The 135,834-nt window shown below is 39.8% G+C and overlaps 19 protein-coding genes and 1 long non-coding RNA gene across 50 annotated transcripts in view; 7 read left to right on the top strand and 13 right to left on the bottom strand.

The window, feature by feature from the left end:
- LOC109155731 (sm-like protein LSM7) overlaps positions 1 to 107 on the bottom strand; it is a 2,893-nt gene extending 2,786 nt beyond the window's left edge. Inside the window, exon 1 of the mRNA XM_019303369.1 lies at positions 1 to 107. This exon is cut by the window's left edge and continues 3 nt beyond it. The gene's annotated coding sequence lies outside the window, so the exon portion shown is untranslated.
- A 525-nt stretch (positions 108 to 632) lies between these two features.
- Positions 633 to 7,023, bottom strand: LOC109155724 (chaperone protein dnaJ GFA2, mitochondrial). The gene is made up of 18 exons (XM_019303355.1): positions 6,753 to 7,023; positions 6,530 to 6,629; positions 6,348 to 6,425; positions 5,552 to 5,637; positions 5,342 to 5,425; positions 5,214 to 5,252; positions 4,357 to 4,470; positions 3,795 to 3,839; positions 3,560 to 3,647; positions 3,325 to 3,389; positions 3,156 to 3,230; positions 2,835 to 2,907; positions 2,304 to 2,395; positions 2,113 to 2,184; positions 1,916 to 1,972; positions 1,610 to 1,658; positions 1,214 to 1,280; positions 633 to 996 (listed from the first exon to the last, which is right to left on the bottom strand). The coding sequence occupies exons 1-18, from the start codon at positions 6,834 to 6,836 to the stop codon at positions 900 to 902; spliced, it is 1,365 nt and encodes a 454-aa protein (XP_019158900.1). The 5' UTR covers positions 6,837 to 7,023; the 3' UTR covers positions 633 to 899.
- Positions 7,024 to 8,297: 1,274 nt separating this feature from the next.
- On the top strand, positions 8,298 to 10,467 carry LOC109155727. Of its 3 annotated transcripts, none has more exons than XM_019303364.1 (6): positions 8,298 to 8,617; positions 8,715 to 8,776; positions 9,107 to 9,162; positions 9,278 to 9,712; positions 9,888 to 10,062; positions 10,151 to 10,467. In XM_019303364.1, the coding sequence occupies exons 1-6, from the start codon at positions 8,473 to 8,475 to the stop codon at positions 10,307 to 10,309; spliced, it is 1,032 nt and encodes a 343-aa protein (XP_019158909.1). In that variant the 5' UTR covers positions 8,298 to 8,472; the 3' UTR covers positions 10,310 to 10,467. The 3 variants fall into 3 exon arrangements, with proteins under 3 accessions (XP_019158909.1, XP_019158910.1, XP_019158908.1); XM_019303365.1 differs by having other exon boundaries at positions 8,301 to 8,617; positions 9,278 to 9,690; positions 9,884 to 10,062; positions 10,139 to 10,467; XM_019303363.1 differs by having other exon boundaries at positions 8,301 to 8,617; positions 10,139 to 10,467.
- Positions 10,468 to 10,536: 69 nt separating this feature from the next.
- LOC109155732 lies at positions 10,537 to 11,597 on the bottom strand. 2 transcript variants are annotated; one of them, XR_002049924.1, is made up of 2 exons: positions 11,351 to 11,597; positions 10,537 to 11,094 (listed from the first exon to the last, which is right to left on the bottom strand). It is a non-coding gene; the product is annotated as an uncharacterized LOC109155732 (long non-coding RNA). The 2 variants fall into 2 exon arrangements; XR_002049923.1 differs by having other exon boundaries at positions 11,423 to 11,597.
- An 867-nt stretch (positions 11,598 to 12,464) lies between these two features.
- On the bottom strand, positions 12,465 to 16,361 carry LOC109155721 (zinc finger CCCH domain-containing protein 30-like). 4 transcript variants are annotated; one of them, XM_019303351.1, is made up of 3 exons: positions 15,922 to 16,356; positions 14,975 to 14,989; positions 12,465 to 14,941 (listed from the first exon to the last, which is right to left on the bottom strand). In XM_019303351.1, coding segments are annotated over exons 2-3 (2,139 nt in total). In that variant the 5' UTR covers positions 14,976 to 14,989; positions 15,922 to 16,356; the 3' UTR covers positions 12,465 to 12,803. The 4 variants fall into 4 exon arrangements, with proteins under 4 accessions (XP_019158896.1, XP_019158897.1, XP_019158894.1 ...); XM_019303352.1 differs by lacking the exon at positions 15,922 to 16,356 and adding an exon at positions 15,245 to 15,760; XM_019303349.1 differs by having other exon boundaries at positions 12,465 to 14,989; positions 15,922 to 16,361.
- Positions 16,362 to 22,325: 5,964 nt separating this feature from the next.
- On the bottom strand, positions 22,326 to 29,302 carry LOC109155720 (cellulose synthase A catalytic subunit 3 [UDP-forming]). Of its 2 annotated transcripts, none has more exons than XM_019303348.1 (15): positions 29,155 to 29,302; positions 28,723 to 28,866; positions 28,312 to 28,507; positions 27,716 to 27,936; positions 27,525 to 27,633; positions 27,230 to 27,428; positions 26,747 to 27,013; positions 26,319 to 26,664; positions 26,098 to 26,235; positions 25,781 to 25,906; positions 25,488 to 25,700; positions 25,106 to 25,370; positions 24,439 to 24,641; positions 23,716 to 24,066; positions 22,326 to 23,328 (listed from the first exon to the last, which is right to left on the bottom strand). In XM_019303348.1, the coding sequence occupies exons 2-15, from the start codon at positions 28,744 to 28,746 to the stop codon at positions 22,744 to 22,746; spliced, it is 3,243 nt and encodes a 1,080-aa protein (XP_019158893.1). In that variant the 5' UTR covers positions 28,747 to 28,866; positions 29,155 to 29,302; the 3' UTR covers positions 22,326 to 22,743. The 2 variants fall into 2 exon arrangements, with proteins under 2 accessions (XP_019158893.1, XP_019158892.1); XM_019303347.1 differs by having other exon boundaries at positions 28,723 to 28,871; positions 29,155 to 29,297.
- Positions 29,303 to 33,536: 4,234 nt separating this feature from the next.
- On the top strand, positions 33,537 to 36,766 carry LOC109155725 (polygalacturonase QRT2-like). Of its 2 annotated transcripts, none has more exons than XM_019303357.1 (10): positions 33,537 to 33,755; positions 33,840 to 33,965; positions 34,113 to 34,283; positions 34,603 to 34,629; positions 34,717 to 34,924; positions 35,079 to 35,160; positions 35,299 to 35,413; positions 35,814 to 35,942; positions 36,086 to 36,312; positions 36,546 to 36,766. In XM_019303357.1, the coding sequence occupies exons 1-10, from the start codon at positions 33,558 to 33,560 to the stop codon at positions 36,556 to 36,558; spliced, it is 1,296 nt and encodes a 431-aa protein (XP_019158902.1). In that variant the 5' UTR covers positions 33,537 to 33,557; the 3' UTR covers positions 36,559 to 36,766. The 2 variants fall into 2 exon arrangements, with proteins under 2 accessions (XP_019158902.1, XP_019158901.1); XM_019303356.1 differs by having other exon boundaries at positions 36,086 to 36,314; positions 36,549 to 36,766.
- Positions 36,556 to 41,858, bottom strand: LOC109155726 (tRNA-dihydrouridine(20/20a) synthase-like). 5 transcript variants are annotated; one of them, XM_019303359.1, is made up of 14 exons: positions 41,695 to 41,858; positions 41,346 to 41,390; positions 40,497 to 40,735; positions 40,279 to 40,405; positions 39,679 to 39,806; positions 39,529 to 39,598; positions 39,342 to 39,444; positions 38,603 to 38,720; positions 38,403 to 38,484; positions 37,902 to 37,963; positions 37,731 to 37,803; positions 37,564 to 37,644; positions 37,030 to 37,110; positions 36,556 to 36,939 (listed from the first exon to the last, which is right to left on the bottom strand). In XM_019303359.1, exons 3-14 carry the CDS (start codon positions 40,697 to 40,699, stop codon positions 36,775 to 36,777), a joined length of 1,293 nt encoding a protein of 430 aa, XP_019158904.1. In that variant the 5' UTR covers positions 40,700 to 40,735; positions 41,346 to 41,390; positions 41,695 to 41,858; the 3' UTR covers positions 36,556 to 36,774. The 5 variants fall into 5 exon arrangements, with proteins under 5 accessions (XP_019158904.1, XP_019158903.1, XP_019158905.1 ...); XM_019303358.1 differs by lacking the exon at positions 41,346 to 41,390; XM_019303360.1 differs by lacking the exon at positions 41,346 to 41,390 and having other exon boundaries at positions 40,497 to 40,622; positions 41,695 to 41,857.
- Positions 41,859 to 60,909: 19,051 nt separating this feature from the next.
- LOC109155647 lies at positions 60,910 to 63,156 on the bottom strand. Its single transcript, XM_019303271.1, has one exon. It carries the CDS (start codon positions 63,154 to 63,156, stop codon positions 60,910 to 60,912), a length of 2,247 nt encoding a protein of 748 aa, XP_019158816.1.
- A 904-nt stretch (positions 63,157 to 64,060) lies between these two features.
- LOC109156171 lies at positions 64,061 to 68,770 on the bottom strand. 2 transcript variants are annotated; one of them, XM_019304035.1, is made up of 12 exons: positions 68,659 to 68,770; positions 68,214 to 68,517; positions 67,572 to 67,749; positions 67,437 to 67,486; positions 67,110 to 67,202; positions 66,940 to 67,028; positions 66,693 to 66,771; positions 66,480 to 66,562; positions 66,258 to 66,336; positions 65,520 to 66,168; positions 64,864 to 65,440; positions 64,061 to 64,552 (listed from the first exon to the last, which is right to left on the bottom strand). In XM_019304035.1, exons 1-12 carry the CDS (start codon positions 68,688 to 68,690, stop codon positions 64,417 to 64,419), a joined length of 2,349 nt encoding a protein of 782 aa, XP_019159580.1. In that variant the 5' UTR covers positions 68,691 to 68,770; the 3' UTR covers positions 64,061 to 64,416. The 2 variants fall into 2 exon arrangements, with proteins under 2 accessions (XP_019159580.1, XP_019159581.1); XM_019304036.1 differs by lacking the exon at positions 64,061 to 64,552 and adding an exon at positions 64,622 to 64,777 and having other exon boundaries at positions 64,841 to 65,440.
- A 2,503-nt stretch (positions 68,771 to 71,273) lies between these two features.
- LOC109155624 lies at positions 71,274 to 77,986 on the top strand. The gene is made up of 19 exons (XM_019303248.1): positions 71,274 to 71,562; positions 71,666 to 71,782; positions 71,874 to 71,948; positions 72,061 to 72,176; positions 72,455 to 72,698; positions 72,795 to 72,842; positions 72,936 to 73,114; positions 73,203 to 73,399; positions 73,672 to 73,964; positions 74,049 to 74,198; positions 74,268 to 74,636; positions 74,730 to 74,888; positions 74,977 to 75,052; positions 75,144 to 75,271; positions 76,028 to 76,222; positions 76,310 to 76,438; positions 76,527 to 76,634; positions 76,723 to 76,893; positions 77,608 to 77,986. Exons 2-19 carry the CDS (start codon positions 71,672 to 71,674, stop codon positions 77,782 to 77,784), a joined length of 2,925 nt encoding a protein of 974 aa, XP_019158793.1. The 5' UTR covers positions 71,274 to 71,562; positions 71,666 to 71,671; the 3' UTR covers positions 77,785 to 77,986.
- Positions 77,987 to 82,537: 4,551 nt separating this feature from the next.
- On the top strand, positions 82,538 to 84,959 carry LOC109156173. Its single transcript, XM_019304041.1, has 3 exons — positions 82,538 to 82,699; positions 82,840 to 83,337; positions 84,208 to 84,959. Exons 1-3 carry the CDS (start codon positions 82,624 to 82,626, stop codon positions 84,726 to 84,728), a joined length of 1,095 nt encoding a protein of 364 aa, XP_019159586.1. The 5' UTR covers positions 82,538 to 82,623; the 3' UTR covers positions 84,729 to 84,959.
- Positions 84,960 to 88,514: 3,555 nt separating this feature from the next.
- On the top strand, positions 88,515 to 101,430 carry LOC109156026 (cycloartenol-C-24-methyltransferase 1-like). 6 transcript variants are annotated; one of them, XR_002049958.1, is made up of 15 exons: positions 97,749 to 97,896; positions 98,045 to 98,148; positions 98,363 to 98,429; positions 98,710 to 98,783; positions 98,928 to 99,012; positions 99,117 to 99,172; positions 99,297 to 99,351; positions 99,481 to 99,528; positions 99,608 to 99,691; positions 99,963 to 100,079; positions 100,175 to 100,258; positions 100,356 to 100,481; positions 100,562 to 100,659; positions 101,032 to 101,277; positions 101,313 to 101,430. XR_002049958.1 is itself a non-coding variant. In XM_019303802.1 (14 exons), exons 2-14 carry the CDS (start codon positions 98,066 to 98,068, stop codon positions 101,093 to 101,095), a joined length of 1,041 nt encoding a protein of 346 aa, XP_019159347.1. In that variant the 5' UTR covers positions 88,515 to 88,662; positions 98,045 to 98,065; the 3' UTR covers positions 101,096 to 101,403. The 6 variants fall into 6 exon arrangements, 5 of the variants coding, with proteins under 5 accessions (XP_019159347.1, XP_019159348.1, XP_019159346.1 ...); XM_019303802.1 differs by lacking the exon at positions 97,749 to 97,896 and adding an exon at positions 88,515 to 88,662 and having other exon boundaries at positions 101,032 to 101,403; XM_019303803.1 differs by lacking the exon at positions 97,749 to 97,896 and adding an exon at positions 88,521 to 88,658 and having other exon boundaries at positions 101,032 to 101,403.
- On the top strand, positions 88,714 to 96,112 carry LOC109156027 (cycloartenol-C-24-methyltransferase 1-like). Its single transcript, XM_019303806.1, has 13 exons — positions 88,714 to 88,822; positions 88,932 to 88,998; positions 89,105 to 89,178; positions 93,182 to 93,266; positions 93,403 to 93,458; positions 94,370 to 94,424; positions 94,530 to 94,577; positions 94,662 to 94,745; positions 95,143 to 95,259; positions 95,363 to 95,446; positions 95,532 to 95,642; positions 95,760 to 95,857; positions 96,049 to 96,112. The coding sequence occupies exons 1-13, from the start codon at positions 88,740 to 88,742 to the stop codon at positions 96,110 to 96,112; spliced, it is 1,026 nt and encodes a 341-aa protein (XP_019159351.1). The 5' UTR covers positions 88,714 to 88,739.
- Positions 101,431 to 107,136: 5,706 nt separating the features above from the next.
- Positions 107,137 to 110,328, bottom strand: LOC109156024 (E3 ubiquitin-protein ligase makorin-like). 6 transcript variants are annotated; one of them, XR_002049955.1, is made up of 8 exons: positions 110,150 to 110,328; positions 109,498 to 109,585; positions 108,621 to 109,414; positions 108,201 to 108,270; positions 108,007 to 108,095; positions 107,857 to 107,924; positions 107,696 to 107,757; positions 107,137 to 107,435 (listed from the first exon to the last, which is right to left on the bottom strand). XR_002049955.1 is itself a non-coding variant. In XM_019303799.1 (7 exons), the coding sequence occupies exons 1-6, from the start codon at positions 110,158 to 110,160 to the stop codon at positions 107,888 to 107,890; spliced, it is 1,089 nt and encodes a 362-aa protein (XP_019159344.1). In that variant the 5' UTR covers positions 110,161 to 110,328; the 3' UTR covers positions 107,137 to 107,435; positions 107,857 to 107,887. The 6 variants fall into 6 exon arrangements, 3 of the variants coding, with proteins under 3 accessions (XP_019159344.1, XP_019159343.1, XP_019159345.1); XR_002049956.1 differs by having other exon boundaries at positions 108,021 to 108,095; XR_002049957.1 differs by lacking the exon at positions 107,696 to 107,757 and having other exon boundaries at positions 108,021 to 108,095.
- A 1,502-nt stretch (positions 110,329 to 111,830) lies between these two features.
- Positions 111,831 to 116,543, top strand: LOC109156023 (protein EMSY-LIKE 4-like). 2 transcript variants are annotated; one of them, XM_019303797.1, is made up of 10 exons: positions 111,831 to 112,178; positions 112,625 to 112,833; positions 112,922 to 113,031; positions 113,136 to 113,388; positions 113,496 to 113,684; positions 114,012 to 114,080; positions 114,537 to 114,728; positions 114,826 to 114,897; positions 115,002 to 115,065; positions 116,235 to 116,543. In XM_019303797.1, the coding sequence occupies exons 1-10, from the start codon at positions 112,151 to 112,153 to the stop codon at positions 116,249 to 116,251; spliced, it is 1,203 nt and encodes a 400-aa protein (XP_019159342.1). In that variant the 5' UTR covers positions 111,831 to 112,150; the 3' UTR covers positions 116,252 to 116,543. The 2 variants fall into 2 exon arrangements, with proteins under 2 accessions (XP_019159342.1, XP_019159341.1); XM_019303796.1 differs by lacking the exon at positions 116,235 to 116,543 and having other exon boundaries at positions 115,002 to 115,191.
- A 29-nt stretch (positions 116,544 to 116,572) lies between these two features.
- Positions 116,573 to 120,270, bottom strand: LOC109156022 (serine/threonine-protein kinase PRP4 homolog). The gene is made up of 3 exons (XM_019303795.1): positions 119,660 to 120,270; positions 118,859 to 119,522; positions 116,573 to 117,695 (listed from the first exon to the last, which is right to left on the bottom strand). The coding sequence occupies exons 1-3, from the start codon at positions 119,986 to 119,988 to the stop codon at positions 116,733 to 116,735; spliced, it is 1,956 nt and encodes a 651-aa protein (XP_019159340.1). The 5' UTR covers positions 119,989 to 120,270; the 3' UTR covers positions 116,573 to 116,732.
- Positions 120,271 to 124,776: 4,506 nt separating this feature from the next.
- Positions 124,777 to 127,254, bottom strand: LOC109155621 (homeobox-leucine zipper protein HOX11-like). 3 transcript variants are annotated; one of them, XM_019303241.1, is made up of 4 exons: positions 126,770 to 127,254; positions 126,298 to 126,630; positions 125,694 to 125,773; positions 124,777 to 125,465 (listed from the first exon to the last, which is right to left on the bottom strand). In XM_019303241.1, exons 1-4 carry the CDS (start codon positions 127,118 to 127,120, stop codon positions 125,090 to 125,092), a joined length of 1,140 nt encoding a protein of 379 aa, XP_019158786.1. In that variant the 5' UTR covers positions 127,121 to 127,254; the 3' UTR covers positions 124,777 to 125,089. The 3 variants fall into 3 exon arrangements, with proteins under 3 accessions (XP_019158786.1, XP_019158788.1, XP_019158787.1); XM_019303243.1 differs by having other exon boundaries at positions 125,694 to 125,767; XM_019303242.1 differs by having other exon boundaries at positions 126,298 to 126,629; positions 126,775 to 127,254.
- A 2,056-nt stretch (positions 127,255 to 129,310) lies between these two features.
- On the bottom strand, positions 129,311 to 131,647 carry LOC109156137. Of its 5 annotated transcripts, none has more exons than XM_019303987.1 (3): positions 131,421 to 131,647; positions 129,925 to 131,015; positions 129,311 to 129,828 (listed from the first exon to the last, which is right to left on the bottom strand). In XM_019303987.1, the coding sequence occupies exons 1-2, from the start codon at positions 131,527 to 131,529 to the stop codon at positions 129,946 to 129,948; spliced, it is 1,179 nt and encodes a 392-aa protein (XP_019159532.1). In that variant the 5' UTR covers positions 131,530 to 131,647; the 3' UTR covers positions 129,311 to 129,828; positions 129,925 to 129,945. The 5 variants fall into 5 exon arrangements, with proteins under 5 accessions (XP_019159532.1, XP_019159531.1, XP_019159528.1 ...); XM_019303986.1 differs by having other exon boundaries at positions 129,311 to 129,841; positions 129,925 to 131,271; positions 131,421 to 131,511; XM_019303983.1 differs by having other exon boundaries at positions 129,925 to 131,271; positions 131,421 to 131,511.
- A 2,457-nt stretch (positions 131,648 to 134,104) lies between these two features.
- LOC109155646 (probable protein phosphatase 2C 55) lies at positions 134,105 to 134,956 on the bottom strand. Its single transcript, XM_019303270.1, has one exon. The coding sequence runs from the start codon at positions 134,954 to 134,956 to the stop codon at positions 134,105 to 134,107; it is 852 nt and encodes a 283-aa protein (XP_019158815.1).
- Between the last annotated feature and the right edge of the window lie 878 nt (positions 134,957 to 135,834).

Raw genomic sequence — 135,834 nt, 5'->3', positions numbered from 1 at the left:
TCGGAGCTCAAAAGCTGTGCCCTAACTTCTCTTCCCCTTCTCTCTCTCTCTCTCTTCTTTCCCGCTAAGTCTTGCAGAGTTGCAGCAGCGAATGCAATGGAAGTTAGAAAGAGTAAAGACTGGCCATTTTCGGATCTTAATCAAGCCCACTTAAGTCTTATGATACGGCCCACTTAAGCATATTTGGGCTTTTAATTTATATTTCAAGCACTTAAGACTTATAAGCCCAAAATAACGACCCAATTAGGAAGCTTTCAGTAGTTATACACTTATACTATGGACCAGGGTCCACCTTGCAAGGTGAATCCGAATCCAAAATATACAATTTACGAATATTCATAATTTGAATTGTGAACATTTAGTATGTAAAATTGTAAACATTCAATATATAAATTGTGTATTTTTGAATCCGGGTCCACAGAATAATTTGCTGTAGACAATGTGGGTTATTTATGAGTTTTTGCCAACTTGAAGTGAGATTACCTGGTGTTGAAATTCATTTATTTTAATGATGTTTTTGTGCTTTTATTTGGTTTGTTACACAACAGTGGTAACTGGTTAATACAGTTTAGCTTCCAATCATTCCCTTCATGTCAATTGCAAGAAAACATTAAACCTCAGTTCCTAGAAGCTAAAACTGCAATGCCAGATTTAATTTTATGCAATTAATAACTCCTTTGAGAATAACTATGGATGTTCAATCTATACAACAAAATGTGGCACAGATCAAATGCCACACTATTTCTTATGTCCATAAAGCTTTCAGCTTTGATTATGCTTACTAAGGTTGCTTTACCACAAATTTGCCCCAAAAAGACCAAAAATGTAAATATGGACCCAAAATTTCTATGGCATCCATTGACAGGATTCTAACGCTATATCTACCCGAGTTATTGGCTCTACCCAGAGGCTCCTGCAGCAGCATCCTTCTCGTGGTCTCCTTGCTCTTCCCTCGCAAACTCCTCGATCAACTGCCGCTGTCTGTGTGTCAAGTTCCTGCATCATGATAAATAGAGAGAAGCAAATTGTTAAAATGCGTCATTAACAACCTCTTCATATCTGTATGTTGTCAATACCAAAAGATTGTATTACAAATTTTAACTGCTACAGCATACTAAATTTATGTTCTAAACCCCTCCAAATTCTAGTGCGATGAATTAAAAGAAACCAAAAAGAATCGAAAAGAAAAGAATGGCAATCAAAGAACACATACGTTGGAATGCTGACAATGAAGTGAACATACTGATCTCCCACTGAATAGGAATTTCTTGCTCTAATCCCTGCACAAACACCCAAAAGACATTAGCTCTAAACTTATAGCACAGGTTAAGTGAATGCTCCTACATAAACTATGCTAGGTAAATAGTTGGTGAATATTTTGTGAGCTATGAATATTGAATACTAGGAGAGTAGTTGTCTTTGACAGGCCAGAGAGACCAGAATGAAATAAATCATAGTTTATTCCAACACCACATGTCCCAATATACTGCTGAGATTTTTATATATGTTTGATAATACTCATATACTTCATAAGCTATAATGAGCAATGGCAATGAGGGGTTAGATTTCAGCCTACAAATGGAGGTTGTATTTTGTGCACCATAAATACCTTTCTGTTTCAGGACAACTTTTTGGCCAGGCTGGGTGCCAGGGCGTACCTGCAAATGAGAGAGGCCAATGGATTGAAGGTTATATAAGCAAGAACACATCCACAATTACACCATTGGACTATGGAGGAGCTAAAATTCAGGGACTTCACTAGTGTTCAAACACTGTAAGGGATGTTAGATATGCATTTTAAAATGTGTCAATGACAAAAGAGGATACATGTTCCCGTCAATTTTAAAATGAGCCATCGTAAAGAGGTGAAAATGAATAATCAAACCATAATTTCATGTTAGAGTTTCAGACATACCTTGACAACAACATCCCCAGTCAGAGTTGGGACTTGGACTGTCCCTCCCAAAATTGCCTACAAGAAATTACCGGTTGACTTAGGCAATCTAGAAGTGAAAGGTCCATGATACAGGCAGCTTGAGAAAATTGAATTGAAGCAGAACACTAATACAAATCAAGTACATTGTACATATGTGTACAAAGCGAAAACCCCACCTGTGTCATATTCAGATGAGCATTGACATGGATATCAGATCCTTCTCTCCGGAACACAGGGTCTTCCCTAACCTGAAATATATCAGGAATCTTGGTAATACATCAGGAATATATTTGCACTTGGATATGCATCAAAACACTGCAGATTAGGGGTGGGGTTATAACATTGATAATGATAATAGAAGCTAAACCTTGATAGTGACATAAAGATCACCCGGTTGATTGCCTTCAGGATCTGCTCCACCACTCCTATATACTTTCAAAGTCTCATCATTGTCAACTCCTGTAGAAGAGTAATAACAAAACCCATACCAAACATCACAATAAGCATAGAGATAAGATAAATGGCATAACTAATATTACAGTTGTGATATACACCCATTTGCACATAGTGTCAATTGCCGTCAGTATGCATGTGCAAGATCACCTTGATGTTTAGGTAGATATTACCTAAAGTCGACCTACCTCCCACTAGTGATGACTACAAATTGAAGAAACCAAAGAGGTGGATGATCACTTTCAAATATTGAAAATTTATCTTGCTGTAAATTAGTCACTGGTCAATCTAAAGCCCATGGATACAATTAAAGTCCAAGCATACACCTGTTCTTACTCATTAATATAACGGAGAGCTTAACCAGTAATCTATAGTTCTGCTTGAAATTTGGTTGTAAAGAGTACAAGGAAAAAATGTTATCATTTGGTCAATAATCACAAGTTACCTGGCATAACATCCAACTTCACAGTTTTTTGCCCCCTCACTACTCGTTCTCCCTTGCAAGTCTTGCAGAAACTCTACTCACCAGTGGCAAAAATGCGAAATGTCAGTACATATGATTGTCACATACAAACAAGTTGTTCACTCTTTAAACACACAACAGACAAACAGCAATTGCAAAAAATAGTATACGCCAGTATTGGTATTCTTAGAACAATGGTCAGACACATCAATGCAGGATAGGAGACCACCACTATTTTCATGAGGCACCTGAATGACTACTAAATGTGGATTCTTTTTATATGGTAATTCAGTGATATCATACCGATACAATCTTCCCAGCCCCTTTACATTGCGGGCAGGTAGTCTGTAGCGTGAAGAAACCGTTTTGCTGAATCACCTAGAAAGAGGGCAAGGTAATGATGTTACTCTTAGAGTCTTAGATATCCAAATCCCACTGCAATAACAATTATAGGAATGCAAAAGACACTCACCATGCCAGCCCCTCTGCAACGTCTACAAGTTTCAGGCTTAGTCCCCGGGGGAACACCACTTCCACCTATAAATGAAAATTAAAAACATGAGTATACAAGTAGCCTTCCTATTGGGTTTGTGATGATTATTGACTTAAGACAGACTTATGGCATAATGAAGGCCAAAGAACTCTGAGGTACATTCAAGAGAGAATCATATGCTAATTGAATGCTACCATAAGAAAGACATGCATACCACAAGCACCACAAGGTAATTCAGTTTGGAATGATACAGACTTGGTGCAACCCTGGACAGCTTCCATGAAGGATAGTTCAACAGAAATCTGCAAAGAGGATTTTGTGACAAAATATCAGCAATAATAAAAACCATTAAAAGTAATAATAATAATAATAATAATAATAATAATAATAATAATAATAAAATAAATACTATATATTATATTTGTAATTTGAAAAAATAAAGACAACACCTTGATATCTTCGCCACCCATCCTCTGGTTCATGAAGTTGAAAATCTGATATCCATCCAATACATGGAAAAGATATGAAAAGTTAGTTTCAACTTTCAATGCTAAATTGACTACACACAAGAAAGTAGTAGGACATGATAAATTGTATGAAGATAAGCAGGTTCATGTGATATGGGATCAAACCCAAAAGGTGCAATCAGTTTGAAAGAACATCCATCTCAGAGTGATTGAGTTGAAAAGATCACTCACTCTCTCAAGTAATTAGGATCTTTTATTTGATTTCCTTATTGGACATTTTAACACAACAGATTTCTTTTTATAATTTATAACAATGCCCTAAGATTTTTTTTCTTTTGTAAATTAAAAGATAAATAGGAGGGTATGCTGTTCACCCTATATATTTACTCACTCTTTGCATGCCATGGTTAATTATCCAACCTATTAAAAAAGTAGGAATTCAAAAGAACACAAGTATGTTTTACAAATAACATATGAACAGCAGGCAGTACAAGTTAAAAGGTAAATGAATACAGTGCATATAAACTTTGGCTTAATTCCTTACATCAGAATTTCTAAAGAGTTCCTCAAAACCAGGAAAGCCACCGAAACCAGGCCCAGCTCCACCAGGACCACCACCACTGTTCTCCTTCATGCTATTATAAGCTTCATGACCAAGCTGTCACGTCAACATGTCACCATCATATTTTTATGAGTAAAAAACTATAAAGGGAGCATTCATGGGATATAATAGCCAGTGAACTTCCTGTGTTGTGCAAACTAAACAAAAGCATGAACATATGTGAACTGTAGAGATCATAGAATAATTTCAGAAATGGATAGTTAATGCAACATATAGGTATATAACAGAAACAGAAAATAATATGTTTACTATCTTCCCCAATTATATAGCAAAGAGAGAAAGCCTTTAGCCATTTAAATATATGGCCAAGCCTTTTCTTTGACTCTATCCCCTCTTAAGGTTACAATTCACTTCACTACTAAAAAGGGTAAAGTATGAAGGAAAATAAAATCAGGTTTCTTGGTAATTGGTAAATATGGAGCATGTCATTGCTCTGATGGGTAAGTGTAAATATGATTGTTGTATAAATATACCATAGCTCTTATTTTCAGTGGTGAAGTGAAGAAATAAATTTCAAAAATAGTTATAAAAATTAAAATAGAATAAAAAGGTAATCCACTTCAACATATGCTTCAAATATCCACTCAACATGAATGAACGTGAACCAGGCATGTTTTGCCCTTTAAAATTTGGGATGAACTAACAAATTATTAACTTATTTGTCACAAGCAATTAAAAGAATGATTTATGTATTTTTTATAAGCACCATGTTAAAGTAGCAACTAAGTTTCCAGAAACAGTGTGAGGGATAGAAAAATGATGCATAACATATGCAAGACCTGATCATATGTCTGGCGTTGTTCATCATCTTTCAGAACCTGTAATTGTAAAGGAAAAAAATATTTATAATCCATTCACCTCATAACAATACTTCAAAGTATGTGAAATTAATCCAAAGTGGAAATACCTCATAAGCCTTTTGAACTTCCTGAAACTTTGTTGCAGCTTCTGGATCATCTTTATTCACATCTGGATGCAACTTCTTTGCAAGCTGTTGTATAATGCATGGAATGGAGTAAACTTTAAAGTAAGTTGATGACTTTGATCACTTAACTCTGCTAGTCAAACTCCTGCTAAAAAGCCTAGGTACCAGAAGAAGAGATCACCAGAGACATACCCCAAGATAAGCTTTCTTGATTTCAGATGCAGTTGCATTCTTACTTATGCCAAGTACCTCGTAATAATCTCTGGCTGACATGTGTGCTAACCACGGAAAACATTTTTTAAAAAAATGAACAAGGCAATGAACTTAAGCCAAAATAATTAAAATTTTAAAACCTTAAAAAAAAAACAGGGAAAGTCAGTGAACCTAAGCTTGGACTTAAGCATATATGCTAAGGGTCATCAGAACCATGTTGGACAAACAGTGCAGACCAAGCTAATCACCAAAAAAAAAACATCGAGCTGCACCAAATAAAACGCCAACAGGTATACAAGATAACCCACATGTTATATACCTAAATCACATGAATTCAGTGCTTCATTTGCATTGGACCAGGAGAAAGATGAACAAAAATCCAACTTTATCGTCTCATCTTGAAAAGAACACAATAAACTGCTGTCTGGGCTGCTTTTCATTCCATAATGTGTCAAGTTTGGAGCAATAAATTCTTTATTTTATGAATGATTCACAACTAAATTGCAAATAAAGTATACAGAAGAGATAATATCTTCACGTATGACGCATCAAGAGTTCACTTGTTCTTCATCAAACATATCACACTCCCAGCCATTGCCACATTTCAATTTAAAACTTCCAAGCTCATTGTTGCAGAAATTCCAATAAAGCAACTTATTTCAAAGGAGGATATTTAATAATAAATTTTCATTTCTACATTTTAAAAAAGTCCATGCAACCCAACAAATAGTCTTGAAAGCAAAAACAACAAGATTTAAGCTATTTAGAAAGAAACCTGTGGCATGGATGCATCTAGTTGCACCAAAGTTGGCTTTTGATAGCCCAATGTTCAGCCTCCCTCTTCTATTAGCTCCTGTTCCTCACCAGAAGGGGAAAATGAAACAACAAAATTTAAAGGCTGCAGCCTCATATAATAATTCAAATAAAACTAACTTCGTACAGGACAGTTTCGCATACCATTCCCCGAAATCGAATTGGACAAAACTCTCTGTTGATCGCATATTGACGCACTAAACTGTATATATCCCCTTGCAGCTGCGCATACCGAATCATAAACCTGTGAACCAATCCGCCCCAATTCACCATCATATGCTGTAAGTATAGTCATAATAAGCATATACAAAATAGAGCGAGAGCGAGAGAGAGAGAGAGAGAGAGAGAGAGAGAGATAGAGGCGTACAGAAGAAGAGTCGCCGAGAAGGTGAGACGAAAAGGAAGCGCGAGCGAGGCGGGAGGCAAGGCGGGCGGCGTTGGACCGGACCATTTCGGAAGTTGTAGTGTAAGAGAGCGATGTTCAGTAAAACGGTTCAGAATCCTCAATAGTAGCCGGAGCTCAGAAGCAGAGCCGCCAGAGCTCAGAGCTATGCCGATGGTAGAGTCACAACTCAGAATGTTCTAGCGATTTGGGACTTCCCAGAGAACGGGACTGTGGAAACTAATTGGGCCGCGTTTGGGCATTTCTTACGTAATAATACTAAAAATGGAATTTCTTGGCCACAAAACTACAAAATCCGGAATTTTCACACTCAAATTCAAAATGATAGTAGAGAAATAAATTATGATCGACTCTCTCACATATATTTAAAGTGGTGTCTAGTGTTCACAAATATAAAAATAACAACTTTTTGGTACCCATGTGTCAATGTGTGACATCTTTGTTATATCAAGTGTAACTATATTATTGATGAGGATTATTCTGCGAGTATCGATCGATAACGAACTCTCTGTGCAGGCTAAGCCCGATCCGACCTAAGGCTCGCACCTTTCCGACCTTATTTTGCCTACCGAGCTTCTCCCAAGACTGTGCTCGTAAGCAGCATCGTGATACTTGCGTGCTGACCTGCTTAGGTTGGGACTAACCTACTGGTGCCCTGCGACATAGCGTAGTGCACTCAATAATAGCAGGGCACGTGACCAAGGCCCCTTAACCCCCGATCTGGTCCCGTGCATGAACTCTACGTGCCACACATGCTGTTGAGAGCAGGACCTGTCCACTTGAACCCCTATAAATACCGCATTTATTGCTATCAAATGGGACTTTTGACATTTTCTACTAAGGGATTTTTAGCTTGGAGACCTCTAACCCACTGTCACGTAATACGAGCCTAAATACTTAAACCAACAAGCAGACTAGACATAGGATTCGAGTTCGGAACTGACCTAGTACCATACACCGTAGCGTAAACCATTCGTATATTCTACATCAGTTATTGAATTATATTAAGTATAATTGATGTTCATTTTTAAGGTAACTAGTAAAAGCAAACATACACGGTTATATCGTATACAAAAGTCATTTGGTACATTAGAAAAATTTACTCTTACTTTTCACTCCATTTAATCTTTAGCAGCGCTATTAAAAAAAATTAAGAACATCAATAATATCATAGATCCACACTATCACTTGGTAGATGTGATACAAAAAGGTTTTACTTGCGAAATTATATATATTCTTCATGCATAAAGAGACTAATATGTGTGCTGATTGGATAACTTAATTTTTACGTATTTGATCAATTGTCAATAGCATTTACCTATTTCTTCACGAGTTCATGCCAACTTAGTTAGCTTGTTTGGTTACGAATCATGTAGAAGCGCTTTTTTCAATTTACGATAGTTAATATTCGCGGGTCAATCATAAAGTTTCTCAAAAATTAAATATACATTAGGGGCCAAAACAGAATTTACCAAAAGTATGTGTAAATGAAAAATTCTCCAACGGTCAGAAGGAAATGAGCACTAAATCCTCCCCGAGAAACCCAACGGTTGTATAGTCTGAACAGTCAGCTTTGAGCTCCCACGCAAAAACTCATATATTCACTTTCCCAGATAGATTATTTCCACTTTCCATTTTGCATCAGAAAACCCAAATCAGATCATCTTTCTTGGCATTCCCGAGAATGGAAGTAGCTGTAATTGATTGGAAGAACTTGGATTCGAGGTTTGTGAAGGATGACATCCTTGAACGGTTCAATGCTCCTCAGTGGGTGGATTTCTCCGCCGCCGATGGGTTCGTCGACGACGAAGCTTGGTTCTGCCGGCCCGGTAATCCACCGTCTTTTCTGGGTTCTGCTCTCTGTGATTACACAGAAGAGCTAATTTCACTAACTTGTTTTTTTTCGGGCTTGTTTCTGTTGCTCAGATTGCAATCATCCCAAGACTGTAAAGGATTTCCATAAAGCTGCAGCAACCCTAACTCCAAAGGTTTCTATCCTTTTCTGTTTTCTTAAATTTGTTAAAAAGAACAAAGTTTCATACTTTTGAGCTGCTTGGTTCTTGAGAAATGTTAGAAAATGCAGTATAATCTGGTGATTTTGCTTGTTTCAAGAATGGTTCTAGTTATATTTCATTGGGTAATGCTTGATTTCCTCTAGGTAGAAGATTCAACAATCAAGATTTTTTTTTTCTTTTTGTAAATTCTACCTCATATCGTTGGATTACTGCTGAATTTGGCAAATGAGTACTGTCTTTGATAGAAAAGTTTTAATTTTTATGACTAATTGTATGTCTTCTTTCAAAATTGTGACATTGAAGCTTCAGAAGTCATCTGGTGTTTCTGAGATTCCTCTTTTCAGGGAGCGAATTCGAAGGTAATAGCAGCTGCTCTAGCTTTGTGCACTGTATTTCTGCTAATAAGATTGAAGGGGAAAAAAAAAACAACAACTTAGTTTCATATTCAACCTCTAATAGTTTGTTGAATGATAGGATGTTTGACGATAGTGAGAATCAGAACCCGAACACGGAGACTCCTCATCGATTCAAAGCTAAGCTTATGAAGGAGGCAATCAAGTCGAGTGCAGAGAAGAAGACTGTTGATGATAACTCATTGCCAAAGGAACAACAGACTCCAAGGTTGAGAAGCACCAATTCTGCGAGGAATCTGTTTTCTGGTGTGGATTTGCTTAGCCGGGTGACGGAGTTTTGTAACGAGTTGAAGAAGTTGACAGCAAGGGCTAAGGAGAAAGAGAGGATTGGGAATGAGACTGTGGAGAGGACTCCATTAATGGTGAATAAACAGGTGGTGAAAGAGGGGTTTAGTGATGAAAACAAAGATTTAGCTGAGAGTGGAAAGGAGAAGACTCCACTGCTAAAGAAGAATGATACAATGGGAAAGAACATTCTCAAAGAAAAGCAGAGAAGGTGTGACTCAACTGGGCTATAATGCACATGATCCAAACCACACTAAAAGATTGAATCCAATTAATTAGCTAGTTTAACTCATGGCCTTATAAACTCATATGTTCTCTCTTATATTTTGAATCTGGAACTCTTAACAAGCCTAATGCAAGTCAAAACCATTGTTATATCTATGCAGAAGAAATGAAAATGCAGAAAACACCCCAATCACCATTGATGTGAAGAGCGCTAAGCGGACTGGGGACGAGAGCTTATCATCACAAATCCGGACATGCCCTCCAACGCCTCAATGTTTCTCAGCCGGATCAACCAAAGCTACTCCACCTCCTAAGGCTTTTCGCTCAAGGCCTCCGGTATGTCTGCATTTCTAAATGATGATACTTAAAGTTCATCCATTTCATACATAAATTCTTTGAATTTTCGGCTTAGGAGATGATGCAGGGAAGAGGAATTCTCCAAGAGTTGGGAAAAAGTAGCAGGAATGATAGAAAGGAGGAACCTGGAAACAAGATTAAAGAAGCTTCTTCTGCTGTGATTGAAAGTGAAGCAAGAGGGTTAGATGTCTTCTGGTTCTTAAAGCCCTGCACACTTTCAACCTAAATCTGCATACTATATTCTTTAATTCTAAGATCATTCATTCATTCTTTTCTTTCTTTGTTTACTCATAGAAATCCTTAGATGTTGGCTTCTTTCTGTTATTTGAGGGAAAATAAGTTGTAACCAACATCTTATAATTCTTCGATTTATAAAAAAACCCGCAATTGCTATTTAAAGATATGTTTTGGATAAAGCTTGTCTTGTAACTTTAATTAGCAAAAGATCACAAAAGGCAAAAGATAAACAATTGTTCATAACTGATCAGCTCAAATTGGTGGGAATCTTCACCAAGAATCAACTATTACAATTTACAGCCTTACCCAAACTTGTCAAAAGAGAAATAGTATATACTTACAAAGATTCAACTTAGAACAGTTTGTAATCGAACTGCTAATGTAATTATAGGTATGTATATGTGGACTAAGACAACCTAGCTAGATAAGAGGAAACAATATTTCTAGGAGGTCTGATACCCATTCTCTGAGAATCCCCTCCATGCTCTCTACAAGTGAGTTCAAACTTCTCAAGGGAGGAATATAAAGTGTGAGAGGGAAGACTGAAATGGCCACTGCAAACAACATCTCCAGCATATCTGAAGTGTATAGATCAGATATGGGTGACAAGAAGGGAAGAAAATGGAGGTTTTGGGGTTAAGTTTCTTGATTTTTATGTGAAAGTTGTCTGGATGATGAGACTGGAAAGTTTGATATAGCAGCCGTTGGATGTTTGGTTTGCATGGCCCAGATTCTTCCACCTGAATCCCTTGCTCAACTCTCATGTCACTATCCCTGCCAAACAGAAATCTTGTCGACTCGATAAACACAAAATTAATTACAAATTTGATTTTCAGGCAAGCGATTATTAGCTTTCTTGATTTAAGCCCGTCAAATATGACCAATTATTATATATTTAATTTATTGTAATCCTTTGTTCAGATATTCACGAACAGAATTTATGCAGTACACACCTCAAATAAAAATAATAATTGCAAATCGAATTTATATACACAAGCATGCAATTAATATAGAGTACTTGTTTTCCAACCATGTTTGGAGACGTGGCAAACAACCATTGTTGCCTTCTACCTCTGAAAATTTGGCATTGAAAGCTACATACCTCAGCAAGGTGAAGAAGAAGGATAACCACCACTTATATCATCTCCCAATTGGAAAACATAATGCAGCTATTTTCAGCCCCAAAAGAATGTCTATCATATTTTAAGGATAGTGAACCTTTCTATCTTTTTTTTTTCTTCTTTTTTGTATATAAACATTTTGTATAGTGGTTTGATTTTCTCGCAAGAGATCCCAAAAAAAAAAAATTGAGTTTCAGATAAACTTATTTACAATGTAGTATTTATTTTATACTTTTTCAATTTTTTTCAGCTCAAAAAATCAATACCTCATCATAGTTTAATCATATGATCAATCATTTAAAATGGTAATAGAGATGTTATCACACTACATAGCTCTCCTTTTTATGTGTGTACAAGTAATATAATTGTCACCTAGGTGTGCGACACAAGTTCCCCATCCTCTACCGACTATTACTATTTTTAATAATATTATTATTGTATGGTACTAAACGTCAATTCCTTATCACCGACCTTGCATGGCAATTGGTAGATTTTAATGGAAGTTGCTATCTTGGGTCCCACATCTTGCTATCACAAAGCTGGTGAATGCTAATTTTTTAAAAAATAACAACATGCTGTAAATAATACCCATATTGCTTTTTCAAGGGTTCAGATACCCTTACCAAATTACCCTACTTTTTGTGTGTTTTTTTGCTTCACATGAGGGGAGAAGAAATAATAAAGTTAAGTACATAAATCTAGGTCAAATAATACCGACAAGATTTATAAAGAGAATTAGTGTCAATCCAAGAGAACTACGTACATATGGAGACCCCATTATAAATGTCTACAATCTGCTATCAATCAATTGTCATAATATGCTTCTGAACCTGGGTGTAATTGAGTGGAAGAAACTCATTCATCCTTAATTTAAGAGCCGTCTTAAATCTCCAGACCAGCTGTCCCACTCAAACAATAGATATGCGAACTGAATTTGAATTAATCTCGTAATGATAGAGATTAGAACTGAACTGAATTCAAATTAGTCTCATAGTGATAGAGATACTGAACATAGAAACATAATATAGAAATGTATGTGGGGAAAAAAGTTGATGTATCAGATAAATATTACAAATTTCATTTGAGTTTTACATCATACATAAAGGCAATTCAACATGCCAGGACTGGGGATGTTTGATGCAAGCCCAGACAACAATTTGAAACATTAAAGATGTATTTGAACAAATAATGATATAATCAAATGAAATGTAATGAAAACTTGCTGGGAAATTTTGCCTTTAGCTTACCGGATTCTGCATTTGATTCCACCGGCGGCCAAAAAAATTTACCTCCAAAACAGTAGTAGTACACTACATGCTTCCCTAAGAATAAGGTGAAAATGAATCTTTCTTCTTCTTCCCACTAGACTACGGGTTGATCGAGTTGCATCTGCTCAAGCCAAGTACCTATAACAGATTGATCGATGGAATCAGTCTGAGTACTGAATTTTAAACCCTCACCGGATGGAACAGCGCCCCGGGGAGCTGGCGCTGCAGACTTATCTTTCATCTCAGGTGGTGATTCTTTGACAAGAGATTGGACCCATGACAGATCGGGCTCCTCGCTGTTGTTGTTGTTGTTGAGCCGCTCGAAAGAAGATGATCTACGGAGATGGCTTGGTTCATCGCCGTTGAAGGACCAGTCAGGTCTTGTACTGGGGGAACCCCAGTTAGACCAAGAATTGCTCACTGGGGACCCAACAATAGAGGTGTTGTGGTTGTTGGAGCCAAGATCCCGAGAGCTCAGGCTGCGTAGCTGCTGATGCTGTTTCTCACGCTGAGCGAAAACAGAAAGGCGGGCGCTCATCGGGGAGATGGGCTCCACGCTTCTTGGTGACATCCTTCCTGTTGATGAAACCCCAAAGGAAGCATTTTTGGGAGAGAACATGTTGGTATTGATTGGGGAAAGCATGCTCTGCTGCTGTTGCTGTAGTTGGCTTAAAATGGTCGATTTATGTGAAGGTGAGAAAGCAGCCTGGTCAGAATAGCGAGGAGAGGAGGAGGCTATCTCAGCAGAAAATAACTCATCAAGGTTTGAAGGGGTTAGGGTGTTAGTACAGCCAGAGCCGGGGCGACTAAAAGAGGCAGAACCGGTACGTGGCTGTGAAAAACAAGCCATGTCGTTAAGAACCAGTTGCTGCTGGGCATCAAAATCCCGCAGCATGTTCAAGTCCTCGCGGGGAATATCCCGCACGCTGAGGGAAGACCTCAGGCGACTCGATTGAAGGTTACTACCTGGCAGATGCAGAGTTGGAATATTCGGTTGAGGCCAGGCAGGAGATGAATGAGACATCCCATTGGCAGTGGGAGACATAGGTTGATTAAATGCAGGAGACATCATAGAGTGTGAGGAGGGCGAGCCGGGAAGTAGACTCAGTGCTGCAGCCATATCCATGACAGTAGCTGTGGCGGCAGTGGACCTAGGAGATGGAACTGCAGATCCCGTTGAAACATACAGGGGGCGAAGCTCCTCGGGCATGTGGGCAAAGAAGCAAACTCTCCTTACACAGCTGGTGCCCTCTTTGCATAAGCGTGTGCGATACTGAGCTGGGTGTAGCCAGCATTCGAAGACTCCATGAGCATATTCGCACATATCACCTCTCCTGCAGGCGCCCTTGCGAAAATCAGGACATGGCACACAGCTATAATGGTATTTCCTAGGATCTCTCCTGCGGGCATTCTCTCCCGGGTGCACAAAAGGGCATTCGGTCCAGTCATGAGAATAGGCCCGAGAACAAGGCCTCACTTTGAAGGAGAACATGCGGAACTCATCAGTGGAATAGATGCTGTTCTTGATGTCAGGAAGAGATGGATCGATCGAGTATTCCTTCTTCTCTTGCACAGAATTTGCAGGAACATCACCAAACTTCGATGTTAGGGGATAAGATGCAGACTCTGATGGTGAACATGGTGACAAAGATAGATCAGGCGAGGAACCATTTGAAGTAGTGACATGAACCCGTAAATTGCATTCCCCAACTGATCCATCAGAAATATTGTTCAAAAGCAGTTCTTCAAGAGAAGCTCTAGCACCTGGAAACTTGGGAGGAACAACAATTACATCAGCTGGCTGCTGACCATTAGCATCCTCGATATTGGGATCAGCCCCAGCAGAAAGTAGCAATTTGACCACTTGAGCAGCATGAACAGACCCACCCGACGTAGCACAGTGAAGAGCTGTGCACTTGTCAGGGCCACAAGCTCTATTAACATCAACCTCAGGAAGAGAGATAAGAAACTTCAAGACATCAATACTACCATACATGGCAGCAACCATCAACGGACTCCTTTCCTCCTTAACAATCTGCTTTGCACCTTTCTTCCGCACTAACCAAATCCCAACCTCATCAACTGCAGAACCATCACGCTCAACACATCGCTTAAAACCATCCAAATCATTGTTGGCAGCAAGTTCAAGCAAACTCGAAAAAGAATCATCAGTCTCAACACTCAGCTTGCTCATGTCCTTCATATTATCAGAGTTAGACCAATCGGTAGACAAATTATACTTGGATTGCTCCGGGCCACCGGACATGCTTCTTCAGTAAACTGCAAGTCAATCAACCATCTCTAATAAACTTCTTGAACACAATAAAACAAAAACCAATCCAAGAACTAGTGCTTCTTTGCTGATCAATATATCATGGACTAGTTACTTAAAACTTAAAAGTCTCTCAAACAGATCAAGCCAAAAAGAGTTTGAAGAACAAAACTACAAGATTGGGTAACACTAAAACACATGATTGATGAATCAAAGAAAACAAGTAAAGGAGGGGTAATATAAAGGATGAACAGCATACATACATTAGAAAATGTCTCCTCTTCTAAAAGTCAACAACTACACAAAAGTCTTCAACATATCAATGCCATCTCCAACAACCCACCCCCACCCCCTGGCTTTATTTATCAAGGAACAAACAAAAAGCAAGCAGACAAACCGGCGATTCCCCCAACCCACGATTAAAAAAATCATATCGATTTCATTATCATGAGTTATAAAGATTGATTCCCCACTAGAGCTCTCTCGGACATCCAACAAAGAAGATTTATGTCAACACACCACTAACTGAAGAATAAGCTGTTACAAAAGAAGAAATCTTTTAAAAGATAAGACAATAATAACAAGAATAGCATCTCATACTATCAACATATATTTATTCCAAAGCAGTGTCATTTTCCCCACGATTCGCAGCACGTATTTCCAAAGATTAAATCCTCAGCAAACATGGAAAAAAAGCTGAGCCACAAAATCCATATTTTGACGTTACACACACAGCAATCATCATAAACGTTCACATTTCTCAGTAAAACTCACAGATTTCTTACAGCTCCCCCCACAAGTAATTAAAAAAAAAAAAAAAAAAAAAAAAAAAAAAACACTAAAATCTAGTCAATCGAAGTCAACTTGGGAGCTAAGCCAAGAGTTGATCAGCAACAGATCAAAGAAGGACGCGATGAAAAGGATTCAAGCCGGAGCTTACCAATCATCAAGGCGCATCTTTTCATAGATCCGCGGAGACAGACCGGAGAAAGCAGTTGGTTTTCCGTTCTCATTTCATCGACCTCCGGCGGTAGATATGTATGCAGAGGTAGAGAGAGAAAAGCGACCGGAGCCAATCGGAGCTTCGCTTCCTAAGTGGATCATCTCCATGGTTGCTCACTCACTCCAACTCCGACAACGATTGAGCGAACGATTTTTTTTTTTTTATAAATAAATTATATATCTACCATTAAAAAAAAAGTATAAATAAATTCTAGTCTAGTCTAGCTCAAATATATGTGGATATATATATAAAAATACTCTCTATATATACAATGCGGACATGTATGTATATGTGGAGAGAGAAAATATAGCGAGAGGGAAAGATCTAGAGAAAGTGAAAGGCAGGCATGCTGTGAGAGAGAGAGAGAGAGAGTTGAGAGTGAGCGTTCATTTGAGTGGAAATGCAAATGCGAGTGAAATGTAAATGGAAATGCAAATGCATAACGTGAAATGGAGCGGTAACGGCGTAACGGGTCGGGGGAAGTGAAGGGATGGATAACGGAACGGAGAACTGACGGGGATGAAGTGGATTGGAACATAGAAAGGCAGGGGCCCACCAAGCAGTAATTTTCATTGTTACCTACGTAGGAGGGAGAAAGTGAAAGAAAAAAAATTGTATGTCAGAATTTTTTTTTTTAAGATTTACTAGCTCGACCGAGGGCATCTAGTCTGGCTTGATCTCATGATCTTTCACATGAAAGAGGTTATTACATATTATTTGAGAATAAGGGTTTGGCATAAATTTATAGAAGATATTCAAATTTATCTTTAGTATAATCTCTTTCTTCCACCTCATGCATGTTTAATCCCACAAAAACTCTAAAAAAAAATAAAAAAAAATCACAAAGTTAGGGCTTTTGAATGATTTTTTTTTCCTTTAAAAAAATGTTTTTTTTCAGTGTGATTGGGAGAGAGAAGAGAAAGAACAAAAGAAAAAAAAATTAAATAAATAAATGGAAAACAAATGCCAGGGAAAGCAATTAAAAAAATTAAAGCTGGGGTGCGCATCTTGCGCTCAACGTACGAGACAAAAGAATGCTTTTTCCTTTTCTCTCTACACGCATGGCCTCCAAAAAACTTGCTCTTGTAGGGAGAGCTCGAATTTCTCTCTCTCTCTCTCTCTCTCTCTCTCTCTCTCTCTCTCTCTCTCTCTCTCTCTCTTCCACGTCATGCTTGTCCCCAAAAAAAAACTAATGGGATGCTCTAACCATAAAGAAAAAGCACTACAAAATTGATCGCTAAAAAGTGTATCCAAAAAATAATAACCAATGTATGTCCTCTAGTAGCTAGTTTTCAAAAATTAAGTATGAAGTACTTAAAAGTTTGGAATAGTTATCACTTATCAACAGATTGTCGGTGACAAGTCAAAAGAAAATGAGAATGACCTCAATTCATCATGTTTCAAATATCCTGGGCGACACATGTGCAACAATGGTTGAGACAAAGGGTTGCGATCCCACGAGGATGAGCAAGCTAATGTCAACAATGAAACTTTATGACAACTTTTCCGCACACGTTCACTTTCATCACATACCTAGTAAAATTTTATTTAACTACTTCTAATCTCACTCTCAAAACTCCTTCTGATCCGGTTGTGGCATCCGATATGGGTTTGTTGGTCTTGCATCAAGTGTCTTCTTGGCATTTTTGCTTTAGCTTTTCATTTTGGAAAAAGAATTCACTCCGATCTGATCAAGAATGAGATTCTTGCTAATGTAACTACAATACATATTAATTAGGTTGCGTCATGCTCTATGTTAGGCTTTTTTTGAGTAAGGGTCAAATTTTGACGGCGAAACTCGGCTGAATTCAAATTAATCTCACAATGATAAGTCAAAAGTTTAAACATATGTATATGTAGTAATGTCTTTAAAAAATTTATTTCTTAGTAGAGTCCATTCGAAATTAAATTAAATTAGTTTTATTATGCGGAGCTTGTATAAAACTAGAATACTAGATTATATTGATCATATGATATACAAATACATGAAAAAGAAATGGATTGCAATATCATTCTCAAAAGCCAAATTCCATTCCTACTTTTGGTTGGTTTGTCAATTTATATTACCACTTGAAGTATTTATTGAGTTTGGTCCTAGAATTGTTGTATGGATAATACATGGTAGTAGTACAATTCACACCAATTTTGTCCTTAACCAAAAGTGCAAGGCAATGATGCAAAAAAGGGTCGTGAATTTATTGAATCTTTAGGTAGTTACAACGTTATATTTTGAAATTGATATTTTTGTAATAGAATAACCTTTGAATTAATTATTACATAGTATTATTTTATTTTTTCACACATTCAGTATTGTGAAAATTCAGTCTAGCGCTGATTAGGCGCTAAGCGTCTCTAGGCCGAGGCAATTTCAGCACTAGGCGGCTTTTAATCGGCCGGCCGACTAAGTACCCTTAGGCGCCGAGTTGGGCGCCTAACTCGGTCTAGTCAGTGCCCAACTCGTCCGAGTTTGTGCTCAACTTGGTCAAAGTCACTCCTCTTCTATATTCCTCTAGTCATGTACTCAACTAATCATGCAGTCAACTAGTTTAGGAGATTATAATAGTCTAACAAATCTCATCCCTAAGTGAAAAAGTGGAGATGATATATTCAGATTACTCGGCCGCGTCTAGACACGACCTAGGCGCCCAACTAGCGCATATCACCTTTTACAACATTGAATACATTAAAAAGAGTTAGGTTAAAAGCACCGCTCCAAATAATTAACAATCAAACAATATTTTTATAACGTTTTAACAATCAAACAATATTTTTATAACGTTTAGAGCAACACGTGAAACGCTACCACCTCTTCAATCAAAAGTTGTACCAAGTGTGACCGAACTAATGGTGTACTTTGGTAATAAATCATTATAGTACATAGTATTAATGATATAGTACATAGTACTATAGTAGGTAGCTTAGGTATTACTACTGATATTCATAATCAACTTAACACATATCTAAGACAGATCAATTAGTTATAACTATGCATGTGCTCTTACTTAATGCAAATAAATATTATATATATGTTGGGCACATCATCTTTTCTTCTGTTGGAAGGATACACGTTCAAACACCATGAACCCATCTTCCTCTTTTCTAGTTTCTATCTATTAATTTATTTGTTGGGACTTGGGGATTGATTTGGTTGTATCCGACACGGTTAAAAAATCACGTATTTCATTTTTTTGAGTGAGAAAAGAAATCAACAATTACGTCTTGAGGGTGTATATTAAATAAATTTTTACTCGTGTAATAATTCATAAATTATACAAAAAAAAAAAATTGCATTAAAAAGACTCTACTTTTTAGGTGTTCACTCAATCAATATTTATTATATATATATATATATATATATATATATATATATATATATATATAAATTGATTGATTACCATGACAAAAGCACGTTAGATGATACAATATTCAATACAAAGAGATGTTATTACTAATTAAACGACATTAAGTTAATGTCTTGTCGACTAGTCCTATAATCTAAAATTCACATGGGTCTTACATTAATTAATTAATTAATAATAATAATAATAATAATAATAATAATAATAATAGCTTCTTAACTATAACATGTATAATCTTATGTTCTTTATTACAAATTAAATTGCATGACTTAGTTAAATACAATATCTTCTTCTTCTTTTTTTTTCATAAAAATAATAGTAAAGATCATAGAAAGATTTTTCTTTTAAACTCGTCAATCAAAATATTAAAGGTATACCAGGTCAATAATGTCATTAGAAACTCATAATAAGTTTATTATTATCCTACGTTGATGAATCATTGAATCATATATATGATTGTAAAGGTAATTGTCCTAAATAGAGGAGTAATGTGAATCTATTGTCCTTATTAGCCTAATAAGCTAATAAGGACTCATGAAATAAACACTACTACAACATAGCCCTATTGGAACATATAACCATGCTATCCCTAGTTCCCTACTCATCGATATCGATTTTGAACGATATTTGAATTAATGACTTGGGAATCACAAATTTATATTTAGGTCGTTACTTTCGTTTGATCGATTTGTATTGATGTTAAATACACATGCATTTTAATCTTCCAAAGTATTTGGTTGGTTAAGAGAATAAGAGTTAAGACAAAGATATACAATAAGATAACTTTTATAATGTAAATCGTAACTGGTATAATTATGTAAATCATACATGATTATAATAGATTGATAAGATAATTAGACAAGGTAATGGATTCAATCGGGTGATATTATTCTAATCGGGAGGTGTCAAAACAATTAACACAGTTAAATAGTAACGACTACATGTGAAACAGTGCACTTAAGGCAACTCAATGCACTTATTCGAGCATCAACCCATAAAGAGCAGAAGTTATGAATGGGAGCAAATATCAATTACTAAGGAGCCACAACACTTAATTAGTGAGGGGAGCCATTGCAATTATTTGGAAGCCGTTGTGCGCATCAATATTGTAACCATTACCACTAATATAAAGGCTGACTTGCATGTAACAACAATGGGAGGACACACTCTAATTCTTGTACACAGAACCATAGTAACTTGTTCACTTGTTAATACTTACACGCAATACGCAATACCCTTCAGTAGTATTATTACCATCATATATATTATTGAAAAGTTCTAATAATACCCAATACAATCTCTATATATATATATATATATATATATATATATATATATATATAATTGCACTAGGTATGATTAACACGATTGTCAATTGGTACGGTATTGTATAATTTTGTCTTGCTTAGAGAGTCAAGAGTTGTATGCTTAACAACATGAAAGTATGGAAAATTGAGTATATATGCATGGAGTACTGATGGATGTAGGGTGTTTGACCAAGGCTGCAAGGCATCTAACCTACCTTAGAGTTAGCTAAACGATAAGGCCGGGTACCACAAAATGTGTGTCTTCAATTCCATCAAATTATGTGTATGGTGATAAGTTGCAATATTTCAAGACATCCCATGTTATGACACAACATTGAAATAGATTACAAATCTATACATTAGCAAGCTCCCCAAATGGGAACCAAACCAACAACGTTACGTTGATGACATCAAGTATAATTGTACGTTGTAGTTAATGTTATTGTTGTAGTAGGTTTAGACCTTCACATTCATCCAATATTATTATTTATTAAAAAAAATCACTCCAATTTTGATGACTCCACATGAACTTATTTCACAATCTTACACTAATAACTACAACTAACATAGGGCAAATTCCTTACATTTCCTAATAGGAATCAGACCCTGCACTCTAAAGTATTTTTTTTTTTTATTGGCCAAATCAATTGAGCAATATCCCGACTCTCGATGGCACCCAATTGCCCCTACCTTGGTCCTTGTAGGGATGGCAACGGAGCGGGACGGGGGCGGGGAGTATTCCCCGTCCCCGTCCTCGTCTCCGGCGGGGACCGTCCCCGTCCCCATCTCCGCGAGGAATTTGGCGGGGATGGGGAATCCCCGTCCCCGGTCAACCCATAATGAAAGTGTAAAATTAATACAATTTTTAAAATTAAAAAAGGAAAAAATTGAAATCAATAAATCCTAATAGGCTTTTTAACAATTTAACATTCAACTATTTTTAATAACATTCGAATTACCCAAGTTCAAATTTCAATCTAAAATAGCAAATGCAAACTAAAAATAGTCCAAATGTTCAATATTCAAAAGTAAATCCAAATATCCCATCAACATAATTAGAATTTACAACCAAAAAATACAAAATAGCAATACAATCCGTATTAGGGACTAAGGGTTACAGGAATACAGGTTACTATCTTTACTCTTTACAGTGTAGACTTTAGTCAATTTAGTGACTTTACTGTCTTCACTCTTCAAAATTAAAATAATATAAATATATAATATTATATATTTTTTATTATTATTTTTTAATTTGTCGGGGACGGGGCGGGACGGGAAGGGGTATCCCGTCCCCGTCCCCGCCGAGAAATTGCAAAAATTCTCCGTCCCCATCCCCTACGAGAACGGGACACATTGTCATCCCTAGGTCCTTGGAGTCTTATATCATGTCCACAACATAGTCAATTTTATACGTCCTGGACTAGATAAGAATCAAATCATGCACCTTGTGTCTTCTAATGAAGCAAAAGTTGACTCTTATGAGATTGATCAAATAGTTAAACTATGTTCTATCCACATTCATCCAATAATATAATCAGTCAGCCTTAGCAGGACTTGAGCATTTGTGATTCTATTAAACTACAAATAACTAGTAGGGCAGTAGCTTGAATGAGTTGTGAAACATGGAAAAAGGCACAGTTGTTGTACTACATACTAAATGAACGTTGTCCAATAATGATCAACACAACTATTTATATTATCATAACTGAATTCAAGGGGATGATTGTAAATGAATACATTGATACACTGAGGCATAAAGCCATTAAATTAAATGAATAGGTGCATTATACAAGCTCCCAGCATTTCCGCCCTATATATAAATGGAATAAATATGTAAATGTAACACTCTCTTTCTGAGTATACAAGCTAGAGGGGCAGGGGAGTGGAAGTTCTGTTTGGTATTGAAACAAGAAAATATTTCACATTTCTAATTCTTCACAACCAAATTTCACATAAACAAAACAGGTAGAATAGCCAGATGGGGGAGAAAAATGCCTGCAAATTGAACTGACCTCCGTGACTCTCTGGCTTATCCAGATTGAACTGGCATTTGACAGCCCTCCAGCTTCTCATCGTTGATTCGTGTTGTTAACCTAGCAATTAATACCACACTCCTGAACGTCTGGGCCTGTAACCCTAGTAGTGAATGGATCGATCCTCACCCATAACAAAGAGAAAATGGAGGCAAGAAGAATAGACCACACAACGACAATAGTGGGTGTACGGTTCTGGCGCCCCATGAGACCTTTGAGGAAAGGGTAGAGATGAACAATCACCCAGAAGGCGAAGAATAGTTTTCCGAAGAGAGGACCCCATGACTGGTAACCACTGTTGACGGCATATGAGATTCCAGCAACAACACCCACCAGATTTATGATGAGGAGTGTTGTAGGAGGTATCAAAAGAGTAGTCCATTTGAACAGGTAGAGTTCTGCAAAGTCCCCATCTTCATCTGACGCCTTAGATGTAACAGTGAAGTTGGTGTCAATTCCAGCAAGCACTTTAAGCAAACCTTGGAAGACAGCAAATAAGTGAGCCGAAACACCACCGATAACCCAAAACTGTTCATTCCTCCACCATTCATCGATCCCAACACCACTCCACCTCATCTCAAGTATACCAGTTGCAAAGATGGAAAGAAAGAGAGAGATAAACCAGATGCTAGCAAGATTACTAATCTGCAACATAAAGAGTTGAGATTTCATCAGTGAGTTATAGTATATCTGTCAAGAAGCTTGTGGTCTGAGTTGCAAATGCATACTGACCATTAATGTCATTTACTATCCCCATTGAAATGACTATGCAGAACACATTAGAATGATTTGTCAGAACACAGAAAACATCACCATATGTAATCCTAATATGCATTGTGATTCGCAATTCAAGATTAACTTTCAAGTGTTGGGAATTGATAGTCACCGACCAACCCGAGGCACATCATTAATCCTAACCTACCCCCAACATTGATTAGAACATTTTTGAAGGATGCAAAATTTTACTCATAAAAAGAGACCAGTCATGTCACAAAGTATATAAATGTTGATAATAGATATAAGACTACGAACCTGTGGAATGATAAACTTCCCAGTAAGTAGACAGACAGCTGGAAGTGTACAATAAATAAGAAGAGGAATGGCCGTGACTGGATAAATGGTAGTGTTAATATATGACAATCTCTCGAGCCACTTCAACCTTCCATTATACCCATACCATATGGGACAGTGTCTACTGAAAAGAATTTCCACAGATCCCAAAGCCCATCGAAGCACTTGGTTCAAACGATCTGAAAGATTAATAGGAGCAGACCCTTTAAAGGCAGGCCTCTTAGGCATGCAGTAAATTGACCTCCAACCACGGGCATGCATTTTGAACCCTGTAAGAATATCTTCTGTAACAGAACCATAAATCCATCCTATCTGCATACATAAAAAAAAAAAAAAAAAAAAAAAAAGAAATTACGAGCATGAAAGGATTAGCCTATCACATGACACTGCAAATTAAGTTGTAAACAAATAAAGGATTAAGATACTTATAAGACATTAAAAAAGTCAAGTATAGAAGCAACAATAGTTTTGTAAATTGTAATCATCAGTTTGCAACAAAATATTTCTGCCTACCCCACCAGGGCACAGAGAGAGACCAAAATGTCATTCCTAGTTGTAACAGATGTAGAAAAGGCAAGTGGAACATAGTTGTTTCATCATAAAAAGCAACTTAATCTGCTCTCAAGTCTTTTTTTGCCTAGGGTAACAAGGGCAACCTCACATAATAATTTTTGAGATGCATACCTCACTTCCCCATTCTGTTTTATCCTCGTATCCACAACTGATGACATGAATTGCCTCTTTGAGAAGATTCTCTGGAGTAGCAGACTGAGGAACACCACCATTCTCCATAAGTGTGGATGCAACAAAAACAGATGATTGACCAAACCTTTTCTCAAGGCTCACTTGAGACATGAGTAGCGATTTCTCATCATCAAACCCAGCTCCTGTTTGGAGGAAACAAGGAAACTTTAGCACACATCAGCAATGAAGTTTCTCTCAAAAGAAGCTGTTTGCTTAAACATTGTCTTAAGCTTCCATTCGCATATTCCAAATCGGATAGAACTTTAAAATGTATAACATGCATGGAAAAGTAGATTTCATTTTCAGCCAAATAATATTTATGGTTGGTTATTCTAGAGTCTATGTAATTAACTACCCAAGTCAAGTATGACTTAAGAGTTAAGACTTAGCCATGCATTAAAAGATTATTTGAAATCTTCTGCTAACAAATTAGCAAAGCAACATCTAGCAGCAGGCAAAATACTTGATTTTCTTTGGGATGATAGATTGATAGGGTACCTATTAAATATATACAATTTCAAGTCATTACTAGGAAAGAGAAAGAGTACTGGCTTTTACACATGTCAGTATATGACCAAGAAAGAATGATAATAAACTGATAACATACCTTCAACTCCTTCCTCAATATCCTCCAAATTGAATATTGGCACAGTGGGATCCACATGCTTGCTAGATTTTTTCTTGTCTGAACCCTTCTTACTTGACTTAGAACTATTCTTTCTAGACCCGCCACAGCAGGAAGTCAAAAACCCAGTTTTCTTTTTCTTAGGCTTGATAGGAGGTTCATAACCATATAATGCTGTTCTGTTGAAGACACATCCAGTACCGACATACACAGGTCCTTGAAGTCCATCCAAACCTCTCAAGTTTATCTGTTTCAATAGAGAGATGATAAGTTCATATTCAATACCGACAGAAGATACTATAAAGCCATGTAATATGAAGATATGTGCATTGCATAATAACTATAATTGAGGAAAAAGGCGTACATCAAAGAAAACAGTGTTACGATTGGCGTATCGATCATTCCTATCGATACCATCAAATCTCTGTGGAAATTGAACATAGCAGACATATTTTCCAAGATTAGGATCCATCATAAAGCACATTGCTTCTCGCAACGCCTTGCTGTTGTTTATGTAGTGATCACAATCAAGATTCAATAAGAATGGTCCATTTGTAAGAACTGCTGATACGCGAACCTAGTAGAGAGTTCCAGAACATAAGTATACAGCACACATAGATACAATTATAGCAAGCACTTCAAAATTAAACCACTCACAAGTGCATTCATAGCACCAGCTTTCTTGTGATGTTGAAAGCCTGGACGCTTCTCACGAGAAACATAGACTAACCGAGGCAGCTCATTACCATCAGTGTCAAGCCCTCCACTTTGACCCAAGAAAACCTGAATGAAATAGTTAATAGGTTTAGCTCTGAAAGAAAGTGTACTACAAAGGAGAAAATATAAAAATGCCAGAAGAGAAAGGCAACATTACAAAGTATCGTTACTGTAAACTGTCAGGAATTATTTGCAATCAAAATTCTTTTGTATAATGTTTCAAATATCATATCTAAAAGTATGGAACTATAAATTACCTGAATCATTCCTGGATGATCCCTGGTGTTATTTCCAGGCCATGGAGTACCATCTTGCATGATCCATCCTTCTTCAGGGACTTTTTGAGCCTTAGCAACAAGTGCATTGACACGTATCTTGAATTCTTCATATTCTCTCTGAAGGAGAAGTGTGCAAAGAAGCATAAAAGGCATGAACTAATGGCAAAACAACAAAAATAATGGGTAAAAGGAAAAAATACCTTCATAGCCCTACGATCTTTCACAAAGGATGGCTGAACTTTGTCCTTCAAGTAGTCAATCTTCTGACAAAAGTACCACTCAGGAGCTCTTGGCTCAATATTGAATTTCTTACAGAAAGGAACCCATTTCCTGGCAAACTCAGCTGTTTCTGATAGAGCTTCAAAAGTCAGCATTGCAGCACCATCATCAGACACATAGCAAGAGACCTTATCAACAGGATAATCAACTGCAAGAATCGATAGGACAGTATTTGCCGTAACAAGAGGTGGCTCCTTTAGAGGATCAACAGTACTGACAAATATATCAACAGCAGCTAACTGTGATGGCTCTCCTTCTCTATCATATCTGTTATGCATCATTTTGATTTAGATTTTAAAACCAAGCTAAAAAATTATTTAAGAAATTGGAAAAAAGAATAATCCCTTACCTAAGAGCAAGTCTATCAAGATATGTTTCACGATTTACAGGCAGCCACTTAGGGAACTGATCCAGAATCCAGGATATTGCAAACCAAATCTCACAAATCACAGATAGCAACCACAGAGGAAAGGCATTGGGTACTGGGTTTGTAATTCGATAGTGCAGGAAAATGCACAAAATAACAAGCCGCAGGACAATAACCATCCTATATGGATTTATCCTGGATGATGGAATGGAAACTTTCCTCGAAAGAGGCTGACGAGCTTCATCATTCCTGTGCCATAAAAAAGTTTTGCAGATCATAAGGTTATCTACCTAAGAATGTTAAAGAACTTAATATAGAACATTGAACAGACTGTAAGGTATAAGCCAAGTAAAAACTGAAATGCTCCCGGAATACAGGTATTAATGGCTGCAAAGAAAATCAAAGCCAATAACTACTAGGAGAGGATAAAAAAATCATAAAACTTAAGTATAGAAAAGAACTCACAGCAAAGAATCATCAACAAGAATATCTGTAACAGTATCAATATCTCCACCTCCTCTTTCAGAAGGAGGACGGCTAGTAGTCAGTGGGACAGCATTCTTGTCTTGTTTCATCTTCCAGCCATCAACTCTTTCTTTCCAAGCAACATTACCCAGTCCAGGAGATCCGAATTCCCTTGTTGGATCCACAACCCTGATATTGGCTGCAAAAGGAAAAGTATAACCCCAAAATTCCATTGCAAATGAAAACGGATTATATTGCCTGTATATTCAAGGCAAAGTATGTACAAGAAACTTACGTGATTGGTTTGCATCAATTGAATGAGGTATGCGCTTCATCCCACCTCCAAGACCAGGAGATGCCATTGAAAATCGTTCAGGTGATGCTGCTGACAGTTCTCCAGAAACCTAAAGTAATACATTAAGACTTTGTATGCTGCATCTTACATAAAAGCAGAAATTTTAAAAACAAAGAAGACAGTAATCATACATCTGTTCCATTTGTGAGCAAAGGGATGTGGTTGTGGGACACCTCTTTGTCATACTTGGGAGCCTCATTGTCTTCACCACGGCCATAGGTCATGTGCCAGCTCAACATACGCTCTGAAATCTTATGCTTCTCATTCTGATTTTGAGAAGAGTAATGAAGATCGCTGGCACCATCATCAGCATCACCATCGTCCCCCCCTTCACCATGGATTGCAGGACTTCCTGTAAGAAGCAACAGCATGAATAATAAGCCACACCTAAAGGAAGAGTTTAAGCCTTTATCTCCTCAAGAACTAATAAATAAACCTTAAGCAGATCACTGGCCTCACTGCATAGTACACAATGATTAGTTGACTGTTGACCAGTAAAGAACACAACTAGAAAGCAGATCACATTTGTTCAAGTCACTTAGAATTTTCTGATAGTAATTGCTGAGAATTCTATAATTAAAAATTCAAAAAGTATTTGGCTTCTTGATTGAGGAAGGATGACATTATCAGAAGGCATTTGTATGCACCAAATGACACATTGCACAGTCTAATTGTGCAACTCAGTTGCGAGTATTTGAATAAATCCAATGGGATCAAGCAGATTTACCTTTGTGCCTCTTGTATCTGGTCTTGCATTGGGGACAAGACTGATTCCCATCCTTTCTTTCATATTCATAGCATGGCCTGCAAACCGGAAAGGAGCAGACATCACATGCAACAAATGGCTCACCATCCACAGCTGTGCCAACACTATCACCACAAATCTGGCAGACCTGACCACCAATGGTCTTTAAAGACTTCCCCTGAATTACAAATAATCACGATTTGAGCAAATCCAATCCATTAAACAAAAATTATGAATCCTTGGCAAACAACCTAAGACAGAAACATACTGTCCATCCACAGATAAGCCTGATCCAAAACTATGAAGATCTAATCTAATCTAAGAAATGCTACACGCATTAGTAAACCAATAGTCCACCCAATTGAAACACAACTATCCTCAAAGAGTACGAACCTTGGTTTCTCCTTCAGAATCCATCGTCACTATGCTCTGATGCGAACAATATCACTGCGATCAGATTTAACAGCCTTACTCAAATGCGCAACCGGCCGACATGCCCGACGCAATATAAATCCTATTCCTCTCGCGCAAAAGTAACTGCGCTGAAATGAATCCAGTTCAAAGGTCAGATCTAGCACCGACGCATTCTCATCGAGGAAATTGAAGGAAAAAGTTAATCGGAAAATAACAATATAAAGTAAACAGCTAGTCAACTACTCAAATCCAGCTCAATCTATCGAAAAACCTATGTTCAAGTAAAATCCAGAGTCTGTCACGATTACAAAAAGTAAAAATTCAGCAAACATTCTACATTGATGATTTCACTGAACAAGCAATCGAAGTGATCACCTCAATATCTGATTGATTCTCGACAGATCAACTCACCTAAAGAGATGTCGGCCGAAATCCCTCCCGCCTTTGAATAGAGAGAGAAGATCGATCGCGATGCAGAACAGATGGCAACTCCAGCAGGAAGCCACCAGTGAGATAACTGTCAATCAGTAGCCTTCCGCGCTCTCTCTCTCTCTCTTTCATAAATATAAATAGAAAGTGGTACGTATAGCTGGAGATAGATAATTAGAAATGACCCATTTACATAAATACCCTTTTCACCCACCCATCGTTATTGCGTCGACCGTGGTAAAACGACATCATTTTGAGTGATTTTTTTTTTTTCACACGACTCACCGTAACATATATTTTTATAATTCATAATGTATATTATTTTAACTCATAAAGTATATTATCTTATCTCAAAAAAATTATTATATTAATATATAATATACATTATTCTAACACATAAAATATATTATTTTAATTCATAAAATTTAATGACGTCATTTGAGACATTAATCCACACAACTGTCTGGACCATAATTTGCCCCCTTTTCACCTCATGGTTGGCAGAATAGACAAGATTAGTATAACGCAATAAAGGCCCATCTTAATTCTTAATATTTAATTCATACCCAGCGGAATTGCTTGCACTGTAATTGCTCCACCGACAGCCGTTGCCCCTCATCATTTGGACTTAAGAGAGAGTGAAGACAAAATGAATAAATAAAAATAAAAATAATGGGGATGTTTGTTTGATTTCCGAATTATTTTATTCTCTCGGTAATGATTTTTGACTTTTTTTTTTAAAAAAAAAATCGTGTTACAAGTCTACAACTTTTTACGATAGCTATAATGACTGAACTAAACGCAATTGACAATAACAGGGTGAGACACTAATTGAGACATGAATAAAATGATAATCAAAATTACAAGAAAATTTTATGATACGATAAGTGATAATGATAAAGCATACAAATTCTTATGAATATAGAGCATTTTTAATTATAATATTATAAACAAGTTTATGTTTAATACATAAAAAGCAAAATAACAAAGAAAGATGTATTGTTTATGTGATATATTACGAGTTAGATTGCTCTATTTTGAGCAAAAAAGCATTGAATTTAATATTTGAATCAAATTGAGTAAGGTTCGTCTAAAATGATCAACATTCTAACAAAAGTAATTAGGATAACATTTATCGCGTAATAGTGACATATTAGATAAATTGCCTTTTTCTCTTTACAATTTATTTATCCATTATACAAATTAAGATTATGCAAATTGAATTATTTCCATTATTAGTAGTATTTTCAAATTATGGTATTAATTGTTCCTATATAGGCAGGGTACAAATATGAAAGTGAGAGAGTTTAGGTATGCAACAATATGTGATATTTTTAGACATAAGAGATGGGAAATGGGAAATTAATGAACATTAGGAAATTTTACTTAGAAGAGACGAAAACGACGTATCAGCTGCCTACGATCACTCTAATTGCTCCTCTTGTTGCCTCATCATTTGGACTTTAGAGAGAGTGAAATAAATAAATAAAATGGGATTGTTTGTTTGATTGTCATTTGTCATCAATATTCTTTTTTTTTTTTTCTCGTTTTGAGATACAATAACCTTTAACAATATCTGTCACAACAAAATTAAACACCGCCGCTGCCAACAATGGTGACACATGTGAATGAAATGATAATCAAAATTACAAGAAAATTTGATGATACCATAAGTGAAATGATAGAATATATAGTACGGAGTATTAATGTATTATTACTGATGTGATTAATACGGTCGTCCACACGAATACATACGAATATTGAGTCGGATCGTAGATGGATCATTGAATTGTTTGCTTGTTGGTTTAAGGTATTGAGCAGGGGTAAAGGTGACATTGAGTCAGAGTGTCCCGAGCTTGCAGTAATGCAGAAGATGCCAAAAGTCACTCTCTCTAGCATTTAATGTGATATTTATAAGAGAATAGAGGGAACACATGCCAGAGGCTCGGCATGCGCGACACGTGTCTTCTATGCACATGGGAAGGTCGAAAGTTCCGCTAATTCCTCCACGTGTACTTAGGTTCCCGACGTCCCCGTTCCTGCCGCAATCAGGTTCGACTAAGGGAATGAGGTTCCGTTTTCAAAGTGGAGAAGGTTGAGTGGCTCGTCCCGACCTAATAAGATGGTTGGGGCGACCCTGAAGGTAAAAAATAATGCTACTAACTAAACCCTTGCTCGGTCCTTCACAACAGGTTGGGTCGGTTAGCTAAAAAGGTCGGTAAATGGTCGGAAATAATTCATCTCGACGGTCCGACCAGATACCGATGTACATGTAACAAGGCCGGTGATTATTCCCTATCAATTACGTATAATATTATAAACATCAATTTTTTAATAAGCAAAATAATAAAGAAAGGTTATGTAAATTGCATATGTTTGCCTCTCGATGAATATGCGTGATGGAACACACCTGGTTAAGTCATTACACTCTATTTGGTTATGATATACAGATCGATCAGAGTAATATTTTTAATTTATGATACATAATTGAAGGGCTCAATTAAATTTATTACGATTTGGATTAGGTATGTGAGTTGGCTTAGAAAGACAAGATCAGAAACAATAAGACACAATGAGTTGAACCTTTAAGTTCGAGTACCCCGGATCCCAGGTAACCCAACTAGTGACAAGCAAAATTTTTGAAGATGTTCGAATTCAAAACAAATATAATAATATTATAATAGAGTTTTACTTCAAACTAAAATCAAATAAAGATAAATTCTCAAAATATAAAAGAAAATAAAGTAGTAGGTGCACCTAATTCAATTCTTCAACGCTCTAATGAATTTTTTTTGTATTTATTTTAATTTGATTTAATTTAATAAAATGGGAGAAAGAACATCATAATCAATGTTGAATTTGTCAAAACGTATTTGGTGAGATATTATAATGCTTTATATTTTATAATAATTAAAGAAAATGCATTTAAACGATAAGCAAATATTGGTAGGACCAAAATATGTAACAACTAGCGCGCACCGTGCACGTGCACCGACAGCCAAATGGCCATCATGGTGGCTAATTAAAAGCTGTTTGGAACCCATGGCTGAAAGCGTTCACAGTGCGATGTTCTTCGTATCAAGAACCATTGCCAACCAAACAAGCCATCTAGTTTGGACAGTTGTTATACTATAGATTATTAGATTAGATTACGGTTCACATTATAAGGTAAACTACTGATATATATATTATTTTTAGTATATTTTATGTTCATTTTTAGTAATATTGTATATTTACTTATAGTGTATTACAAATTTATTTTTAATATATTATTTAAAAATAATACGTAATATATTAAAAATAAACATTCAGTATATTAAAGTGAACATCTATCAACAATATAATTCACAATGCAACGTAAACTATTCTTCATAATATAATACTACGTAGGAGTTTAAACCAACCGAGCCGAGCTTGAGCCTTGAGCTCATGTTGACTTTAGCTCGAGCTCGATAAACGTAACAATAGGTAAACTTGAACTCGAAAATCGAAGTTCGAGCTCAAAGTTGACCGAGCGGTTCGGCTATATATATATATATATATATATATATATATATATATATATATATATATATATATATATATATATATATTATATATAACACACGAGCGGCTCGACGAGCCACAGGCTTAAAACATTTGAGCTCGAGCTCGACTCAATTACTAAATGAGCTGAGTCAAGCTCAAAATTGACCAAACTCGAACCGAGCTTTGACCGAGCCGCTCGCGAACTGCTCGGCTCATTTACACCCCTATATATAGTATAATTTACCTAGTTTAGTACCTTAGCCAAATGAACTCATATCAGATGACGTGCTTGCATAGTTTGACTTTACAATTGTATTAGGAATTCGATTACCAACAACACTCTTCAGAAAATTGTTCTGGCATGGATCTGACTGAAACTCAACTGAATTAATGATGCGAATATGAGTGCAGTATTACAATATATGAAAAAGAAAGGTGCCCGCATGGACAGCTCAGTTGGTCACAGGTGAAGTTTGGGAACAATGATCCGAGATCGAGTGTCACCAGCGGCAGTGTGTGAGCAATCTCTCAAGATGCTCTGTTGAGCCGGGACGTGGGGCCTTGGAGTCGGGGATTCAACATTTTGGGAACAATGAAAAAGAAAAGGTGTTGAAAGCCCAAACTAGGAAGGAAATGAGCCCAAAACAACATTCTGGTCAAACTGGGCTTTCAAAAACTATGATGAATGAACCATTATTTCAGCCTACAATATTATTACACCGTAATAATAATCCATAATTAGCCCACCATATCTGATCTCCATGTCACTTATTCATTATAAGAAAATTTTTACAATGTCTACTATATGCTATAGCATTTCATCAATAACATTAAGGGGTTGTCTGATTCTTGAAACAATGCATTCTGATGAATGCTTCACAAATATGTCTTTGAGAGCCCCATTGATCATAGCCTTTGCCATTTCATGCTTTGGTTGCTTCTGTGCTGCTACTCTTCCTGCTTCAGATCACCATTTCCATGATCCTCACACCAAATTCATCATCAATGTGGACGATTTCGGCACCCGGGCCGATGGGCTCACCGACGATTCTGAGGTATGTATTGACAGAGGACTAAAGGGTCAAGTTCAGCGTTCTGTTCCTCGTTGTCCAAACCTGTTTCCATTGGTTACTTTTCAGGCGTTTGAAAATGCTTGGCACAGATTTTGCCAAACAAAACAGGGAGTTCTGTTGATTCCTAGGAGGATATATTTACTTAAACCAGTGTTCTTTTCTGGTCCCTGCAACCCAAACCTTAAAATGAAGGTAAGTTCCACCTTTTCGTTTGTTAGGATGACGAGGAAAACTCGCAGTTATTATTTGAAAATGTGTATTGCTCTTGTGTAATAACTAATAACTCGAAGTTTCAACTATATAATATGATTAATTTGATGTATGTGTACTTATGATTAGATAAGAGGAACAATTAAAGCTTCGAGGAACAAAGATGATTATAAGATTACAGAGAGGCAAAATTGGATACTTTTTCGACACCTGCAACACTTCAGAGTTGATGGTGGTGGCCTCATAGATGGCAATGGTGAAATATGGTGGAAACAATCTTGCAATTTCTTGAAGAGAGAGGTGTGTTTTACAATTTTATTTATTTCGTCTCATTTCTTTCTACATATTGTAATGTACTGATAGCACTGATCATTCTGCAAGATAAGACTAATTCAAATTGTACTGTACTAATAGCACTGATCATTCTGCAAGATAAGACTAATTCAATCGAGTCTCAGTTGAGACCTCATTCCACATGTACATAGAGACAGACCCCTTATTTTCGATCAAGTCTTAATTGATCATTCTACTTGAGACAACACCTTTTAGTTCCCGTATTATTCATAAGAGCATGGTTAAATAGCATTGTATTGAAACACTTCTCTTATTGTCTTTGCAGCCTTGCGATAATGGTCAAGTACCACTTGTAAGTTGTCGCTTATCTTAAAGAGTGTTAGCATTCAATGATTAATGTAAGATGATCTTTTGATGGTTTCTTTGATTTGTAAAACAGGCGGTCAGTTTTGAAAACTGCACAAATTTGAAGGTGAAGAACTTACGATTGAAAAATTCGCAGAAAATGCATCTTACTTTTAACGAATCTCGAGTTATTGAAGTCTCAAAACTGAAGATAGAAGCTCCGGGTGACAGCCCTAATACCGATGGGATTCATATAACAATGACCAAAGATATTCATATCAAGAATTCAGTCATTAGAACAGGTAAAATGCTAATCTTGGTGCTACTAATTACTTTTTATTGTGAATTTTATGACATCCATGGTGTTGTAGTCTAAAAATAATAAGTGTTATGAATATTCTGTTTAAAACAAGTTGAGGACAGTTAATTATCATTTTATTTTTTAAATTTTGACAGGAGATGATTGTATTTCAATAGTGAATCGATCTATGAATGTTAGAGTATCGGGGATAGTGTGTGGATTGGGACACGGAATTAGGTAAATTGTTTTTACTTATACGGAGTATTATATTAAAGAGGTTTCCTTTCAAAAGAAAATATTAAGAGGTTTTTAAAACATTATGTTTTTTTAGTCTGTTTTATTAATCAATTCTTAAAAATGTTTTCCGAGACATAGTATTGGGAGCTTAGGGCGACTAGGGAATCAAGAGGCTGAATATGTATCTGACGTTGTAGTCAACAGATCAAGATTGATAGGAACAAAAAATGGGGTGAGAATAAAGACTTGGCAGGTACAAAAATTGTCTATTTCAATTCTTCAATCTTTCTATAATTTTCCTTTTGAGTTAATGTCATATAGGGTCCTCCGAGTATAGTGGTTTAGCCACGTTCAGTCAATCAGTCCTAAACTTTTAAATTAATCACTCGTGATCCTTCGACTTTCAAATTGTTACAATCTATGATATAAGTTTACCACCCATGGTCCTTTTAACTTTCAAATTTTAACCATCTGTGGTCCTCCTGGAAGGACCATGGTGGTTAACTTGGACCACAGATGATAACAATTTAAAAGTCAAAGAAAGCCAATTTGAATGTTTAGGACTAAACTCTAAATATGGCTAAATCACTATGCTCGGAGAACCCTAGATCACTGAGTTTAATTTTCACAAATTTGCAAATTTGTATATGAAGGGTGGGCATGGAGATGCAAACAACATTGTGTTTGAAAACATAGTAATGCAGAATGTGACAAATCCCATAATCATAGATCAATTCTACTGTGAGAAATCCAAAGTTAAACCTGAACCATGCCCTGAGCAGGTACTAAATTTCTTTTAATTTTTCGTAAAGTGTCAACTGACGCTGTGTCGATTAGTAATAGGTACAATCATCTATACAATGTCTGATTGTTTCGTTGCACCGTCATTAGTACCATGTAACCTTTCCTGTAAGTTATTTGCCAGAGAGAAGCTGTGAAAATAAGCAAAGTGGTATACAGAAACATCAGAGGAACAAGTGCAGAAGATCTGGCAATCACATTCAACTGCAGCAAGAATGTTCCATGCCAAGGTATTGTGTTGGACAACGTAAGACTAACAGGTTCAGGAGAGGCGAAAAACATCACAGCTTCATGTTCACAAGTTAAGTATATAACTAAAGGAGATGTTTTTCCCAGTTGTAACTACACAGACAGTGGCCCTGTTTGGTAAAATAATTAGTCTATCAGTCAATTTTGATTTATTCGATCACTTTTAGCTATTTGATTTGGTCAAAGCATCTTTTTCGATTAGTTTTTTGAAAAAGTCATTTTGTATGTAATCAGCTATCAGTTAATTTACCAAACACTTTTCTACAATCAGCTAATGCTATCAATTAGTCAAACTCACTAACCCAATCAGCTAACAGCTATTTACCAAACATCTCCAGTATCAGCTGAATAAATTCTATAAGCATTCCGTTCCTATATGGATCATCATCAGGTTTTACAAACAAACAGCACAAAAAACCCCTCGAGTGTATACCTACGTTTTCGATGTTGTTGTTGTTACTTGGGATTGGTCTCATCTTTATCCCGAAGAATTAGAATCTATCGCACATAGTCTACGATAATGAATGTTGTATAGGCCTATAGGGTAACAAAATAAGCATATACCTAAGCATACATTAGTTCGTCTTCTCTAACAGCATATGGTATCGGCAGGATACCCTTAGCCTTCGCGAAAATATCTGTTGAACCAGTGGTCATCTCAGCAACGGGAGAGTCCAAAACAAAGTCGGGTATGGCCACCAGTGTCTCGTCAAAAATGGATTTGATCGTCTACGAGTATAACACCGTTTTAACGCAATTAGGCTACGAAAGACGAGGAAATAAAATCGAATGAGATATAGAAGTCGCGGGAGTACATACAGTGCAGTGGAGGAAAGCAGCATCAACTTTGCGCTTCCACAGACTATTTCCAGGCTCCGAATGAAACAACCCGAGCAAAGGCTGCAGTGTAGCCAAGGAACTTGTCATCGAAAAACAAATATGGAGGATGTTAAGGTCCCACATTGATAAAATAAGAGAGAACATGGATTCAATCTTTTAGTGTGGTTTGACCCATGTGCATTATACCTCAGTTGAGTGACTCTGGCTCAATCTTAGATTATAACATGGTATCAGAGCATGTTCACCCAGTTATGAGTATTGGTGACATCCAAGCTTTCGTAAGCCCGCCAAAAAAAAAAGAAAAATAGAATATATGCCTTTAAAAGGCCATGGGTTAGACTAGCTAATTGGTTGGTGGTTGGATTAAATCTTAGCCCAATCTTAGTTTGTAAGAGAGGACAAAGGAGGCATAGAGCGTAAGTGCATAACCTCCAATCGGGACAAAAGAAGAATCATATTTGTGAAGCTAGAAAGCTAACGTTAAAACAAACAGATAAGCTCACAACTTTATACCTTGACAATATCCCTAACATTTGGTCTCTGTCCATACATTTTCAATACTGAATCACCATAAATCAGGTACTTTTCGAGAACCTAAGCACAGAGTGAGAAATTTTGGATTAGGCAGGAAAGACATAAATAAGGTACATAATCTCGAAAGATCAAGTTCCGAAAATAACCTGTCGCCGGGTCAGATTACTACGAGGTGCGCCGTACACTGCACTATCAACGTTTCCTAAAATCTGCCATGGACTACCAGAAGTAATAGATTAATGCCTCCTTAATCAGGGTATACATAGCAGGCAATCAAAAGTGCGACAAAAGAAATACTGAAAAAGGAGCATTCATACTTGTGGTATGCTCCACGCCCTACCATCACCCCATGAGCACCTTCCGTCCGTGCAGCATTTATCTGTAATTTAAACTCCAGTAAATAGCCAAAACGATGAACTTTTTGTTTCCTTACGAAAATAAATGTATTTCTTTTACATGTATAAAAGCCATAACTTTTAAGATAAACACAACAGGGAATCACTCTCATCCCTTAAGAGAGGCCGGGAGTTTAAACCCCCTCTTGTATGGAAAAACCAATTTGGCCAGCACTTTGCCCCTTAATTGGGCCGGCTCGGTGCGAATGGGGATGAGTCTGAGTATGGTACGGGCTTAAAGGTGCCTCCTACCGTTAGGGTCTGCTCAGGACACCTCATGGCCTGACCAAAAAAACACAACAGGGAAACAAAATCCTATGGTTTAAGATAAACCCAACTGCGGCTGATTGAAACCTATGCAACCCAAGATTGAAACGGGGATGCCCCCCCCCCCCCCCCCCCCCACAAAAAAAAATGTGTTACCTCGTTAATGGTATTGATGCCTCCATTTATTGTAAACTGTAGGTCAGGAAAATCACGCAAGAGAGCATAGAAATACTCATATCTGCAGGAAAGAAATTCAGTTGCAGTCTACATAAAATCCGAGTGCATTCAATGAAAAGAAAGTATGCTTAAACAACTCTATGATATTGTCATATTGCTATCACTAACTATATGCATACTTGAGGGGAGGAATTTTTCGATTATCAGCTGGACTTATTCCATTGAGTAATGCTTTCCGGGAGTGTATAATGAAATGGCGAGTTGGAGACTGTGAAGAAACTTTGTAAATAAAGTCACCTGTACATTTGAGAGAGAAAGACTGTAAGAATCAGTTAAAGCCATAGCATTAGCAGATATGACATTTTGGTCCTGTTTGGTAAAATAGTTAGCCTATCAGCCAATTTTGGCTTGTTTGACCACTATTAGCTGTTTGACTTGGTTAAACAACCAATATGAGTGTTTGATTAATTAGCTTTTTGTAACAACTTATTGCTCCAAAACACTCAAAATTCAAAAAGTTGTTCAAAGAAGCTTTTTCGATCAGCTTTTTGAGAAAGTCATTTTTGTATATAATCAGCTAATTTACAAAACATCTTTCTACAATAAGCTAATGCTATCAACTAGTCAAACCCACTAACCCAATCAACTAACAGCTATTTACCAAACACCCCCTTTGTCTGAGATATAGCAGATCACACCTAAAAAAAATGAAACGAATTGCTTATACAAATTTTTAAGTGGCAGCTTTAAGAGGATAGTTGTTCTTTTTTTCTTTTTTGGTGCATTTAGTACAAATACGTAAAGTAACAAAGCAACTGGCTTTTGAAATCTTGGTAAGAAATATCTTAGGACTAAATTTTTATGGGTTATTTTTTATAATATATATAAATATAGATGCAGAGTATTGGAAAAACTCACAGAGTTCATTGTACGAATCATGGTCATCAACTCCTATTCTGCATTTAACACTCACGGGTACATTGGTATTGGCGGCAATAACTGACATAGCTTCAGCAACAAACTTCACATGCAAAAATCCATAGGTACATTAGTACTCCGAACATATAATAGTACCATGCATATCATCAAGCAAAGTTTTTCACACCTTTGGATCAAGCATGAGACGGACTCCAAAACACCCATGTCCAGCTACCCTAGGACTGGGGCACCCGCAACTGTAAAGACGAAAAATATGTCAGTTATGGATGTCCAAGACGGTTCAAATAAACATGCTTTTAAGAGAAGCGTAACAAACTTAAAGTTGATCTCATCATAGCCGTAAGGAGTTGCTAGTTTTGTTGCTTTTGCCAGATTTCCCAAGTCATTTCCACCAATTTGAAGCACAATAGGGTGTTGCTCAGGCCCATATGCCAAGAACCTGTCCTGATAAATTCCAGATGGTGCATAGGGTCAGAGATCTCCAAATATACCGACCTTGGGGCCCCATTTCTACCCCAAGAGAAAGAGAGATGGAGACAGACACCAGACATGTAAAATTTTTGTTTTAAATTTAAACATTGAAATATAGACAATAGATAACCAGCTTGGTTGGCGTGAGTGATCGTGCACTCTCATCTCTTAAGAGAGGTCAGGGAATTCGAACCCCCTCTCGTATGGAAAAACCAATCTGGCCAGCGCTTTGCCCCTTAATTGGGCCGCCTGGTGCGAATAGGGATTAGTCTAAGTATGGTACGGGCTTAAAGGTGTCTCCTACAGTAGGGCATGCTCAGGACACCTCATAGCCTGACCAAAAAATATAGACAGTAGATCTCTAGGTGGAAAAATACTTCTCTTTTCCTGTTTCTAAAAAATGGTTTTGGAATCCCATAAGTGATCCCATTAGGCGGAACCTTACCAAATTTCCCTCCTGATACACAATTGTTTCTGCAGCAAGCATTTCGGTATAGAGCCATGCATGTTTCGAGATGAGCCGGGCCATAGTTCTGTAGTGATTATCTGTCCACTCCATCATCGGAGCAACACTGTCCATTAAACAATACTAATGCTTAGTATAGCTTGGAAATTCTATCAACTCCATAGGATAAACGAAAGCCAACGTTCATAGACACCCACCTAAACAAAGGAGGAAGATATCGCTCTGCACCCATTACAGATTCTGTATGCAGTTCCTTCTTTTGATGGTAAGCGCGCAATTTCTTTGACTTTGTTGAATTTCCATAAAATAAATTCGATGAGAATCTGCCATAGTTTTTTAGGATAACAGAATGAAAAGGAGTTAAGGAAGCAAACAAACAAAGCCCGGCAGATTTCATCATCCCTCAAGATGCAGTGTAGTCTGCTCTTTGGTGTACCTATCCATTGGATGGAAATCGACATCATGAAAGAGGACATACTACTATCTACTAGCCATGTAGAGAAATAGAGACACTTAAGAAACAAAATCGCATGCAAAGGTATTATCCCGGGCTTACAAACTTCCGGGCAAAACCATTAGACACAATAACCCAATATCCCACTCGAGCAAGTTTCATTGCTTTACATCAGATCAGTAAAACATTAAGATTCCACCCGATTTAACAAACAAGATCGCATCTAATACACGGAGAAACTTGCCTATTTGACTATCTCAACCCCACACACTACCCCCCCTTTTGTCATCCCAGACGAGCATCATTGTCTACAAATCAAGAGCCTTTGATCAAGATCAGTTTGCACTGCCATTTACAACAATAGGCAGAAAATTTACTCTAGTTTGCCACCTAGTTTCAGCATCACAAATCAGTCTTAGAAATCAAAATTAAAGGAACAATAGCAATCCCAATATGCATTTTACTTGCTTCAATACTGAATACACTTTTATCTTTACTCTATATCAGCTCTAAGTTCCACTAAATTCTCAAAATTAGCACTAGCAAGTAATCCCTCCCTTGGGTACCTAAAAAGTTCAAAGCTTTACCTTACCTCTAATGAATTCTTCTTATTCCTATAACTCACCAGGTTGGTAACCTGATATACATTCAAGACGACCAAAACCTGTGTTGGATGAGAAATTCTCTAACAAGCTCAAAACAAGTGAATTTTTAGCAAAAACATAAAAAAAAAAAATAAAAATAAAAATAAAAAAATAAAAAAAATTAGATGCATATAAAAAACTTAGGTCAATGTTTATGCTTTATATTCTTCATATTTCAGCTCCTTCTCCAAAACATTCATCCTGTCATGTATAGCTCTTTATACAGAATTGGTTTGTGGGACACGACAGAAAAGTGGAAGAACATATACAGAGAGGAAAAAAGATTGGGGCTTTTACATGGACGACAAAGAAGACGATGATGTTCGCCTCCGCCGCCTCCCCCGGCGGTTTTCTTAGAGCTTTCGAACACCGGATCGAGCAGTGAGGGAGGCGGGCTGCTTTTCTGGATGCCCGTTAAATATAACAACTGTCTCCACTCTTGCTCGGATTGGTGGATAATATACGCAAGGTAAGGATTTAATACTAGAGAAACGCTACATGTCTTGTTATTTGTCACAAGAGTTCATACCATTTAGATTCTTCGGAATATAGTGTTTTTGATGGGTTTAATTCTAAATTTTAAAATTTATATTATTACCATCCTTCCAAGAGGACCATAAATGATTAACTAACAGGGCGTTTGGTTGGAGGGGGGGAATTATGTGGGAAAGGAATTGTAATTTCATGGGAGTTGAATTACTGAGAATAAAGTGGGAATTTAAATTCCAGTGTTTGGTTGACAGGAATATAATTACTGGGAATTTCAATTCCAATGTTTGGTATACATGGGAATTGAAAGGGAATAAGTAGTATAAAGTTAAAAATGTTCATTATTGTTGTTAGACATTAATTTTAAGTTAAAAAAGGAAGGGGTAATGTTGACTCATCACTATTTTTTTTTCCCAGGAATTAAAATACCAGGGGGGGACATGGGATTTTAATTCCATGAAAATGGATTCCCTCCAACCAAACTATGGAATTTAATGGCCTTTGGAATTAGGTGGGAATTAAGTGGGAAGGGAATTTAAAATCCCTCCAACCAAACGCCCTGTAAAATTCATATTATTACCATCTTTTCAAGAGGACCACACCTGGTTAATTTTTTAAAATTTTGAAAGTTGAAAGACCATAAATGGTTAACTTGGATCCATGATAACAATTTAAAAATCAAAAGACTAAAGGACTACAAATGGTCAATTTGAAAATTTAGAATTAAATGTGAGAAAACAGAGAACCTCATATAACGGACACCTCATACTCTAGTTCCTCTATTCCACCTTATAACATAACATAAACCTAAAAGTGCACTATGGGAGAATCCAATTTTATAACCCTAATCGGCAAAGAATTATAAGGTAAATTAGCAGATGATTCATAGTTGATCCTAACATGCCTGATACTGCTAATTATACGTAAGCGCTATGAAATAACTCGAGACCGATTAAAGCAAGGAAATGTCTTTATTGATCACGGTAAAGGCCCTAAGTACAATCTACTTGGTTGCTCTGAGTACCGACTGAGTGCGGTCGGGATTCTCTAACAACAACCTATCGATCGTCCAAAAGTCCCTCACACTGTAGCTACTGTGGGTATTTATGGCCGTTATGCCGGGGACAGGATTCCAGCCGTTCGGCATGTCCTCCACGTAGCCACCACGTGTCATCCTCCCGGGTGCCCTGCCTGTCGATGTAGAGAGCCGCCACGTGTCCTTCGTCAGCTCTCTCGCCAAAGGGCTACCGCTCGGTGGTTGACATCGTCGTTCGGGCAACTCCCGGTCGGACCCCGACCGGGTTCTTCACAAGGAGCCCGACCTGTTATCTGCAAAGACAAAGAGAAAAGGACAAAGGCTTCTCGGTCGTGGTGAAGCTATGTCGGTCGGGATATTCCCTACCAAGAGCCCCCCAGCCCGGGCCTTTTTGATCGCCCGGGAAAAAAAATGGGCCGGGATGAAGAAGCTCAACCGCCGGCCATCAACCCGACCTGCCAGCTGACATTCCTCTCCTCGCCACGTGTCGGCTACTGCCGGCCTCTGCGACTGCAACCGTCGCCTCGGAATCAGTGCGGGTCGTGTCAAGCAAGTGGGCTCGTTTCCCGCCTAAATGCTCTCCTATAAATAGGCCATTGAGGCCCTCATTTGAACTTTCCTCACTCTTTTGCTTCAGTCGGTACTCTCAGAGAGCCCCGAGCAGAGCACCCTAGCAAGGCATTCGAGCAAGGAAACCTTCAAGCTTTCATCCGCAAAGTTCCTCCATCCGGTAAGTTCTCAACCCCTCCCTTTACTTTGCGCTTTCATTTATAAGTAGAACTGATAGGCCAACTAACTGTCCCGGACGTCTCAAGTCCCTTACTAACCCCGACCGACCTTTAGGTAGATCGAAATGACGGACTCGGACAGCCAGAACGCCTCGATCGCGGACTATGACGAGGAGGTCGAGTACCTCAGCGATGAGGAGGTGGACATCATGTCCTACTCTCCCGAGGTCATCCACCGACCGGCGCCAGCCCCCGAGCGGGCTTCCGAACAAGACAACGCGTCAAGCTCTTCTGGGTCATCGAGCTCCAGCTCAAGCGGATCGGGGAGTTCCGGCGAAGAGGAAGAAGAAGGAGCCTCATCAGGCAGACAGGGCTCCCCGCCCGAAGGCGTTAGGGAAACGCCTACCCGGGTGGTTGGGGACCACCCGGAAACTGCTCCTCGACGAGGCGACCGGGAAAATACTCCCGAGCCGGCCGAGGAAGACACAGCTGGGCCAAGCGCACCAGCAGCAACGGAGTTCGAATTCTTGAACAGCGAGAATGTCGAACAACAAATGAGCCGATTGACCAAAGGCGAAGCGGCTAGGATTGCTGAAAGGCTCAGAGGTCGGGTGGAATTTGACACGAGCCGAAAGTTAGGGAATGTGATCGATCGGCACCGGGGCAAGTGGATCGGGATGCATTACGACTCCCTGATGGCCCCGATCGCCATTCCCTCCCCCCCCCCCCCCCCCCTCTTGACGACCTTCTTGGCATACTACCGGGTCGTCCCGGCTCAGATCTGCCCCAACTCGCACCGGATCATCGCCTGCTTTCCCCAGATATGCGCTCGGCACGAAGCCGCCTGCACGATGGAGTTATTCAACTACATCTACCAGGTCAAAGTTCTCCCGGGCAGCTACGGAGGCGGGTTTCTAATGCTGCAGTCTCGGGCGGACATGTGCGCCATCAAAGGCCTGCCCGGGAACAACAAGGGGTGGAAGAATAGAATTTTCTCCATCAAATACGATCCCTGGATCCTCCCGGTCGACCGCGCTTGGAGCACCCACTTTCGGAAACAAGTGGTGCCAGACGAGACACAAGCGCTCAAGGAGACGGTCGCTCGGATCTCGAGCGAGCTGCACGAGTATACAATCTTCCGAACGGCCGAGAGTCTCGAGGCGGCTAAACTCCCGTCCCCTACGTACGAGCTACGGGAAAAATATCTGCACGTACCTATGGGCGTGACGGTCGCCAAGCCGTCGAGGCGGAAGAAGAAAGGTTTAACCCGAGCTTCTCTTCCCGATCTAACTTTATATTCCGATCAATCTAACTTTGCTTCTTTATTTGCAGCCATGGCAGAGTTCGGAGACGAAGATGCCCCCTTTCCCCCGCCCGCCAAGATCTCCCTTGGCGGCAAGAAGAAGGCGAAGGCGAAGCCGGCCGGGGAGAAGGAGATCCCCTCGGCCCGACCGCTAAGCGCCTCGACCGTGACGACGACCGAGGGCTTCATCGTCGAGCCCTCAGACGTCCTGGTCACCCGGGTGGAAGTCGCCCGTAGTAAGGAGAGGGTCTCCGACCAGGGCGTGACCGAGGTGGGCGGCATGAAACGCCGTCGAGAACAACGCAGTCCGAGTCCCTCGGTCGGGCGAGGGAAGGACGACACGTCTATATTGGCCCGGATTGGCAACGCCGGGCCAGCAAGGGAGGATCTGGGGAAGATGACCCCAACCCAAGTGGCCGAGAGGATTGGCCATGACCTGGCCGAGGTAAGCTTTCTCCCACTGCCTTTCTCTTTTGTACAAGTATCTTCATCCGGGCTAATTCCAAATGTCTTTTTGTACCGCAGATTTCCCGAGCGGCCCAGCTCCTACAAGGTCGGGCCATGCTGGCCGAAGAAGCCAACCATCACAAGAAGGCGGCCGCTCGTCGCTTGAAGGAAATCAAGGACATCCAGGCCGAGCTGGAGAAGGCCCAGAAGGGCCTAAAGAAGAGCGAGGAAGACCGGGTTCTCGCGGAGAAGGTCGCCCAACGGGCGATCGGGGAAGCCAAGGAACTGAAGGCCCGACTCGACAATCCGAGCGAGTTGGTGCAGTCTGTCTTCAAGGACAGCGAGTCGGGCTCGGCGTTTCTCACAGCGGCCCGGGGAACAAAGGTCGGAGAGGACCTAATCCTCTCCTTTGGACGATGGGCCTTCAAAGCCGGGCAACGCAAAGTGCTCGAGCGAGCTCGTACCCGGATGGAGCAAGCTCTTGAAGGAGACGACCTCCAACTGGTCCTATCGACCTTGCCCCCAGACCTAGCTGACCTCGGTCCCTCTCCCTTCGCTCCGAAAGAAAAGGCGACCGAGCCAGGTGGATCGTCTGCGGCCACTCCGAGCGGGAAGGAAACGACTGCTGGAGCTCAGGAAGTAAAGAAGTAGAATAGGCTTCTTCTTTTTTGTAAAGGAACACTGATCGGGAGCCCGGTCCCGAATTTGTACCGGGCACTCTTTTTCAATCAATGAAACTCGTTTTTTGTTAAACTTATATTGTTCGTCTTTCTTTCTGCTTTTTTACTTTTAGTCATGCACATGCCGACCCTTAATGCTCGACCTCATGGCCTTTTGGCCCGGTCCTGCACTACTCGATCCGTTCGGCGCCCGACCTTATGGCTTTATGGCCCGGTCGTGCATCCGAGATTTCGACATCAAACTGGCCAACCTGATCGGGTTTACTCGGTCTCCAGGCCTTGTCAAAATTTTTGAAAATAAGTAAGCCTCTACGGTCGGGATACTTCCGAACGACGGGCCTGTAAATACTTCCTTCATCCCAGCCCCCACACTATTGTGCTCTCATGGCACGAGTGAGTGCAATAGTGGACAAGAAGTGATCAGATCGGGGAATTATGCTGTGTGCTCCTGGCTTCCCCGACCGGTGGCGTGACTCGAATGTCTGCCGATGTGGAGCGCGTCTGATCGCTCGATAAATTCGCCCGGTCGGTGTAGCTTGAAGATAAATTGATCTGCGTGCACCGAAGGTAAAGAAAATGACCGACCGGGCCGCCGCATGCAAGCGGTCAAGCAATCACCGATCGTATATACATTAAAACCTTCACGCTCGCAGGCGGTTAATATCTATAAACATAGGAATTTAACTACAAACGACGACCGGGACCTACACACAGGTCAAGCCCCCTCTTCGTCCAAAGATTACAAAAAATAGGCTTAATGCCTAAACATGACGAGGTGCTCGGAATTCCAAGTCCCCTCGATTACCCGACCGGTTGTCGTCTCCAGTCGGTATGTACCCGGCCGTATGATCGCGCTGATGATGTACGGCCCTTCCCAGTTTTGAGCTAGCTTTCCGCCCTCTAAAGGTTGACTGGCCTCCCTTCGTCGTAGAACATAATCTCCAACCTGAAAATAACGAGGGTTGACCCGAACGTCTTTAGAACTCTTAACACGCTTCTGGTATTCGGCCATACGCCGAGCGGCTAGCTCTCTTTTTTCTTCGACCGCATCGAGGTCTACGGCCATCGCATGCTCATTCTCCTCCGCATTGTAAGTTCTCTCTCGATCGGTCGGGATCCAAGCTTCGATCGGGAGTCGAGCTTCGGCTCCGTAAACCAGGGCGAAAGGGGTCTCTAAAGTAGCTTCTCTCGGGGTCGTCCGATAAGTCCACAGCACATATGGCAACTCATCGGCCCAACTACGACCAGCCGAATGTAGCTTCTTTTTCAAACCTTCCAAGATCGTCCGGTTAGCATTCTCCACTTGTCTGTTCCCCTGCGGGTAAGCCACCGACGATCGGATGTGAGTCGTGCCGATCGTGGCCAAAAAGTTCTGGAAGTACTGGCTTACGAACTGGCGGCCATTGTCACTGATGAGATGTACGGGCACGCCAAAGCGGGAAACCACATTTCGCCAGAGAAAACGAGCACCTTGCTGAGAGGTGATCGTGGCTAAGGGCTCGGCTTCTATCCACTTGGAGAAATAATCAACGGCGACAATCACGAACCTTCTTCGACCAGAGAGCTGAGGGAAGGGGCCCAAGATATCCACCCCCCACCTAGCGAAAGGAATTGCGGTCGTGACTGGTTGATAGAAGGTTGCCGGTCGTCCAGGCATCCGGGCGTACAGTTGGCACGTCTCACATTCCCGAGCTAACTTTTCATAGTCTAGCTGGAGGGACGGCCAATAGTACCCGATCAGCATGATACGACGGGCAAGCGATCGGCCTCCTTGATGCGAAGAGCAAATTCCCGAGTGAAGTTCCTTCATGACTAAATCGGCCTCAAATGCGGTCAAGCAACGCATGAGAGGGCCTCCATACGATCGCCTGTAGAGACGGCCATTCAAGACTTGGAACCTCGGGGCTCTCAACTTGGCCTTTCGAGCACGCTGAGGGTCGTCTGGAAGTCGACCGTGCTCGAGGAACTCCTTCAGATCGGTGATCCAATCGTCTTCTGCCGGTTGGATTGGATTGACCGGTAGACGATGGATGCTATGTCTCGGGATCACCAAAATCCGAGCTATCTTCGACATGTGTTCCGGGGCGTCTTGAGCCAATTTAGATAAGATATCTGCGTCGGCGTTATCCAATCGAGGTATATGTCGGACGGTATACCCCCGGAACTGAGCAAGCTTCTCCATGGCAAGGTCTCGGTATAGCTGCAAACGCTCTCCATTGACTTCATAATCCCCGAGAACTTGCCCGACCACGAGCACGGAATCCGTTTGAGCCCGGATGTATTCAGCCCCCAAATCCCGAGCACACTGTAAGCCATTAACAAAGGCTTCGTATTCGGCTTCATTATTGGTCGGGTGGAACTGATACATGAGAGCAAAATAAACCTTGAATCCTTCCGGGCTCGTGACCACCACCCCTCCTCATGCTCCTTTCTTGCTACTCGACCCGTCAGTAGCCAACGACCACCACTCAGCCTCGGGATCCGCTACCTCGGGGGGCCGGGTATCCCGGGCGGTGCACTCGACCAAGAAATCAGCAAGGGCCTGACCTTTGATAGCTGGTCTTGGTCGGTATTCGATCGCGTATTGTGTCAGCATTAACGCCCACTTGACTAGGCGGCCGGACGATGAAGCGGTTCGGAGGACTGGCCCGATCGGCTGATCGGTCAACACGCGAATTGCTCGACCTTGGAAGTAGGGAGCCAACTTCTTCGCGGCAATGTATAAGGCGTAGACGACCTTCTCTAGCCGGGAGTACCGGAGCTCGGGACCATGTAGCGCGTGGCTTACATAGTACACCGGTCGCTGGACCCCTTCCGGATCGGTTCGGCACAACACTGCGCTTACTGCGCGATCGGACACGGCGAGGTACACGTCTAGCTCTTCTCCGAGCTCAGGCTTTGAGAGCACGATCGGTGACATGAGATACTCCTTCAGCTCGTCAAAAGCCGCTCGGCACTCTTCGTCCCAGACGAATCCATTAACCTTCCGCAATACCTTGAAAAAAGGTAAAGCGCGCTCGGCGAGCTTGGAGAGGAACCGGCTGAGGGCTGCCAACCGACCGGTCAATTGCTGGATTTCCCGAACGGTGGAAGGTGGTTGCATGTCCAGAATCGCTTTTACTTTGGCCGGGTTGGGCTCAATTCCTCTCTTGGTCATCATATAACCGAGGAACTTGCCGGTCTGAACCGCGAATGTGCACTTGGTCGGGTTCAGCCGCAACTGGTACTTCCTCATGATCTGGAAGCACTCCTGGAGATCCCGAGTGTGGTCAGATCGGTCCCGACTCTTGACCAGCATGTCATCGATGTAAGCTTCCATCGTTCGGCCCAATAGATCGGCAAAGAGCATGTTGACCATCCTCTGGTAGGTCGCCCCTGCGTTCCGGAGACCGAACGGCATCACTCGGTAACAATACAGCCCGTCCGGGGTCACGAAGGCTGTCTTGCTCTCATCTTCATGGTGCATCATGATCTGATGGTATCCCTTGAAGGCATCCATGAAGCTCATTAATTCGACCCCGGCCGTCTCGTCGACCATCTGGTGTATGCTCGGTAGAGGATACGGGTCGAGCGGACAGGCCTTGTTGAGGTCCGTAAAATCGATGCACATCCTCCATGCTGGGGGCTTAGGAACAAGAACGATATTTGCCACCCACTCGGGATAGACCACCGGACGGATGTGCTCGATCGCCGCCATCTTTTTGACTTCTTCTCTGACAAATTCGCGGCGATCGGAGGAAAGGTGTCGTGTTTTCTGCACGACCGGCTTGGCTGAGGGATCGACGGCCAATTTGTGACAGATGACCGATCGATCGATCCCGGGCATGTCTTCAGGCCCCCACGCAAAGATATCAGCATACTCCCGGAGTATGGCCAAAACTTCCGCTCGAAGCTCGGGGGTGAGGGCTCGGCCAATCTTGATCTTCCTATCCGGGCGGTCCTCGGACAGGGGAACTTCTTCTATTTCTTCGGAAGGCTCAGGTTGTTCCTTCCGATCCTTAGCCTCCTCCTTGGCTATGGTGTTCACCCGGGAAGACGGACCGGAGTCGCGTCTATTAACCGCTCGGGTGTAACATTTCCGGGCGGATTGGACATCGCCACGGACCACACCGACCCCATTAGGGGTGGGGAATTTCATGCATAAGTGGGGCATAGAAATTATCCCACCGATCTTCATAATGGCGGGTCGGCCCAAGATAATGTTGTGGACGCAATGGAGGTTGACCACAACAAATTCTAGCTCCGTTTGGATCGACTTTGGAGGTGCGCCGATCTCGACTGGGAGCGTTATTTTTCCCTCGGGGTAAATAAGAGCCCCGGTAAATCCTGACAGTCGTACACCGACCGGAGTCAGCTCCTTCTTGTCGAGGCCATGCTTCTCAAAGACGTCCAAGTATAGGACGTTCACACTGCTGCCCGTATCAACCATAACCCTCTGGACGTCTGTCCCCTTAACGTCAATCGTGACCACGAGCGCCTCCATGCCGTGGTCACTGCTGCTAGGTTGGTCTTCGAGGGTGAAGGTTATGGGCTCCATCTTCTGCCTCTTCCCGGTCTCCCGGGAATCCACTATAGCGACCGGGCAATTAGTCCGCGGTCGGGAAGCATCTTCCAGTCCACCAAAAATGACATGGATGGTAGGCTTTCCGGACGAGCGGCTACCAGACGGAGGGTCAGGGTCCCGTCGGTGATCATGACGATCGTCCCTTCGATCGTCTCTTCGGTCCTGACCTGGTCGATCGGAGCGGTGATGAGAACGCCTGTGATCTCTCCGATCGGTATTCCTCTTATTGTCTTCTCTCTTCCCCACGCACTTGTCCAATTTTCCCATGTTAAGCAGATCTTCCAACAATTGGCGCAAGTGGGTACACTCCTCGGTGTCATGCCCGGCGCATCGATGGTAAGCACAATGCTTACTCTTGTCAGGGCCGTCTCGATCGGGATGGGGGAGTTTGATGAGATTGCAGGACTGAGCGTACTGCATGGCCTCCGCTGCGGATCGATTCAAGGCCGTAAACTCGCCAGGCCTGGTGCGGGATCGGGGGTTGTCATCTCCCGACCGATGTTCCGCCCGGCCGGCCGGTTTACGGGACGAGGAGCCGACCTCCTGCAAGCGCTTTACGGCGTTCGCCTCGCCGGCGTTGGCATAGTCTGTGACCCTCCGAAGGGCCTCCTCGTAACTGGTCGGGGGGGTAGGATGAAGTCTTGATACAAATGTCCCGCCCGGAGAGATATGTGAAGCATATGGGTGGCGGTCGCGTCGTCCATAGGCTCGACCTCCCCGACCGCTGCCTTCCACTTGACGAGGAAATCGGTCAGGCTTTCCCCTTCTAGCTGCTTGGCCTTCTCAAGATACATGTAGGACTTTCTCACCACTTTGGAAGTAATGAACTTCCTCACAAACTTGATCGCCAAAGTGTCAAATTTGTCGATCGAGCCCGGTTGTAAGGTCCGAAACCATTCCGCTGCTCAATCGGTGAGCGTAGAGTAGAATGCCCTACACATTACGGCGTCTGAAACGCCCTTCATCATCATGTTGCTGTAAAAATCATTCACATGGGCTTCAGGGTCTGCCCGTCCGTCATAACTCTTCTCTCCAGAGACCTTCAAGTCGAGCGGGTAAGGCTGGGCCATTACCGCTGCTGTGAAAGGCGTCTGGTGCAGGGTCGATTGGTTGACCGGGGGTGTTGCAGGGTACGCATTCCTGAGCTGCGCAACTTCCGCCTGGAGGTTATAGAGCAATCCTCGGGTTTCGTTGAGCTCGGCGGTTTGGACGGCTTGGGCTGTTTCCCGAGCGCGTCGCCGTCGGTGTGATCTCGACCCGCTATGCCCAGATGAAGCCTCCTGACTAGCCTCCTGCATGTGCACGTCTTCCGGTTGGCGATTCGGATCTTGGGGTCCCAATCTTTGCCGCATTTCCGGTCGAAGACGGTCGAAAGCTACCGCTCGGGCAACTTCTTCAGGTTCCTCCGCTTGGGCGGGAACCTCTTCTGCTTGCTGGGCCTGCCGTGGTGCCTCCATCGCAACAGCACCCCCCGACCCCAACTGCGAACGAGCCGAGCGTTGAGCCCGAGAAGTGGGCTGATGCTGCGGCTCTACCTGAGCGGCCGGGTATACTGGAGGGGCGGCGGCTGGAGCCGTGTACGCAGGCGTGAACGGTGGGTAACCAACCGGAGGAGTGTAATACATCGGTTGGCCTGGCCAATACCCATACGGTTGAGGTGGGACCGGGTACGGATACTGACCGGGATACATCATTGGTTGCGGGTATTGCTGACCGGGCGTCTGAAATCCCGGTTGTATGTAGTTCACCGGGTGTTGGGCGGCCGGGTATGTGTTTGATGGATGCTGGGGCGAGAGGTTGAGGTTCAGATCGACCGTCTGACCTTGCTGTTGGGTAGCGTGATGGTCAGATGAGCTAGCCGCATCGGCTTGGTCGTCGGCGAAGTTGTTGTATGCCCACGGATACATTGTTGCCAAGAGACCGGGTGCTCGTCAAGACGTAGCTTTGTTGCACCGGTTCCCCACGGACGGCGCCAAAATGATACTGCTAATTATACGTAAGCGCTATGAAATAACTCGAGACCGATTAAAGCAAGGAAATGTCTTTATTGATCACGGTAAAGGCCCTAAGTACAATCTACTTGGTTGCTCTGAGTGCGGTCGGGATTCTCTAACAACAACCTATCGATCGTCCAAAAGTCCCTCACACTGTAGCTACTGTGGGTATTTATAGCCGTTATGCCGGGGACAGGATTCCAGCCGTTCGGCATGTCCTCCACGTAGCCACCACGTGTCATCCTCCCGGGTGCCCTGCCTGTCGATGTAGAGAGCCGCCACGTGTCCTTCGTCAGCTCTCTCGCCAAAGGGCTACCGCTCGGTGGTTGACATCGTCGTTCGGGCAACTCCCGGTCGGACCCCGACCGGGTTCTTCACAAGGAGCCCGACCTGTTATCTACAAAGACAAAGAGAAAAGGACAAAGGCTTCTCGGTCGTGGTGAAGCTATGTCGGTCGGGATATTCCCTACCAATGCCAATAGACGCTCACCGACTGATAAGGGTAATTCCCGTGTAGTATGTTTATGCGGTCGTAAGCAAGGCTCGGATCTCTCATGCGGGTCGGGAAGGTCCGGTCTTGCCTCGTGCCCAAAAGGTCCTCCTCCAAGGTGCATTTAATGCGCTATTTATAGGGTCAGAAAGGTGGGTCACGCCGGGCTTCCGGCATGTTAGACACGTGGTGGGCATGCACCGGGTGTTACCTGTGGCCGTGTCGATGTCTGCCACGCGGCGCCAAAGGTCTGACTTCTCCTCCCCTCTGGCCGAAAGTCACCCAAGGGCGTCCGGTCGGGATCGCCCAGTAAACCGGTCACTTCCCGGTGGTAAAGGTCTGACATCTCCCTCTCCACCTGGGAACCGCCTATGGGTTGTCGGTCGTGACCCTCCGGCGGGCCGATTGTCCCGGAGGTGCTGCGGGGCGACCTCGTCGTCCGGGGTTCCCTAGAAACCACCGGTCGGCATCGGTCGGGTACGACGGGAGGGCCCATGTCTGAGGGTCGGGCTACGACCCGGTCTCTACGCGGTCGGGCGTCGGGCGTATATCCCTATCACATAGCCCCCCTGGCTCGTGGCCCGACGACGCTTTCCCCGGAGGAGGGGTCTGAGCCAAGGTCTTGGGGACGCGTGCCCGGGGTTAAGCTCGCATGAATCGCGGATCACCTACGCCCGCGTTACGCGCCGTCCGTGAATGCGAGGGGACACGCGTCAGTCGCACCATCTCTCGAGATGCGGACCTGGGAACCAGGACGCGGAACGTCTTCGCCTCAGCCCCCTGCCTATAAATAGCGGCTTTGCATGGGGCCCCATTACGCTTTCACCAAATCTCTTAGACAACCGGACGTTCCCGAGCGATTACCCTTCTTTTTCCCCGCAGCATCGAAGTGTTCTCATTCGGTAAGCGATCTTTTCTTCTTTCGCTCTTCTCCCTTTTCTTCCTTAAATAGCTTCAGGATTGTTTAGGTTTTTAGAGATAGGTCAGTCGACGACTTGGGCGTCTTTAAGTGGGGCACCGATCGTCTGAACCACTTCTCCCCCTTGATCTTTTAGGGGCGCAAGGCATGTCGAGCTCCGACAGCCAAAATTGCTCGGCACGGGACTACGTGGCCGGTAGTGACGACGAGTCGGTCGGGACGAGATCCGGGAGCTCGCCGTCTCATCCATCTGATTCAGCATGCGTGGGCGGCAACCATTCTCTTCGGGCAGACACCGGCAATGCACTAACTACCGGACTACAAGGCGACGACGGTGGACCGAGCAGAGCCCCGGTGCTTGACTGCGCCGCCGAGGAAGGCCAGACACGCGGCCGCGGGGATTTTACCGGGGCGCCTAGCACTTCCGGGCAAGATCTCCCGGTTTATGGCAACGACGGTCAGGGGTTGCCCCCGGGCGTCTTGGCCGCAGCCCTCGACCCCTCGTTGTCCCCCAGGTCGGCAGCCCAATTGGCTGACGATCTGTTGACTAATAAGAGGATGTTCCTGAGTAGTATGTCCGCTGAGAAGCATCATAGCAAGCTAACCAAGAAGGAGACGGAGGATGCTGCTACCCTCCTGACCGGACACGTGCAATTTAGCACTCGGCGGTCCGAGGGGACGGTCGTCGACCGGACGCACGGGCTTTGGTTAGGGATGCACTTAGATTCCATTAAGACCCCCTTAACCTACCCGTTCAGCCCATTCCTTCTTGCCTTCATGAGGCATTACGGAGTCCTTCCGGGCCAGATCTGCCCCAACGCACACCGAATTATCGCTTCTTCCCGCAGATCTGCGCTCGGCACAACTTAGTTTGCACCGTCGAGCTGTTCAATTTCTTGTACACAGTCCACCCGCTCGCGGCTCGGTATGGTGGCGGATTCTTAGCCGCTCAGACCCGGAGTCATCACTGCAATATCGTTGATCTCCCAGAGAACAACCGTGGTTGGAAGAACCGGCTAATCTCGATCGAATACCCTTGGCGACTTCCGGTTGAGAGGTCTTGGTCACGCCACTTCACCGCGTGCAAACGTCATGCGCCTACCCGGGCCTTGAAGGACGCGGCTGTCAAGATTTCCTCGGAGTTCTACGAGTTCCTCATCTTCCGGTCGGCCACCGAGTACGAGGAAGCCAACCTCGAACCGCCTCGATACGATGAACCGGAGAAGTACGTCCCTCGACGCATCGAAGTGACGGTTGCTGTGCCGCCAGTCGCATCGACTACCGGTCAGGAAGGTCTGATAGCGAGTCGTTTCCGGGCCACGGGACTTTCCCTTTCGTACCTCCATATTATCAGTGTTAATTGGTCGTTATTTCTTCGCAGGTATGAAGCCCGGTCGTACGTTTCAGACAGCTCCCACGACTGTCAAGGTCCCCCGACCCAAGGCCGCCCTCGGGGGGAAAAAGGTGACCGCGCCCGACGCGCCTTCGGCGGCCATCCCACTGACGTCCGTCCCGACGGCCGTTCCCCTAGACGCCACCACCCGGGTGGATGAGTCGGGCCCTACTCTCAGCAGCGGGTCGGATTTGCAAATTATCCGGGCCACGGGCAAGCGCGGGAAAGAAAAAGTGGGGGAGTCGGAGGGGGCGACCAAACGGGCACGTCATCAGAGTCCTCCCGACCCGACTCCCATCATGAACTCCCTGACGGGTGGCGATCTTCCGGGCAACCCGCTTGCCAAGATGAGCGCTATTTTCCCGGCGGAGGACGATATGATCGGCTGGACGCCCGAACAGGTCTCCGAGCGAGGGGCTCAGAATCTCGTACAGGTACGTCTTCGTTTTTCTTCTTTTAACTTTTTCCCTTAAGTTTGCTCGCCTCCTAAATACTCTCCCTTTCAGCTTACCCGGGTGCTCACCTCGCTTTACTACCGCTCCAAGAGCGGGTCGGAGAGCGAAGCGCTCAAGAAGGAGGCCAAGGAGCTCAGGAAGAAGGTGAAGGCGGCGGAAGACGCCAAAGAGATTGCCGAGACCATAGCAAAAAGGGCGATCGGGGAAACGGCCGAGGTCCGGAAAGAAGCTGAGGGTCTCCGCTCGCGGTTGAAAGATCCGGCCGGTTTGGCGGCCAACCTCTGCCAGGATCCGGTTGTTGCCGAGCAATTCTTCCGGGAGTTCATCAAGCACAAAGTGGCCGAAGACATGATGTGGGTCTTTGGCAACTGGGCTTATGCTTCCGGCCAACGGGACACACACCGGGAGGTGAGGTCCGTTTTGACCGAGGTGTTCGAGGGGGATGATCTCGACACCATCCTGACCAACCTCCCGGAGAGCGTCGCTGATCCCGGTCCTATGCCCTACACGGAGCCTGAAGCCGAGCCCTCTAATGCTGCCAAGAAAAATCCCACGAACTGAAGATTTTCCGCTTTATTATTTTTTGTTATTGTTCGGGAGCCCGGCCCTGTTGTGCCGGGTACTTAAACACTTGCCCGACCGGTTTAATGACAACCGTTTCAACTTCTAAGCTTTCTCGTTCGGTCCATTTTATCCTCGCTTATTACGTTACGTTTGTGTTATGCTTCGCTTATTAGTATAGCCCCCCGAGTCCGAGCGGCTATGACGGTCGGACTGAAAAGGGTTAGGTAGGCCAAACGCGAAAAACGCGTGTATAGCCCCCCGAGTCCGAGCGGCTATGACGGTCGGTCGATTGCCGGTCGGACTGAAAAGGGTTAGGTAGGCCAAACGCGAAAAACGCGTGTATAGCCCCCCGAGTCCGAGCGGCTATGACGGTCGGTCGATAGCCGGTCGGACTGAAAAGGGTTAGGTAGGCCAAACGCGAAAAACGCGTGTATAGCCCCCCGAGTCCGAGCGGCTATGACGGTCGGTCGATAGCCGGTCGGACTGCTAAGGGTTAGGTAGGCCAAACACGAGAAACGCGTGTATAGCCCCCCGAGTCCGAGCGGCTATGACGGTCGGTCGATTGCCGGTCGGACTGAAAAGGGTTAGGTAGGCCAAACGCGAAAAACGCGTGTATAGCCCCCCGAGTCCGAGCGGCTATGACGGTCGGTCGATTGCCGGTCGGACTACTAAGTTTAAGCGACATCGTGGTCGTTCGGGCAACAAAGGCCATAAGTTTAAGCGACATTGTGGTCGTTCGGGCAACAAAGGCCATAAGTTTAAGCGACATTGTGGTCGTTCGGGCAACAAAGGCCATAAGTTTAAGCGACATTGTGGTCGTTCGGGCAACAAAGGCCATAAGTTTAAGCCGGTTCCGGCTGTTGTAGGATGGAGAGATTCTTGCTTGTTGACGAACGGTCGGCTTTCATCGCGAACAACTAGATGAAACATTACAACAATCGAGCCAGCTCGTGTGGTCTCGGGGATAGAGATACAATGCAACAATTACAGGCGGGAAATAAGGGGCGAACGGGGTTTACAACAGACACAACCAAGATCAGGAAACGGGAAAAACAAGGGAAACGGGAAGGTACAAGGGAAAACAGGAAAGTACAACACCGTCTATGACATTCTATTGACGGAACATTACCAGGTTTTCTGAATTCCATGTTCGGTCGATCGGTCTCCCGGTGGTCGTTTCAAGCTTGTAGGTGCCCGGGCGTATTATGGCCGATACCACGTATGGACCTTCCCAGTTCTGGGCTAACTTCCCTCCTTCCTGAGGTTGGCTTGCTTCACGTCTCCTCAGCACGTAGTCTCCGACTTGAAAGTAGCGTGGTCGCACCCGGACGTCCCGGGTGGCTTTGACCCGCTTTTGGTAGTCGGCGATTCTTTGAGCAGCTAAGTCTCTCCTCTCTTCGATACAATCCAGATCTAAAGATCGAGCTGCATCGTTTTCTTCTTCAGCGTATTCGCTCTCCCTTGGGCTTGCGATCCAGGCTTCAACAGGCAAACGCGCTTCGGCTCCATAAACTAGAGCGAAGGGTGTTTCGCCGGTTGCCTCTCTTGGGGTGGTGCGGTATGTCCATAGGACAAACGGAAGTTCGTCTGCCCACGATCGGCCGGCTGAGTGGAGTTTCTTCTTTAGGCCTTCCAAGATCGTCCGGTTAGCGTTTTCCACTTGGCCATTCCCTTGGGGGTATGCTACGGACGACCGAATGGATTTTGTGCTGATCGTCGCTAGGAAGTTTTTGAAGTACTGGCCCTCGAACTGTCTCCCGTTATCCATAACAATCTGCACCGGTACACCGAACCTTGAGACCACATTCCGCCATATGAACCGGGCGCACTGTTGCGACGTGATCGTGGCAAGGGGTTCCGCTTCCACCCATTTGGAGAAATAATCAATTGCCACTATGATAAACTTCCTTCGTCCCGACAGCTGGGGAAACGGTCCCACGATGTCGACTCCCCATCGCGCGAAGGGGATGGCTGTACTGACCGGGTGGTAGAAGGTAGCCGGTCGTCCGGGCATCCTTGCGAACATTTGGCAGGTTTCACATTCTTTCGTGAGCTTCTCACAGTCGAGTTGTATCGATGGCCAATAGTATCCGATCACCATTATTCGTCTGGCCAATGACCGCCCGCCCTGGTGTGATGAGCATATTCCTGCATGTAGCTCGTCCATCACCAGCTTGGCTTCGAAGGCGGTTAAACATCTCATAAGCGGGCCCCCGTACGACCGTCTGTAAAGCCGGCCTTCCTGTACTTGGAATCTCGGCGCCCGGAGTCTTGCTTTTCGGGCTCTTGCCTCATCATCCGGGAGCCGACCGTCTTCTAGATACCCCATGATGTCCGTTATCCAATTCTCTTCAGGTGGTTGGACCGGTGAGACCTGTTGGTGATCAATGGAGGGGTACGGTATGACCAAGACTCGGGCAACCCGGGAGATATGCTCGGGTGCTTCCACGCTTAGTCTCGAGAGAATATCAGCGTCGGCATTGTCCATCCGTGGAACATGTTGGACCGCGTACGTTCGGAAAGTGGTCAGACGTTCAACCGCCAAATCCCGATACCGTCCTAGTCGTTCGCCATTGACCTCAAAGTCTCCTAAGACTTGTCCGACCACTAGTGATGAGTCCGTCCGGGCTTTCACACTTTCCGCTCCGAGGTCCTTTGCGAATTGCAATCCCGCGACAAAGGCCTCGTACTCCGCTTCGTTATTTGTGGGGGAGAACTGGTAGATCAGTGCATAGTAGACTTTAAACCCTTCGGGGCTTGTGATGACAACGCCCCCTCCGGAGCCTTTCCGACTGCTGGACCCGTCGGTAGCGACTTCCCACCATAACACATCCTGAGCTTGCTGGTCGGCGGTTCGGGCTTCCCTGGCCGTGCATTCAACAACAAAGTCTGCTAACGCTTGTCCTTTGATAGCCGGGCGAGGCTTGTACTCTATAGCGAACTGTGTTAACATCATGGCCCATTTTACGAGGCGGCCGGAAGAGGAAGCCGTGCGGAGGACGGCCCCGATTGGTTGATCAGTCAATACCCGGATGACCCTGCCTTGAAAATAGGGGGTGAGCTTCTTGACGGCGGTGTAGAGGGTGAGCACCATCTTCTCGAGGCGGGAATACCTGAGCTCCGAGCCTTGTAGGGCGTGGCTGACGTAATATACCGGTCGCTGAACCCCGTCGGAGTCCGTGCGGCATAACGCGGCGCTAACAGCTCGGTCGGAGGCTGCCAGGTAAATGTCAAGGTCTTCGCCCAATTCCGGCTTTGAAAGGACGATCGGAGACATTAGATATTCCTTTAGCTCTTTGAACGCCGCTTGGCACTCCTCATCCCATGCAAATCCATTGACCTTTCTTAGCGTTTTGAAGAAGGGCAAGGCTCTCTCTGCAAGCTTGGACAGGAACCGGCTAAGGGCGGCTAATCTTCCGGTTAGTTGCTGAACTTCCCGGACGGTAGTGGGCGGCTGCATGTCTAGGATGGCTTTTACCTTGGCCGGGTTAGGCTCAATCCCCTTCTTTGTCATCATGAACCCTAAGAACTTTCCAGTCTGGACGGCGAACGTGCATTTTGCCGGATTTAGTCTCAACCGGTAAGTGCGCATCACCTCAAAACACGCTCGGAGGTCCCGGGCGTGGTCTTTCCGTTCCTTGCTTTTCACGAGCATGTCGTCTACGTATGCTTCCATCGTATGTCCGAGCTGTCCCTCGAAGAGGGTGTTGATCATCCTCTGGTAAGTGGCCCCGGCGTTCCGCAATCCGAAGGGCATGACTTTATAACAGAAGAGTCCATCTGGGGTTACGAAGGACGTCTTGTCCTCGTCTTCCTCAGCCATCAAAATCTGGTGATATCCTCTGAACGCGTCCATGAAGCTCATGAGGTCCGCGCTGGCTGTGTCATCAACCATTTGATGTATACTCGGGAGAGGGTACGGGTCCAACGGGCACGCCTTATTCAGGTCAGTGTAGTCGATGCACATCCGCCAGGTCGGTGGTTTGGGCACTAAGACAACATTGGCGACCCAATCGGGATATACGACCGGGCGAACATGCCCGATCTCTGTGAGAGTTTTAACTTCGCTCCTGATAAATTCCTTACGGTCATTGGAAAGGTGCCTAGTCTTTTGTTTCACCGGTCGTGCTGTTGGACTGACCGCCAACCGGTGGCATATTACCGCTCGATCTATCCCTGGCATGTCCTCCGGCCCCCATGCGAAGATGTCCGAGAACTCTTTCAGTACGAGCAGCACAGCTTCTTTGATTGCCGAGGGAATCTGGCGTCCAAGGCGGATCGTCCTCTCTGGTCAGTTAGCCTCTAAGGGAATTTCTTCGACCTCGTCCGACGGCTCCGGCTGTTCTTTTCTCTCCGCCTCAGCTTTCTTCGAGATTGAATTCACCTGGGAATTCCAGGCTCCTTTTCTGTCGATCGCCTTTTGGTAACACTTTCGTGCTGATCGAACATCTCATCGGACGACTCCCACCCCTTCAGGGGTTGGGAATTTCATGCACAAATGAGGCATGGAAATGATTCCTCCGATCGACACGATCGCCGGTCTACCTAGGATAGCGTTGTGGACACATCGAAGGTTGACGATGATGAACTCCATCATAGTCTTGATCGTCCGGGGCCGACTGCCTATCTCCACCGGCAAGGTTATCTTTCCTTCCGGATGGATGGTGTCGCCAGTGAATCCCGATAGGGGCGTCCCGATAGGGGTCAACTCGATCGGTTCTAGCTTCAATTTCTGAAAGACGTCCATGTACAAGACGTTCACGCTACTACCGGTATCTACCAAGACATGTTGGACGTCGGACCCCATGATGTCGATCGTGACGACCAACGCTTCAGTATTGCGATCTTCCCCTTCGAGCATGTCGCTCGGGGTAAAAGTGATTGGTTCTAGCTTCTGTCTCTTCGCACCGGGCTCTGACCCTATCAGCCCGATCTGGAGTTTTTCCCGAGCATTGGAGCTTCCCTCCGGGCCACCGAATATGACATGGATGACCTGCTTTCCCGTCGATTGCCGGGGCTCGGTGTCCCGATCGTGATCCTTGTCTTTTTTGTTCTTGTTTGACTTCTTGAACGGGTTTTTCCAAGACGATTTTTTCTCGTCCTTCTTATTAGTGAACTCCGCAAGCTTTCCCGATCGTAGCAGTTCTTCTATGACTTGTCTGAGGGTCGTGCAATCTTCCGTTTCGTGCCCCTTGCTGCGGTGGTATGCACAATATTTCGTCTTGTCGCGATCCTCGCGCTGCGGCTCCGGCAGTTGGATCATGTTGCAAGACTGGGCGAATCGGAGGACGTCGACCGCCGGTCTGTTTAGGGGGGTGAAGTCGGGTGCTCTCCCACGCCCCCGCCCAGATCTGTCGTTCGTCCTCCCCTCGTCTTGCCGGCCTTGTGGTTTCCGGCTGCTACCGGCTTCTTGCTGGCGCTTGGCGAAGTTAGCCTCACCGGCATTGGCGTAGTCAGTTACCCTTCTGATCGCCTCATCGTAAGTCGTCGGAGGGTGTAGGATGAATTCCTGGTATAAGGCCCCAGCTCGCAGGTTGGAATGCAGGACGTTGATTGCTGTCCGGTCATCGAGGGGCTCGACCTCACCGATTGCCGCTTTCCACTTTACGAGAAAATCCGTCAGGGATTCGCCTTCGAGTTGTTTGGCCTTTTCAAGATAGGTGAAATGCTTCCGGACTTCTTTGGAGGTGGCGAATTTGTGGACAAACCTTTTCGCCAACTCCGCGAAACAGGCGATAGAACCGGGCTCCAATGTCTTGAACCAGTCCGCCGCTCTTCCCGTCAAGGTTGAGTAGAACGCTCGACACATCACTGCGTCGGTTACTCCCATCATGAGCATATTTCCGTAGTAGGAGTTAATGTGCGCTTCCGGGTCGGTCTTTCCGTCGTATCCCTTGTTCCCTGGCACTCGCAAGTCATGGGGGTAAGGAAGGCTCATTATGTCTTCGGTGAAGGGGTTGCGGAGTAAGGGTGCTTCAGGTTCGGATGGCCTATGACCGTGCTCGCGTCTCCATCTACTGAATTCTTCCCGGACCTGTCGTAGCAGGCCCCTAGCTTCATGTTGAGGATCTTCCCGGTCGGCAGCTCGTCGGGCGTTTCTCCTCGACCGGCAGCTGCTGACTTCGCCCGACGCTTCCTGTCGGGATCCGTCGAGGTTCACGGATTCCTCCACATCTTGTCGGGCTCCGACCCGTTGGTGTACCGACGGCTGGAGGCGGACGAAAGCGCTCATTCGGGCGGGGACTTCCTCAGCCCCTCGCTCGTGAGCTGCCCCAGGCCCGAGCCGCGACCGGGCTGGTCGACGCTCAGATTGGGCCCTTCGTAGCTCTGGTGCTGATGCCATCGATTGGCCGGGCTCAGGTGCGTTCGGCATCGGCATCTGCATATTCGGTATCGGCATCTGCATATAAGGCTGGTAGGTGCCCGGACCTGGTTGGTACTGGTATTGGGCTCCAAAGAAGCGCGGTGGGCTTTGCCAATACGGGTACGCCTGATCGAACATCCCGGGCGCGTACATCGGGTACTGGAACTGCATTTGTCCGGGGATGCCAGGAAATGCCACTCCGGGCTGAATGAAATTAACCGGGTCTGGGGTCATCTCTCTGCCCGGAGGTGTGTTGAGGTCCATCCGCGGATTCAACTGCGATCGGAGGTCCGACGAGCTCTCTTCAGCCTCCGCGTCGGTGTTGAAGTCCATGAATGGAAACATTTTGAAGATCGGTCTGACACTTGCCGAGTGACTTTCAGTTCAATCCCCACAGACGGCGCCAAAATGATAAGGGTAATTCCCGTGTAGTATGTTTATGCGGTCGTAAGCAAGGCTCGAATCTCTCATGCGGGTCGGGAAGGTCCGGTCTTGCCTCGTGCCCAAAAGGTCCTCCTCCAAGGTGCATTTAATGCGCTATTTATAGGGTCAGAAAGGTGGGTCACGCCGGGCTTCCGGCATGTTAGACACGTGGTGGGCATGCACCGGGTGTTACCTGTGGCCGTGTCGATGTCTGCCACGCGGCGCTAAAGGTCTGACTTCTCCTCCCCTCTGGCCAAAAGTCACCCAAGGGCGTCCGGTCGGGATCGCCCAGTAAACCGGTCACTTCCCGGTGGTAAAGGTCTGACATCTCCCTCTCCACCTGGGAACCGCCTATGGGTTGTCGGTCGTGACCCTCCGGCGGGCCGATTGTCCCGGAGGTGCTGCGGGGCGACCTCGTCGTCCGGGGTTCCCTAGAAACCACCGGTCGGCATCGGTCGGGTACGACGGGAGGGCCCATGTCTGAGGGTCGGGCTACGACTCGATCTCTACGCGGTCGGGCGTATATCCCTATCACCAACAAAGGACCAATTAACTAGCATAGATTGCTCATAGCTGACAAGTTAAACCCAAAAAAAAATAATAAAAAAAAAAATCAATAGACAGCTCTTTAGTAAAGGATTACAAAGAGATAAATCAATCTAGATTGCTCATAACTTATCAACTCAAAAAAAAAAAAAAAAATCAGTAAATCGTTCACACAAGGAATCGAACTTAAAACCAACCAACTGTCGGATCAACTTGATTGGAATTGTGCTCATCCGTTACATTTACTCATTAGTTGCAAAGCTGAGAATTGAAACTGGGAATAAACATGGAGTTTAATTGTTTAAAGATGATAAAAAGATGAACTTTACAAGAGGATGTAAAGGTTTACAGGTAATACAATTGCAGTTGGCTTTGATAAAACCTTGCAACTGCTAAAACCCAATGATCAATACTACAGAAGTTGAGTCTGCAACTGTGATTTAAGCCAAACGTGTTCTCTAAACAAGAGAACAAGGAATGGAAAAGAAAGAAAATGCAATACAAAGGATGCCCTTAATAGGGAAGAAATAATCCTCAGATTCCTTTGAATAGGATTCAAATCATGAAATCAATGTTTTGTTCTGTCATTCCCAAATCTTGAAAACCCGACATCATGGTACGATGCTACTTCCGTTTTTGCTTCTGTGGGACGAAGCGAATCGCTTGCTTCCCCAGCTCTAAGTTCTCAGTCTTGCCATCATCCAGAGCGACAGCAACGACTGATGTGCCTTCAAAGAAATCGGTTACTTTTCCTCTGTGCCTGGAGACAGAGAAACCGAGTGAGACGAATGTGCAATCGAGACTTGTTGAGCATATAATATAACATAAACATAAATGTGCAATCCAACTATCAACTTAGGCTTTTAGTTGAGATGGAGCACATGCTTAAAAGAGAACGGTCCACGTATTACTTGGAGCCCATCAAAAGTATCGGCCCGCACACATAAGGGGAATGTGCAATCCAACTATCAGCTTAGGCTTTTAGTTGAGATGGAGCACATGCTTCAATTAGACTTAGTTAAGGAAAAGAAGGGAAGGGTTTTTTTAGCCTTTAAGGAAGCTAGAGTTTACCAGGTGTTATCAGACGGTTCATGGACTTCGACTCTCTTTCCAACAGCGTCTTTCCCCAACTTCTGCAGTATCCAGTTAGCATCCATTAGCTCGTCAAAGGAATTGTCTTTATGCGTCTCAGCATTGGCCGATGTTTTCTCCCCAAAGGGCGGTGGTCTCTTTCTTTTCGATCTTTGACCCTTGATCAAGCATTTCTCGTCGTCTGTGGAAGGAGCCCAGGCACTCGGGCCATCAGAATAAGGATTCTTGAACTTAAGTTTTAGCAGTGTTCTCGAGCCCTTGGAATGAGTGGCAGGATGTGTGTTATCTCTATCCTCATGAAAATCATCGCCAGAACTCGGCCCATCTCCAGAGTGTCTCGTTGAAGCCAGTTTGCTGCCGCCTCTAGTGGCGGCAGGAACTTCGGTTGCAGTCCTTACAGCCGCCTCGTTGCTTCTTCTTCCAACAGCAATTTTTATCCCGCTTTTGGCAGTTGCATCAGCAGCAACTTCTGGAGTAGCGTTCTTGATCTTTATCAACCGACCCTCTTTTCCTCGAACCTTTTGATCTCTCGTTTGGTCAAGTGAATCCTCACAGCCTAACGAGTACATGAAGTATATATAAGAACACGATTACACGAAAATAACAATTAGATCGAAGAAAAAGGTAAGGCATACCATTTGCAGGAGTCCCGTCTTGCTCTTTTTGACAACTTGACGCATCGGATTTAGGAGAACCGGGAATATTTTTATTCCGTCCACCCAAATGTATAACGAGCTTTGGTCCTTTGGTGGTCTTGGACATGGTTGTCTGAGTTCTAACGTCCTCACCGCCAAAACTTTGATGATTGTGGCCTTTGATTTGGACCGTTCTAGACGTTCTATTCCCATTAACCTCGTCGATAAATTTGTGCTTTACAACCCCGGCCCGATTGATAGAGCACAAGCCCTCCTCCATTCCAGCAATGGGAGAAGGAAAACCATCACGGTCTCCGTTTATATAAGTCTGTATATCTTCATTCTTGATATCGCCACCATTACTATGCCCTTCCCCCTTTTTCTTACTCGGTTTCTTGTTCGAACTTTTCTTCCCGGATTCCTTGCCCTTCTTCGGGGATTTTTCAGCTAGCCCTTTGAGAGAAAATTTTATTGAGTTCTTCGTCACTGGGGGGCCGCCGCTATCTTCATCATCAGAAAAAGGAGAAATCGAAAAGATTTCTTCTTGACTAGGCAATCCGGCAGCTGCCCTCAAACTCGAAATCAAATCCTTGTCCGCTTCATCTCTCCTCCTCCAGAGCTCTTTAACAGCATCCTCGAGATCCCTAACCTGGAAATATCGGGATTAAAAAAAATCACCGAAGGTTAGTGGTCGTAGAGTTTCTCCTCAAAGCCGCAACATTAGAAATAGAAGCACACCTGATAACATTCACCACGGCACGTTGGACAAGCATACTGCAGATTCCCGTCTACTTGAAACTGCATGTATTTCTCATCACTGCAAAACGAATTCCATCAAGGTATGAGAATTTCCGAGAATTAAATTTTAATCCAGAAAGCCGTATGTGATACTGGCAAGTGTTAGACCGCACAAATTTAACAGATCAATTAAAAAAAAAAAAAAAAAAGATGAAAGCCGACCTGATCCCATCACATTGGCAGTGCACCCAGCGCTGGCAAATGTCACAACAAACCATAGGCGTTGATTCAGAATCTCTATAAACCTGCATGCATTAAACTCGATTAACTTTTACACTATCTTAAAACGAGACTTTTAGCTCTATCAGAAAGATAAATTTATGACCTCGTTAACCGTCAATATTTAATTATCTAATAAAATTGTCATAAGAATACCTTTAAACAAACCGGACAATAGTTTCCTTTCACAAACAATCTTCCACACGCATCACAGCAAGTATACCCCAGAAACCACCTACACCATTTTAACGCTTTAATCAATTTGCAAACTAAAATTCCGAGAAAATTTATATAAAGATAAAAAAAAACAAAATTATACACGAAATAAGATTCTTGATTTAGTCCATCTACAGCGCTAAATTAAGAAATTGGTAGAATAAATCTCTAATGACTGTTCACATACCTTACGCTGAGACCATTTCCTGGAACAGAAGAACCACAACTGTAACACCCAGTATGTTTTGTGCACAAATAAGGCCCACTGCTAGCATTCTGGATAGAGAAAACCCGAATAAATAATTGGCATTCCTCGAGCACTATACAAAAACAGAGAAGCAAGGAGAGCAGTATAACCTTGTGAGGAGGCTGCAAACAGTAACAGTGAAATGCTGCATCACATCTCTTGCAAAACATGAACTTATTCGGATCTCCAGTTCTACGGCAGCCCTAGTAAACAAAGATATAATATGAATAAGACCAAATAAGCATACAAACACAGAAACACTGGGCATTAAGACCATCAATTAGCAAACAACATAAGGTGTTTGGATGATATTAAGTCACCCGTTCTTAGATATATTTTTCCACTTTTTCTGCCCCCGTAAAAACAAAAATGCAATGATAATGTCTTAGAACATTCTGTGTGTGTGTGTGCACGCCTGTGCACATATGAACATTCACCTCACAAATTCGGCACGAGGGGCATGACCATGAACTCCAATGAAAAAGATCTGCAAAAGAAGAACGAATCAGAACCACAAAGTGCAGAAGGTTGAACAAGCCAGACTATCATATCCTCGAGGCCAATGAACTAACCTCTATGTTGCGCCCAAGTTTTTAAGCAATTACGATGATACTTCTTGTCACAAGTTTTGCAAGACAACATCTTCCTCGCTCTTTCACTTCCTTCATTGTCACCACGACAGCATAGCCTACATGTTACTTTGATATTCGATTGACCTTGTTCGTCTCCAGCAGTCTCTTTCAAAGACTCCTGCGTATAATAGTTCAAAATAAGGCCAATAAACGGATTAATTCATTCACACCTAGCAAACTACTGATCTAGGCTTAGCAAAATATGATATGTGCATACACAAAAAAAGGCTTTAAACTTTTAAAGAAAGCATCAACCTTAACTTATAGTCCCTAGAAATGAATCTATAGTAGCATTGGCTGATTAGAACTAAATTGGCAAAACCAGAACAGAATAATAGAGGAAATTTGTCAATCTCGAGAGATAAGTACTTGAAACAAACACAAATTCAAGAACACTGCTCTAATAACAATAACTCCATCCTATATTCCACTAATTCTTAAAGAGATATCATTAAAGACTCAATACCAAATCAACAAAAGGTTCAAATTTCACCTACTCCGCATTCAATCAACCCTATATTCAGTCATAAAAGCAATAAACAAATCTTCTGCTCAAAACAATTCACATTAAAAAAAACTCACAGCTAAATCATATCGCCCAGCATAATCCTCGGCCACCAAAGACGCGGCCGCAGCTCTCTTCTGCAATGTAGCGCGCTTGGTCTGCGCGGCGGCGGCCACCGCCTCCGCATCTCCGTCGCCCAAAGCCGCCGGGAGCGCGAGTTTGGGAACTATTACCTGAATTGTGGCGCCCTGCTTAGCTTTACGCAACCAGGGGTCCTTGATGAAGTCCTCAACCCTAGCCACCTCCTGCAAGAACTCATTTTTGCCGCTCTCGCTCTGCAACCCCCTCGGAAACCCCAGCGGGCAGTAGCAAATCTTCCGACTGCGGGCAAAAAACACACTCAGCTGCGTGAAAATATATATAAACGAAACGCGTGTATGTATAAAGAGAGGGAAAATTATGAAATTAGGAGGTCATGGGTAGGGGTGAAAGGGGGGGGTGGGGGTGGGGGGGATTACTAACCAGGTAATTGGGCAAGCTACGTGAAAGGCCATGCCCGATTGCCCGATGGATTTTGGGTTTGTCAAATTTTCGGAGAGTTTAAGGAGCGCCGTGTTGTATTTGGGGAATTTTAGGTACAGTGGACAAAAAATTAAATTAAAAATAAAAAGGCAAACAGATAGAAGGAGGCTATGCAATTGACGAAATTTAGAAATTGACCGCCAATTTTTTAAAAATTTCGTAGAGGGGTTTTGGGAGGGCTAGAGTGTAATATAATAGAGTATATGTATGGCGTATAGTTATATATTTTATGAGAAAATTGTCAAATACACCCTAAAACTTTATACAAGAGTGTAATTAAGCTCTTAAATTTAAAAAAGTACAATTACGTATTTTAACTTCATAAAACCAATCAAACAATTCCACTTAGTAGGTAACCAATAGGTTATCAGTAATTATAACATCATTGACCGCCATCTTAAATAGTAATAAAAAAAGATCATCGAAAACTCAAAACGGTCATTGGCGACCAACTACATCCTTCTCCAAGAAGAATGTGACGTTTGGTCGCCTCCTTCTCCAGGAAGAATACAACAAGCGTCGCCTTCTTCCTCAGTTGAAGAAAGCGATTGGTTGCCTTCTTCCTAGATCAGATGAGGAAGCGACACTTGGTCGCCATATTCTCTATGAAGAAGGCGATGCAGGGTTGCCTTCTTTGACTGAGGAAGAAAGCCATCGACTTTCGGCGATCGATTTAACCATCTGAAATTTAATTATCGGGCATTACTAGTAGATTGTCTATTAGATCTGGATGCATCAAAATGATAAGTTTAATTAATTTTTTTTAAAAAATAATAACTTTTTGAATGTTATTGGCTCTATTACAATGTAGTATATATTCATATACTTTCTCAACCTACTGAAACACAAAGAACCAACAACGCCTCCACTAAGGCTCGAACTCACAATCTTCTTCCAAATGAAAGTACAACCCGGGTACCATTATATTACACCGCATAGTATTGGTAAAAAAAATAATAATAATAACTTAATTGCACTTTTGTATAATGTTTAGGATCTATTTGACCATTTATCCTATATTTATTTATGCACTCATAGAAAATCAAATGTAAAACTCTCAAGTCGATGTTAATACATGTGATAACATTTGGATTTCTTATTTTTATCAACCAAATCTCAAAGCCGGCCCACGCTGCAAAGTAAAAAAAAAAAAAAAAAAAAAAAAAAAAAAAAAAAAAAAAAACGATAAATCGCAGAAACTGATAGAGGGTGACAAGAGTTGATAGAGAGGTGCTCAAACTGCTCAGGCAGGAAATGATTTGGAAAGCACAAATCATGAGGGATTTGGAAAACAAAATCACATATCCTAAATCACTCAGGATTCTGCGCAGTATCAAGATAGATTCAGCTTTACTCCTAAGTCAACTCAAACACATCCGTAGACTCAGGAGTAGGGGGGACTGGTGACAGGATAATAGGGCTGGCACCCGACCCAGATCATAAGTGGGTATTTGATCCGGCGCCATATTTGACCCAGCACCACATGGAAACCCAACGGACAGAATTCCAACAGGTGTCACATTTATTGTCATTGAAGCCACCATTGATGAGAGAGAATTAAAGGCTTAGCTCCCCATTTATATATGTTCCATGTTGTTACCGTTAGCACCCTTGTATAAGTAGATGCTCCCCTCAGCTTGGGAGGACACGTTCAATATACTGTACTGAAACACAAAGCAAATACTATTGTCACTTATTAGTCTCATAACAATATTTCCGGTAACATATGTACCGTCAATATATATACATGTGTGTGTGTGTGTGCGCGCGAATCAGCCTTAACTTGCGAACCTACAAACTACTGAATGATTGTACCGCAACTACTACATGGTTGAATCCCAACGGCTCCCAGACATGCCTAGAGAGATTTTACGATGCAATCACATCTGGTGCGGTGCAATCCTTCAGTAGTTCGCACGTTAATGCCAGTTCACACATGATAATGGATATGTGTGAGTGTGTTTGGCATATATCTAGCACCCAAACATTGATCTTACCATTTTATTAGTAGCTCACTTACCAATTATTTAAATTAATAGGTTAATGTGCTTATGCAACGTGGAACATTTTACAAATATTTAGAATGGTGCAAGCTAGCTAATTAATAATAAGGCTGACCCAACCTTACAAGTTTCTCACTTGCAATGTAAAGTGGAAAACAAAATCATTTAATTTTTTTTCATTTAATTTGATGATGTGTCTTTGAGTTGATTTTTCACGGGAAAATATTACTTCTATTCCCAACTTTTATTTTTTCTTACAAAATTTTAATGTTAACATTTTATTTGAAACTCACATAATGAAAATACTAATCATCCATAATAAAACTATAGAGTATATGTAGTAAAACTATGTAACTAAATTTTAATATTTGAATTAAAAAAAAATTAGTGTAACAGATCGAACGTACAATATGCATGCATGCATGGTTGGTTGGTATTTCCTGATTGGTTTTCCTGGCAGCCATGCAAACTCGCTAAAACTTCTCGTTCTCGTATAAACACCAACCCCGGCCACCTTATTCCTCTCTCTCTCCTTTTTTTCTTTCTATTTTACTTAACCCTCTCCATCTCCGGGGCCATTTGAGGAAGTAGGAGATCGGGCCTGAGAGATTTCTCCGATCGATCTCCCTCTCTCCTCAGGCTCAATCCCCCAGCGAGCCTAACTTGCTTTCTATTTCCATGAAACCTCCATCAATTTCCATCGTCATTTATTCTTCAAACAAACCATAAAATATAGTAATAAATTAAATTAATCTATCGAATAATATATATCCATTAGTATATGCCGTTGCGGAATTGAACTCAGTCTGGGATATTATTTCTTCGATTTCAATCCAGAGTTGTAATATAATTAATTAATGCCCCATTTTCATATCTATTTTTAATTTTTCTCCGTTTTTTGTGATTTCTGAGTTTAATTTGATTTGAATTTGAATTGGGCGCAGGTGATCATGCCTGCGTGTGATCAGCTCTGCATTTTTTGCCCGGCGATGCGGCCGCGGTCTCGGCATCCATTGAAGCGCTACAAGAAGATGCTCGCCGACATCTTTCCTCGCTCTCCGGTTCGTCGCCGATCTCCGATCAGATCTAATCTTGCTCGATCGGAATAATTATTCATCTCTGATGAATTCTCTCTGATTTGTGGTTTTACAGGATCAGCCACCGAATGATAGAATGATCAACAAATTATGCGAATACGCTTCCAAGAATCCGCTTCGTATTCCTAGGGTGATGATCATCGTTATATTCGATTTGAATCGTATATATATATATTGCAAACATTTTGGTAGCTAGCTAGCTGCAGAGATTTAATATAGTGCACTCATTTTATGATGATCAGATCACGGCTTCTCTTGATCAAAAGTGCTACAGAGAATTAAGGAATGAGAACATTGCATCTGTCAAGATTGTCATGTACATCTACCGAAGGTTGCTCACATCTTGCAAGCAGCAAATGTAAGTTCTTTTCAACATGTTTGGCTTACGATTCTCGGGAATAGACCTAGTATACTCAGAGCCAGACTAAAGGTCATGAGTTTGAATCTCAGCGCTACCAGATAAGCGAGTCCACGTGTTGCTTGAGCATATAGTTATTAATGTGCAATCCAACTATTAGCTTAAACTTTTAGTTGAGACGGAGCATATGCTTCAATTCCGGGGACTGTGGTATTAGGCTATTCTCGAGTTATTAGTGTTCGTATTTTTTGACCAAATGTTATTGATCTCCATGGCAGGCCAATGTTTGCAGGAAGCTTTCTGAGCTTAGTGCACATCCTGTTGGATCAAGTAAGGCACGACGAGATGCGAATTGTGGGATGCGAAGCGTTGTTCGACTTCGTGAACAGTCAGGCTGATGCAACATATATGTTTAACTTGGAAGGGTTGATCCCAAAAGTGTGTGTTGTTGGTCAAGAAATGGGAGATGAAGAAAGAGTTCTTAAACTGCGCTGTGCGGGCCTTCAAGCCCTCTCTTCCATGGTAAACTATAAATTTTAAATTTTTCTGCACTCTCAACTGTTTGGAATTTGGAAGTATTTGCAGGCCTTAGCTTGATTCTCTGCTGGTTTACTGCAGATTTGGTTCATGGGTGAATTTGGTCAAATGTCTGCAGAATTTGACAATGTAAGCCAAATTAAAACTTCTGTTAAGTTACTAATTCATCAGATCAGAATTATTATTTGCATTGTTTAACCAATGAATTTGCATTTCCTGCAGGTTGTGTCTGTTGTCTTGGAAAACTGCGAGGCGTCGGACGAGAAAATTGAAAGCATTTTGAATGAGAACCAAGATGCACAAGCCGAGCAGGAAGCTGTAGAACAAGCTTCTGCTGATGCACTGAAAAGAGCTACTTCTTGGAGGACCATTGTGACAGATAGAGGCCTAAACGTGTCAGCGTACGTAATCCATCTTATATGGGTTTATCAGAGCTTGTTCGGTCCACTTTGTGTTCAACCAGTGTTGACATCTTAATTATTTAAACAGGGAGGATGCCATGAAACCTCAATTCTGGTCTAAGGTGTGCTTGCATAACATGGCTAAGTTAGCCAAGGAAGCAACAACTGTGCGGCGTGTGCTCGAGTCCTTGTTCCGTTACTTTGACAGCAGCAATCTATGGTCACCTCAGCATGGAGTTGCCCTCACTGTTTTGCTGGACATGCAGTGCATTATGGAGAACTCTGGTCATTCATCCTTCTCTCTTCTTACTCTTATCAATTTTGCTGGTAAATCCTGCCTTGTGACCAGATAAAAGAATCATAAGGAGGTAAACCAGCCTATGTTGATCATAACTGACTAAACCCTGCCTTGTGACCCGATAAAGGATCATAAGGAGGTAAACCAGTCTACCACTCAAACCAATATGGCCAGTAGACGGCTCCTATCAGAATTTGAGAGTCAAAACTTGGAACCTTATGGTTAGTGAGCTAATAGTCTGACCGACTTGGTTATGCAGGGCACAATACACATTTCTTGCTTTGCACACTGATTAAGCACCTGGATCACAAGAATGTCCTGAAGGAACCTGAGATGCAGATAGATATAATTGAAGTAGCCACAGCCCTTGCCCGCGTGACCAAGGTGGAGCCATCTGTGACCATTGTGGGTGCATTTAGTGACATGATGAGACACCTGAGGAAGAGCATACACTGCTCCCTTGATGACTCAGATCTCGGGGAAGAAGTGATCGATTGGAACAAACGATACCGGGCTGCTGTTGATGAATGCCTTGTCCAGTTATCTCACAAGGTGAGGTTTTTGTACCCATATATCTTTTATACCATAAGTGACTCAAAATTTGTGATCATGATCATATCCTTGTGTGTGAGACAGGTCGGAGATGCTGCACCAATTCTTGAAGTGGTTGCGGTGATGTTGGAAAGCATCTCGAGTGTAACAATCATGGCCAGGAATACAATGAACACAGTATACCGCACCGCTCAGATTGTGGCTGCCTTGCCCAATTCGGCCTATCAAAACAAGGCAAGCCCACTATCTGCTATCAGCTATCAGCTAATTTAGGACCCGCTATCTGATACATGATGTTTTCAGGCTTTCCCTGAGGCACTGTTCCACCAAATCCTTCTAGCCATGGTGTCTCCAGACAACGAGACGAGGCTCGGGGCTCACCGTGTTTTCTCCGTGGTACTCGTTCCATCCTCGGTTTGCCCCCGTCAAGCCCCTGCAGGTGGTGCACTCTCCAAACGAAAGTCCATTCAGAGAACTCTGTCCAGAACTGTTTCAGTGTTTTCCTCCTCAGCTGCTTTGTTTGATAAGTTGGGTAAAAATCAAAGCTCTGGAAAAGATGGTATGGATCAGAACACCCAAAACATGCTCAATCGCCTCACATCGACCTATAGTCGATCATTAAGCGTTAAACCGGGAAGCGAAGAGACACCTAATAATGGGGAAAACCCGCAGGTATATATATATAGTTTTAATGTTTCAAGATTGAGAAACATACAAATTAAAGCTTGGTTCTTAATTGTGACTATGATGTTGTTTGTCTTATAGGAGCATCATGAAGGCCTTTCTCTGAAGATGAAGAGCAGGCAAATTAGCATGCTTCTTTCCTCCATATTTGTGCAGGCCATCTCTCATTTAAATACGCCTGAGCATTTCGAAGCAATCGCTCATACTTACAGCTTGTTGATGCTGTTTTCTCGAACTAAGGTACGTAACGAGTTAAATGTACAATTCCACTATCAGTTTAGACCGAGCAAATTAAACGCATTATTTGACAGTCTGCTCTTATATGCAGAAATCCAGCCATGAGTCTCTGATTAGAGGCTTCCAGCTTGCATTTTCATTGAGGAGCATTTCACTTAGTGAGCAAGGTACTTCATTTTTAGTTTCTTCTGATATATCTGCATTAGGTTCACAATAATCTGCCAGCATTCCTGAAACCATGGCTTTCATTTTTTGTAGCAAAAATGCCACCATCACGCCGCAGATCACTCTTTGCCTTGGCAACATCCATGATAATTTTCCTGTCAAAAACCTACAGCTTTATCCCTCTTGCTGTTTCTGCTAAGGCTTTGTTGACAGACAAAACAGTAAGTAAAACCATCACAGTTTCTATGCTAACAACTTCTGATTCTAGGGCAATCCCAGTCAAGTTGGTCAAGCCGTAAATTTGGTAACTACAAGGCTCCAAGCTTGACTCACTGTGTGAACAGTCTATAGGCCTACTTGGTTTGAGCAGGTCAGCTTTGAGCAACCTAGGCTGGTTTAAGAGGTCCATTGCTAGTTAGGGTCACAAGACAGGGTTTACACTCCAATCAAGTTGGACGAGCGGTAGACTTGGTAAGGCTCCAAGCTTGACTCCCTATGTGAGCATTCTATTGGCCTACTTGGTTTGAGCAACCTAGGCTGGTTTAAAAGGTCCGTTGCTAGTTAGGGTCACAAGATAGGGTTTACACCCCAGTCAAGTTGGACGAGTGGTAGACTTGGTAAGGCTCCAAGCTTAACTCTCTGTGTGAGCAGTCTATTGGCCTTCTTAGTTTGAGCAGATCAGCTTTGAGCAACTAGGCTGGTTTAAGAGGTTCGTTGCTAGTTAGGTTCACAAGACAGGGTTTACACCCCAGTCAAGTTGGACGAGTGGTAGACTTGGTAAGGCTCCAAGATTGACTCCATGTGAGAGTAGCCTATTGGCCTTCTTAGTTTGAGCATGTTAGCTTTGGACAACTTAGACTGATTTAGGAGGTCCGTTTCTAGCTAGGGTTACAAGACAGAGTTTACCGAGTTCACACTTTCGAGTAGTAACTGTGAATTTACTCAAAAGAAAAAAAATTGTTGTTGTTCTGCAACAGATGGACCCTTTCCTGCAGTTGGTGGATGAGTGCCACCTCAAGGTAAACCCTAACCCTAAGGCGAGAGCTTCTTACGGATCAAAGGAGGATGATGAAGCTGCTAAGAGATCTCTGTCAGGAATAGAGATATCAAAGAAGCAATCAACAGAATCTTTTGCTTCAATGATAGTTGAGAGCTTGAAGAAGTCAATCACTGTATGCTCCTTAGCTTCTTCTGTCTTCCCTAAACCATGCATGCATGTTTGTGTATATATATGACCATAGTTTTGGATACTTTTGCAGGATAAGACTAATCTCATCAAAGAGCAGTTGCTTCAAGATTTCCTTCCTGATGAGGTTTGTCCAATGGGAACACAACGAATCAATGACCTGAGAAACCATAACCAATCTGATGACAAAACTAATGACGAGGTATAATGCTGGTTTGACCCATGTACATTATAATCGAGTTTTAAATTCTGGTCAACCTCGATTTAATCTTAAATTCTAAAAAACGCAGGTTGTAGATCCTACTTTCACAGTAGATGACCTTGGCAGTCATTCCGATCCAAACGCACATCCTGATTCCACACCTAACCTCCTTGATGTCAACGAGTTCCTAGATTCGGTACGTTTGATTCCTTGTCCTAACTGGAAAATATGTGTTTTGTCTTCTTAACTAAAAATTTAAACTTATTATTATGACACTATTATAGGTGTTGGAAACATCAAACCAAGTAGGACGACAATCGGCCGCGCCACCTGCTGGCATGACGTTCATGGATGTGGCTAGCCAGTGCGAGGCTTTCCAAGAAGGAAAGGGAAATCGGATGAACTTCCGTGAAGACGGAAACGATGAACCGGATTTCAATTTCTCCGAAGAAACTGTAAGTTCGTCAATTAACTTAGTAACCATAAAATTACACAAGTAGTTTATTGACCTGACCTTCTTTGTTTAAGTTAAATCTTTACTGATTTACTTTCGTGCACACTTTTGAACAATGTTGCAAAAATTCCTCCTAAGCACCGATTAATTGGTGTCTAGGCGCTAGTCGGCCGCCTAGCGTATCACCATAATGGGTGGTCTAGGCGCTTGGCCGGCTAGGCGACCGACTAGGCCGCCTAAGTGCCGTCTAGGCCGCCTAGGGCACTGATCGCCTAGGCACCAGCTAGGTCACCTAGTCGGCCAATTAACTATTGTTTCATTTTTTTTAATGAGTTATTTCGCTCAAAACAACATCATTTTGAGTAAAATAACCCTAAATTGTTCAAACTCTAGATGTTTTTTAAGTTAATATTTAATATTTTAGGTAGTAAATATTAAAGTATTAAATAATTTATAATTATCACGTCTTTAAAAATTTTAAATAAATTTTTTAAAGATAAAAAATAAAATAAAAAATACATTGCCCCTCAGGCGCCGATTAATCCCCGCTTAGGCGCTAAGCGCTCCCCGAGCGCCCAATAGATGCCTAGCGATTTTTTCAGCCATGCTTTTGAATAATAGTGTGATTTTCATCGTCATTCTTCAACTGGATTCTAATATATCTTAGGATTAATGTTTGACATCTGATATCCGAAACAAATTTATGTTCCTGCAGATCTGGCAGCCGCCGAGTGGGAACCCCTTCGCCGACAATAATACTGCGGCGGCGGGGCAACCAGTGAACGCCGCTGCTCCGGCGTCGTGTGCGACGGAATACCAGCGCCATCCCAGCTTCATGCAGCTGCCAGCTTCGAGTCCGTACGATAATTTCTTGAAGGCCGCCGGGAGCTAAAGCTAATCAATGCATCTGAGCTTCATTGGGTGCTAAGATTTGCTAGCAGTTTTTTTTATTAATTTCTTGGGAATCTGTAATCAAGATCCATTTTTGTACCTTTTTTTTTGTTTTGTTTTGTTTTGTTCATTGATAAGCTTAAAAACTGCATCTGATACAAGACCATTTTATGATGAAATGTAATTAAAAAAAATGGCCTTTTCTAGTTATTTCTTTGCTGGTGTTTAACTTAGTTTGTTATTTTCATCAGCAAAGCTTTTGTAGATTCGAGTTTGTCTTGCTTTTTAGTGAGTGATGAATGAAATTTGTAGTCCTATGTAATATAATTAGTTTATCGATTAATTTTGATATATTTGACCATTATTAATTGTTTGATTTGGACAATCAATATGAGTGCTTGATTAATTACTTTTTTTTGTAACAGTTTATTACTCTAAAATACTAACACAATCAGCCAATAACTATTTACAAACACTCCCTATTTATGTACATTAAATAAACATAACTCATATGTAATAATTTATAAATCATACATAAATAAAAATTACACTACACAACATAAATAAAAAACAGGTTCGGCCAATATATTTGAACAATTTTTAATTTATATATGTTAACATTTAATATTGTTTTTTATGGTATACCACTCAACATACACCAGCATCCATTGTGAATTATTTTTGAAATAATTTCATGGGGAATCAATTATGTTGTGGATTATTGAAGAAGTTAAATTAGTGAAGTGATAATTGATGCATGTAATTATGTGTTAAGATAGATTTAAGATTTTCAACAATAATTGTGCATGAGACCCAAATCTCGCCAATCCAACTATCTGTCCCCATCCACGTTCATTGTTCCTACATGTTTTTAAATAACGTAGCATAAAAAATTGTGGATAACAAGGGGAAGTCGGTCCATGATCATCAACACTTAATTTTACAAGCTACCCGAGATTTATTACTAATACAAATTATTTCGTATATATCTATCATAAAATTAAATATTGTGATGATCAAATGATTTCTAAAGGGAATACCTTCTGACCCCACTGTACTTGCTCGGAACCGGATCCATTGGAGTTGTGGAGCCAGGTCTGACCGAAATAGGCCCGGTCGCTTTTTCCCAACTCGGGTTAAGAGACCAAGGGGGTTTGGTAAACAAATTTGAGGTCAACACAGTTTGATCCGCCCCAATCATTATAGGTCGGACCTGAACCCCGACCCCAATACTCGGAACGCCAGTTAAGCATAATAATAGTGAACTTTTTTATAGAAGTAAGAGCCCGCGAACATGCGTTTAAATCAGCAAGGATCATCGGCTTGGCTTTTGCATGTGCTCCACGTGCCTTGCATGTCGAGAGACCGGTACCTGTCCCATCATCGCTCCTATAATTATCGCACTTAATGGAAGGAAGAGGGACTTTTGACAATTTCTCTACAGCTTTACTTAGCTCGGGAACCTTTGGCCTCACGCTAAAATCGAGCTTAACATCTTAAACCAACAAGCATATCATATAAAGGCCGAAGCCCAATCCGATCAAGTACTTCATACGTACTTGTAGTAAGCCTCGTATTTACTATATCAACTTCATTTGATCATAAATTTGAAAATTTAAGTTATATGAATTCTTTAAACATATGTTTGTGGTACAATCATACTTATCCAGACACTATGCGAGTGTTACCTAATCTTGTATTATGTAATTTTTAATTTTTTTAGTCGTTTTTTCTAGTATTAGAAATATGTCAATAACATGTTATATTTTTCTGAATTTGCCTCTTAAACAAATTGAATGACAAAATAAACATGCGATAACTATCATCGAGTGAGTGGACCGAAAAAGTATTAACAAATCAAACATATAATCCTTAAATGCAATAATTATATATATTTATTCGAAGCCAATTTTTGCCTTTGTGGTCTAACGATAATTCAGAGTAATAAATGGTCAAATATTTGCCCCGCACCATTCTACCTACCATACTCGCTGTCCTTGAATTGCCGTAAAATAATGGAGTTGTTAATGCCTTGTATTGAAATGTTTTACCAAATATTTTTTATTTGTCTCCAACTTTTTTTTACGTTACAATTAACTGTTAATATTAATTAATTTGTTTCCCACTCATTCAATTAATGAATGCTTCATGACAAAATAGCATTTCTCCTTCTAAAGAATTGAATCTCCAATTCCAAGACTCCTACACCTCGAGACAGAGAATTTGAAATAATGTAAATCACGAAGATAAAAATAAAGAAAATATTATATGTATTTTTATTTTGTATTCACACATACAAAACATTAATGTAGATACTTATATTGAAACTCATATAAAGAAAATAACTTATCAGAATCCTCTACATAAAATAATAAAATTTAAAGAGTAAGATTAAGAGTACATGTAATAGAACTCTAAAAACAATATTTTTAATCATTAAGCTAAATTCGTTCATCGAACCTGACACGTGTGACAGAGGCGAAATGGGTTCCCTTCCGGGAATGAGCGGTCGTGTCAACAAATCACATGGGCTTTGCAGTTGGGAGCAAATCACGCCAACAACTGTGGGCCCCCGCACGCTTCTGTTCGTTCCCCCGCGTCGATCTATGCGGAAATCTGTGATTCAATTGGGACAGTGGGACCCACTTCCCCATGGCGCCACTCTAGAACCGCTGCCGCCTTTCGGCTGCCCTCCTAATTTTGGTTTTTTCTTTTTCTTTTTCCTTTTAATGTTTATTTTGAGTTTGATTTTTTTTTTTAAATAAAAAAATAAATCATTAAATCATAAATAAGATAATCAACCAGAAAAAAGAAGAGGGATATCAAATCACACCCTACAACCTAACATAGAAAATGTTTTCTGAGCAATAGTGTAGGCGGCTACCGAGGAAGAAAAGTATATTATTTTTTTTGTACGTTTAAAAAAAAAAAGGTGTTGTTTTACCTATAAAGCTATAGCTTACATTGCTTATTTGAATTGAATAAATGAAGAGTTAGTCAAAATTAAAAAGCAGTTTTTTGTTTTTTTTTTCAAAAAAAAAAAAACACATTTATAAAGACATTTATGTTAGGATTGACCACAAATTACATGCGCCTGTCATGGCTTCAAACATGCTTAACATGAAAACACCTATTAATATCTACAAATAAGTGGAACAATGTGTAATTTGAATTCATATAATTTCTAAAATAATGTCATATACAATCAAATTGTATTTTGAATTAAATGCAGTTATGTTATAGTATTATTGAATGTCTTGAACCCCTTTAAAACTATGTCAAACTGGTTTTGTAGTGGAATGATAATAGAATTGCCTAATAGGGATCGGATAACAACTCAAAAACTTCAATCTTGAGCATTTCAAATGATTATTGTTGGGTCTCCCTTAAAATTCACACCAACCATTGATTTTATAAGTATGACTAATTTTGAACTTCCCCTAAACTAGTTTTTTTTTTTTTTTTTGAACAAGAGTCAAGCTCAACTTTCATTATCAGCATGTAAAACTCTAAGTACAAAATGTGGCGGATTAGAAAGCCAACAAATACGATTAGGCAAAGAACCGACCTCCCGTGCAATCAAATAGACTGCACATTTCGATAATTGCTTAACAAAGTAAAAAAAAAAGAACCTCACAATAGAGACTGCTTCATCTTTCGCGTTATCTATCGTAAACCAATTTTTAACTGCATCAAATAAATTAGTTTTTAAATTAAAAGAGGATTGAAACTAGCCAATGTCAGGCTTGACACTATATAGATACCAAATTTCTAGTATTTTAAACAGATTTTAGACAAAATTTATTTCCTTAAAATTTTCAGCTATTTTCAAAAAATAAAATAAAATGTAAAGCAAACAAACATGTCCTTTCTAACTACTTTTATTTAGACAAAATATAATGGTTGTGCTTACTGCTTAACAACTACGGTACAAAGACATGTTTGGGACACCAACAGCAATAAAAATGATAAAACTAACATCTTAATTACAAACTTTATATTATTCCTACCACATTCAATTCCTACTTTTATTGTTTTGAGCGTTTTCATTTTTCATATTTTTAAAACACAAATTCATTACATGTGTGATAAAAGAGAAAAAAACAGAAAAATTAACCAAGGAGTCATAAATAAGTAACATACAAATAAGATTAAGGACTAATGAAATATGAACATAGAGACAATGTTTGTATAAGACAACGTAATCTCATATTTCATTATAGAATGTTCAAATATTATAAAGAAAGTGTTTATGAATCGGTTCGCTTATGCTTTTACTAAGGCGGCTGGTTCCCAATATGGCCGATTGAACTAGGATAGTGTTCCTCTTGATTTTTTTTCGATCAATCTTAATATATCGTTACGTTTTTTGCTTTCAAAAAAAAAAAAAAAAAAGCCCAAACTTCATCTTATATTATACTATGCAAGTGTAATAATTTTTTAATATGCAATATTAAGATATATATATTTGTAATGATTTCAATTTTCAAGATTAGTCCAAGAACATTGCGATTTCCCACACTGTTACTGGTCAAAATATTCAAATTAAAGATATGAGCATCTTCAAAAGCAAATCAAACTGCTGTGCTGCAGATTAACCAATGTTGCTGCATAGATTAAGGAGGAAAATTGGATTCCCAAAAGTACTCACAAAGGGACAATACTTGTGCCATGATATTATAATTTCAAAATAAAAAAATATTTACATTTTTTTATTATTTATTTCAATGTTTCTTTACATAATGGAGAGCCAGTACCCAGTACTGATATGGGAGTATATAAATGCAGTGAAGCATTCTAGAGAGAAAGCCCTATCCCTTTTTAGCTTAATCCCACAAAAATGGCTGCCAAGATTTGTTTTGCGCTCTTTTTCTGCTTAGTTTTAGCTGTTTCTGCTCTAAATGCTCCTCTTGAAGGTAAAGTTATCTAGCTAGATCTCAGTCAGTTCATGGGACTATTTGTTTCGCTCTTCCTTGTAACCTTAATTTAGTACAAAAATGTCTGGAACTCAAGAATGGCGATTGTTTGAATGTTTGGTTTTGATTTGTAATCTCAGGTTTTCTGCCAAATGGGAACTTTGAGGAGGGTCCGAAGGCGAGTGACATAAAGAAAACAGTTCTCCAAGGGAAACACGCGCTGCCGAGATGGGAAACCTCCGGCCTAGTGGAGTACATCTCCGGCGGGCCGCAGCCGGGGGGGATGTTCTTTCCGGTGGCGCACGGCGTCCACGCCGTGAGGCTGGGAAACGAGGCGTCGATATCGCAGAACATCCCGGTGAAGAAGGGGGCTCTTTACGCGCTGACATTTGCGGCGTCGAGAACGTGCGCGCAGGAAGAGGTTTTGAGGGTGTCGGTTCCCCCCTTGTCCGGAGACATTCCTCTGCAGACACTTTACAGCAGCAATGGCGGCGATGTGGTTTCCTTTGCTTTCAGAGCCGCTTCTGAGGCTGCAATGGTGACGTTCCATAACCCTGGGAAGCAAGAAGATCCCACTTGTGGACCTCTCATTGATGCTGTTGCTATTAAGGAACTCCTGCCTGTATTGCCCACTAGAGGTACTAAATCCTGTTAGATTTTATGAAGAACTTCTTGTTTATCTGGTTAGGATGATAGTTCAGTCTATAGATATTGCTACTTATATCAATTTCTTAGGACAAAATCTCGTTTCAATTAGTGTGTCTATGCCTCATTAACTCGTAGTGAGATTGTTTGTTGATGGTGTTGTGCAAAAGGCCCTAGTCGGGCGCCTAGTGCCTAGACTGCCGAGTAATTCGAGTATATCGTCTTTCATTGAGGGCTAGGAGCTGTTAGACTGTTATAATCTCCAAACAGTCAATTGCATATGTTAAATGGTTAGTTGGGTACATGACTGGAGAAATATAGAAGAGGAATAGCCAAGCAGATCAAAAAAAACCACTCGACCGAGTTGGACGCAAATTCGGTCAATTGGGCACCGACTTGGTTGAGTTAAGCATCCGATTCGGCCGAGTTAGACGCTCAACTCGGCCAAGTCGACGCTTAGTCGGCTAGTTAATCGGTCAGCCGACTAAAAGCCGCCAGCCTAGGGCTGAGATTGCCTCGGCCTAGGGGCACCTAGGGCCTAGGCAGATTTTTACAACACTGGTGCTATGACACTTGGCCTAATGACAATATTTAGTGAAAAAAGGGTTCATTTCAATTAATGTGGATTAGCTCGTGGTAAAACCGTTGATGGTGTTATAACGCTTGGCCTAGTGACAAGGTTTAGTGAATAAAGTTCCATTTCAATAAATGTGTCATGACTAGCTCATACTAGAGATGCTTGTTTGATTGTTTCAACTACTGTGTCTATGTAAGATTTGCTCATGATTTAGGAAACTGTATTAAGAATGTGAAGAACAATGATGTCTGAATGTCTGATGACTGTCTTTTCTTGATTCCCACAGAGAATTTGGTGAGGAACAACGGGTTTGAGGAGGGTCCTCACCGGCTAAGGAACGCTTCAAACGGCGTTCTCCTCCCTCCAAAGCAGCAAGACATGGTATCCCCGCTTCCAGGCTGGCTAATCGAGTCGCTCAAGGCGGTCAAGTACATAGACGCAGCCCACTTCAACATCCCCTTCGGGCGGGCAGCAGTCGAGCTGGTGGCAGGGAGGGAAAGTGCGATTGCACAGATCATCAGAACCGTCCCGAATAAGGTCTACACCCTAGCGTTCACCGTGGGAGACGCCAAGAACGGCTGCCATGGCGACATGATGGTCGAGGCGTTTGCAGGCAAGAGCGCCTTCAAAGTTCCCTTCAGATCCGTCGGGAAAGGCCACTCCAAATCTGTCAGCTTCAGGTTCACTGCCATTTCAATCAGAACTAGGTTAACTTTCTTCAGCTCCTTTTACCATACTAGGATCAATGACTATGGAACTCTCTGTGGCCCGGTTCTCGACGAGGTTAAGGTCTCCCCCGCTGTCTAGACCAGAGAACGATGTCGTTGTAGGCTCCACGATAGGAGCAGGTTGAGGCTCTCGAGATTGAAGTACAATCCTTTTTAAAAACGTTGTTGTATTCCCGACAAGTTTTTTGTGTGTGTAATGAATGGTTGGTAGAGTTGTTGCAATGGTTAGTAAAGTGTCAAATGTGAGTCATATGTTGCAACCATGTAATTGCCTTAGACTATAAATCTATTATCTTTTTGTTTTGTAATAGATTGGTTCTATTTGGCAATTGGCATGCTTTTAGCTGAAAGTTGAAGTTAATAGTTCATAAGTTTTTTTTTCTTTAATGCTACTAACTCTATTACATTGTAGTATCTGTTCAAACATACTTTTTCAATCTATTGATATAATTCACTATTCACTAACTGCTAATAGTTAATTGCCAAACAAGGGCTAAGCCTAAAAAGTCATTACAATTCAGATTGTTGGCTGCATTAAGCTTGCTGATTTGCCCAGCCCCACTAAAAGGACATGGTAGGCTATAGTGTTACGTATGTGTTTATATATAGAGTTATACTACCTAATTTAGGCTCCACTTTTGAATTACTTATTTAAATACAAAATTGAACATTAAATCAGTCGCGTAATATGTGTGTAAAATTAGTATATATATTGTATTAGTAGTTACGGAGTAGTACATTAAATAAATGATTTGTAAAAAATGTATTCCTATTAATTATTAAGTTTATCTAAAATTTTGAACATTTAAATTCATTTTATATGGATTATATGTTTAAAAAATTATATTAATATTTGTTTAAACTATCTAAATCATTTTTCTATACAATTATCAATTTTTTTTAATTAATTCTTAATTCAATTGATTTTTTAAAGATTTGCAGGTCCGTAGCAATCATTATTGTGTGAGTCCAATGGGCTTGAACATGGCCCAACTTTCCGGTCTATACAAAAAACTACTTTTACTTTATCATAGAGATATAGGCAAATTATATCATGGTCGGTCCGTATGACATTATGGGTCTTGGATCGAAACGATAAGGTACAAAATTTATACTCATAAGGTACAAAATTTCATAATACAAGACACATATATATATATATTATATATTTACTTATTTTTTAAATTTAATTTATGTATATAATGTGTGTTCATAAGCACAAAATTTCATAACATAAAACACTATTACTAATTTGTTTCAGATACAGAATTCATACTCTTAAGGTACAAAATTTTATAACACAAGACAAAAACTCACAATATAAAACACATACACATGTATCATAATTCATATTGCAGTGTAAACCTAAGTCCAAGTCCATGGTATATGGATGGAGAGATATAGAGTAACCAATATTTAGTGTGAGCAACCAAAAGCAATAAAAAATCATTTTTTTTTTCAAAAGCCATTATTCATTACTACCATCAATAATGTATGTTGATGAGCAATAACCTGCATTTATTTTTATTGTTAAGTATATGTGTATACACTCATCCTTGAAGGGCCATTTTTTCTACAAAAATAAAAAATATTATTATTGTAAATAAAATTATATTACATAACAGTATCTCTCACATTAAAAAAGTGTGAGAGCATTTTAGGGATACAGATAATTTAAAACTCAATTTAGAATATAAATGAAACTTTATTCAACCGCAACATGATATGTCATGTGGTTTAGAAAGACACTTCAATAAAATAACACGAGGTACAATTCAGTGGCACTATGCTTTGGAGTGCTAATTCAAATAATTGCACTACAATATGTGGGGGTTGTGATGCATTAAAAGAGTTAGGTAATTGGTATATATACACTCTTTAAGTTATCATCACAATAATTTATATTTATTCAGATATGGCAAGTGTTAGATGGTTGTTGTAGAGTCTTCGAGTTATCATCACAATAGTTTATACTCTCTCCGTTTTATTTGATAAAAATAGTTATGTAGTAAATTATTTCTATACAATCATTAGTGAATTCTATCAGTGAATGATGAAACGTATGTAGTCTCAATTGTAAGTGTTCGATTCTTGTTATGATTCAATCAGTATAAAAAATCGCTTCAACCAATATGAATATATTGAACATTAATCGACTCTTTAATATGCTAAGCACCTTGTACTCAGATGACATGTAGTGACTCTTCCATATTGGAGGTCATGAGATCGAGCCTCAATGTAATAGAGTCAATAACTTTCTTTCTTATTTCGCGTTTTCTAGTGTTATCATTAGAAATCACTTTTTAATTCCAAAAAAAAAAAATAAAAAAAAATAAAAAATCCCTGCGCGTGTGAGACCCAACACAGCGCCCATCCGGACGCATTAGTGACAGTTTTCAACCTTTTATTTTTGTTTTCAGTTTTGTTTTGTATTTTTTTTTCTCTTTCCTAATCATATATGCAAAAACTTCTCAACAACTACAACTATTGAGGATGCTCTTAAGAGAAAAATAGCATTAGCTTTTGTGAAAAGTGTAAAATATGCCCTTGTACTTTATACGATAAACCAATTAGGTTCATAAACATTTAAAAGTTACAATTAAACTTATTAACTCGCAATTTTTGTGCATCCAAACCCCAAAATAAGTTAATTCTCGATAGATACATCACACATGTAAGAGTATCTTATTTAATTTAACTTTTTTTTTTGTGGCGTACTATGAAGACCTTGTGCGAAAATTTGACCCATAGAGTGTTAACAAGAATTATGACATTCAATTACAATAATCATACTCTTAATTACCCTTTTGTGGTGGAAAATAACATTAATCATACTCTTAATTACCCTTTTGTGGTGGAAAATAACATTATTCTATTTATTAGAGGTTGTTTGGATGGTTAATGGGTCAATGCTGCGCTACTCTTCAAGAAAATCCCAAAGTGAAAGATAGGATGTTGACAATTATCCAATAAGGCAGTAAATAACATTATTCTATTTATTAGAGGTTGTTTGGATGGTTAGTGGATGCAATGAATGCTATTCTTCAAGAAAATCCGATCCTAAAGTGAAAGGTGTTGACAAATTACAATTAAGCAAGAAGGGAAGAAAACAACATTGTTCTATTTATTAGTGGTTGTTTAATAATGGACGAATGGTTCTTCAAGAAAATCCAAAGACAATAATGCAAGAAGGGCACACCACATTTAGTGAATTAGTTGGAGGTCTAATATATCATTTCTTATATAAGATTGGTTGGCAATTAAAGACAATACAATATGTATTCAAAAAAGGCAATACAATATTTGTTGGGCTCCAAACACTTAGTAAATCACTAAACCCTGCTAATAACCACACATGGACTCATTTCTTATACAAGATTGGTTGGCAATTAAAGAACAATACGATATTTTTTGGGTTCCAAAAACTTAGTAAACCACTAAACCATGCTAATGACACAAAAATCACTAATTGACTTATCCTATCAAGGTGAGTGTCTTATTTGACTTTTTTTTTGAGGCGTACTAAGAAGACCTTATACGACAAGTTTGACCCACATGGTGTTACCAAGAATTATGACATTCAGTTACAATAATCATATCCTTTTGTGGTGGAAAATGACATTATTCTATTTATTAGAGGTTGTTTGGATGTTTAATTTTAAGTACAGAATTTCATAACATAATATACAAAAATGCATAATACAATGTACAGAAACATGCTTTAAAAAAAAACCCTATAACACAAACTGAAAAATAAACGGTCCGACCACAATCCAAACAGGGCAAGGACACTGGGGCAGTGTGGCCGTACGAGAGCTGCGCACGCACTTGTCACGTGGCAACTCTCCATAAATTCCCTTCGCCATCTCTTCCCTCCACTTATTCTCTGAGCTCTCTGCCGCCTTCTTTGTATTTCTTCTCTCCGTTCACTTTTGTCTCTCACACTCTTAGTCTGATCTCTTCTCTCTCGTGCTCTCAAAGGGTATCTCTAGATCCTCTCTCCCTTTCAGTATGTAAACGGCATTGTGCTTTTTTTTTTTTTTCTGGAAAAATTGCGATTTTTTTTTTTTTTTGGTGAAGTTTAGGAGAGATGTCGAAAACTGGAGTCTTTGATCTCGCGTCTGGGCTTGGCGGTAAGATCGACAAGGCCGAGGTTCTGTCTTCTGTTGACAAGTATTTCCCTTTCATTCTCTCATCTGTTTCCATCTTTCTCGTAGTTATATATACCTGTGTTCTTCAGTGTTGATGGTTGGTTTTGATTTGGTTGAACGAATTGAATCAGGTATGAGAAGTACCATGGTTACTATGGAGGCGAAGAGGAGGAGAGAAAGAGTAACTACACTGACATGGTGAGACAATAATTGGTTCCAAGATTCTGTTTTTCCTGTTACGTGATGACCATTAAGGATCATATATATATAGACTACTGTATGATGTTTTTTTCCTCTTCTTCAGGTCAATAAATACTATGATCTTGTCACTAGTTTCTATGAATATGGCTGGGGAGAATGTTTCCACTTTGCACCAAGGTGGGTGGGTATCATATATATATATATAGGGAAAGGTTCAGGTGCGATTGATGCTTTCGGGTGCGCGGTTGGACGCACCTTAAGCATTAACCTGGTGCACATAAAGTACACAAATCACCACGCACCATAAGCCCACAAACAAAGCAGCTCGAACACAAATCACTCTATAAAAACCAGACACCTTAAGCACAGAACAAAGAACAAAACTCACGCACTTAAAATTTTAAAATGTCTTACATTAAGCACAAACACACACACATTAAGTACAAAACACACGCACCTTAAACACAAATCTCACGCACCTTAAACACAAAACTCACACACTTTAAGTTTTACCAACTACTCACACTGCTGGAAATCTCGCGTTTTCCGTCCAACGAATATTGGACGGAAAACGTGATATATTGGTCGGAAACGAGGTTTCCGTCCAACATACCGACCAAATTGAACGTTCGGAAAAACGCTTGTGGGAAATTCCGTCCAATTCTACATTTTGGTCGGAAATTCCGTCCAACATATAAAAATGGACGGAAATTCCGGACAATAACCCACCATTTTTAAAATGTGGGAATTTCCGTCCAACTACATATGTTGGTCGGAAATTCCATCCAACTACGTGCGTTGGTCGGAATTCGTTGGACTGAAAACTTTCAATATATTTTGTTATTTTCCTTCCAACTGTTGGTAGGAAAATTCTAAATCATATGGAATGTTTTTATTATTTTTATATTACCCTAATTTTATTTATACCTATTCTTAATAAATTAGATGTCATCAAAGTAACAAACTAATGAACACACTAAATTTCAAATTGAAAATATATTTAAACATAAAAAATATTTACAACAAAAATAGTCATGTTCATAGTACTTCCAACAATAGACTATTAATACCATACACAAAAAAAAAATGAAAATATATACTACTTAAGTATGCTCGATGCACCATAATAAGCCTTCAAATCCGGTACTTCTTCTATGGCTTTGACCAATGCAGCATCCACAACCTTCTACTTCAATGACTTTGTTCAAGTGTATATGATGGGTATACCTACAAATGTAACTAATTTAAGATGATGGCTTTGATCAAATAAACATTTTTCTCATGCATTTCTAAAGTGATTTTTAGCAAAAATGACCTTACTTTCTTGATGGTATAGATGAATGTAAGTTCTACAAAACTTTCTACACTTCACAAGTGTTTCTAGTTAATCACATGTGTTGAGTGTATTAAGACAAATGGAATATCACATAGTCAAATGCACATATATTGAGTGTATTAAGCCAAATAATAAACATCAGAAGTGAGTTTTTAAGTTTAAAATATAATGATGAACAATTATTAGTTATACAATAAATCATTTGCCAAGTGTGTACATCAGTAAATATTCATCCTAATTTTAAAAATAGAACTCAAATTCATACCGTGTTCTCGCCAAGAGGAGCTCTAAGAGTTGCTAATGATCAAAAGTCAAACAGTCATCCATAGCTTTCTCAATCCTAGCTCTTGCTGTCTCAATGAATCTCAGTGCCTGAGCAAGAAACACGACTGTCAAATGATAATCCATAAAGTAAGTTGGAGTGGATTGTTCACAATCCATAATCATAGGCTTGGCCAAAACAAAAATTGATAACAAGAAAAATTGATCATCATTGGATCGCCAATGAAAGTAAAGTTCAAAGAAGCAAACATTGTTCCCATGCCTGTTTGCAGTGTAATTGCAGAATGCCGTAATGTTGAGTATGATTTGCAAGCAACGAAACATCGGAAGCTCTTTTGGATCTTTATAGCAGCTGCTTCACGAAACATACATTTTGCAAACCAACATTGCTGATAATTGATAAGAAAAGTTTAGACATAAATCAGGATTTCTATAGCGGCTAGATGAAACAGGTAACAAAGCATTAAAAATATGAATTCAAAAAGCTAGTAAATTTTGTCAAGACACACTAGTGCACAATATTCTAATGCAACTAAACATGTATACGGGAACAGCCTAATCACTGCCTTGTAAGATAAAGCTCATGCAAAATGGAGGAGAGTGGTAGTTTACAAGACATGCTTCGAACAGAACTTTATACTCTATACTTTCCTTTTTTAAACTGCTAAGTTTAACACACTTAAAAGTATCCATAATGCTATCTCAAAATTTCAATTTTTGAATTGAAGTAAAAGAAAATAAAAATCTGTGAATTTGAATGATTAAAAGAAGTAACACACTGCATCCTGGGACTTCTCAAATCTAAATATGTTGAGAAGAAAGAAAGTTAATTGTTCTCACCTACCAACAACACCACATGGTTCTGATATCCCAATCAATCACTAACTAAAAAATTATAATCTTCCTACATTTTATATATACATACTGCACCACCTAGCAGTCTAGGTTACCTACAAGGAGTGTGATATCTTGAATATATGCAGCAAAAACAAAATGCACAATTGCTGCTTTAGTTACTATTTTGTTCACACACACAGTTCTACTATGTTTTATGTTTATTTATGCATAAAACATAAAACACTGCTTTAGTTATAATAATTCAGACTACTCAAGTTCAATTGGCTAGAATTGAAGTTGAAATTGACATCCAACATAGATTAGATAATAATTCAGACTACTCAAATTGACAAAGGCATACAATAAGATACCTCTCCTAATCAAAACTACCATCGGACAATCCACATTGCACCAGACGTTGCGTGGAGGAATCGGCTAGAGACTAATATCTGAAATCTGAAAGAAATTAAAAAATTTGAAACAAATTAAATATAAAATAAATAAATAGACTTACAGGTCGCGGAGAGGAATCGGCAGCTCCGGGGCCGTGGCGGTGGCGAGTGAGGGAGCTCCGACGGAGGAAGGATGGCGGCGGAAATGGAGAGGAAATGACGGTCGGCTGTGGTCTCAGGCGTCTTCGTAAATGGAGTGAATGGCGAGGGGGCGGTGTCGTCGGAATGGTCTCAGGCGCTGTCGGCTGTCGTCGTGAGCGGAGGAAGGGCAGCGAAAATGGAGAAGGCAGGGCGAAAAGGCGTCGTCAGAAATGGAGTGAATGGCGAAGGCAGGCGGAGACAATGGAAGAAGCCCTAATTTTGCTGGAGACAACAGAGACGATGGAAGCGGGAATTTTTGCTAAGTTCTCTTTTGCCAAATTTTTCTTTTTCCCATCCAAAGTTATATTCCCGCTCTCTATTTAGTGTCCACTACTCCAGTATTCCTTTATTTTTAGCTAAAATATTTAAATTTCCGTCCAACATTGTTGTTGGACGGAAATTAAAATACCTATTTTCAATTTCTACCTATCGGTCAATTCAGATTTACCAACCAACATCACAGGTTGGACGGAAATTCAGTCCAACACTCGCCCGTTGGACGAAAATTCAGTCCAACACTCGCCCGTTGGATGGAAAGTCTGACTAACTTTTTATCCATCCATCTTTAGCCATAGAAAATTGAAATTTTTATTAAAACACCGACCAACTTACGGTTGGACGGAAATGTTGGACGGAAACAGCGAGATTTCCAGCAGTGTCACATTAAACACAAACATCACGCACATTAAGAACAAATTAAACCCCACGCACTTTATGAACATATCTCACGCACCTTAAAACAAATCTCACGCACTTTAAATTTTAACAACTACTCACATTAAACACAAACTCACGCACGTTGAGCACAAAACTCACGTATCTTATATACAAAAGTCACGCACTTTAATAACAAAATCACTCACCTTAATTTTGACCTATATGCAAAATTACCAAATTGCCACCGCGTTTGTTCGTTTGTTTTTTTTTTTTAATAAATTTTGATAATCTTGAAAGTTAGTTTAAGTAGAATCAATGGCTCTGTTTTAACAGCACAACCACACCTCGAGCTGTCCACTGCACCTGAACCTATTTTATATTATATATATATATATATATATATATATATGAATTTCGTAAACTTCCAATATGTGGGGATTCACTAATACGTTGCTTTGTGCTCTTTTTCCTTCAGATGGAAAGGAGAATCCCTTCAAGAGAGTTTGAAGCGCCACGAACACTTCATTGCATTACATTTAAACTTGAAACCTGGACAGACGGTAGTACTAATATTATTATCTCTGTCCTATTTTATGTGTCTATCTTATTCGGTTAACGAGGCTTGACTGAATCCAATTTAAATATTAATTTGGCTAACATAGTGACACTGTCAATATCATTATTCTATAACTATAGGTCTTGGACGTAGGATGTGGGATTGGTGGGCCATTAAGAGAAATTGCACGTTTCAGGTGATTGCTGAATTCATCTTGTTTTGCACATTTATTATTACTTTTTTTTTTTTTGTTCTTTGTTTTGGATGTGGTTCTTTATTGAGAATTTTCAGGTAGGGCTGTTAACGAACCGAACATAAACGAACGGAGGTTGTTCGTGTTCGTTTGTTAAGAATTTTAGAGTGTTTGTGTTCGTTCGTTAAGGTTTTTGAAAATCCTGTTCGTGTTCGTTTGTTAAGCGTTCATTAGTGTTCGTTAACGTTCGCGAACACGTTCACGAACGTGTTCGTTTACGTTAACGAACATGTTTGTTAATGTTCGCGAACATAACGTTAACAAACACGTTTACAAATATGTTCGTTAACAAGCACGTTCACGAACATGTTGGTTTACGTTCATGAACAAGTTCGTGAACCTTTAATAACCAAACATCTGCACATGTTCATGATCACAATTCGTTCGTGAACAACAAATAATATAAAATCTACGTTCAAGAAATATTCAACGTTCATGATCACAATATAATCTATGTATATATATGTTTGTGAACATGTTCATGAACATTATTAAACGAACACTAAACGAGCTTGTTCACGAACATTATTAAACGAACACAAACGAGCTTGTTCATGGACATTATTAAACGAACACAAACGAGCCTGTTCACGAACATTATTAAACGAACACAAACGAGCTTGTTCACGATCTCTTAGCAAACGAGCATACAACTGTTCAAGCTCTGTTCATTTATTAACCGAGCTCTATAATTTGTTTGTTAATGGTTCGTTTACCTTAACAAACGAACATAAACGAACGCTTACCGAACACGAACACGAGTAGTTTGCCGAAAGCTCTATTCGCTAACCCCCTATTTTCAGGAATGATCTGGCTGGCTTCTATACTCTCATGTTTATGTTGTTACCTTGCAGTCGTACAAAGATCACGGGCCTCAACAACAACGAATATCAAATAACTAGAGGAAAGGTAATAATTATATATATAGTACATATTTTGGTCTAATCTACTTAGCTTGTAGAGTTGTAGTGGCGGGACCCAAAACTGATTTCTGGCTTGTGTGGTACTCTATAGGAGTTGAACCGTGCAGCAGGATTAGAGCAAAGTTGTGGGTTTGTGAAGGTTAGTAATGCAATTAATCATATCGGTTAATGACTTCCAAAGTGGTTGGTTGATTGGTTCTTGAATTGGTGACAATTAATGCAGGCAGACTTCATGAAAATGCCATTCCCAGACAATAGCTTTGATGCTGTATATGCGATCGAAGCTACTTGCCATGCACCCGATATAGTATGTCACTCTACTATCCTCTTTTAACATATATATATATATATCTTCTACTATAATAAAGCAGAATCCAATTTTTGGCCCCCTTTTAACACACACACACACACACACACACACACACACACACATATATATATATTATATAATTAAGTTCTCATGCGGTTGTGCGGTGATAGGTGTGTGAGTCTTGTGCTTAAGGTGCGTGAGTCTTGTGCTTAAGGTCCATGAGTCTTGTGCTTAAGGTGCGTGAGTTGTGTACTTAATGTGAGTAGTTGTTGAAACTTATTGTGGGTGAATTTTATGTTTAAAGTGCGTGAGTTTGTGTTTAATGTAAGTAGTTGTTGAAACTTAAGGTGCGTGAATTTCCTTCTTAATGTGCGTTGCATTACATTATACTAAGGTTGCATGCTACAAGGAGATATATAGAGTACTCAAACCTGGTCAGTGTTTTGCTACTGATGAATGGTGCATGACTGATTCCTATAATCCCGACAGCTCAGAGCACAAGAAAATCAAGGTATTTATGCATCACGAGATCAGTAATATGTTGCTATAGATTTGCATTATATTCGGGTTATGGATTTCTAGTTACACATACACAACTTTTTAATGATCACCAGTCAGAAATCGAGCTTGGTAGTGGCCTCACTGAAATAAGGCTGACTACACAATGCCTTGAAGCTGCCAAGAAAGCGGGATTTGAAGTGAGTGCTAAATTTTTATTCTGCTATATATCTCGTTTCAGAGTTGTTATAACCGGGATTGGGATGTATCTATCTATCTATGTAGGTTGTTTGGGAGAAGGATCTTGCAGAGGATTCACCTATCCCTTGGTATTCGTCGTTCGATACAAGTAGCTTCCGTCTAACAGCGGTTAGGCGTCTTGTGACCCGAAATTTGGTAATATATATATATATATAATAAAAACCATTAGGAAACTGCATCATAAAAGATTTGCATTTGCGCTAAAATGAAATAAATTATTCACTACTTTTAAACGCTCTTTAATTTATCTAGGTCAAGGCACTCGAATTCGTGGGAATTGCTCCCAAAGGAAGCCAAAGGGTTCACGATTTCTTAGAGAAAGCAGCAGACGGACTTGTTGCCGGTGGAAAGTAAGCAATCTTCAACTTTGTTCTGTTTATAATTTACGCAAATCTGCATTATATTGCTCGTAAGAAAAACCCCAAAAGGCCATTGCTAGTTGAAAGTTTTGGTCACGCAAGAGAATGAAAACCGATAAATTAAACAAACTTAGCTTCCATTTTTTAAGTGTAAACTTCAATTTACGAGTGATTGCATGCAGGAAAGGCATCTCCACGCCAATGTACGTCTTGGTGGTACGCAAGCCCATCTCAGCCAGTGAGTAGTTGCGGAAAATCTACAAGAACCCATATCTAGATATTCCTACCTGGCTTAAGTTGTTTGTCTGTTTATCGTTATTGCTTTCCCTTACAAATGTATGTATCTATATATATGTGTGTTGTTGTATATTGTTTCAATATATATATATATATATATATATATATATATATATATATATATATATATTTTGTTGTAATATGTAGAAATAAAAAATAAATGAAATTATATTATTGTGCATCAACCACTCACATCAATTAGCTAGTACATTGAAGGTGATTTGAAACTCTTTCCCTTCCCTATATATAGTGAAAATATTAGTTTACCATGTTAAATAATACACCATGCATGGTCACAGATATTAAAAATAAAAATTATCATGAATTACACAATGTCACTAGCACATCACAAATAAAAACAATCAAATATTAATTTTGAATGTCAAAATTATATAATAGATTCTACAATGTGGACTCTCAAATTATACTTCATTCATTATACTCTTTGGAGTGGGAAGTATGGATAGAATAATTTTATCGTGCATGTGAGTCTAAGTAAATTTGTCTACATTAAAAGTTTGAGAATAGAGAGTCAAAATTATGAGTAAATTTTAAAATAAATAAATATATAGTATAGTATTTTCATTGTACAATTATCACATGTTATTGTCAATCAATCTCTCATATCAATTGGTACATTGAAACTTTTATATTCAAAACGATATTTTACCGTATGATTATGTAAAGTATGATTTTGTACAACAAAGTCACAATTTCGGTTATTACCAACACTCTCTTAGAGTCTTAGTTGAACACATCACATATTCATAGTGGTCTTTAACTATCTTGTGGATTAAAGATGAAAATTAAACATAAATGATTAAATCTGACCATAATTTCAATTAAACTTGAATGATTGAATCGAGTTAATGTCATATGGTTCCTCTGAGCATAGTGGTTTTTTTTTTTTACATTTAATCCTAAGTTTTTAAATTGACCAACCATGGTCTTTTGACTTTTAAATTTTTACAATTCGTTGTCCATGTTAACTGATTCTTCAACATTCAAAATTTAACTAGCAATGATCCTCCCAAAAAAATCATGAGTGGTTAACTTGGACCACAGATGGTAATAATTTGAAAGTCCAAAGACCACGGATGGTCCATTTAAAATTTTAGAATTAAACGTGACAAAATCATTATATTCGGATGGCTCCTAACGGTATTAACTCGATTGGATCTGATTATGATGTCAAACTCTAATTAGGTCCTGAGGATAATATTTTTCTTGATATATTGAATATTTATATTATTACGCAATGTACGAATGATCGACTAATATTACAAAAATGATTGAATCAAACTAACCACCAATACCAAACCAAACAAATACGGCAATTACTTTAAAATTCTAAAAATATACACCATGGCATCATGGACCAGATCGACGGAGATGATTGGTTGGGCCACCACACGTGGACACGTAGGATGGGACCCACAACAGACCGTATCCGACGGCGACCAGCGGCTCAAGCCCCGAACACAGTCCAAACTGTGCAAAGACACTCGGGCAGTGGGGCCGTACGAGAGCTGGCGCACGTACTTGTCACGTGGCAACTCTCCCTATATTCCCTTCGCCACTCTCCCCTCCACTTATTCTCTGAGCTCTCTGCCGCCTTCTTTGTATGTTTAGTTGTTTTTCCCTTCATTTTAGTCTCTCACACTCTTAGTCTGATCTCTTCTCTCTCTCGTATTCTCAAAGGGTTTCTCTAGATCCTCTCTGCCTTTCAGTATGTAAGCGGCATTGTGCTATTTTTCTGGAAAAATTGCGACTTTTTTTTGTTGCTTTGCAGAATCTGATCTGATTTTCTGCATCGTTCGTGTGCCGATCTTTTAATTTTTGTGTGAATTTTGATGTTTTTCTTGCATTGTTAAATCTCAGAAGCTGCTGGGTTTAGGAGAGATGTCGAAAGCTGGAGTCTTTGATCTCGCATCTGGGGTTGGCGGTAAGATCGACAAGGCCGAGGTTCAGTCTTCTGTTGACAAGTATTTCCCCTTCATTCTCTCATCATCTGTTTCCATCTTTCTCGTGGTTATATATACCAGTATGGCAGTAAACATTTGTGGATTTTGTGTTGCCATACAATTGCATGCTGTCAGACAGACATTTATTGTTGTTACTGTTTATGATTGTCGGGAATGTGTTCTTCAGTGTTGATGATTGGTTTTGATTTGTGATTGGTTTGGTTGAATCAATCAGGTATGAGAAGTACCATGGTTACTATGGAGGCGAAGAGGAGGAGAGAAAGAGTAATTACAGTGATATGGTGAGACAATTGGTTCCAAGATTCTGTTGATTCTGCTGTGTTTAGACTTTAGAGTGATGTTAGATCGTAAATTCTTCGAAAAAGATTAAAACTTTATAGCCCTGATTGGGATTAGATTCATACCAGCTTTGAACCTCTCCTCAGAAGTGTATTTCATGCTTTTGGAAGTTCACTTAAGTTAGTGAATTTAGATTGAATTTGATATTAATGGGAATTTGATATTAATGGGAATTGGAATGTTAATTTGACATATGTATATGATGTTTTTTCTGTTCTTCAGGTCAATAAATACTATGATCTTGTCACTAGTTTCTATGAATATGGCTGGGGAGAATGTTTCCACTTTGCACCAAGGTGGGTATCGTTTTCTATCATATGTTTTCTCTTACTGTCTCGTCAATGATAATATTGATCCGTATCTTTTTGTATATATGAATTTCGTAAACTTCTAGTATGTGTGATTCACTAAATACGTTGCTTTGTGCTCTTTTCCTTCAGATGGAAAGGAGAATCCCTTCAAGAGAGTATTAAGCGCCACGAACACTTCCTTGCATTACATTTAAACTTGAAACCTGGACAGACGGTAGTACTGATATTATCAATTAGAAAGTGCAATACGTTTTTATTTTTTCTAAGTATTAATTTCTCTAACATAGTGACACTGTCAATATTATTCTATAACTATAGGTCTTGGACGTAGGGTGTGGGATTGGTGGGCCATTAAGAGAAATCGCACGTTTCAGGTGAATGAGGATTGCTGAATTCATATTTTTTTTGGTCTTTGTTTTCGATGTGGTTCTTTAACGAGGATTTTCAGGGATGATTTGGCTTCTAGAGTCTCATTTTTATGTTGTTGTTACCTTGCAGTCTTACAAAGGTCACGGGCCTCAACAACAACGAATATCAGATAGCTAGAGGAAAGGTAATTATATAGTACATATTTTCGCCTAATCTTGTAGTATCTGACTTGTAGAGTTGTAGTGGCGGGACCCAAAACTGATTTCTTGTCTCGATGTTTCATTCATTGCCCACTGACGCTGGTACTCTATAGGTGTTGAACCGTGCAGTGGGATTAGAGCAAAGTTGTGGCTTTGTGAAGGTTAGTAACGTAATTAATCGTATCGGTTAATCTGTTAATGACTTCCAAAGTGGTTGATTGGTTCTCGGTGACAATGCAGGCAGACTTCATGAAAATGCCGTTCCCCGACAATAACTTTGATGCTATATATGCGATTGAAGCTACTTGCCACGCACCCGATTCGGTATGTGACTCTACTATCCTCTTTCAACATAATTTCCACCCATTCCTGAATTTCGTGTTTACTTGGGATTAGTGTTTAAACCAATCTGGTCAGCACTTTGCCCTTAATTGGGCCGGCCCGGTGCGAACAGGGATTAGTTTGAGTATGGTACATGCTTACAGTTAGGGCCTGCTCAGGACACCTTTTGGTCTGACAAAATAAAAAATAAAAAATATAGTGTACTAGTCTTGTTACGGTGCTCTAATTTTAACTTGCCTTACATTATACTAAGGTTGGATGCTACAAGGAGGTATATAGAGTACTCAAGCCCGGTCAGTGTTTTGCTGCTTATGAATGGTGCATGACTGATTCCTACAATCCCGACAGCTTAGAGCACAAGAAAATCAAGGTATTTATGTATCACGAGATCAGTAATATGTTGCTATAGATTTGTATTCGGGTTATGGATTTCTAGTTACACACAACTTTTTAATGATTTACCAGTCAGAAATCGAGCTTGGTAATGGCCTCCCTGAAATAAGGCTGACTACGCAATGCCTTGAAGCTGCCAAGAAAGCGGGATTTGAAGTGAGTGCTAAAATTTTTATTCTATAAATTCTGCTATCTAGTTTCGGAGTTGTTATAACCGGGATCTATCTATCTATCTATCTATGATTCTATGTAGGTTGTTTGGGAGAAGGATCTTGCAGAGGATTCGCCTATCCCTTGGTATTTGCCGTTGGATACAAGTCACTTCTCACTCAGTAGCTTCCGTCTAACAGCTGTTGGGCGTCTCGTGACCCGAAATTTGGTAATACGATAAGATCCATCAGAAAAGATTTGCATTTGCGCCAAAATGAAATTATTGACTTTTTAACGCTCTTTGTCTAGGTCAAGGCACTCGAATACGTGGGAATTGCTCCCAAAGGAAGCCAAAGGGTTCAAGATTTCTTAGAGAAAGCAGCCGAAGGACTTGTTGCCGGTGGAAAGTAAGCAATCTTCAACTTTGTTCCGTTATAAATTACCCAAACCTGCATTGCTCGAAAGAAAACCCCAAAAGGCCATTTATAGTTGAAAAGTTTTGGTCACACAGGAGAATGAAAACGATAAACAAACTGCCATTTTGTTTTTTTGTTTTTTTTTTTTTCTGGTCAGACCATTAGGTGTCCTGGGTAGACCTTAACTGTAGGAGACACCTTTAAACCCGTACCATACTCAGACTAATCTCCATTCGCACTGGCCCGGCCCAATTAAGGGGCAAAGTGCTGGCCGGATTGGTTTTTCCATATGAACTTCCATTTCGTTAACTCTAAACTTCACGAGTGATGTCATACAATTTTGCATATCTCGGTGGATTGCAGGAAAGGGATCTTCACGCCAATGTACTTCTTCGTGGTACGCAAGCCCATCTCGGCCAGTGAGTAATGTGGAAGCAAGGCGGGCATAGTTGCGGGAAATCTACAAGAACCCATATCTGGATTCCTAGCTGGCTTAAGTTGCTTGTCTGTTTTGATTGTGGTTCAACTCCAGTTTTTAACAAGTGATATTTACTTCCTGCTTTATCTCTGTTGCGGCCCTGGGAACATTATGATGTGGTCTTCAGTGTACTACCTAGAATTAGTTCTTCCGCCGTTGATTGTGGCTAAGATTGTGAACATTGTGTTGTCTAAAGATTAGATTTTTAATGTGGTACAGCCCAGAAATCAGCATTATTCGCTGTCATGCTTTTTTTTTCTAAGAATGTTTTCATATTGGCAAAAACTTGTGTGAGAGACGGGTCGGTCAAAATTAAATGTAATACTTATACTGGAAGGCAATCAGTTAGTCACTTTACGTCGGATAAGGCGACTAACTGGTCGGCTTCTTTGGTAGACAGCGACTGGCGATGGTTTGATTGTCGTCGGATTATCGCCAGAGATTGATAAAATTGATGTCGGAACTCTAATGACCTGTAATAGCAGGTCATTTATTGATTTTTGGACTTCATTGTTTCCGGTTTTTTTGACTTTATTGTCTCAATATAGCATGTTAAAGAGTGTAATTGTACTTTTATAAAGTTTAGGGGATTAATTGACTTTTCAGATAAAATTTAGAGATTTATTTGATTTGATTTGGGTCTTTTGAAATGAATTGAATCAAGCCCAACATAAGTGGGTAAGGCCAATTATTCCATCAATTACAATTTTAGTTACTGGACCAAATGCAGAACTTTGTTTCAGTCCTAATACTTTTGGTCTAAATTGTTAAGTTGACTTTATAAGAACCTTCCTTCTCTTTCAAAAAAAAAAAAAATGAAAAAAAAAATTCCTTCGCTTGATGGGTCACCTATATTGATGCGGTGAGAAGTTGGCTATTCAAATTCAAGATCTTGGGATCTATTTTCTTGTCAGATTAAAATATTAAAGACAACATCTATATGGTCAAGTATAAATCTCGTATATAAATGTCACAAAATTTAATTATTGTCAATACTCATTCAATTGAGTTTGTTGTACAGAGTTTTGTCAATATCTTAGTCAAGTTCGTTGCATAAAGTATTATCAACACTCTCTTAATCAAATTTGTTATATATAATCTTTATAATATAATTTGCAAATTAAGATTATGAGTTTTTTCGTCATCGAAAAGATATTAAAGATAATAATAATAAGGGCTGTCCTCTAAGCATTATTCCGGCTTCCCGTGACATTATTATATTTCTGCCATGAATCTTACGTTATCGCAAACCAATACTGGTCGGCGTCCTCTCAATTACAATCTTTATTATTCTTTATATTGTGCCTTTTAAAATGATTCCTTTCTTTTTTTTTATTTTTTAATGTTGGAGCTAAAAAGTCACTAACTAGTTACGATTACAAAGATCATGTAGGGGACAAGTTCCAGGGACGCCGTTTCGTTAATATTGGAGCAATTAGATACCCGCACGAGCTTAGCTCACTAGTTCAGTAGATATTATTTGGAAGAAGAGACCAATTTCAAATATCAACAGCAGTGTAGCTATTATGTTTAAAGTAGATAGATCTCTTATGGGCATCGACATTTGACCTTATCTGTTGAGTCATTGACTCACTGTGATTTACATTATCCTAAATGCCCTTAGATTGGGGATGAGGATTCAACCCTTTTGGGTGAAGAGGAGCAACTAGATAATTGATTCAGAAAAATTTGAAGTGTATGGTGAAAATTTTAAACCGAATTAACTATTAATCAAAATTTTTAAAAATCATTAACCGTTAATCAAGTTGAAATATTTTGATTAAAATGATTATTTAAAATTTATTGATAGATTGACTTAATCTTCTTCCATTTGTGCAATTGTGCACACCCTAGTGTGGAGCAAATGGCCTCGAGAGTAGGTCGGTCATGTTTCATTAGGTCTGAATTATTTGTAACTTAATTTTATTTATTTTTTAATTTTCCTAGTTCCGTCTATTCAAAAAGTAGGAAACAAAATAAATTACATGGGCCACTTTGAAAAAAGTCTAATTACGAAAAGACATCATGCAACCATTTCCACAAAAAATTAAGAACAATTTAGTATAACTTTATCATAGTCAACAAAACCTTTAATAAGTGCTAAAGTCAACAACTTTGGGTGGAATAAATATGCGATATTCGAATATACTTAGTAATAACTTATTTATCATCCCAGAATTAAAGAAGACTAAATATATTCATCAATTTTTTTTTTAAAATTATCAAATAAAAAAAGAACTAATTGTATATGGTCAAATGTCAATGACATTATGGTCTAGTAGCTCTGTCAAATGAGAAGTCATGAGTTTGAGCCTTAGTGGAAACAACACTCTTTGTGCTTCAGTAAGTTGAGAAAATAGCTATGAACAGATACTACATTGTAACGGATTCAGTATACTAAAAAATTATATATAGTCAAATAAGAAGGTGAAATAAAAGAAGAAATATATGACAATATTTCAAATTCAACCCCTGTAAATCAAATAAGAAAAATGTAGCATCATTCTTAAATTATTAACTTTGTTAAGATATTCTAGTGATTGTTTGTTTGTGGTTCAATTTTTTAAAGTTAGGAAATAAGTTTGTTAAGATATTTTAGATTTTTAGTGATTGTTGTTAGTTTGTTGGCGTGTGGTTGAATGTTTTTAAAGTTAGGAAGTGGTCTCTTCAACAATGCTAAGAATATTGTGCACAATATTCTTTTTTAAGGAGTTGATTGTCACTTGTGGTAATTTGTATTAGGTCACTTTGTGATTTGTATTGGGTTCTTAATATTGATTATATTAGTACAAAAAATACGTATATTGATCAACACAAAAAAAATATTTAAAAAAATGTGTTTTATTGTGTAGAAGTATGTAATCAGTATCTAAAGATGCATTTCATTCTAAGCGAATGATTACAATAAAATAAATCAAATCTAAACTATTTATAATTACCAAATCAAATTGAGAAGACAAATAAGTAATTTCAAACGGAAAGAAGATTTGAAACCTCAAAAGTTATTATATTGATGCTCGGAAATGTTACTTCGACTACCTATTTTTACTCCATCACTTAAACTTTTGAAAGTTCACATAGTAAAATGTATTGGTGCCACCAAGTCATTAGGGTTACCTAAAATAAGATAAATTCTCATGTGAATGAATGGAAGGCTGAGATTGAAGACCAATAGGTTCCCGAATTCCTGCAAATCCTGCCAATTAACATTTGCCAGACTGGCATAGGTGAAGCTGTCGGTGCAAGGCGCGCCGCGTGGACCCTTTATTGCCTTAAGTACACCTACTTATGAACTGGTAAACTTTATAATGCATTGAATATGGATCCATATTACATAAAAATAAAAATATCCAAAATTTAGAGAATATTTTTGAAATTTGATATTAAAATTGAATAATAATATTGATATATTCAGTTTTTTTTAATTAATAAATTTGATAGTAAATATATATCAAAAATATCATTTATGTCATTAGATCAAAATAAAGAATGAAGTCTCAAAAATGGTGACTTGAACAAATGAATAATTCGATATTTGCCAAACACTTTTTCAATTAGTTAGTTCTGTATCATTTTTCATATAAAATTAAGTAGTGATTACAAATTTATCTCGTTACAAAACAAAAGAATTGCCACCAATTTTACTCGTTACAAAAATAAAAGAATGAAAATAAATATTGACTCAAAAGAAGAATATATTGATAAAATTTTTGAATGATCGGACGACGCAAAATTAAGGATAAAAAAAAAGACAATATTGTCAGCAGTTTAAATGTCTCCGGCCGGGACTCCGGGAGAACGAAATGTCATTAAACAACGGTATAAAGAATGAAATCAGCAGAGTCAATCCCGGCGGCGCCACTCTTGGGGAACGCCGCCACCGGAGCTGCGGACGCATCCCCGGCGGCGTGGCTGTTGCACGCAACTCCCTCGAAGCGGTGGTGGTGGTGGTTGAGGCCAAACATGTTGTAGTGGTGGTGGTGGTCGTCGTGGAGGCGCTCCTCCTCGTGCTTAGGCGGAGGAGGGTGGTAGTACATCCTCGACGTCTGCGGGCAATGGGAGTTGAACCTCGCCGCGATTCTAACGCCGGTATCCAGTATCCCCATGGTCGCCGGAGCTCCGGGAATATTTTCTCGAACAAAATAAAGAAAAAAAAAAAAAGCCGATGTTAGAGGAAAACTTCCCGGACGTCGGAGCCCATAAAACAGGAGAGATAGAGAGAGAGAAAGAAAGAATGAATGACTGCGTAAAGAGGCGACGGAGTAATTTATAGTTATAACGCTGTAGTGGTTGGCAACTTGGCGTTGAGGCTAGGTTTCCGTGACATTTCCTTAACACGTTTTTGTTAATTTTGTTAATTTTCTCAAGGGCTAAAGTGTAAATAAGCTTTAAAAAATGATCGAGTGAATGAAAAATAATTGTATTTATTTGTGGGCTATATTTTTAAATAATTGTAATTGGCTCCCACTATTTGTTTAATAATTGTTAATTTTGGCAAGAATCATGTGTTTATTTACGGAGTATTTATTTATTCGTATTATGATTCATGACTCTTGGTATCTAGGTAATTCTAGTAGATTTGAACTTACAAAATAGTTTTTTGGTTTATAGCATAATAAATCAATATATGAGTGATCTAAAAGACAAATCAAGATTGAAAATTGTAGGTTAATGGAGAGTACAATGGGTATGCCATAATATTCGATTATTTGATTAGATCTCTTTTTTTCTTGGGTGAGAAATATAAAGATCATTGATGCTTCTGGAGGAGTTATTAGCCTCTAAATGATACAATTATAGAGAGTAGTTATTTTCAATGTTCGAAGTAACTATCTTTTACGCTTGTTATATTCTTATTCAATTACTACATTCTTATCTTGATTTCAACATGCATCAGCACGATTATATAAGTATTCATTTTTATTTTCTTTTAATGTTGGATGGGTCAATTAATTTACGGTGTAAGAAAAATACTAAACATGAAATTAAATAGAAAAAGAATAACATTATTCATATTGTATAGCATAGGATCTCGTATCTCTTGAGAAGGAGATAATTAATCAAATTGTCAATAATTAGACCTAGTATTAATCCAAACAACATAGGAATCATGAGTTTTTCTTGTGTTTGAAATAGTCTTTCTAAACCGGCGGACCATCATGTGCGTCATTAAAAAATGCCCAGCAATAGCGTCCAATAGCATCAATGCTCTCCATTGACCTCGTAACAACTTGTATGCCCCTCCAGAAGCAGAAAAGAAATTTCCAATATTTTTGCTGATCGCATTTGGTAGGTAAAAGAAAACAGCTGAGCCCGCATGTGCAGCTCAATTGGTCATATGGATGAAATTTGAAAATAATAATTCAGGATCGAGTCTCACCAACGGTGATGTGGGAGCAAATTTTCAAGTGAGGGGCTCCTTGTGCCCAGTAAACAAAGCTATAACCTTTGTGTCTAGCTGAGTTACCATGATTTACATCCTCCTAGTTGCTTTGTTGAGCCGAGACCTGTGGCCCTTGAGATTGGGGTGGCGAAGCATGACTTTTGTATTTAAAATTTACAAGTTTAATTATTACCAACAATCTCTCAATTAAATTTGTTGCACATGATCTTCTTTGTACAAGTTATCTCTTTTGTATAGTTTGTGACCTATTATACAATAGGAGGGGTTACCTAGTGTACACCGTAGAGTAGTGAATGTAGTTTCTCGTCATCCCAAAAAGATAGTTTTTTTAAAAAAAAAAAACAAAAAAAAACAAAAACGTTTGGTCCCGACTATTATACCTCTTTCAATTTTGATCCCAACTATTAGTTTTTTCATATTTGGTGCATGATTACAAATTCTTGCTACATTTGACCGTTGCAATAAACTTTTTGGTAAATCTTATATGATTTTCATCGACACTAACTCCAATATCATTGTATTCATCTCCCTCACACACACAAAGAAAAATAAGAAACTCTCGAGAAAATGAAAATGAAACCTGAGAGACAGATCAAGAAAATTTCTATTATTAAATCTTCATCTTATAATATGAAGATTGAATGATTTGCCAAATTTTACATGAAAAATAAAGATAAAAATAAAAAAGAAGAAGATATAATGGGCTTCAAGTGGTGGAAACACAGGAAGGGCAATATTACAAGCAAATAGTACAAGTACAACATTCTCTGTATGGCCACACTCACACAGTTTGTTTAGGATTCTTGAAGAGATTACCACATGTTTTGCACAGTGTCTGCACCTTGAATCCAGATAACCGAAGCCCATTCTGCACACAGCATTTTACTCTGTCGACAAGAAAACACAAAGAAAACCGGTTTCAAGAACAGGCTTTGAACATGTTAAGAGTGTCCCACATTCATAAAATAAGTGAGAGCATATGGGTTTATAAGTCCATGAGTTAGACTAGCTAATTGGTTGAATTCAATCTTTTAGTGTGGTTTGGCCTGACCCATGTGCATTATAGCACAGTTGAGTGACCCCAATCTTAGTTATATGTTTGTGTTTTCATAAGAAAAGGGGATGAGAAATCGAGAATCTCTCACCTTACAAATCCCAGTAACATCTAATTCCTATATGGTACAATTTAGCCGTTTGAGACATGTATCTGTTACCAAATCCAACAGTTATGGTGCTGAAATCATGTCAATGCCTCAACGGTACATTCGGTTAAAATTTACGAATTGTAGTCGAGCAAGAAATATACCTGAAACCACAAGAGCGTTGACTGTGTTTCTTCACCTTCTTTGCAAATTGCTAAGGAAGTCTGAGAGCCTGAAACGGTGTAAAAATGAAGAGAAATCAGAGGCGAACCAGACAAGATTTAGAAAAAGAGATAGAAGGAAACTGAAGAAACCTAATATTTTTTACAATGATTGTAGTTCCATCATCAAAACCAAGTTGGCGTAGAACCACTTCCTCCAAACGACCATCACGGTATGCGTGCTGTAGAATAATAGCACCCATGCCATCATATTAATCGGGGTTATAGCTAATAAATTAAAATATGAGAGCCTTTTTAAGCACAATAATGAAAATGTAAAAAGTCACCTTATAGAAACAACTACTCCCAAATGGGCAAGTCCCGCTCCCAAAGTCGAAGTGCTTGCAATCGATAGATCTAGGAAAAAAAAAAAAGGATTTAGCAACGAGTATCAAAGCCTCAAAGGCACCCCTTGAATACGAGTTCCTATTCAAGAGACAAAAACAAGTAAAAATGGGGTCTATACAAAAGAATAAAAAGTTGGGTCTTCTTGGAATCGCTTCCATCTTCTTCCTGACTTTCGTGGTGGCTGCCACCGCCACCACCACCGAGTCAGGCAGCGATTCTGGCTCTGGTACCAAATTGAAGCATGTGCTCCATCTCAACTAAAAGCTTAAGCTGATAGTTGGATTGCACATTAATGGTTATATGCTCAACACCCCACCCCACCCCACCCAAACACACTCACACACCCAAAGGCAAAATACCTGAGTTTTGTTTTATAGCTGGTAAGAATTTCTTGTTTTTCTTCTTTTGTGGAGTACCAAATCACACTAGGAATGACGAAATATGAAAGCTTTCGGCAAATGGGGCAGGCTCTCAATGCAGAATTTACATCAAATCCTGACGATGGAGAACTGCTACGCCAATTCCTGATGCAGGAAATGCAAAACGGATGATCACACTCCGACAATATTCCAAATTTGCGTTCAGCTGCTGTTGGTTTCGAGAGAACACGTTCAAGGCAAACGCTGCAGTCTATTTCTTGACTATGTTTTAACGCTTCGAGGTGCTTTTGCAATTTCTCGCATTTTTTTATATGCTCCTCTCTCTCCTGAGGCCTGAAAGGATGCAAGCAATGCTTCCCACAAGAGGGGCATAAATCCCCGTGAATGTGAGGACACTTTTCCCCTTCTGGGCAAGTACCAGCAGCTGCAAAAGAGCAGATTGATTGATCGGCTGCGTTTAGACTCTTTAGCTTCACATTCTTTTCATCATCCCGTAAATCTCGAGGCCCTGTCTTCTGATTCCATGCTGGTTTTTTCGGATAGTGATCACGTTTGCAAGAATTCAAATGTTCTGTGGTTATCCCTGTCCCATGACCTACACCGTTCACTACAGTTTCATAATTTGCAGGTAAAGGATCAGAGCTTGAGAGCAAATGTTGGCGAGCAAGAACCGAAGAAGATGGTGCAGAAGACTGCAACTGAGAAATTCTAACATGTTCATATCTGCACCTGCTCCCATATGCACAAATTCCTTTCTGATAGAAGGTGCATATCTACAGGAAACCAGTTGCTAAAAATTACCATCTCGAAAAATTAATTAATAGCTTAATTGAGAACAAAGTAACTCAAATCTTACATTATTTGGAGGGTCATGCCAATCATGCGAAAACTCGCAATGTTCCCCTTTCAGACAGGTCCGACGAGCAAAAAACTTGCAAAGAACCCTGAAGAAATTAGACACAGAAGCTTAGAAGCAAAATCATCCCACATGCTTCAGCAGAAATAATTCTTCAAACCACCATTTTTTAAGGTGATATAATCTTTCCTTTTAATGAGTCACAGTCCATCAAATTAGCAGCTTAACCTTCAAAGTCAAAGAAACCTATTGATTCTCCCACCCCTACCAAAATAAACATTCCAAATTCCTCCCCATTGGCAGAGGCTAACCAGAAACTACACTTTCCAGTCTGCCCTCAAGGTGTTTGCTGAAAAGACAATTAAGGAAAAGCCTCGTACAATCAAAGAGTAAATACGGCTCATTTCAGGCTTCTAAACCATTGAACCAAAACCAATATTTTCTTCTGCAAAAGTTACAAAAATGCCATTTCCTTGACACCCACCATTTCTCATATGCCCATTAAACCAAAACCCAATACCCAATTTAAATTTTCATGACATTACAATAACATGAAAAAAAAGGCGAGATTTTTCCCCCGGATAATCAAATTTCAGAAGACTAATCAACATTCAATTGGAAAAGACGGAGCAAGAAAAACAATATACGTTACCTTTTCGACATGGCTACGATGTTGAGTAAAGAATCTGAAGAATCCCACCAACACAGATGAAATTGAAGTTCTTGAGCAGAAAGGAGCAGCGAAAAAGCGAAATCTCCGCTGCATCGTGCCCACGAGGAGGCGAGAGGCGAGCATGCGATGGAGCTTTTTGGCGGTTCTCACTGCGGAGGTCATTCAATTCATTCATCGCATAATTATGCTCATGGTTAAATGTGGAGAATTGTTAACGTTAATTAAGGAGCACACAAATATTTTCACGTGCTTTTAAAAAATATATATATATATTTTTTCACGTGAATTCGGGACGAATTCAGAAATAGAAGAAAATATTGGGGTGAAACTGAAAGGTAAATACTAATTGGACCTGTAAATTTTGGTGAAACATTGTAACAGATACGGCCCATTCTATAAATTGTAACATTATTATGTGGGACTTACTATGGGCTGGCTTAACTTCAAACAATTTTACATGGACCATGATCCATACAGCCAATCATTATTCCATGCACCATGATCCACACATTTATGTGAATCGTAAATAAAAAAAGTATGTTTTTAATATACTAAGAGTATATTATTTGTATACATAAAGTACATTATTTAAAAGTATTTAATTTTTTTATATATTATTAAGCAATGTACATTCAATACACAAATAATGTATTTTTAATATATTAAAAATGTATATTGCATTCATGATCCACACAATAATTTTCATATATAGATGTGTGAACTCTAAATAAAATGTAATTTTTAATATACTAAAAGTACATTATTTGAGTATTGAAAGTATATTATTTTATATACTATTAAATAATGTATATTCAGTACAAAAATAATGTACTTTTAATATATTAAAAATATATTTTGTATTCTTAGTCAATATATAACTATGTGAATGATGGTCTACATAATAATTTGCCACTTAACTTAATATAAAAAGAGGATAAATTGTATTTTAAAAATAATTTAAGAGCTAAGGTAGATACGATTTTTTTTTTTTGAATCATAACTACTTTCTCAAGTTACTAAAGCATAAAGAACTAATAATAATTTTATTGAGACTCAAACTCACAATCTCTCGTATGAAAGTCCAACCCGAGTATCATTAGACCACAAGATTTTGACTATCTATTTTTACTTATAGTTGAGGGGAAAAGGTCAATAGTTATGCTGTGCATCCGTATGCACCACGCATGGTGCATACGGATGCCAAAACGACGTTGTTTTATTAAAAAACGCGCGTCTCCCCTTTAAAAAAAATTCAGGTTCGATTCCCAACAACAACATTATATTGTTCATTCATTCTGGAATTTTAGTTCATAGGTTATGAAATTATAGTTCATTGATTATGGAATTATAGTTCATCGATTATGGAATTGTAGTTCATCGATTCTGAAATTTTAGTTTATAGATTATGAAATTTTAGTTCATTCATTCTGAAATTTTTAGTTCATAGATTAGATTATGAAATTATAGTTCATCGATTATGAAATTATAGTTCATCGATTATGGAATTTTAGTTCATATGTTGTTGCTGGGAATTGAATCTGATTTTTTTTTTTTAAGGGAAGACGCGCATTTTATTAAAACGACGTCGTTTTTGCATCCGTATGCAGAGCATAATTTGCCCGAGAAGGTACTATTTTCCAATTCAACGTATCCTACAAGAGACGTGAGAAGGAAGAGGAGTTTTGAGTTACTGAAAATCTCTCGTGTCAAATCCTAAAACGACTAGGTTTCAAACTCCTGATCTTCCGATTCCCACCAAAAAGATGGATAAAGGAAAACTGCTTTTGAACTCTCATCTTAGCCGAATTCATACTTCCCCGTCGTCGTCTACCTCTCATCCTCGCCCTCCTTAATTCCCGCTTTCAAACCTATCGTCCTGATCCCTCCAGAGCAGTGCCGATTTCAGCTTCCGTTTGATTTCACTTCGCACTTCGCTGTGCTGCTATCCAGGGTTTCTCGGCGTTCACCTACAAACGGGCTATGGAATTCGAGCGGTACGACAGCAGTGGTGAGTGTTAACTGCATTCTTAACTAAAAATAGCTTTGAATTTTGATGTGAAGATTGAGATTTGGTTTAATTGTTTTGGAACTCCAATCAGAACGAAAAAAAAATTGTTCGATCAGTGTAATTAAGCAGTAGTTAATGCAATAGCTAGGATTGATTCCTTTTTGTTTGTAATTTTATACAGGGAGTATTATCTATTATCCAGCCTTAGCTGAAAAGTATTTGTAGTGATTTTCATTGTATATATTTTACTTCTTTGAATGATTTTATCCGTACATGAATTCAATAATCACATTGAAGCCTTGAGAATTGAAAATATTTAGGAATTTGCTATACTAATACTAATGAAATGTAACTGAGCTGAAGTGTCATGACTTATGAGGTGAACCATAATGTTCCTATACATACACTAGATAGATTATCCTACATGAAGGGCCTCTTCTTTGCAGGAACTGATGATGATCTTCCTCAATGTCAAAATAGGATTGCTAGAGGTGGTCGCATTGCTGGTAATGGAAGATCTGCTGTCATGAGTACTGTACCTTATCCTAGGATGTATGGAGAAACTGATATGGAGGCTCAGATTCACCAGCTCGAGAAAGAAGCATATAGTTTAGTGCTCAAAGCCTTTAAAGCTCAAGCTGATGCAATTACTTGGGTACCTTTTTATTGGACTTATGACAATATGGATCGTCTCTTTATAAGTTGAAACAAGTTTAATGATGACTCGGATATGTTTTCTTCAGGAGAAGGAAAGTTTGATAACTGAACTTAGAAAAGAGTTGAGATTGTCAAGTGAAGAACACAGGGAACTTCTTAGTAGAGTAGATTCTGATGATGATATACGAAGAATAAGGTTAGCCATAAACTTTTCACCTTACTCGTGATTCTTTCCCTTGCCTTCTTAATCTCGAGGTCATGCCATCTTTCTGTTAATTTTTGTATAATTTATTTTGTTAGGGAGTGGAAACAATCCACTGGACATCAACCGGGCATACTTAATAATCGCCAAACTGTTCATGATTTGGTACCTAGTTCAACTGTTGCAGCTTCACGGAGAAAACATAAAATAGCCTCGGCTTTACCTTCTCATTCCTTTGCTGGACCATTGCCTAGTTTTCACCCAGAGCCAGTTACTGCAGCAAACCAGCGGTCTTCATCAATGGCAAATCAAGGGCCTACCATGGGGCCTAAAGGAAAAAAGCAGAAGCCTGTAAGTTTCATTATAAAGTATAAACCTTCAAATTTATGAGGTTTATTCTTTAGTATTAGTGCTTTCTTGAGTCCTGATGTATAATATATTTTTCCCCACATTGCCAGAGTATGTCTGGTGCATCAAAAATGCAATATCCTCCTAGAACTTCTGGAAGAGGTCAGTTTGTTAATCAGATTTCTGAACCTGTTGAAGGTGCATCGTTGGACCCGTTGGTTGGGAAGAAAGTAAGGACTAGATGGCCTGATGATAACAACTTCTATGAGGCTGTCATAACTGAATATGATCCAGAAAAGGTGTGCCTCACTCTGTCATACTAAGATAGTAGCATATGTAAGGGGCAACCTCAACCAAGTTGGTCAGGTTGTTGACTTGGTAACCATAAGGTTACAAGTTTGACTTCCAACAAGAGCGGCCTATTGGCCTTTTTGGTTTGAGCTGGTCACCTATGGGCAACCTAGGTTTGTTTACCTCCTTATGGTCCCTTGCCTGCTAGGACCACAAGGCCGGATTTACCCAGTGCACCCGGGTAGTGGTTGCGGTTTTCCTTCATCACCCAAAAAAAAAAAAGATAGTAGCATATGTAGTTAAACAGTGACATTATTTTAATGTACTATTTTCAGGGGACACATTGTCTTGTATATGACAAGGGGACTCCAGATGCTACAATGGAATGGGTCAAATTCTCTGAGGTATTTAAACCTGGAGTATAGTGCTTTAACTAAGTTATTTCTGGCTTGTACTTCTTGACAAATCTCTTTCAATTATTACTGTAGTTTCTAAGGGCATATAATAAAATAAGTGTTACTGGTAAGCCATTATTGTTTGCCAATTTGTGTAGGCTGCTTTTCAATATTCATTGTGAGCCATATACTTGTTTGGCTCATACTTGTCAAAAGTTTTAAGCAACAAAGCTATTTTGATTTTTGGCTCTGCACTTCGCTCTGGCCGTTTGCTTTAAAAGCGAAGCAGTCCACCTTTGCTTTTGTTGCAGTTTTTGGTTTTAAAAAGTCAATCAGCAGCAGTAGTTATTTAATGCACTGTTAGTGTATAAAAGTAGTGAATCAATCCATTCTCTTTTGCGCAAGTGTAATAGTTTGTTTTAAGCGATTCCTCATATATTGAAGCTATTTTATTTTCCTTGATAGATTCCCCCAGAGGATATACAATGGCTTGACGGACCTGGCCTTTGGGTCAATAGAGCCACTGGTCATGATAGTTCTCCGCGCACTGGGAGAGGTAGGAGTTTGACTAAAATGCAGTCCAGAAAGGATATGAAGCCATCACAGAATGGCTCAGCTGATATTCGGTTACTCCATACAGATACCATAATCGAGGAGGTAGTCAATGACAGTATGATATATATATATATATAATAGTACTTTTTGTAGTTGAATCACCTTTTTCGGGTTTTGATCAACTGGTAAATCTGGTTAGGTGGAGAGGAGGGTGTTCAATGCTCCACATCCTGATCCTGTGGAGATTGGTGAGGCAATGAAAGTGATTAAGGTTAGAAGTCACCTGAATATATATATATATATATATTTATTTATTTTGGGTTGTTACCAGTCTCTTCTTGATTTCACATTGATCCTATCGTTTTCCTGATGCAGGAACATGAACAATCATTAATGAATGCCATTGCAACACTTGAAATGATCTCTGATGATGAAAGCGGTAAGACACTGCTCAATATATCTTAGTTTTCATCAATTGTCTCCCATATATTTATGTGCTTTTGGATTATGGGATTTAACTTTGGGGGCATTTGGTTCAAACATTAGAAATTAGAATAGGAATTGGAATCAAAATGAATAAACACTTAATTAATTAAAATAAAAATGAAGAATACATACTATATGTGTATATATATTAAAGTTTCATAAAATGCATTGATAATGACCTTTTTATTTTATTTTTTCTTTTTTGGTTCTCTTGTTCAAAGGTAAGGTTAGTGGTCAAGGGGGAGGGTAATGCCTTGTATGATTTATAAAGGAATTGAATCCAGGATATGAAAAGTAAACAAACAAACATGATAATAAGTATTAGATCTGAGTATAGTATAAAAGTTGTGCTAAGAGCAACATTATCAAAGGTTATTTGAGGGATAATGTCAGAAAAGCTAATGCCAAATAGGAGAGATTATGTAGGAGAGAGAGGGAAGGGGTTTCATCCGCAAGGGTTGGGATAATGGCAAAGAAGTGGGATCCACCAAAGAAATGGAGCATTGTGACAGCCTCGCGTGGCTTTCACAAAGGCGCCCAACTGACATTATTTTTATTTTTATTTTTTTTTCAAGATCAGTTTTACTATTTCTTTTTCCCTTTTTCTCTCCCCTCCCATATGCTCTAGGTCTAAAGACTTGTACTTCAATGTACAATTAACGTCCAACATCTATAATTATGTTCAAACCTCTAACAACATTGACACATGAGATGCTTAAATATTTATCCATGGTGAATCTAGGATTCTAGGGATAGCAATGTTGTCCCTGTCCTCGTCCCCAAAATCAATCCCCATTTCCCGTCCCCGACCTGATTTTTTTCCGCTCTTGTAGACACAATATGCACAAGCCACAACCACAAATGCTAATGTTCTTTGTACTATATTTCATTAAAATACAAAAATGCTAATGATTAACACAGTACTTAGGCACTCTCGGCACTAATTCCACTAAAACGTTAATGATTAAAAATATTTGGGGCTGATGGGGTCGGGAAAACTCTCTTCATCCTTGTCCTGTTTCCCGAAAAAATTCTCCATATCAACGGGGCGATTGGGACGAGGATCGGTTTTCCCCATCGGGGTTAGGTTGACGTGAATCTGATTTTCATAATATGTAACAGATGAAGGCGGCCGTTAGGCTCTTGAGCAATAGATGGAGCAGGAATATTGACAACAGTATATCATGACAACTGTTTGTAGTTGAGGATGACAGGAAGAACGTAGGTTGTGTGCCATCTTCAACTTCTTCGCCGACACAAGCGGGATTCATGTTTTTAGTTTTAAAGCACATGTGGGAGTTGTAGTTAGGTGATTGTTTCGTAGTCAAGTATTCTTTTTTTGCTGACAGCTATAGTCTTTGTCGCTTGGATATTTGATTCCAACGTAGCGCACAAACATAATTTATGGCGGCTGGCAGGTATCTATTTTGCCATTTTGTGTGTCAGAAAAGGTGAAAATGTGTAGAAAGAAGAGAAAGGTTCTGAGCCAAATTAGTTAGTTGTTACACGACGATACTCTAATCTTTTTTAACTCTAGAATGTAAACTTAACTAACTTTAAAGTTGAATTAACTGTACCGGTAATGGAGTACGGCAATAGGCTATATAATGTTGGATTGGTTTACCTCCTAGAACGTTTCTGTGGTCGTTTTGAAGAACCTTCCTTCGAATTACTATTAGTTTCCTTTCCACGCTTCTCCGCCGGCGGGGTAGCCGCGGCCTCCCTACTTCTCTTTGACGGCCGCCCAACGCTCCTCTTCGATGGACTGTTCTCCACCACCTTGGCCTCTTTCACCGGCGGCGGCACTCTCCTTTCCTCGGTTCCCGGCTTTCTCTTTTGCTGCACCCTTTTACTACTGCTACTATTATCCACTAACGTATCCTTCGTCGCTGAATTCTTCTTTATCCTCTTCAAGAAGTCAGCGGCGCCTCGTTTCTTGTCTATGCTACTCGTTTCTTCTTCCATTTTCGAAGATTCTGGCTTGTTTGACGGCGCCCCGCCGGATTTTTTCACGTTCGTGGACTGTGAAGCATTGGCCGGGCGACCTTTGGTCGTCCTTCTCATGCTCCTCACACCCGTAACGGGCTTCTCGTTCGGTTTCATCTTCTTTGAGCTATCATCTTCCGGCGGAGTGCTCGGAGAAGACTTGTTAGCGGCCGTCTTCGGGTTGAGTGGGGGTTTCTCGTTTTCTTGCTTGTTACCGGAACCGGCAGCTTTGGCTGAAAAGGAGCTTCTCTTGCGACAGACAACGATGGGGGCTGTAGATTTTTGTTTCACAAGCAAAGAATCTGGTCTTTCCAGTTTAGGTTGTTCGGGCTCAACCTTCGCCGCCGATGATGGCTGTTCGGCTGCTGTTGAGGATCTGTAATTCCTTAGCTCTTTCGTGACAATGTCGCGGTGTTGGTGGGCTGCTCTCCACTCCGGAGATGACTTGGGGAAGAAGACGATGGCATTGTTGAACAGTAGTAAGAGATCCAAGTAGAAACTCATGGGGCAACCCGAATAGAATCCATCGTCAATCCGGGCTTGAACCGTTCCAAAGTCCACGTGTCTCCGGATTATGCTCTTGTACCTCTCTGTTTTCTGCAGGATGGCCATGGTTGGTGTAAATTATCCCATTACTTTGACCCACTACGTTCGCATGCACGACCCACATGCAAATGAACCGACTATTATTTTCTTCCCACTAAACATAAACCATTTTTAAATTTTAAAAATTCAATCATATTAATCTTAAATATTTAATATACTAAAATTAAATAGATTAATTAAGTTACATGAAAAAATAGAAATCCAATTTTTCAAAATGACAATTTTACTTGTACTACAACTATGACTTTTTTGTTTTTTCCTACAACTATGACTTCATAGCATACATATTCAGTTCAAATACAAAAGATTTTTTTTTTTAAATTAAAAAACCACTTTTAATTTGTATCAATTTTTATAAAAATTGTGTCATTTTGTAACAAATATAGTTAAAAATTATTTTTAAGTTACGTCGTGTACTATGATAGACTTCCAATACTTGATATAATCAAATATACTTTTTAAACTATACCTGATACAATTTTAAATTTAGTCATAATTTTATATCATAAATAATTAAATATTAAATTTAGAGAAAATTGTAATTTATGCTCCTCTATAATATGTCAATTATCAATGTCAGTTTTGAATTATTAATGATGTAAATGTTATCCCTCAATTTTTAAAATAGTACATATATTGCCCCTCCAATCCCTCAATTTTTAAAATGGTACATATATTGCCCCTCCAATCCCTCAATTTTTAAAATGATACATATATTCCCCACCAATCCCTCAATTGATAAATTATAGAGGCATAAATTATAATTTTTCTATAAATTTACATTATAGTTATAATAGTACCACTTTCCTTTTAAAAGTATATATAAATTCAGTGGATAAGGACAAAGAGGTGCATGACATTTCAATGCCACATTGCCACCTAGACGTTATAGGACGTATCAAAGGCACTAACGTTATGTTTATACATATTTCTTTTCTTATTTGGTTTTTCTTTATATGTGAAATTCCTCCGACTGTTACCTTAGCTAACCGTTCAAGGTTTCTAACTTTAGTTAAATTACACCATTTTTGTGGATCTTTTAGGTGGGGCCCCAACGGTCAAAATCGATTATAGGAATTCGGCAAAAAGGGTAGAGTTTACTTTTTACTGCTTGCGAAATACCAATTATGAAGTGCGATGCATAGAATCATTACCTGACTATCGAGCCGGCGTTCGAACATTGAGGCATGTTTACGCGATCTGATAATATCTAACAACCCAACAAACGGCTCCGATTTCACCGCGCTCTCCCGTTTTGTTGCTGTGGCGGGAGATGCCGCCGCCGCCGCCGCGGTCGCCACATTTCCTCCATCTCCGCCGCTGAGGTCCGCTCGTTTCCGCCGCTTCTTAGTCAAACTCGCGGTGCTTTGTACGTCGCTGCTCTCCTTCGACGCGCCTACGGAGTCGCGCGTCTCTGCCGCCAACTCGTTTTCGGATTTCCTGTCCTGACTCCGGTTCGACTCCTCGCGTCTATCGGAACTATCGTTGCAGGAGTCCTCCTCCCGGACCGGCTTCGTTTGCGGATCCGGTTTAGTCTCTCCTCCTTCGATCGATAACGGTTCAGCCTTCTCTTCTGTTCCCCTATTCTCCGTCGAATTCGACTCGTTGAAGGACCGGTTCTCACGGTCGGACTCGGTAACAGAAACAGATTTTCCGGATGCCTTCTCCGGCGTCTCTCCGTCACCGTTTTTCTCATCGTTTTCCGATCTCTTTTCCTTTCTATCCTCTTTCAGATCTGGTTTCACGGCGTCGTTTTGGCTCTCCCTTAAACTGTGGTCCCTTTCCTCCTCCATCCGCTTCACTTTCAGCTGCAGCGACCTTTTCAAAACACAGATCAAATCTGTATCAGATCCGTAAACCGTAAACTCGAAAATAACGAAAGAGCATCATTTCCACGTAACAAAAATGCAAAAATAAAATTTAAAAAATTCAAAAAATAGAGGCGATTGATTTACTGGATCGAGAGATCGTAGCGATGGACCTCTTGTTTGAGCTCCGTAACACGGAGCTGCCTCAACTTGTCGAGCCACGGAATATCGATGGCGCCGGCGCCGGCGTCCACATCTACCGCCAATTCGTCGCTGTTCATGAAGCGGCGATGGAGGTCGCCGTATTTCTCTCTGCAAACCTGAGCTGTGAGTAGGTCGGGCAAGGAGGTCCGGGTCCGGAGCTCCATGGCCACGGAGTCCCAGTCCTTGAGCCCGTGCCGCTTCACAGCAAACGCCAACAGCAGCTCTTCCCACGTACTCCATGTGATCTTCTTCGCCTCCGTTAGCTTCGACATGGCAATGCTAATCTAATTATCTTCTCGACAAAATAATAATTATTTCAACAAAACAATACCACATATACTACACATCGAATCAAAGCACGTCGAAGCTTTTGTGAAGGAAGAAAAGGCTAGGGTTTATGAGTGATAGATGTTCGTGAATTGTGTTATGGAATGGGAAAGATGAGAGGAATTCGCTCAGGTTTTGGTCCGCGCAGCGTTTGTAGATGTTATATTTAACGTGGGCGTGCGAAGAACGGAAGCTAAAACCAGAAAGTATATATTGGAGAGGAGATGGGAGATGAGTATGCCAAGGCCCAAAAACCCCTTATAGACTCTGTATGCCTACGTGGCTTGTCGACGGATTAATTGATAATTTAAATTTAAATTTAAATTTAAATTCCCCTTTTAAAAATATTTCCTAATGTAACACACAATTAATCGATCACAATACATCAAATCAATGCGGATACGGACAATGGTTCAGTAGATAATATTTGATAAAAGAGATCAAGGTTCAAACTTTGGAAGCGACAATGTGGATTATATCCAAATTGAACAGATCTCTTGTATGCACCGCCATTTGACCATGAAAAAAATCAAACTTACTCTCTCTCCTCCACATAAGCATTGCCTCCTCAAAAATCACCCCAAAAACTATTATTGTGGTTGCCCTTACTAATTAGATTATTGAGTCAGTTATGTTGTTCTATAATCTCATCAAGGGCGTACTCCGACATATGATATCTTGTATGGCACAGAGAACATAAGAAGTAATGTATGTGAATGATCTTGTAGTCTAATGGCATGAAGTCGTTCTCCCAAATGAGAGGTCATCGGTTTGAGTCCAAGTGGGATGGCGGTATTGACTCTTTAATATGTTGATAAAGTAGCTATGAATATATACTTATATTGTAAAGAGTCACTAATACTTAAAAAAAAAAAAAAAAAAAAGTAATGTATTAAGTGCTTAAAAAGAATATTACCATTTGTAGAACTCTCTTGCATCTTTGTATCAATTCTTATATTGTGGACTATGGTCCACCATACACAGTGTGGACCTTATTCAAAATGTGTTTACAATTAAAATTTGACATATCTTCCGTTAACAAATTGTGTACATGTTACAGTTAACATTATATGTAATTTCACATTATTTATAAATATATATTAAATTAACTACAAGTAGATAATATGAATTATAATACATAATATGCATATTTGGATTCTGATTCATGATGTAATTTGCGGTATCAAGTTGCTTGTGTTACATGGCCAAAAAATGTGGTCCAATAACAAGTCGGTCCGGCTGCCTGGTTGTTTTTAGGCGTTTTAAGGTTATTGTTTGTTCTAAAAAACAGTATAAGTGCCAGGATGTTAGGAAAATCAAATTATGAGACAATACGATAAAGGGCCATCTAAGTATTTTTTATTCTATTGATACGAAGGCCCATCTAAGTCTAGCTTTTGTTTAGTCTGGTGGAGTTTTTGTATTTTAATAAACTCAACCCAATATTGTAAGGCTACAATGGCCTTGGGTATTCAGACCGGCAAATTATTCAATCGTTATGCTGTGCATCCGTATGCACCATGCATGGTGCATACGGATGCCAAAACGACGTCATTTTATTAAAAAACGCATGTCTCTCCTTTAAAAAAAATTCAGGTTCGATTCCCAGCAACAACATTATATTGTTCATTCATTCTGGAATTTTAGTTCATAGATTATGGAATTATAGTTCATTGATTATGGAATTATAGTTCATCGATTATGGAATTGTAGTTCATCGATTTTGAAATTTTAGTTTATAGATTATGGAATTTTAGTTCATTCATTCTGGAATTTTTAGTTCATAGATTAGATTATGGAAATATAGTTCATCGATTATGGAAATATAGTTCATCGATTATGAAATTTTAGTTCATATGTTGTTGCTGGGAATCAAACCTGATTTTTTTTTTTAAGGGGAGACGCGCGTTTTATTAAAACGACGTCGTTTTTGCATCCGTATGCACCATGCATGGTGCATACGGATGCACAGCATAATTGTAACAGCGGTGTGCACCACGGTCCAAAACGACGTCGTTGAATATTATAAGTTAAGAATAATTGACTGTAGAAGTTAAAATAATGTATATTATGTTTTAAAATAATGTACATTATAAATTATAAAAATGTGTGTTGCAGTGGGTCACGTAAAAAAATAACGTGAAATGACGTCGTTTTTGAACCTTAGTCTACGCAATAACTATTCATTTAGACCAACCCCATCAATGAATTTTGAAGTGATTTTTTCAGAAATAAAAATTGATGGGTAGTTTTTTCACGGTTGGGGATGATGTTTTTAGAGAGTTTTTCCTCTTACTAATTATTTTTTTATTTTTATTTTTTTTGGAACCCATCAATCAATTAATAATAAAAATGTAAAAGGTTTTGCAAGCGCGCCAGTCTCACAGTCGCACTTGCCGCTCCCAACTAGCACGTGCAGTAATAGTACTGTGTTTATTTTTTCTATTTAATTTTTTTGGTCTAATTCTTTTTCTTTCTTTTCTCTTCCCTCTCTTTCCTAGTTGGAACTATCTCATTGTTGAGATTGCACTAACAATAATAATAAAAAAATAAAAAAATAAAAAATTAAATGAGTTGTTAGGCAATGAATATTTGGTATTATATTGCATCAAATATATTCATAGAGAGATTAATAATACCAAAGATATGAGATTAGAAAGCAACTCCACCATTTTACCTCTTAATTGGACCGATTTGGTGCAAATAGAGATTAGCTTAAGTTGTACAAATTTAAAAGTATCTTTTACAATTAGAGTCTGCTCAGGACATCTCGTGGTCTGATCAACAAAAAAAAAAAATAACTTCATCTAAGTTAATCAAGTTGTTAATTTGATAATCATAAAATTCTAATTTTTGCTCTTAGTGGAAGTAACCTATTAACTTTTTTTTTTTTATTTTTAATTTGAACTTATCAGCCCTTTGACTGATATTTAATTTTTGAAAGTATGAACTAAAAGAAAAAAATTAATATTAACATTCTATATACACACGTTAATAGGATGACTTTCTTTGGAGAATTATTACAAGTAACAGTAGCCATCTGAACATCATGGCCCATCTCAGTTCAATTCAATCTTTGAATATGGTTAAGAGCTTCCTCAATTTATTTGCACAAATTTCAAGATGTGAAGTAGGAAAAAAAAAAGATGGAGGAAAAAAAAAACAGTTTTCAAAGAGAGAATAAAAAAGCTATGTTAACGCGCCTGACTTGACGCTTTTAGTGTGCTTCACGCGCGTCAGAGAAGTCTGTTATTTTTTCTGAGTGGGACTTACTTTTTATCTAAAAACGGTTCTCCTGCAACAACTCAATACCTTCCCTTCGCTCTCCCTCTCTCCTCTACATAAGCATTACAACCTGCAAAAACCATCTAAAATTCAATAATCAGACCAAAAAGTTATTTCAATATTGTTTAATTATTTTTCTCATTAATTAATATGTATTTGAGAATGTATACTAAATAAACTCTACTTGTTTATGTTTGTCTTCTTATTTATTAGATAAGTACTTCTTGGTTGCGGCAACTTAAATCAATTTAATCAGATAATTGATTGAATAAATGAGTAATCACAAAATTTCAAGTTCGACTAAAATCACAGAGTCTAAATAGTCTAAGATACCAAGCTAGATTACTTGATCATTGGGCTTGACTTAAATTTTGGCCATTTCTTGTAGCGAACGAGTAACATCATTGCATTTTGATTTTTGTTTTAAATATAGATTTGATTTAGATCGCATATATTTCCAGTCAAATAGTCCATATAAACCTTTTCTCAAGCAAGCACTGCACGCCCTTCATCATCATAATATATACCTAAGTTGAGTCCAAGTCTTTTGAAGGATATCATTGAAAATCCACTGCACCTGCATTAAGCACATGCACCTTAGCTTGGACCACCCGACCATACGATATTTCCTCGAAATTATTTGAAAACAATTCCTCAAACCCACCACCGCTACTGCGCTACATATATTAATGTCACCACATCCATGTCTATACATCAATTAATGAAAATTAGGCCCGCGTCAGCTCAGTTAGTCACAGGAGTAAAGTTTAGGAACAATAATTTGGGATCGAGTCTCACAGCGATAGTGTGGGAGCAATCTCTTAAAGAGCAGGGGACTCTATGTGCGCAGTAAACAACGGCAGTGTAGGAGCAACCTCTTAAAGAGCAGGGGACTCTGTGTGCAGTAAACAAATGTCTAGTCTCTGTGTTCAACGACTTATATAAGTTTGAACTTTGTGTGCGCAGTAAACAAATATCTAGTCTCTGTGTTCAATGACTTATATAAGTTTGAACTTCAAATTCAAGAGTTTTTTTACTGCTTCAGTCCGAGAAACGAGTAAAGGAAGTAATTGTAGAATGTATCTTAACTGGTCTACGTACTCCCAAATGCTTGTAAACTTGTGCAAACACCAAGGCAAAATTTATACCTCATTTTTTAAATAGGCTTATATACATATACTACGTACCTACCTTGCCTAGGTAGCAATCTAAACGTAATGGCGGGCAAGTGTTTGGGAATTGTTGGATAGAAGACTCACCAAGTCTATTTTTTCTGATTGCATGAATACAACTGTGTATTTATATATTAAAATTCTATATAACGCATATAACATATTCATAACCATGTAGACATACTATACAAAAATTGATAGAATGACATAAGTTAAATATTTAAAGTCATCGAAATCAAATTATATATCTATAAGCATCTTCATACACAAAATAAATAAATAGCACCAAAATTGAATTTATGTTTTCTCTCATACATCACACTATGAGAGGAGCCATAGTTTAATTACTATTGTACTATGATATAGGAATGAAACTAATTTAATTTAACCTATTACATACGTTCAAATGATCAAATCCAACATGAAACCAACTGTACATACATACAAACTCCAATATTAATGAAGATGTTTTAGGGTAATGGTAAATTGCAAGTCTATAGATTAAAATATATTTTTGAGCTCACGAATTCAATTTTGAGCTCTTTATTTCAGAATTTACCTCCTTGTGATCAATATTTTATCCATATATTCAAGAAGGTGCATGATTATGGCTAGTGGTGAATGGGAAACTTCCTTTCCTAGTAAGAAATGGAATGGCTTTGGGGATAGACTCGGGATTGGTAACGGTGGCAACCATAGCAGTGGCGGTGGGATGGGAATCGGAAATTGTTGCGATAGCGGTGGTGACAGTGGCGGTGGTTGTAGTGGTGGTGGTGGTCGCCACCTTTTCACAAGAAGGACACATGGTAAGAGTGGTGGCAGGAAGATTCGAGTAAAATGGATTACAAGTCTTTAAAGCTCTTAGCTCTTGCAATTCTTTGTGAAGTCTTTTGTTCTCTTCCGTTAGTGTCTCGCAACATCTCTTTAGGTAGTCACAATCAATCTCCGTTTGCTTCAACTTCGTCCTACAATTATTCCCAAACATATATATTATTAATTAAATCACGTATAGTCTAATTTTTTCTTTTGAACACTTTCAATTGGTTATGAAAATAGTAACGAAAGGTTATGATTCTTGATCGAATACTCAAAAGTGTTAAAAAAAATGTTATTTATAACCTATAATTCTAGGGTTTTGACTATTTCTAATTGTGATTCATTTCAAGCATGTTTATGAACACTTTAGTACGTACCTGGCTCTTCGGTTTTGAAACCAGACTTCAACTTGACGAGGTCGAAGGTTTAGTTGTTTAGCAAGTGCAAGTTTCTGTTTCTGACAATATAACAAAATCAGTCAATTTATGAATGCATGAAACATTAAAATTTGTAAGGTTTTGGATATAACTTTGTGTATGCAACAAATATATTTTTACAAAGCCAAAACATATTTATTTTTTAAATGAGGAAAAAATATATAGTCACTATCTAAGAATATATACTGCATCTGATAGAGAATTGAATATACTCGATCTTTGACACTTTTTACACTCAGGATCTCGGGTACGAGTAGCCACTAAACCCAAATCATTTCCCAACCTGAACCGATCAGAGTGCGGCATTTGGTCAAGGAGGACTTTTGACTATCTTACTATAGTCTTATTAGGCTAGGGAACCTCCGATCTCACGCCACTTATGGAGCCTAATAATTCCAAGCAAGGGCAGAAACCCTGTCCAATCTTGTACTTGATACGCATTCATAATAGACGCTTATATTTACCACATCAACATAAATTCTCTTATATATGAATCATACAAAAAAGATAAATTGTACTAAAAAGATATCAATTTTTAACGTACCGGGTTGAGAGTGTGGTTTTCTTTGAAGCTTTCTTCAAGAAAAGCCGACTGCTGTTTGGAAAGCCTGAGCTTTTTCCGAGCATTATTAACGCCGCCGTTATTCTCATCCTCATCGCTGGCTCTAGAAGACGCCCTCTCCGCCTCTCCGGCGGCTTCACAGATTGATAGCATACCACTCCCACCGCGTTTGAAAATGCTAGCAGACTCCATACAGAACGAAGACGACACCTCCTCCGTCGCCGCCGCCGCCGTCTTAGGCAACCTGCTCACGTCGAATCCCCTCGCCGTCGTCTGCAGCTCCATATTCCCCGACGACCCATTCTCTGAACTCCCTACACACGTCATAACTATATGTAAAAATCTGAAAAAAAAAATTGGTAAATCTGCTTGTTTTTATGCCGTTTAAAGTTCAACTCTCAGCAGGAGGACCTGTCTATTGGCCTTCTTAATTAACCCAAAAAAAATGATAATAATTACCAGAAGACCAAGGAAAGGGATGATGGCGAGAAACAGGAACAGGAGCGAGAGGTAGAAGATCGAGCTGAAGAGAAGCTCTGGGCACTAAAGCTCTGCAATTATGGCCTTCTTCTTCTTCTTCTTCCTCCGACGCAATCTGATCGTCGTCGTCGTTGGATATACGATCGTCGGAATCGTTTTGCTTAGGCTTTCGAGTATTTCCAGGTTGCTCAATGTCCGATAAGATGCCCAAAGCCATGCAGAAATTCAGACCATCTTTCTTAGTAGTGGCGGCGGTACGAGGACGATGATTGTGGTGGTCTTCTGGTTTGGACGATGAATCTCCTAAGCTCAATCCCAGCTCCATATTTCATATCATGTAAAACAGATCTTCAAGAAAACAAGAAGAGAGAGAGAGAGAGAGAGAGAGAGAGAGAGAGATACTATACGGAGGAAATGACTTTTTGGATTGAAGCAATTTAGAGTCATTATATATGTGCCTCTGGTTTCTATCGTATTTGTTACTCCATATTTAAAATATATTTATTGCTCTATTTTTATTTTTATTTTTTTGTGAAAATATTTATTGCTCTATATGTATACTTAATAATCTCAACTTTGTCAGATTAACCATAAATTCACAGAACTCCATCTTACAGCTACCGGAAAGGTAAATCACGAATGGCGCAATCAATCAACGGTTAGATACCAATTTTTACAAACGCACAAAATATTTCGTCCACACTTATATTGTTATTTTTAAAAAATATATATACATATGGTCCGACTTTCCAAAATATATACTTCTATAAGAACGTGTGTGTGGATCAATTTTTGAATTTTTGTGATCTCGTTCTTGTAACTAATGATATAATAAAATTTATAATACTGCACCAAATTGATATTTTTAAAAATATAAATGATTTCAATATATTTATACAATATTTTCTTTGATAGTTGCATTTTGTATTCTATGCTAAAGCAGGAATGATAATGTCTGGTCAAACAAAATATGGTCCCCATTGGTATAAATCATTGACCATGTTTCTGGTCATCATTATGTCACATATTCCATACAATTTGGTCCTTTTTTTTGTTTAACGATGTAAACTATAGCACTAGATGAACATAGCTTCTGTATAATAATTTGTAAATAATACAAAATAAGTAAACTATATTAAGAAAATTATGTGTAATGAACTCAACTGAAATAGTGCCTGCAAGAATCGAATTCATGAACTTCATTGAAGATGTTTATGTTCATCACTATGTCACATATTTCATACAGTTTGGTCCTTCTACATCTATACTTGCTAGCTTTAAATTATTTTTGACTGGGAAAATCAATAATCAATAATTAAATATAAAAACAGAGTATTCGAAATTTGGTTTGAATTAGTTTTTAATTAAAATATTAATAGATCAAATTAATGAATTAAGTTCAGTTCTTCAAAAATTAATACATCAAATTAAATTCGATATTTTAATTAATTTTATACTTGATAAAATTATATTTTTAATTAACAATAATTTTAGGGACCTAAGCATTCTTATAGTCTTTTTTGTAAAGAGCAATTATCATTGATGATGAGAAGTGGCATGATCTCTGCTCACTTAGCTCCCCACATCATTATGTAACTTTGCCCTCATACCAACCCTCTTCACACTGAACTATGCTATATTGAGCAGTGAACAAAACATATCATGATGCATGTAATTTTATATATTCATCAAATATTATGTTTAATTCTCGACTTTAATAATCCTTAATTTAATCAGTCTGGTTGACATGAGTGATCGTGCACTCTCATCCCTTAAGAAAGGTCGAGAGTTCAAATCTCATCTATTATGGAAAAATCAATCTGTCCAGCGCTTTGCCCATTAATTGGACTGGCCCAGTACGAATGAAGATTAGTCTGAGTATGATACGGACTTAAAGGTGCCTCCTACAGTTAGGACATACTCAGAGCACAGATAAAAATAATAATTTTGCATAATTTAGATAATATAATTCATATTTTATACTTTACCTATATCATTCCCTATGTAACAAGATTCCTATTTCCTCAAACAAAATTTATCTCATGAATCAGACGTGTTTGGTAAATAGCTGTTAGCTGATTTGATTAATAGGTTTGACTAGTTAATAGCATTAGCTAATTGTAGAAAGATATTTGGTAAATTAACTATTAGTTGTTAGCTGATTACATGCAAAATGACTTTCTAAAAACGCTAATCGAAAAAGCTACTTTGAGTAGTAACTTTTTAAATTTTAACGTTCTGGAGCAATAAGTTGTTACAAAACGCTAATTAACCAACCACTTATATTGATTGTTTAACCAAGTCAAACAGCTAATAATGGTCAAATAAGTCAAAATTGACTGATAAACTAACTATGTTACCAAACAGGCCTGCGTAACATAGGACTAAATTTGAAAAACACACCAAAATCAATGACTAATCAAAACATTAACTCATACAAAATACAATAATGTTTAACAATGGATAAACAGGAGATTGCTTTCATGCCTGGGAGCTTCATAGGACAAAGCAAAAGTGAACTCCACATCTGTTTGGGTTTTATTAGCAATTATGAACTTGGATTCACTCTTGGATTATGCCACATTGCACTTATGATTATATCTACATAAATCCTTATCACTCATCCCTTCACTCCATCAAAATGTTGTCATCACAATAATGTTGTCTTCAACAAAATATAAACAGACCACAATAATGAAACATAGATCATATTTTCGGGAAATGACCAGTAAACAACAACATAGTATTACCTTTCCCTGTAAATTATAGTTTCCACATGTTATTTGAGGTTGTAAACATAGGAAAACATGGCACAGCGATCGAAAAGTTGATCGATAAAGAGCATGAAAATAAGGTACAGAGGCTGCAAATCTGCAGATACCATCTTTCTTTCTTCAAGCTAACATACATTTCAAGGAACTAGAGAGCGGGGAACCTGATTGGGCAACTAACGCCAAGTCCATTCCGAGGAATGAAGGATGGATTGAAGCTACACGCCTACACCATCTGTTGTCTTCCTCGAGTTCGAACTGCCTGGATTTAACGGCTGAACTTAATGAATCGAAATGATCATGTATTTCAGCAATGAGATTTTATTCAAGGATCGAACAAGAACTGTAAAGCATTTACCTTTTTATCGATTGAAAGTCATTAATTTAATCTTCTTCTCCTGGTTTCACGAGAAACTAGAGTGTCAATGTCTGAAAGCCTCAATAAACTAAGTCTTCTTTGAGAAGAAGAAGACGAAGAAGCAGGGCGAACGTGCATATTAATTTCAGCAAGAGTAGCTGTTATTAGGTTTTCCAATCGTGTAACGGAATCAGAAACGTCACTTGCTCGGGAAGATGAAGGAATTGATGCAGGAGAGTTTATCACATCATCACCAATCGGTAAAACCGGTGCACTGATTCTTTGTTGGCTCGGGCCAGTACTTGGTGCAAAGTCCTCGAATATTCTCTGTCCATTATTATTATCTCCTTGTGTTGACAAGGAAGCGGGATTTTCCGATAACACTCTCACACGCACACGGGAAAACACCGGGCTATTGCTATTTGGATTTTGAGAACCCGTAATGGAACTAACATTAGAACCATGCTGATCACCCAATCCCATGGTAGCCCTAATTCGCCCGAGCGCTTGTGCAACCCGAATATGAGACAAGCCCCGGCTCCCACGCCGTTGCCTAACGCTCTCAACCCGTTGTGCTTTTGGCCTCGGAGGTATCTTCAAACCGGACTCCAATTCTTTCTCGTAGTTCCAATTTCCATTACCGTAAATAGGAATAACAGTGGCATCCGTCACCTCTCCTTTGCAAACCGGGCACTCCTTCATCGTGGAATAAACATAGGGCAACTGAAAAAAGCACATCCAACAATACAAGTGACCACAACACGTCAAAACAGGCTCCCGGGCCATCTCTAAGCATATATTACAATCGAAAAATCCCTGAGCATCATCCTTCTCAACCTTCCCCGCCTCAGAATCCATCGCTAACGCCTTCGCCACCAAATGGCTACTGTCCCTTTTGCATCCTCTCCCCGGAACCACATTCGTTCCCGCCACATCCCCGCTACCTTCTACATAAACATTCTCTTCAACTAACACGTTATTTACTCCCACAGAATTTCTAGCCTGACGCCAAGTATTACGTGCCCTAACTCGAGCCGTGACAGCCTCCAGCTGTCTGATTCTCTCCTCTATTAGATTATCATGGGCAGTTCCTAAATCATTCAAGAAAGAATCAATTCTCTCCCCTATTCTATTATAAGCAGTCTGTAAATCATTCAAGAAATACCCAAATCCTAAAACTGGATCAGAAGGCGGTGCCGGGTCGGACGGGTCGTGGTTCATATCAAGATCCGTCATCATACCATCCAAAGAATTATCACCCATTTTCCCCAGACCCTCAACAATGCCTAACTTCCCCAACACACGGTCTTGAATCAAAGTAGAGTTTCACAAATCACAAGCCAAGAGCTGAAAATTTGTTTAAAAATTGAATCTTTACGAATTAATTTAGAATTCCACATATAAAAGCATCAAATAATCACACACATAACAATATAACATTCCAGATTTTCAGAATTTCAGTCATTGATCGAGATAGATAAAACTGAATGATCAACCTGCATGAAGGATGAGATTTTTGGCTTCTGAGCGAAGAAAATCCAAGGCTCCATGGTTTCTTGGGGTTGTGGAGACGATTTTAGAGAGAGAAAAGGTGTTTAATCGCATCACGCATCTGAATTCTGAAAGAAGAGAGTGCTCAAACTTTTGCACTTTGCAGCTTTGGCGCAAGGTTGGACCACGGGGCCTGTGGAAGGCTGGAAGCACACGAGGATTCAAAGCCGTGTAGTTTAATGCACCATAAATTTATTTAAATGCTAAATAATAAATATAGTGTCCGGTCGAGTTCTCGTGAGTTGCGTCACGATCACGGTTCGGTTCATTCGAACCGATTAGCATTTTAATGATAATGATTATTTCTACACATTGTTTCACCCCTAATATAGTAATATCATTTCTTAATGTCAATCAATTCCACCTGGTCAGGGCTAGTACCTCGGTCCCTTGGTCAAGGTACTAGGAGTCTAGGACTTAGGCAAAGGTTGGTTCACTTGGTTGAAACTAGGATTCAAATCGGGGCCAATTAATTAATTCTACTGATTTAGGTACGAGGATTTGATGTTATTAGGACATGCCCTGGTTGAGATGAGGAAGGTAAGGTAAGGGAGGGGAATCCTTAATCAAGATATTAGGGGAAGAACATGGTGGTAATTCGGGATGTTATTCTTACAATAGTGTTCGTCTGCACAAGGCAGTAATTCGCGACGTTATTTATATAATAGTGTTGGTTAATCAGCAACCTATATTTAAAACACATGATTAGTTTAAAAGTCGACTCACTTTTTCATATCTGTGATTTACATCCTCTTACCTACTCTGTCAAATCGAGATCTGGGGGCCCTTGAAATTAGAGATTCAATCTTTTGGGAGAAGTATATAATGTTCTAAACAAATCAATGTTACACCATACATGTAATTATTCTTAACACTCTCGAAATCCAAAACTTCAACAATTATTGTTGATTTTATGGCTACGTGGTAACCCATCGACGAACCAACAAAACTGTAAAACAATGAGAAAAATGTAAGAATGAATTGAAAGAGTTGGATCCTTTACATTTTGACCCGGGGTATTGTATTTATACATGCTTAAGTCGTAGGGAGAATGAAAGAATTGAAAAGACTTTACAAATTTGAGCTTTGGAAACCTGCCTAAACTAATTCAAGCCTTACTCCCAAAGTTATGAGATTTCTTTTCTAATATGAAAAAGGAAAGTACCCCTTAGAAAGAAAAAAATCCTAGAGAGTCACCGAAATAAAGCATTTCATATGTTGGGCCTAGTGATCCACCACCTTTTGCAGATCGATTACTGTCTTTACCCGACCATCTAAGTGGGGCTCGCGACTGGATAGCCTACCCGACTGGGTACCATACACGGGATATCCAACAATTATAATAAAAGAAAGAGTTAATTCCACTAAAGATCCATTCTCTTTGGTGGCAATTTCAAATTTAGTCTCAGATTATCATTTTTGCCATTTAGCATTCCAGATTATCATTTTTTGGACACTTTTAGTCATTCTCATGATTTTTTCTATTTTTCGTAAAGACATTTTTGTCTTTTCATATTTTTATTTTGTTTTTTTTTTTTTGGTTTTTTTTTTTTTTTTTTTTTTTTTTGTTTCAGCCGGTTTAATTGGTTTAGAACTTTAGGTAACCTCTGATTTTTAGTAACCATATTTTTCAACCGATTTTTAGTAAAGTCGTAAACCAATTAAACCGGTTGAAACCGGAAAATAACAAAAGAAAAATATAAATAGACAAAAATGCCCTTACTAAAAATAGAAAAAGTTATGAGAATGACTAAAAGTGTCCAAAAAAGATAGTCTGGGATGTTAAATGATAAAAATAATAATGTGAAACTAAATTTGAAATTACCACCAACAACAAAGGACCTCTGGTGGAATTAACTCTAAAAGAAATTAATAATGATAATATCCCATGAAAGTAGGGAACTAGTATGTAAACTTCTTAAATTAACAATATATATATTAAAACAAAAGTGACATTTTCCTGTTCATTGTAGATAAAAAAATTTAGTTTAAATACTTAACAAAATTAAATTACCTTAAATTTAGTATATAGAATCACTACATATGATTTCCATATATAACTCATAACCTTAATTAATTTGTATACATTAATTAAGTAGTGGATTAGTGGACTACTAAAAATATTAATCATATTAACACTACTAATAATACTATTATTAGGGTTAATAATAATATTAATATATTATGGTTAATAATAATTAATATTAATATATTTCGTTTACTTTTTAAGTAGCAATTCTTTCTTAATATAATTTAATGAGATAGAGTTTTCCATCTTAGTTGTTGTCTTTATTTGTTAGTGTTTAATTGCAATATGTTAGATCTATAAGTTGGCCTACTTTATAATTTAAAAATTATAAAAAAATAATAACGGGTGATGCAAACTTAATAATTAAATATAATAATTATTTTAAAAAAGAAGAATAAACAAATAAATAACTTTACAATTAGTCATGCAGTGAATTAATGTTAATAAACAATTTATTAACGTTGAATATTCAATTAACTTTACTTAATAGTCTATGAATAATGGACAATAACTAGTTCAAGAATAAAGAAACAAATAATAAGCCAATAACTGTACAGTATACTGCAATTAATTACTATGAGAAAAATAAAGAAAATACGTTTATGATATGATTCTTGAAAACCCTTCATGTTGATCCGCTTCTTCAACGTATGCGACAACCACAGTTACATCATCGTACTTGCCGCCGACGTGCAACCTTCCGGCTCTCCACGCCTCCACCGCAAACGGAGTATCCGCGTCCTCACTCCTCCCTTTCTCATAAGCGTACGCCGCTATCTTCCTGGCTAACTTTCCCGGCGGCGGCGGCGCTCCGCCGACGAACCAAACCTCGTCCACCAGCCTCTCCAGCTCCTTCTCGTACACGTTGTCGAACAATCCGTCAGTTCCCATCACTATCACGTCCCCGAGGCGCACCCCGACCGTCAAACTCTGCGCCACCGACGGATTATCGCACGTTGTCCCCAGTTGATACGGGAAGTTGAACTCCCGCTGCTGGACTGGGGACCTGTACACCACCGCGCCGCCGCGTACGACGACGAACCCGCTGTCTCCGACGTTAACGGCCTCGACGGAGCCGTTAACTAACGTCAACACACACGCCGTCGAGGAGCCTTCCGCGACCGTGTTACAAAACGCGTCGTGCAAGGCGCGCGTGGGGTTTACGCTGCCGGTATTCTCTACCTGATAACGGACGGAAATCTCGGCGTTGGACATGAGTGCTCGGGAATACTCGCCGGCGTCAATGCCGATCTGGGACCACCCGCCGACGCCGTCAGCGACGCCGATGGTCTGCGCGCTGGCGCAGACGAAGTGCGCGTCTTCTCCGAGGGGCCTCGCAAGGTTTTCTTTGGGTTTGTAGAACGCGCCGGCCGCCACCATCTTGGTGGTGCTCCGCCTAGTCAAGCGTTGGCCGGCGAGGGTTTCAAGGAGATACCGATGTACTAACGCCATATATTTCTCAGAGAGATCGATCAAAGTAGGATTCTTCAATGAATCAATTCTTTCCCTGCTTTAATTTATAGGATACGAAGTATTCGAGGACTTTCCTAAATTCACTATATTATTACATGTTTCTTACATTCAAATTTGGACGTGTAATATATCCACATTAATTAATTGAATTTCTGTACTTTAGGAAATTAATTAAACTGCCTAATTTCAACCATAGATACAAAATAAATTACCAAGGAGATATTGTCTTAAACGTAAAGATACTTTACTTATATGGTGTAAATAAGTTGATAAGAGTCTCTTCTACTTTTATTAGCGATTTCAACTTTGAATTGAACCTTAAAATTTATGAGTAAGTGTTTTGTCGATCATTATACAATGTATTTGGTTGGAAGGAATGAATTATGGGGGAAATGAATTGTAATTCGTTAGAAAAAAGAATTCAAATTACGTTGTTTGGTAGGGAGAAATAGAATTATTAGAATTAAGAGGAGAAGAAGTGCTGAGGTGGTATAAAGACTAAAATACCCTTGTATAATAATAATAATAATAATAATAATAATAATAATAATAATAATAATAATAATAGTAATAATAACAAGGGGAGTAGTGTCATTTCAACCAAACCAAACAATGTAATTGAAGCCAAACAATTCCAATTCAATTACAGCTAAATTACAGTGTACCAAACAGGCACCTAGTGTATGACGGTTAGTCGACTAGCATTATACCCAAGAAGAGAAAATTACACTTTTGGTCCTATGACTATAGAGGGAGTGATAATTTCAGTTCGTGACTTTTAAAACTAACAAATTTAGTCCTTTAAGTGTGCTTTTTTTCACAGATTTAGTCCTTCCGGCCAATTTGCCGGTAGATTT

Source organism: Ipomoea nil, unplaced genomic scaffold, assembly GCF_001879475.1.
Source record: "Ipomoea nil cultivar Tokyo-kokei standard unplaced genomic scaffold, Asagao_1.1 scaffold2704, whole genome shotgun sequence".
Lineage (NCBI taxonomy): Eukaryota > Viridiplantae > Streptophyta > Magnoliopsida > Solanales > Convolvulaceae > Ipomoea > Ipomoea nil.
The sequence above is the reverse complement of the archived record's forward strand: the minus strand, read 5'-3'. Positions and strand labels throughout refer to the sequence as shown.

Coding starts and splice junctions, on each gene's coding strand:
- LOC109155724 (XM_019303355.1), bottom strand. CDS start 6,836: ATGGTCCGGTCCAACGCCGCCCGCCTTGCCTCCCGCCTCGCTCGCGCT. Junction 5,426..5,551: donor TCAAGAAAGCTTATCTTGGG/GTATGTCTCTGG, acceptor ATTATACAACAG/CTTGCAAAGAAGTTGCATCC. Junction 2,185..2,303: donor ATCTTTATGTCACTATCAAG/GTTTAGCTTCTA, acceptor GATATATTTCAG/GTTAGGGAAGACCCTGTGTT.
- LOC109155727 (XM_019303363.1), top strand. CDS start 8,473: ATGGAAGTAGCTGTAATTGATTGGAAGAACTTGGATTCGAGGTTTGTG. Junction 9,713..9,887: donor CTCAAAGAAAAGCAGAGAAG/GTGTGACTCAAC, acceptor ATATCTATGCAG/AAGAAATGAAAATGCAGAAA. Junction 10,063..10,138: donor CTTTTCGCTCAAGGCCTCCG/GTATGTCTGCAT, acceptor TTTTCGGCTTAG/GAGATGATGCAGGGAAGAGG.
- LOC109155721 (XM_019303349.1), bottom strand. CDS start 14,975: ATGTCCGGTGGCCCGGAGCAATCCAAGTATAATTTGTCTACCGATTGG.
- LOC109155720 (XM_019303348.1), bottom strand. CDS start 28,746: ATGGATTCTGAAGGAGAAACCAAG. Junction 27,937..28,311: donor CAGATACAAGAGGCACAAAG/GTAAATCTGCTT, acceptor TGCTTCTTACAG/GAAGTCCTGCAATCCATGGT. Junction 25,907..26,097: donor ATCATCCAGGAATGATTCAG/GTAATTTATAGT, acceptor TATTTCATTCAG/GTTTTCTTGGGTCAAAGTGG.
- LOC109155725 (XM_019303356.1), top strand. CDS start 33,558: ATGCATTCTGATGAATGCTTCACAAATATGTCTTTGAGAGCCCCATTG. Junction 34,630..34,716: donor ATAATGGTCAAGTACCACTT/GTAAGTTGTCGC, acceptor TTTGTAAAACAG/GCGGTCAGTTTTGAAAACTG. Junction 35,161..35,298: donor GGATTGGGACACGGAATTAG/GTAAATTGTTTT, acceptor TCCGAGACATAG/TATTGGGAGCTTAGGGCGAC.
- LOC109155726 (XM_019303359.1), bottom strand. CDS start 40,699: ATGATGAAATCTGCCGGGCTTTGTTTGTTTGCTTCCTTAACTCCTTTT. Junction 39,599..39,678: donor TATGATGAGATCAACTTTAA/GTTTGTTACGCT, acceptor TCGTCTTTACAG/TTGCGGGTGCCCCAGTCCTA. Junction 36,940..37,029: donor CTGCTTTCCTCCACTGCACT/GTATGTACTCCC, acceptor TTATACTCGTAG/ACGATCAAATCCATTTTTGA.
- LOC109155647 (XM_019303271.1), bottom strand. CDS start 63,156: ATGGACTTCAACACCGACGCGGAGGCTGAAGAGAGCTCGTCGGACCTC.
- LOC109156171 (XM_019304035.1), bottom strand. CDS start 68,690: ATGGCCTTTCACGTAGCTTGCCCAATTACCTG. Junction 67,487..67,571: donor AACTTGGGCGCAACATAGAG/GTTAGTTCATTG, acceptor CTTCTTTTGCAG/ATCTTTTTCATTGGAGTTCA. Junction 66,169..66,257: donor GCCGTGGTGAATGTTATCAG/GTGTGCTTCTAT, acceptor CGATATTTCCAG/GTTAGGGATCTCGAGGATGC.
- LOC109155624 (XM_019303248.1), top strand. CDS start 71,672: ATGCCTGCGTGTGATCAGCTCTGCATTTTTTGCCCGGCGATGCGGCCG. Junction 71,783..71,873: donor ACATCTTTCCTCGCTCTCCG/GTTCGTCGCCGA, acceptor GTGGTTTTACAG/GATCAGCCACCGAATGATAG. Junction 74,637..74,729: donor ATAATGGGGAAAACCCGCAG/GTATATATATAT, acceptor TTTGTCTTATAG/GAGCATCATGAAGGCCTTTC.
- LOC109156173 (XM_019304041.1), top strand. CDS start 82,624: ATGGCTGCCAAGATTTGTTTTGCGCTCTTTTTCTGCTTAGTTTTAGCT. Junction 82,700..82,839: donor TCTAAATGCTCCTCTTGAAG/GTAAAGTTATCT, acceptor TTGTAATCTCAG/GTTTTCTGCCAAATGGGAAC. Junction 83,338..84,207: donor GCCTGTATTGCCCACTAGAG/GTACTAAATCCT, acceptor TGATTCCCACAG/AGAATTTGGTGAGGAACAAC.
- LOC109156027 (XM_019303806.1), top strand. CDS start 88,740: ATGTCGAAAACTGGAGTCTTTGATCTCGCGTCTGGGCTTGGCGGTAAG. Junction 94,425..94,529: donor ATCAAATAACTAGAGGAAAG/GTAATAATTATA, acceptor GGTACTCTATAG/GAGTTGAACCGTGCAGCAGG. Junction 94,578..94,661: donor AAAGTTGTGGGTTTGTGAAG/GTTAGTAATGCA, acceptor CAATTAATGCAG/GCAGACTTCATGAAAATGCC.
- LOC109156026 (XM_019303802.1), top strand. CDS start 98,066: ATGTCGAAAGCTGGAGTCTTTGATCTCGCATCTGGGGTTGGCGGTAAG. Junction 98,149..98,362: donor GTTCAGTCTTCTGTTGACAA/GTATTTCCCCTT, acceptor TGAATCAATCAG/GTATGAGAAGTACCATGGTT. Junction 99,173..99,296: donor AGAGAAATCGCACGTTTCAG/GTGAATGAGGAT, acceptor GTTACCTTGCAG/TCTTACAAAGGTCACGGGCC.
- LOC109156024 (XM_019303799.1), bottom strand. Junction 109,415..109,497: donor GGCATGACCCTCCAAATAAT/GTAAGATTTGAG, acceptor GGTTTCCTGTAG/ATATGCACCTTCTATCAGAA. Junction 108,096..108,200: donor GGAGTAGTTGTTTCTATAAG/GTGACTTTTTAC, acceptor ATTATTCTACAG/CACGCATACCGTGATGGTCG.
- LOC109156023 (XM_019303796.1), top strand. CDS start 112,151: ATGGAATTCGAGCGGTACGACAGCAGTG. Junction 112,179..112,624: donor CGAGCGGTACGACAGCAGTG/GTGAGTGTTAAC, acceptor TCTTCTTTGCAG/GAACTGATGATGATCTTCCT. Junction 112,834..112,921: donor AAGCTGATGCAATTACTTGG/GTACCTTTTTAT, acceptor TGTTTTCTTCAG/GAGAAGGAAAGTTTGATAAC.
- LOC109156022 (XM_019303795.1), bottom strand. CDS start 119,988: ATGTCGAAGCTAACGGAGGCGAAGAAGATCACATGGAGTACGTGGGAA. Junction 119,523..119,659: donor CGCTACGATCTCTCGATCCA/GTAAATCAATCG, acceptor TGTTTTGAAAAG/GTCGCTGCAGCTGAAAGTGA. Junction 117,696..118,858: donor AACGCCGGCTCGATAGTCAG/GTAATGATTCTA, acceptor GCCATCCTGCAG/AAAACAGAGAGGTACAAGAG.
- LOC109155621 (XM_019303241.1), bottom strand. CDS start 127,120: ATGGAGCTGGGATTGAGCTTAGGAGATTCATCGTCCAAACCAGAAGAC. Junction 126,631..126,769: donor TTCCTTGGTCTTCTGGTAAT/TATTATCATTTT, acceptor ATGACGTGTGTA/GGGAGTTCAGAGAATGGGTC. Junction 125,774..126,297: donor AAAACCACACTCTCAACCCG/GTACGTTAAAAA, acceptor TTATATTGTCAG/AAACAGAAACTTGCACTTGC.
- LOC109156137 (XM_019303986.1), bottom strand. CDS start 131,187: ATGGGTGATAATTCTTTGGATGGTATGATGACGGATCTTGATATGAAC.
- LOC109155646 (XM_019303270.1), bottom strand. CDS start 134,956: ATGGCGTTAGTACATCGGTATCTCCTTGAAACCCTCGCCGGCCAACGC.